The following is a 110329-nucleotide window of genomic DNA, read 5'->3' as shown; positions in this document are numbered from 1 at the left end:
ACGGATTTTGTTTTCTTGAGTGTCTGCTCTTATAAGATCTATTAATTGATTCGTGAATCTAACAACTTAATGAATGCTGCTGTCCAAAGACTAACTTTTCTGAATTGTTTTGAGAATTTCGTCTGTAGCATAAATTGCAGACGTCTTATTTGGTCTTAGTATGTTCTGTAGTATTTTGTTTGTTAAATTCAGGTTTGCTAATATTTCGTCTAATTTTCTTCTTAAAGGGTATCGCGTGAGAATTTTGGTATTTTTGCCTATTGAAAATACTAATTGGATATTATGGTCGCTTATCGGCTTATCCGATATATATTAATGTGATCATCTTATCATCAAATTATTGCTAGCATCTCTTTTGACGGTTGAATAATTTTGTTCTGCCTCGGACAAGGTTCTGCTAGCGATCGACACTGGTCTGTCTTTTCCTAATGTGCCCTGTGAAAGGACAGCCCCTATCGCTGCATTGCTGGCGTCAGTAGGTAGAACAAATTGTTTTGAAAAATCCGGGAATTGGAAAATTGGGTCATTGCATAGTAATATTTTGCAAAACTCCAAAGAGTCTATGTATTCTTATTATACAGTTACTTTTGTCTTTTAGTTGAGCAGTAAGGGATTTTGTAATTTTTTAGATGTCCGTAATGAATTGTAATAGCCCAATAGTCCTAAAAGGATTTCATTTCTTGTTTTGGGAAGGGGGCTGTATCTTGCACTGTCATCCCACTTGCTAAGACGAGAATCGAAAGGTATAGTGTGTATCTTTAAAAGTTTTTTTCGTTAAATTTCCTAAGGTCTACAACCAATTTTAATTTTTTCTCTTGGGATGCATATTATGTTGTGGGTACCAACTAGACTGGAGCACTCCAAGGTGAATAGCTGCTATTATTATGTCTTGATCTAACAATTTATTTAGTTGACCTCTGCTCTTTAGACGTTTCCGTATCTTAACGGTTTTGTAAAGATTGGATGATTGGATGTCGTGTTTTATAAGATTGGTAAATGTTAGTTTTTCCTGGTCGTTGTAAAATAGATATGGGTATTTGTTGCATAGTTGTATAAATTTAGTACGTTCTTCGGGGTTAAGGTGGTTTACTTGTATGTTGGGGTGGCTTGTTCTGTCCGTTTTCCTTTTTTGGGTATTAAGGTTTATTGTATTCATTTTTCTATAATCGCCCTCTTTAAAGTGTCTTACCGACAAGCGAGAGTCTACATAAATTTTTTCAGATTGGTCTGAATAGTTGACAACTTCCATAAAACATATGTGCTCTTTGGCTTGGTAAGGCCCTTCGGTAATGTACATCTTTTTTGTTATTTGAAGTTCAGTTTTGAAAAAGGTGTCGTTGTTGATGTTATCGGGAGTTGTACTATGGTTTAGAATTTTCTTCTATTGTGTAAGTTTGTGTGATTTTATTATTTTGGATAATAATTGGTAAGTTGGCTTGGTGAGTATGTGGGTGAAGTCTCAGTCTAGTTTGGCTTTGAATTGTTTTAAAATATCGATGCCTATTAGGTCGTCGAAAAAATCACGATATTTTAGTAAGAGGAATGTGAGTTTACCATTTGTTTTGAATTCTTGGAATGTGGAAAACTCGATTTTGAACTGGTCTTTTAAAGTTGATTCTATTTATTTTTTGGTTAAACATAGAGTCAAGGAACGATCTTGATTCTCCTATATCTACTAATAATTTTAGCCGTCTACCAAATGAGGAATCTTTTTTAATTTAATAATCCGTGTTTGTTTAAGTTTTGCCTGTTCGCTAAAATTTGGTGCGTGGTTCGAAGTCATGTTTGCGCTTCCGTCTTCTATATTGTAGAGTTGATTGTTGGTGTATCTCTGTGCCTGAGTGCTACTCTTTTCCGGTTTTGGCATAATTACCGTTCTATTAGGATTATTTTTTGAATTATTGTTCCAGTTATTATTTTGTCGTTCCTGATTCCTGTGTTGTGGATAATAATTGTACCGTCTTCTGCCTTGACTATAATTAGAATTTGAGCTATATGGCTTGTTCCTATTGCTTGTATATTCGACTGGTTTGTCTCTTCGATCTGATTAGTTTCTGTTCTCTGATAGTCTTACCCTTTCTTATGTGTTACGTCTGCTTTCTTAATAATAAATATCTCTTTCCTGATTTTTCATAAAAATCTTTAAGAGACGTAGGTCTTACTTTTTTTGTTACTTAAACTTTTTTGTTTACCATCCGATCAATTTCAAAGTTGTTTGTTCAAATTCATTTGAAAGGTTGTTTCGCACTTTTTGAAAATCCATCCCTCCTTGGTGGAAATGGGGGTCAATGATTAGGTGAGTGACGTTTCGCCCTCAAATTCATTTGCAAGGATCTAAATAAAAAATCATTTGAGACGTGTTTTACATTTTTCGTAAAATCTAAATTCCTTCGGTAAAAAGCGCATTTTAAATATTTTGTTTTTGAATTTTAAGTTGTGTCCGATTTGCATTAAGCTTATTTTCAAATTTATAAGAATATAAGGTATACGTGTGTCAGCGATTTGGGAAATTCCACTCTCAACGGTGGGTAATTAGCGAAAAATGTTTGTATGAAACTTATTTTCAAAGAAATTTGTTCAAATTCAATTAAGACTTTTTGGAAAATGCATCCCTCCTTGGTGGAAACGGGGTTCAAAGATTTTGTGGTTGACGTTTCCCCCTTAAATTAATTTCCAAGAATCTACATAAAAATCATTTGAGACCTATTTTACATTTTACGCAAAATCTAAACTCCTTCGGTGGAAAGTGCATTTCAAAGATTTTTTTGTTTAATTTAAAGTTTTTTCTAATTTGCATCAAACTTATTTTCAAAGCTCTATATAATATATATAATGAATACATGTTTCAGCGATTTGGGAAATTCCATTCTCAACAGTGGTAAAATGGCGGAAAACGTTTGTTTAAAATTGGTATATTGCCGTCCGCTCAGTTTCAAAATCGTTTTCAAAGCTTTTGGAGATTATTAAATTTAATACAAATACTATATTCTTAAAACAAAAGCTAATAGCAGTATGTGCAATAGCTGACAAATGCTGATTGCAATGTGTGCTCTAGCTGACAAAAAGCTGATTGCTATATGTGCACTTGCTCAAAAAACGCTGACTGCAATATGTTAACTGCTTAAAAGCTGATTGCTATATGTGCAATAGCTGACAAAAGCTGATTGCTATATGTGCAATAGGTGACGTAAATCGGATTGCTATATTTGCACTAGCTGCCAAAAAGCTGATAGCTACATATGCAATTGCTGACAAAAGCTGATTGCTATATGAGCAATAGCTGACATAAGCTGATTGCTATATGTGCAGTAGGTGACAAAAAGCTGATTGCTATATGTGCAATAGCTGACAAAAGCTAATTGCAATATGTGCAGTAGGTGACAAAAAGCTGATTGCTATATGTAAACTATCGGACAAAAAGCTGATTTCTATATGTGCACTTGCTGACAAAAAGCTGATTGCTATATGTGCAATAGCTGACAAAAGCTGATTGCTATATGTGCAATAGGTGACGTAAATCGGATTGCTATATTTGCACTAGCTGCCAAAAAGCTGATAGCTACATATGCAATTGCTGACAAAAGCTGATTGCTATATGTGCAGTAGGTGACAAAAAGCTGATTGCTATATGTAAACTATCGGACAAAAAGCTGATTTCTATATGTGCACTTGCTGACAAAAAGCTGATTGCTATATGTGCAATAGCTGACAAAAGCTGATTGCTATATGTGCAATAGGTGACGTAAATCGGATTGCTATATTTGCACTAGCTGCCAAAAAGCTGATAGCTACATATGCAATTGCTGACAAAAGCTGATTGCTATATGAGCAATAGCTGACATAAGCTGATTGCTATATGTGCAGTAGGTGACAAAAAGCTGATTGCTATATGTAAACTAGCGGACAAGAAGCTGATTTCTATATGTGCAGTAGGTGACAAAAAGCTGATTGCTATATGTAAACTAGCGGACAAAAAGCTGATTTCGATATGTGCACTTGCTGACAAAAGACTAATTGCTATATGTGCAATAGCTGACAAAAGCTGATTGCTATATGTGCAATAGGTGACGAAAATCGGATTGCTATATTTGCACTAGCTGCCAAAAAGCTGATAGCTACATATGCAATTGCTGACAAAAGCTGATTGCTATATGTGCAATAGCTGACAAAAGCTGATTGCAATATGTACAATAGCTGACAAAAGCTGATTGCTATATGTGCAATAGGTGACAAAAAGCTGATTGCTATATTTGCACTAGCTAAAAAAAGGCAGATAGCTAAATGTGCATTTGCTGACATAAGCTGATTGCTATATGTGCAATAGGTGACAAAAAGCTGATTGCGATATTTGCTCTAGCTGACAAAAAGCTGATTGCTATATGTGCACTTGCTGAAAAAAACCTGATAGCTATATGTACACTTGCTGACAAAAGCTGATTGCTGTATGTGGAATAGCTGACAAATGCTGATTGCAATATGTGCTCTAGCTGACAAAAAGTTGATTGCTATATGTGCACTTGCTGACAAATGCTGATTGCGATATGTGCTCTAGCTGACAAAAATCTGATTGCTGTATGTGCATTTGCTGAAAAAAAGCTGATAGCTATATGTGCACTTGCTGACAAAAGCTGATTGCTGTATGTGGAATAGCTGACAAATGCTGATTGCAATATGTGCTCTAGCTGATAAAAAGCTGATTGCTATATGTGCACTTGCTGAAAAAACGCTGACTGCAATATGTTAACTGCTTAAAAGCTGATTGCTATATGTGCAATAGCTGACAAAAGCTGATTGCAATATGTGCAGTAGGTGACAAAAAGCTGATTGCTATATGTGCACTTGCTGAAAAAAAGCTGATGGCTATATGTGCACTTGCTGACAAAAGCTGATTGCAATATGTGCAGTAGGTGACAAAAAGCTGATTGCTATATGTAAACTAGCGGACAATAAGCTGATTTCTATATGTGCACTTGCTGACAAAAAGCTGAGTGTTATATGTGCAATAGCTGACAAAAGCTGACTGCTATATGTGCAATAGGTGACGAAATTCGGATTGCTATATTTGCACTAGCTGCCAAAAGCTGATTGCTATATGTACAATAGCTGACAAAAGCTGATTGCTATATGTGCAATAGGTGACAAAAGGCTGATTGCTATATATGCACTAGCTGAAAAAAGGCAGATAGCTAAATGTGCATTTGCTGACATAAGCTGATTGCTATATGTGCACAAGCCGACAAAACCTGATTGCTATATGTGCACTAGCTAACAAAAAGCTGCTTGCTGTATGTGCAATAGCTGACAAAAGCTGATTGCAATATGTGCAGTATGTGACAAAAAGCTGATTGCTATATGTAAACTAGCGGACAAAAAGCTGATTTCTATATGTGCACTTGCTGAAAAAAAGCTGATTGCTGTATGTGGAATAGCTGACAAATGCTGATTGCAATATGTGCTCTAACTGACAAAAAGCTGATTTTTATATGTGCACTTGCTGACAATAAGCTGATTGCTATATGTGCAATAGCTGACAAATGCTGATTGCGATATGTGCTCTAGCTGACAAAAAGCTGATTGCTATATGTGCACTTGCTGACAAAAGCTGATTGCTATATGTGCACTTGCTGACAAAAGCTGATTGCTGTATGTGCAAAAGCTTATAGATGCTGATTGCGATATGCGCTTTACCTGACAAATAATTGGCTGCTGTATGTGCAATAGACGACTATGGCTGATTGCTATATGTGCAATAGCTGACAAAAGCTGATTGCTATATGTGCAATAGCTGACAAAAGCTGATTGCTATATGTGCAATAGCTGACAAAAGCTGATTGCTACATGTTTGTGCATTTGCTGACAAAAAGCTGATTGCTATATGTGCACAAGCCGACAAAACCTGATTGCTATATGTGCACTAGCTAACAAAAAGCTGCTTGCTGTATGTGCAATAGCTGACAAAAGCTGATTGCAATATGTGCAGTATGTGACAAAAAGCTGATTGCTATATGTAAACTAGCGGACAAAAAGCTGATTTCTATATGTGCACTTGCTGAAAAAAAGCTGATTGCTGTATGTGGAATAGCTGACAAATGCTGATTGCAATATGTGCTCTAACTGACAAAAAGCTGATTTTTATATGTGCACTTGCTGACAATAAGCTGATTGCTATATGTGCAATAGCTGACAAATGCTGATTGCGATATGTGCTCTAGCTGACAAAAAGCTGATTGCTATATGTGCACTTGCTGACAAAAGCTGATTGCTATATGTGCACTTGCTGACAAAAGCTGATTGCTGTATGTGCAAAAGCTTATAGATGCTGATTGCGATATGCGCTTTACCTGACAAATAATTGGCTGCTGTATGTGCAATAGACGACTATGGCTGATTGCTATATGTGCAATAGCTGACAAAAGCTGATTGCTTTATGTGCAATAGATGACAAAGGCTGATAGCTATATGTGCAATAGCTGACAAAAGCTGACTGCTATATGTGCAATAGCTGACAAAATCTGATTGCTGCAGGTGCAATAGATGACAATGGCTGATTGCTATATTTGCAAAAGCTGACAAAAGCTGATTGCTATATGTTTGTGCACTTGCTGACAAAAAGATGATTGCTATATGTTCAAAAAATTGATTACTATATGTTCAATAGCTGACAAAAGCTGATTGCTTTATATGCAATAGATGACAAAGGCTGATTGCTATATGTGCAATAGCTGACAAAAACTGATTGCTCTATGTGCACTAGCTGACGAAAAACTGACTGCTGTATGTGCATTAGATGAGTATGGCTGAATGCTATATGTGCAATAGGTGACAGAAGCTTATTGCTATATGTGCAATAGCTGACAAAAGCTGATTGCTATATGTTCAATAGCTGACAAAAGCTAATTGCTATATGTGCAATATCTGACAAAAGCATTGCTATATGTTTGTGAACTTGCTGACAAAAAGCTGATTGCTATATGTTCAATATATAGATTACTATATGTACAATAGCTGACAAAAGCTGATTGCTATATGTGCAATAGCTGACGAAAGCTGATTGCTGTATGTGGAATAGCTGACAAATGCTGATTGCAATATGTGCTCTAGCTGACAAAAAGCTGATTGCTATATGTGCACTTGCTGAAAAAACGCTGACTGCAATATGTTAACTGCTTAAAAGCTGATTGCTATATGTGCAATAGCTGACAAAAGCTGATTGCAATATGTGCAGTAGGTGACAAAAAGCTGATTGCTATATGTAAAAAATCGGATTGCTATTTTTGCACTAACTGCCAAAAAACTGATAGCTGCATATGCAATTGCTGACAAAAGCTGATTGCTATATGTGCAATAGCTGACAAAAGCTGATTGCAATATGTACAATAGCTGACAAAAGCTGATTGCTATATATGCACTAGCTGAAAAATGGCAGATAGCTAAATGTGCATTTGCTGACATAAGCTGATTACTATATGTGCACAAGCCGACAAAACCTGATTGCTATATGTGCACTAGCTAACAAAAAGCTGATTTCTGTATGTACAATAGCTGCCAAAAGCTGATTGCTATATGTGCAATAGGTAACAAAAAGCTGATTGCTATATGTGCAATAGCTGACAAAAGATGATTGCTATATGTTTGTGCATTTGCTGACAAAAAGCTGATTGCTATATGTTCAAAATATAGATTACTATATGTACAATAGCTGACAAAAGCTGATTGCTATATGTGCAATAGCTGACAAAAGCTGATTGCTGTATGTGGAATAGCTGAGAAATGCTGATTGCAATATGTGCTCTAGCTGACAAAAAGCTGATTGCTATATGTGCACTTGCTGAAAAAACGCTGACTGCAATATGTTAACTGCTTAAAAGCTGATTGCTATATGTGCAATAGCTGACAAAAGCTGATTGCAATATGTACAATAGCTGACAAAAAGCTGATTGCGATATGTGCTCTAGCTGAGAAAAAGCTGATTGCTATATGTGCACTTGCTGAAAAAAAGCTGATAGCTATATGTGCACTTGCTGACAAAAGCTGATTGCCATATGTGGAATAGCTGACAAATGCTGATTGCAATATGTGCTCTAGCTGACAAAAAGTTGATTGCTATATGTGCACTTGCTGACAAATGCTGATTGCGATATGTGCTCTAGCTGACAAAAATCTGATTGCTGTATGTGCATTTGCTGAAAAAAAGCTGATAGCTATATGTGCACTTGCTGACAAAAGCTGATTGCTGTATGTGGAATAGCTGACAAATGCTGACTACAATATGTGCTCTAGCTGATAAAAAGCTGATTGCTATATGTGCACTTGCTGAAAAAACGCTGACTGCAATATGTTAACTGCTTAAAAGCTGCTTGCTATATGTGCAATAGCTGACAAAAGCTGATTGCAATATGTGCAGTAGGTGACAAAAAGCTGATTGCTATATGTAAACTAGCGGACAAAAAGCTGATTTCTATATGTGCACTTGCTGAAAAAAAGCTGATTGCTGTATGTGGAATAGCTGACAAATGCTGATTGCAATATGTGCTCTAACTGACAAAAAGCTGATTTCTATATGTGCACTTGCTGACAATAAGCTGATTGCTATATGTGCAATAGCTGACAAATGCTGATTGCGATATGTGCTCTAGCTGACAAAAAGCTGATTGCTATATGTGCACTTGCTGAAAAAAAGCTGATAGCTATATGTGCACTTGCTGACAAAAGCTGATTGCTGTATGTGGAATAGCTGACAAATGCTGATTGCAATATGTGCTCTAGCTGACAAAAAGCTGATTGCTATATGTGCACTTGCTGAAAAAACGCTGACTGCAATATGTTAACTGCTAAAAAGCTGATTGCTATATGTGCAATAGCTGACAAAAGCTGATTGCAATATGTGCAGTAGGTGACAAAAAGCTGATTGCTATATGTAAACTAGCGGACAATAAGCTGATTTCTATATGTGCACTTGCTGACAAAAAGCTGATTGCTATATGTGCAATGGCTGACAAAAGCTGACTGCTATATGTGCAATAGGTGACGAAATTCGGATTGCTATATTTGCACTAGCTGCCAAAAAGCTGATAGCTACATATGCAATTGCTGACAAAAGCTGTTTGCTATATGTACAATAGCTGACAAAAGCTGATTGCTATATGTGCAATAGGTGACAAAAAGCTGATTGCTATGTGTGCACTTGCTGACAAAAGCTGATTGCTATATGTGCACTTGCTGACAAAAGCTGATTGCTGTATGTGCAAAAGCTTATAGATGCTGATTGCGATATGCGCTTTACCTGACAAAAAATTGGCTGCTGTATGTGCAATAGATGACTATGGCTGATTGCTATATGTGCAATAGCTGACAAAAGCTGATTGCTATATGTGCAATATCTGACAAAAGCTGATTGCTATATGTTTGTGAACTTGCTGACAAAAAGCTGATTGCTATATGTTCAATATATAGATTACTATATGTACAATAGCTGACAAAAGTTAATTACTATATGTACAGTAGTTGACAAAAGCTGATTGCTATATATATGTGCACTTGCTGACAAATAGCTCATTGCTTAATAGAACTAATGTTCAAAAAACTGATTATTATGTGTTTAATAGCTGACAAAAAGCGAAATGTGCTCTAGCTGGCAAAAAACTGATTGCAATATGTGCACTTGCTGTCAAAAGCTTGCTGACAAATAGCTTATTGCTATATGTGCAATAGCTGACAAAAGCTGATTGCTAAATGTACAATAGCTGACAGAAACTGATTGCTATATGTGCAATAGGTTACAAAAAGCTGATTGCTATTTTTGCACTAGCTGACAAAAAGCTGATAGCTACATGTGCACCAGCTGACACAAAGCTGATTGCTATATGTGCAATAGCTGACAAAAGCTGATTGCTAGATGTACAATAGCTGACAGAAACTGATTGCTATATGTGCACTAGGTGACAAAAAGCTGATTGCTATATTTGAACTATCTGACAAAACGCTGACAGCTACATGTGCAATTGCTGACAAAAGCTGATTGCTATATGTGCACTAGCTGACAAAAAGCTGATTGCTGTATGTACAATAGCTGACAAAAGCTGATTGCTATATGTGCAATAGGTGACAATAAGCTGATAGCTACATGTTCAATTGCTGACAAAAGCTGATTGCTATATGTGCAATAGCTGACAAAAGCTGATTCCTATATTTGCACTAGCTGACAAAAAGTTGATTGCTATACATATGTGCACTTGCTTAAAAATCGCTGACTGCTATATATTCACTAGCTGCTAAAAAGCTGATTGCTATATGTATGTGCACTTGCTGACAAATAGCTTATTGCTATATGTTCAAAAACCTGATTATTATATGTGCAATAGCTGACATAGGCTGATTGCTATATGTGCAATAGGTCACAAAGAGCTGATTTCTATGTTTGCACTAGCTGACAAAAAGTTGATTGCTATATGTGCACTTGCTTAAAAATCGCTGACTGCTATATATTCACTAGCTGCTAAAAAGCTGATTGCTATATGTGCATAAGCTGACAAAAGCTGATTGCTATATGTGCAATAGGTGACAAAAAGCTGATAGCTACATGTTCAATTGCTGACAAAAGCTGATTGCTGTATGTGGAATAGCTGACAAATGCTGATTGCAATATGTGATCTAGCTGACAAAAAGTTGATTGCTATATGTGCACTTGCTGACAAATGCTGATTGCGATATGTGCTCTAGCTGACAAAAATCTGATTGCTGTATGTGCATTTGCTGAAAAAAAGCTGATAGCTATATGTGCACTTGCTGATAAAAGCTGATTGCTGTATGTGGAATAGCTGACAAATGCTGATTGCAATATGTGCTCTAGCTGATAAAAAGCTGATTGCTATATGTGCACTTGCTGAAAAAACGCTGACTGCAATATGTTAACTGCTAAAAAGCTGATTGCTATATGTGCAATAGCTGACAAAAGCTGATTGCAATATGTGCTGTAGGTGACAAAAAGCTGATTGCTATATGTAAACTAGCGGACAAAACGCTGATTTCTATATGTGCACTTGCTGAAAAAAAGCTGATTGCTGTATGTGGAATAGCTGACAAATGCTGATTGCAATATGTGCTCTAACTGACAAAAAGCTGATTTCTATATGTGCACTTGCTGACAATAAGCTGATTGCTATATGTGCAATAGCTGACAAATGCTGATTGCGATATGTGCTCTAGCTGACAAAAAGCTGATTGCTATATGTGCACTTGCTGAAAAAAAGCTGATAGCTATATGTGCACTTGCTGACAAAAGCTGATTGCTGTATGTGGAATAGCTGACAAATGCTGATTGCAATATGTGCTCTAGCTGACAAAAAGCTGATTGCTATATGTGCACTTGCTGAAAAAACGCTGACTGCAATATGTTAACTGCTAAAAAGCTGATTGCTATATGTGCAATAGCTGACAAAAGCTGATTGCAATATGTGCAGTAGGTGACAGAAAGCTGATTGCTATATGTAAACTAGCGGACAATAAGCTGATTTCTATATGTGCACTTGCTGACAAAAAGCTGATTGCTATATGTGCAATAGCTGACAAAAGCTGACTGCTATATGTGCAATAGGTGACGAAATTCGGATTGCTATATTTGCACTAGCTGCCAAAAAGCTGATAGCTACATATGCAATTGCTGACAAAAACTGTTTGCTATATGTACAATAGCTGACAAAAGCTGATTGCTATATGTGCAATAGGTGACAAAAAGCTGATTGCTATATGTGCAATAGCTTACAAAAGCTGATTGCTATATGTACAATAGCTGACAAAAGCTGATTGCTATATGTGCAATAGGTGACAAAAGGCTGATTGCTATATATGCACTAGCTGAAAAAAGGCAGATAGCTAAATGTGCACTAGCTGAAAAAAGGCAGATAGCTAAATGTGCATTTGCTGACATAAGCTGATTGCTATATGTGCACAAGCCGACAAAACCTGATTGCTATATGTGCACTAGCTAACAAAAAGCTGATTGCTATATGTGCAATAGGTAACAAAAAGCTGATTGCTATATTTGCAATAGCTGAAAAAACGCTGACTGCATTATGTTCACTAGCTGCTAAAAAACTGATTGCTATGTGTGCACTTGCTGACAAAAGCTGATTGCTATATGTGCACTTGCTGACAAAAGCTGATTGCTGTATGTGCAAAAGCTTAAAGAAGCTGATTGCGATATGCGCTTTACCTGACAAAAAATTGGCTGCTGTATGTGCAATAGATGACTATGGCTGATTGCTATATGTGCAATAGCTGACAAAAGCTGATTGCAATATGTGCAATAGCTGACAAAAGCTGATTGCTATATGTGCAATAGCTGACAAAAGCTGGTTGCTATATGTGCAATAGCTGACAAAAGCTGATTGCTATATGTTTGTGCATTTGCTGACAAAAAGCTGATTGCTATATGTTCAAAAAATTGATTGCTTTATGTGCAATAGATGACAAAGGCTGATAGCTATATGTGCAATAGCTGACAAAAGCTGATTGCTATATGTGCAATAGCTGACAAAATCTGATTGCTGCAGGTGCAATAGATGACAATGGCTGATTGCTATATGTGCAATAGCTGACAAAAGCTGATTGCTATATGTTTGTGCACTTGCTGACAAAAAGCTGATTGCTATATGTTCAAAAAATTGATTACTATATGTTCAATAGCTGACAAAAGCTGATTGCTTTATATGCAATAGATGACAAAGGCTGATTGCTATATGTGCAATAGCTGACAAAAGCTGATTGCTCTATGTGCACTAGCTGACGAAAAACTGACTGCTGTATGTGCATTAGATGAGTATGGCTGATTGCTATATGTGCAATAGGTGACAAAAGCTTATTGCTATATGTGCAATAGGTGACAAAAGCTGATTGCTATATGTTCAATAGCTGACAAAAGCTGATTGCTATATGTGCAATATCTGACAAAAGCTGATTGCTATATGTTTGTGAACTTGCTGACAAAAAGCTGATTGCTATATGTTCAATATATAGATTACTATATGTACAATAGCTGACAAAAGCTGATTGCTATATGTGCAATAGCTGACAAAAGCTGATTGCTGTATGTGGAATAGCTGACAAATGCTGATTGCAATATGTGCTCTAGCTGACAAAAAGCTGATTGCTATATGTGCACTTGCTGAAAAACGCTGACTGCAATATGTTAACTGCTTAAAAGCTGATTGCTATATGTGCAATAGCTGACAAAAGCTGATTGCAATATGTGCAGTAGGTGACAAAAAGCTGATTGCTATATATAAACTAGCGGACAAAAAGCTGATTTCGATATGTGCACTTGCTGACAAAAGACTGATTGCTATATGTGCAATAGCTGACAAAAGCTGATTGCTATATGTGCAATAGGTGACGAAAATCGGATTGCTATATTTGCACTAGCTGCCAAAAAGCTGATTGCTATATGTGCAATAGGTGACAAAAAGCTGATTGCTATATGTGCAATAGCTTACAAAAGCTGATTGCTATATGTACAATAGCTGACAAAAGCTGATTGCTATATGTGCAATAGGTGACAAAAGGCTGATTGCTATATATGCACTAGCTGAAAAAAGGCAGATAGCTAAATGTGCATTTGCTGACATAAGCTGATTGCTATATGTGCAATAGGTGACAAAAGCTGATTGCTATATGTGCAATAGCTGACAAAATCTGATTGCTGCAGGTGCAATAGATGACAATGGCTGATTGCTATATGTGCAATAGCTGACAAAAGCTGTTTGCTATATGTACAATAGCTGACAAAATCTGATTGCTGTAGGTGCAATAGATGACAATGGCTGATTGCTATATGTGCAATAGCTGACAAAAGCTGTTTGCTATATGTACAATAGCTGACACAAGCTGATTGCTATATGTGCAATAGGTGACAAAAAGCTGATTGCTATATGTGCAATAGCTTACAAAAGCTGATTGCTATATGTACAATAGCTGACCAAAGCTGATTGCTATATGTGCAATAGGTGACAAAAAGCTGATTGCTATATTTGCACTAGCTGAAAAAAGGCAGATAGCTAAATGTGCATTTGCTGACATAAGCTGATTGCTATATGTGCAATAGGTGACAAAAAGCTGATTGCGATATGTGCTCTAGCTGACAAAAAGCTGATTGCTATATTTGCACTAGCTGAAAAAAGGCAGATAGCTAAATGTGCATTTGCTGCCAAAAGCTGATTGCTATATGTGCAATAGGTAACAAAAAGCTGATTGCTATATGTGCAATAGCTGACAAAAGCTGATTGCTATATGCTTGTGCATTTGCTGACAAAAAGCTGATTGCTATATGTTCAAAAAATTGATTGCTTTATGTGCAATAGATGACAAAGGCTGATAGCTATATGTGCAATAGCTGACAAAAGCTGATTGCTATATGTGCAAAAGCTGACAAAATCTGATTGCTGCAGGTGCAATAGATGACAATGGCTGATTGCTATATGTGCAAAAGCTGACAAAAGCTGATTGCTATATGTTTGTGCACTTGCTGACAAAAAGCTGATTGCTATATGTTCAAAAAATTGATTACTATATGTTCAATAGCTGACAAAAGCTGATTGCTTTATATGCAATAGATGACAAAGGCTGATTGCTATATGTGCAATAGCTGACAAAAGCTGATTGCTATATGTTCAATAGCTGACAAAAGCTGATTGCTATATGTGCAATATCTGACAAAAGCTGATTGCTATATGTTTGTGAACTTGCTGACAAAAAGCTGATTGCTATATGTTCAATATATAGATTACTATATGTACAATAGCTGACAAAAGCTGATTGCTATATGTGCAATAGCTGACAAAAGCTGATTGCAATATGTGCAATTGCTGACAAAGGCTGATTGCTAAATGTGCAAAAGCTGGCAAAAAGCTTATTGCTATATTTGCACTAGTTAACAAAAAGTTGGTTGCTATATGTGCACTTGCTTAAAAAACGCAGACTGCTATATGTTCACTGACAAAAAGTTGATTACTATATGTATGTGCACTTGCTGACAAATAGCTCATTGCTTAATAGAACTAATGTTCAAAAAACTGATTATTATGTGTTTAATAGCTGACAAAAAGCGAAATGTGCTCTAGCTGACAAAAACCTGATTGCAATATGTGCACTTGCTGTCAAAAGCTTGCTGACAAATAGCTTATTGCTATATGTGCAATAGCTGACAAAAGCTGATTGCTAAATGTACAATAGCTGACAGAAACTGATTGCTATATGTGCAATAGGTGACAAAAAGCTGATTGCTATATTTGCACTAGCTGACAAAAAGCTGATAGCTACATGTGCACTAGCTGACAAAAAGCTGATTGCTATATGTGCAATAGCTGACAAAAGCTGATTGCTAGATGTACAGTAGCTGACAGAAACTGATTGCTATATGTGCAATAGGTGACAAAAAGCTGATTGCTATATTTGAACTAGCTAACAAAACGCTGACAGCTACATATGCAATTGCTGACAAAAGCTGATTGCTATATGTGCACTACCTGACAAAAAGCTGATTGCTGTATGTACAATAGCTGACAAAAGCTGATTGCTATATGTGCAATAGGTGACAAAACGCTGATAGCTATATGTGCAATAGGTGACAAAAAGCTGATTGCTATATGTTCAAAACCTGATTACTAGATGTGCAATAGCTAAAAAATCTGATTGCTATATTTTCACTTGCTGCCAAAAAGCTGATTGCTTTATATGCACTAACTGACAAGAAGCTGATTGCTGTATGTGCAATAGATGACAAAGGCTGATTGCTATATGTGCAATAGCTGACAAAAGCTGATATCTATATGTGCACTAGCTGACAAAAAGCTGATTGCTATATTTGCACCAGCTGCCAAAAAGCTGATTGCTACATGTGCAATTGCTAACAAAAGCTGATTGCTATATGTGCACTAGCTGACAAAAAGCTGATTGCTACATGTATGTGCACTTGCTGACAAATAGCTTATTGCTATATGTTCAAAAACCGGATTATTATATGTGCAATAGCTGACATAGGCTGATTGCTATATGTGCAATAGCTGACAAAAGCTGATTGCTATATGTGCACTAGCTGACAAAAAGCCGATTGCTGTATGTGCAATAGCTGACAAATGTTGATTGCGATATGTGCTCTAGCTGACAAGAAGCTGATTGATATATGTTCAAAAACCTGATTATTATATGAGCAATAGCTGACATAGGCTGATTGCTATATGTGCAATAGGTGACAAAGAGCTGATTCCTATATTTGCACTAGCTGACAAAAAGTTGACTGCTATATGTGCACTTGCTTAAAAATCGCTGACTGCTATATATTCACTAGCTGCTAAAAAGCTCATTGCTATATGTGCAATAGCTGACAAAAGCTGATTGCTATATGTGCAATGGCTGACAAAAGGTAATTGCTATATGTACAATAGTTGACAAAAGCCGATTGCTACATGTGCACTAGCTGACAAAAAGCTGATTGCTATATGTATGTACACTTGCTGACGAATAGCTTATTGCTATATGTTCAAAAACCTGATTATTATATGTGCAATAGCTGAAATAGGCTGATTGCTATATGTGCAATAGGTGACAAAGAGCTGATTCCTATATTTGCACTAGCTGACAAAAAGTTGATTGCTATATGTGCACTCGCTTAAAAATCGCTGACTGCTATATATTCACTAGCTGCTAAAAATCTGATTGCTATATGTGCAATAGCTGACAAAAGCTGATTGCTATATGTTCAATAGCTGACAAAAGCTGATTGCTATATGTGCAATATCTGACAAAAGCTGATTGCTATATGTTTGTGAACTTGCTGACAAAAAGCTGATTGCTATATGTTCAATATATAGATTACTATATGTACAATAGCTGACAAAAGCTGATTGCTATATGTGCAATAGCTGACAAAAGCTGATTGCTGTATGTGGAATAGCTGACAAATGCTGATTGCAATATGTGCTCTAGCTGACAAAAAGCTGATTGCTATATGTGCACTTGCTGAAAAAAAGCTGATAGCTATATGTGCACTTGCTGACAAAAGCTGTTTGCTTTATGTACAATAGCTGACAAAAGCCGATTGCTATATGTGCAATAGGTGACAAAAAGCTGATTGCTATATGTGCAATAGCTTACAAAAGCTGATTGCTATATGTACAATAGCTGACAAAAGCTGATTGCTATATGTGCAATAGGTGACAAAAGGCTGATTGCTATATATGCACTAGCTGAAAAAAGGCAGATAGCTAAATGTGCATTTGCTGACATAAGCTGATATATGTGCACAAGCCGACAAAACCTGATTGCTATATGTGCACTAGCTAACAAAAAGCTGATTTCTGTATGTACAATAGCTGCCAAAAGCTGATTGCTATATGTGCAATAGGTAACAAAAAGCTGATTGCTATATGTGCAATAGCTGACAAAAGCTGATTGCTATATGTTTGTGCATTTGCTGACAAAAAGCTGATTGCTATATGTTCAAAAAATTGATTACTATATGTTCAATAGCTGAGAAAAGCTGATTGCTTTATATGCAATAGATGACAAAGGCTGATTGCTATATGTGCAATAGCTGACAAAAGCTGATTGCTATATGTTCAATAGCTGACAAAAGCTGATTGCTATATGTGCAATAGATGACAATGGCTGATTGCTATATGTGCAAAAGCTGACAAAAGCTGATTGCTATATGTGCAATAGCTGACAAAATCTGATTGCTGCAGGTGCAATAGATGACAATGGCTGATTGCTATATGTGCAAAAGCTGACAAAAGCTGATTGCTATATGTTTGTGCACTTGCTGACAAAAAGCTGATTGCTATATGTTCAAAAAATTGATTACTATATGTTCAATAGCTGACAAAAGCTGATTGCTTTATATGCAATAGATGACAAAGGCTGATTGCTATATGTGCAATAGCTGACAAAAGCTGATTGCTATATGTTCAATAGCTGACAAAATCTGATTGCTGCAGGTGCAATAGATGACAATGGCTGATTGCTATATGTGCAAAAGCTGACAAAAGCTGATTGCTATATGTTTGTGCACTTGCTGACAAAAAGCTGATTGCTATATGTTCAAAAAATTGATTACTATATGTTCAATAGCTGACAAAAGCTGATTGCTTTATATGCAATAGATGACAAAGGCTGATTGCTATATGTGCAATAGCTGACAAAAGCTGATTGCTATATGTTCAATAGCTGACAAAAGCTGATTGCTATATGTGCAATATCTGACAAAAGCTGATTGCTATATGTTTGTGAACTTGCTGACAAAAAGCTGATTGCTATATGTTCAATATATAGATTACTATATGTACAATAGCTGACAAAAGCTGATTTCTATATGTGCAATAACTGACAAAAGCTGATTGCAATATGTGCAATTGCTGACAAAAGCTGATTGCTAAATGTGCAAAAGCTGGCAAAAAGCTTATTGCTATATTTGCACTAGTTAACAAAAAGTTGGTTGCTATATGTGCACTTGCTTAAAAAACGCAGACTGCTATATGTTCACTGACAAAAAGTTGATTACTATATATATGTGCACTTGCTGACAAATAGCTCATTGCTTAATAGAACTAATGTTCAAAAAACTGATTATTATGTGTTTAATAGCTGACAAAAAGCGAAATGTGCTCTAGCTGACAAAAACCTGATTGCAATATGTGCACTTGCTGTCAAAAGCTTGCTGACAAATAGCTTATTGCTATATGTGCAATAGCTGACAAAAGCTGATTGCTAAATGTACAATAGCTGACAGAAACTGATTGCTATATGTGCACTAGCTGACAAAAAGCTGATTGCTGTATTTGCACTAGCTGACAAAAAGCTGATAGCTACATGTGCACCAGCTGACACAAAGCTGATTGCTATATGTGCAATAGCTGACACAAAGCTGATTGCTAGATGTACAATAGCTGACAGAAACTGATTGCTATATGTGCACTAGGTGACAAAAAGCTGATTGCTATATTTGAACTATCTGACAAACGCTGACAGCCACATGTGCAATTGCTGACAAAAAGCTGATAGCTACATGTTCAATTGCTGACAAAAGCTGATTGCTATATGTGCAATAGCTGACAAAAGCTGATTCCTATATTTGCACTAGCTGACAAAAAGTTGATTGCTATACATATGTGCACTTGCTTAAAAATCGCTGACTGCTATATATTCACTAGCTGCTAAGAAGCTGATTGCTATATGTGCATAAGCTGACAAAAGCTGATTGCTATATGTGCAATAGGTGACAAAAAGCTGATAGCTACATGTTCAATTGCTGACAAAAGCTGATTGCTATATGTGCACTAGCTGACAAAAAGTTGATTGCTATATGTTCACTTGCTTAAAAATCGCTGACTGCTATATATTCACTAGCTGCTAAAAAGCTGATTGCTAAATGTGCAATAGCTGACAAAAGCTGATTGCTATATGTATGTGCACTTGCTGACAAATAGCTCATTGCTTAATAGAACTAATGTTCAAAAAACTGATTATTATGTGTTTAATAGCTGACAAAAAGCGAAATGTGCTCTAGCTGACAAAAACCTGATTGCAATATGTGCACTTGCTGTCAAAAGCTTGCTGACAAATAGCTTATTGCTATATGTGCAATAGCTGACAAAAGCTGATTGCTAAATGTACAATAGCTGACAGAAACTGATTGCTATATGTGCAATAGGTGACAAAAAGCTGATTGCTATATTTGCACTAGCTGACAAAAGGCTGATAGCTACATGTGCACTAGCTGACAAAAAGCTGATTGCTATATGTGCAATAGCTGACAAAAGCTGATTGCTAGATGTACAATAGCTGACAGAAACTGATTGCTATATGTGCAATAGGTGACAAAAAGCTGATTGCTATATTTGAACTAGCTGACAAAACGCTGACAGCTACATGTGCAATTGCTGACAAGAGCTGATTGCTATATGTGCACTACCTGACAAAAAGCTGATTGCTGTATGTACAATAGCTGACAAAAGCTGATTGCTATATGTGCAATAGGTGACAAAAAGCTGATAGCTATATGTGCAATAGGTGACAAAAAGCTGATTGCTATATGTTCAAAACCTGATTACTGGATGTGCAATAGCTAAAAAATCTGATTGCTATATTTTCACTTGCTGCCAAAAAGCTGATTGCTTTATATGCACTAACTGACAAGAAGCTGATTGCTGTATGTGCAATAGATGACAAAGGCTGATTGCTATATGTGCAATAGCTGACAAAAGCTGATAGCTATATGTGCACTAGCTGACAAAAAGCTGATTGCTATATTTGCACCAGCTGCCAAAAAGCTGATAGCTACATGTGCAATTGCTAACAAAAGCTGATTGCTATATGTGCACTAGCTGACAAAAAGCTGATTGCTACATGTATATGCACTTGCTGACAAATAGCTTATTGCTATATGTTCAAAAACCTGATTATTATATGTGCAATAGCTAACATAGGCTGATTGCTATATGTGCAATAGCTGACAAAAGCTGATTGCTATATGTGCACTAGCTGACAAAAAGCCGATTGCTGTATGTGCAATAGCTGACAAATGTTGATTGCGATATGTGCTCTAGCTGACAAGAAGCTGATTGATATATGTTCAAAAACCTGATTATTATATGAGCAATAGCTGACATAGGCTGATTGCTATATGTGCAATAGGTGACAAAGAGCTGATTCCTATATTTGCACTAGCTGACAAAAAGTTGACTGCTATATGTGCACTTGCTTAAAAATCGCTGACTGCTATATATTCACTAGCTGCTAAAAAGCTGATTGCTATATGTGCAATAGCTGACAAAAGCTGATTGCTATATGTGCAATGGCTGACAAAAGCTAATTGCTATATGTACAATAGTTGACAAAAGCCGATTGCTACATGTGCACTAGCTGACAAAAAGCTGATTGCTATATGTATGTACACTTGCTGACGAATAGCTTATTGCTATATGTTCAAAAACCTGATTATTATATGTGCAATAGCTGACATAGGCTGATTGCTATATGTGCAATAGGTGACAAAGAGCTGATTCCTATATTTGCACTAGCTGACAAAAAGTTGATTGCTATATGTGCACTCGCTTAAAAATCGCTGACTGCTATATATTCACTAGCTGCTAAAAAGCTGATTGCTATATGTGCAATAGCTGACAAAAGCTGATTGCTATATGTATGTGCACTTGCTGACAAATAGCTCATTGCTTAATAGAACTAATGTTCAAAAAACTGATTATTATGTGTTTAATAGCTGACAAAAAGCGAAATGTGCTCTAGCTGACAAAAACCTGATTGCAATATGTGCACTTGCTGTCAAAAGCTTGCTGACAAATAGCTTATTGCTATATGTGCAATAGCTGACAAAAGCTGATTGCTAAATGTACAATAGCTGACAGAAACTGATTGCTATATGTGCAATAGGTGACAAAAAGCTGATTGCTATATTTGCACTAGCTGACAAAAGGCTGATAGCTACATGTGCACTAGCTGACAAAAAGCTGATTGCTATATGTGCAATAGCTGACAAAAGCTGATTGCTAGATGTACAATAGCTGACAGAAACTGATTGCTATATGTGCAATAGGTGACAAAAAGCTGATTGCTATATTTGAACTAGCTGACAAAACGCTGACAGCTACATGTGCAATTGCTGACAAGAGCTGATTGCTATATGTGCACTACCTGACAAAAAGCTGATTGCTGTATGTACAATAGCTGACAAAAGCTGATTGCTATATGTGCAATAGGTGACAAAAAGCTGATAGCTATATGTGCAATAGGTGACAAAAAGCTGATTGCTATATGTTCAAAACCTGATTACTGGATGTGCAATAGCTAAAAAATCTGATTGCTATATTTTCACTTGCTGCCAAAAAGCTGATTGCTTTATATGCACTAACTGACAAGAAGCTGATTGCTGTATGTGCAATAGATGACAAAGGCTGATTGCTATATGTGCAATAGCTGACAAAAGCTGATAGCTATATGTGCACTAGCTGACAAAAAGCTGATTGCTATATTTGCACCAGCTGCCAAAAAGCTGATAGCTACATGTGCAATTGCTAACAAAAGCTGATTGCTATATGTGCACTAGCTGACAAAAAGCTGATTGCTACATGTATATGCACTTGCTGACAAATAGCTTATTGCTATATGTTCAAAAATCTGATTATTATATGTGCAATAGCTGACATAGGCTGATTGCTATATGTGCAATAGCTGACAAAAGCTGATTGCTATATGTGCACTAGCTGACAAAAAGCCGATTGCTGTATGTGCAATAGCTGACAAATGTTGATTGCGATATGTGCTCTAGCTGACAAGAAGCTGATTGATATATGTTCAAAAACCTGATTATTATATGAGCAATAGCTGACATAGGCTGATTGCTATATGTGCAATAGGTGACAAAGAGCTGATTCCTATATTTGCACTAGCTGACAAAAAGTTGATTGCTATATGTGCACTCGCTTAAAAATCGCTGACTGCTATATATTCACTAGCTGCTAAAAAGCTGATTGCTATATGTGCAATAGCTGACAAAAGCTGATTGCTATATGTATGTGCACTTGCTGACAAATAGCTCATTGCTTAATAGAACTAATGTTCAAAAAACTGATTATTATGTGTTTAATAGCTGACAAAAAGCGAAATGTGCTCTAGCTGACAAAAACCTGATTGCAATATGTGCACTTGCTGTCAAAAGCTTGCTGACAAATAGCTTATTGCTATATGTGCAATAGCTGACAAAAGCTGATTGCTAAATGTACAATAGCTGACAGAAACTGATTGCTATATGTGCAATAGGTGACAAAAAGCTGATTGCTATATTTGCACTAGCTGACAAAAGGCTGATAGCTACATGTGCACTAGCTGACAAAAAGCTGATTGCTATATGTGCAATAGCTGACAAAAGCTGATTGCTAGATGTACAATAGCTGACAGAAACTGATTGCTATATGTGCAATAGGTGACAAAAAGCTGATTGCTATATTTGAACTAGCTGACAAAACGCTGACAGCTACATGTGCAATTGCTGACAAGAGCTGATTGCTATATGTGCACTACCTGACAAAAAGCTGATTGCTGTATGTACAATAGCTGACAAAAGCTGATTGCTATATGTGCAATAGGTGACAAAAAGCTGATAGCTATATGTGCAATAGGTGACAAAAAGCTGATTGCTATATGTTCAAAACCTGATTACTGGATGTGCAATAGCTAAAAAATCTGATTGCTATATTTTCACTTGCTGCCAAAAAGCTGATTGCTTTATATGCACTAACTGACAAGAAGCTGATTGCTGTATGTGCAATAGATGACAAAGGCTGATTGCTATATGTGCAATAGCTGACAAAAGCTGATAGCTATATGTGCACTAGCTGACAAAAAGCTGATTGCTATATTTGCACCAGCTGCCAAAAAGCTGATAGCTACATGTGCAATTGCTAACAAAAGCTGATTGCTATATGTGCACTAGCTGACAAAAAGCTGATTGCTACATGTATATGCACTTGCTGACAAATAGCTTATTGCTATATGTTCAAAAACCTGATTATTATATGTGCAATAGCTGACATAGGCTGATTGCTATATGTGCAATAGCTGACAAAAGCTGATTGCTATATGTGCACTAGCTGACAAAAAGCCGATTGCTGTATGTGCAATAGCTGACAAATGTTGATTGCGATATGTGCTCTAGCTGACAAGAAGCTGATTGATATATGTTCAAAAACCTGATTATTATATGAGCAATAGCTGACATAGGCTGATTGCTATATGTGCAATAGGTGACAAAGAGCTGATTCCTATATTTGCACTAGCTGACAAAAAGTTGACTGCTATATGTGCACTTGCTTAAAAATCGCTGACTGCTATATATTCACTAGCTGCTAAAAAGCTGATTGCTATATGTGCAATAGCTGACAAAAGCTGATTGCTATATGTGCAATGGCTGACAAAAGCTAATTGCTATATGTACAATAGTTGACAAAAGCCGATTGCTACATGTGCACTAGCTGACAAAAAGCTGATTGCTATATGTATGTACACTTGCTGACGAATAGCTTATTGCTATATGTTCAAAAACCTGATTATTATATGTGCAATAGCTGACATAGGCTGATTGCTATATGTGCAATAGGTGACAAAGAGCTGATTCCTATATTTGCACTAGCTGACAAAAAGTTGATTGCTATATGTGCACTCGCTTAAAAATCGCTGACTGCTATATATTCACTAGCTGCTAAAAAGCTGATTGCTATATGTGCAATAGCTGACAAAAGCTGATTGCTATATGTATGTGCACTTGCTGACAAATAGCTCATTGCTTAATAGAACTAATGTTCAAAAAACTGATTATTATGTGTTTAATAGCTGACAAAAAGCGAAATGTGCTCTAGCTGACAAAAACCTGATTGCAATATGTGCACTTGCTGTCAAAAGCTTGCTGACAAATAGCTTATTGCTATATGTGCAATAGCTGACAAAAGCTGATTGCTAAATGTACAATAGCTGACAGAAACTGATTGCTATATGTGCAATAGGTGACAAAAAGCTGATTGCTATATTTGCACTAGCTGACAAAAAGCTGATAGCTACATGTGCACTAGCTGACAAAAAGCTGATTGCTATATGTGCAATAGCTGACAAAAGCTGATTGCTAGATGTACAATAGCTGACAGAAACTGATTGCTATATGTGCAATAGGTGACAAAAAGCTGATAGCTATATGTGCAATAGGTGACAAAAAGCTGATTGCTATATGTTCAAAACCTGATTACTAGATGTGCAATAGCTAAAAAATCTGATTGCTATATTTTCACTTGCTGCCAAAAAGCTGATTGCTTTATATGCACTAACTGACAAGAAGCTGATTGCTGTATGTGCAATAGATGACAAAGGCTGATTGCTATATGTGCAATAGCTGACAAAAGCTGATAGCTATATGTGCACTAGCTGACAAAAAGCTGATTGCTATATTTGCACCAGCTGCCAAAAAGCTGATAGCTACATGTGCAATTGCTAACAAAAGCTGATTGCTATATGTGCACTAGCTGACAAAAAGCTGATTGCTACATGTATGTGCACTTGCTGACAAATAGCTTATTGCTATATGTTCAAAAACCTGATTATTATATGTGCAATAGCTGACATAGGCTGATTGCTATATGTGCAATAGGTGACAAAGAGCTGATTCCTATATTTGCACTAGCTGACAAAAAGTTGATTGCTATATGTGCACTTGCTTAAAAATCGCTGACTGCTATATATTCACTAGCTGCTAAAAAGCTGATTGCTACATGTTCAATTGCTGACAAAAGCTGATTGCTATATGTGCAATAGCTGACAAAAGCTGATTCCTATATTTGCACTAGCTGACAAAAAGTTGATTACTATATGTGCACTTGCTTAAAAATCGCTGACTGCTATATATTCACTAGCTGCTAAAAAGCTGATTGCTATATGTATGTGCACTTGCTGACAAATAGCTTATTCCTATATGTTCAAAAACCTGATTATTATATGTGCAATAGCTGACATGGGCTGATTGATATATGTGCAATAGGCGAAAAAGAGCTGATTTCTATGTTTGCTCTAGCTGACAAAAAGTTGATTGCTATATGTGCACTTACTTAAAAATCGCTGACTGCTATATATTCACTATCTGCTAAAAAGCTGATTGCTATATGTGCAATAGCTGACAAAAGCTGATTGCTATATGTGCAATAGGTGACAAAAAGCTGATTGCTATATGTGCAATAGCTGACAAAAGCTGATTGCTATATGTATGTGCACTTGCTGACAAGTAGCTTATTGCTGTATGTTCAAAAACCTGATTATTATATGTGCAATAGCTGACATAGGCTGATTGCTATATGTGCAATAGCTGACAAAAGCTGATTGCTATATGTTTGTGCACTTGCTGACAAAAAGCTATTGCTATATGTTCAAAAAATTGATTACCATATGTACAATAGCTGACAAAAGCTGATTGCTTTATGTGCAATGGATGACAAAGGCTGATTGCTATATGTGAAATAGCTGACAAAAGCTGATTGCTATATGTGCAATAGCTGACAAAAGCTGATTGCTGCATGAGCAATAGATGACAATGGCTGATTACTATATGTGCAAAAGCTGACAAAAGCTGATTGCTATATGTGCACTAGCTGACAAAAAGCTGATTGCTGTATGTACAATAGCTGGCAAAAGCTGATTGCTTTATGTGCAATGGATGACAAAGGCTGATTGCTATATGTGCAATAGCTGACAAAAGCTGCTTGCTATATGTGCAATAGCTGACAAAAGCTGATTGCTTTATGTGCAATAGATGACAAAGGCTGATTGCTATGTGTGCAAAAGCTGACAAAAGCTGATTGCTATATGTGCACTAGCTGACAAAAGACTGACTGCTGTATGTGCAATAGATGACAATGGCTGATTGCTATATGTGCAATAGCTGACAAAAGCTGATTGCTATATGTGCACTAGCTGACAAAAAGCTGATTGCTGTATGTTGATTGCGATATGTGCTCTAGCTGACAAGAAGCTGATTGATATATGTTCAAAAACCTGATTATTATATGAGCAATAGCTGACATAGGCTGATTGATATATGTGCAATAGGCGAAAAAGAGCTGATTTCTATGTTTGCACTAGCTGACAAAAAGTTGATTGCTATATGTGCACTTACTTAAAAATCGCTGACTGCTATATATTCACTAGCTGCTAAAAAGCTGATTGCTATATGTGCAATAGCTGACAAAAGCTGATTGCTATATGTGCAATAGGTGACAAAAAGCTGATTGCTATATGTGCAATAGCTGACAAAAGCTGATTGCTATATGTATGTGCACTTGCTGACAAGTAGCTCATTGCTGTATGTTCAAAAACCTGATTATTATATGTGCAATAGCTGACATAGGCTGATTGCTATATGTGCAATAGCTGACAAAAGCTGATTGCTATATGTTTGTGCACTTGCTGACAAAAAGCTATTGCTATATGTTCAAAAAATTGATTACCATATGTACAATAGCTGACAAAAGCTGATTGTTTTATATGCAATGGATGACAAAGGCTGATTGCTATATGTGAAATAGCTGACAAAAGCTGATTGCTATATGTGCAATAGCTGACAAAAGCTGATTGCTGCATGAGCAATAGATGACAATGGCTGATTACTATATGTGCAAAAGCTGACAAAAGCTGATTGCTATATGTGCACTAGCTGACAAAAAGCTGATTGCTGTATGTACAATAGCTGACAAAAGCTGATTGCTTTATGTGCAATGGATGACAAAGGCTGATTGCTATATGTGCAATAGCTGACAAAAGCTGCTTGCTATATGTGCAATAGCTGACAAAAGCTGATTGCTTTATGTGCAATAGATGACAAAGGCTGATTGCTATGTGTGCAAAAGCTGACAAAAGCTGATTGCTATATGTGCATTAGCTGACAAAAAACTGACTGCTGTATGTGCAATAGATGACAATGGCTGATTGCTATATGTGCAATAGCTGACAAAAGCTGATTGCTATATGTGCACTAGCTGACAAAAAGCTGATTGCTGTATGTGCAATAGCTGACAAATGTTGATTGCGATATATGCTCTAGCTGACAAGAAGCTGATTGATATATGTTCAAAAACCTGATTATTATATGAGCAATAGCTGACATAGGCTGATTGCTATATGTGCAATAGGTGACAAAGAGCTGATTCTTATATTTGCACTAGCTGACAAAAAGTTGACTGCTATATGTGCACTTGCTTAAAAATCGCTGACTGCTATATATTCACTAGCTGCTAAAAAGCTGATTGCTATATGTGCAATAGCTGACAAAAGCTGATTGCTATATGTGCAATGGCTGACAAAAGTTAATTGCTATATGTACAATAGTTGACAAAAGCCGATTGCTACATGTGCACTAGCTGACAAAAAGCTGATTGCTATATGTATGTACACTTGCTGACGAATAGCTTATTGCTATATGTTCAAAAACCTGATTATTATATGTGCAATAGCTGACATAGGCTGATTGCTATATGTGCAATAGGTGACAGAGAGCTGATTCCTATATTTGCACTAGCTGACAAAAAGTTGATTGCTATATGTGCACTCGCTTAAAAATCGCTGACTGCTATATATTCACTAGCTGCTAAAAAGCTGATTGCTATATGTGCAATAGCTGACAAAAGCTGATTGCTATATGTATGTGCACTTGCTGACAAATAGCTCATTGCTTAATAGAACTAATGTTCAAAAAACTGATTATTATGTGTTTAATAGCTGACAAAAAGCGAAATGTGCTCTAGCTGACAAAAACCTGATTGCAATATGTGCACTTGCTGTCAAAAGCTTGCTGACAAATAGCTTATTGCTATATGTGCAATAGCTGACAAAAGCTGATTGCTAAATGTACAATAGCTGACAGAAACTGATTGCTATATGTGCAATAGGTGACAAAAAGCTGATTGCTATATTTGCACTAGCTGACAAAAAGCTGATAGCTACATGTGCACTAGCTGACAAAAAGCTGATTGTTATATGTGCAATAGCTGACAAAAGCTGATTGCTAGATGTACAATAGCTGACAGAAACTGATTGCTATATGTGCAATAGGTGACAAAAAGCTGATTGCTATATTTGAACTAGCTGACAAAACGCTGACAGCTACATGTGCAATTGCTGACAAAAGCTGATTGTTATATGTGCACTACCTGACAAAAAGCTGATTGCTGTATGTACAATAGCTGACAAAAGCTGATTGCTATATGTGCAATAGGTGACAAAAAGCTGATAGCTATATGTGCAATAGGTGACAAAAAGCTGATTGCTATATGTTCAAAACCTGATTACTAGATGTGCAATAGCTAAAAAATCTGATTGCTATATTTTCACTTGCTGCCAAAAAGCTGATTGCTTTATATGCACTAACTGACAAGAAGCTGATTGCTGTATGTGCAATAGCTGACAAAAGCTGATAGCTATATGTGCACTAGCTGACAAAAAGCTGATTGCTATATTTGCACCAGCTGCCAAAAAGCTGATAGCTACATGTACAATTGCTAACAAAAGCTGATTGCTATATGTGCACTAGCTGACAAAAAGCTGATTGCTACATGTATGTGCACTTGCTGACAAATAGCTTATTGCTATATGTTCAAAAACCTGATTATTATATGTGCAATAGCTGACATAGGCTGATTGCTATATGTGCAATAGGTGACAAAGAGCTGATTCCTATATTTGCACTAGCTGACAAAAAGTTGATTGCTATAAGTGCACTTGCTTAAAAATCGCTGACTGCTATATATTCACTAGCTTCTAAAAAGCTGATTGCTACATGTTCAATTGCTGACAAAAGCTGATTGCTATATGTGCAATAGCTGACAAAAGCTGATTCCTATATTTGCACTAGCTGACAAAAAGTTGATTACTATATGTGCACTTGCTTAAAAATCGCTGACTGCTATATATTCACCAGCTGCTAAAAAGCTGATTGCTATATGTATGTGCACTTGCTGACAAATAGCTTATTCCTATATGTTCAAAAACCTGATTATTATATGTGCAATAGCTGACATAGGCTGATATATATATGTGCAATAGGTGAAAAAGAGCTGATTTCTATGTTTGCACTAGCTGACAAAAAGTTGATTGCTATATGTGCACTTACTTAAAAATCGCTGACTGCTATATATTCACTAGCTGCTAAAAAGCTGATTGCTATATGTGCAATAGCTGACAAAAGCTGATTGCTATATGTGCAATAGGTGACAAAAAGCTGATTGCTATATGTGCAATAGCTGACAAAAGCTGATTGCTATATGTATGTGCACTTGCTGACAAGTAGCTCATTGCTGTATGTTCAAAAACCTGATTATTATATGTGCAATAGCTGACATAGGCTGATTGCTATATGTGCAATAGCTGACAAAAGCTGATTGCTATATGTTTGTGCACTTGCTGACAAAAAGCTATTGCTATATGTTCAAAAAATTGATTACCATATGTACAATAGCTGACAAAAGCTGATTGCTTTATGTGCAATGGATGACAAAGGCTGATTGCTATATGTGCAATAGCTGACAAAAGCTGATTGCTATATGTGCAATAGCTGACAAAAGCTGATTGCTGCATGTGCAATAGATGACAATGGCTGATTACTATATGTGCAAAAGCTGACAAAAGCTGATTGCTATATGTGCACTAGCTGACAAAAAGCTGATTGCTGTATGTACAATAGCTGACAAAAGCTGATTGCTTTATGTGCAATGGATGACAAAGGCTGATTGCTATATGTGCAATAGCTGACAAAAGCTGCTTGCTATATGTGCAATAGCTGACAAAAGCTGATTGCTTTATGTGCAATAGATGACAAAGGCTGATTGCTATGTGTGGAATAGCTGACAAAAGCTGATTGCTATATGTGCACTAGCTGACAAAAAACTGACTGCTGTATGTGCAATAGATGACAATGGCTGATTGCTATATGTTCACTATATATTCACTAGCTGCTAAAAAGCTGATTGCTATATGTGCAATAGCTGACAAAAGCTGATTGCTATATGTGCAATAGGTGACAAAAAGCTGATTGCTATATGTGCAATAGCTGACAAAAGCTGATTGCTATATGTATGTGCACTTGCTGACAAGTAGCTCATTGCTGTATGTTCAAAAACCTGATTATTATATGTGCAATAGCTGACATAGGCTGATTGCTATATGTGCAATAGCTGACAAAAGCTGATTGCTATATGTTTGTGCACTTGCTGACAAAAAGCTATTGCTATATGTTCAAAAAATTGATTACCATATGTACAATAGCTGACAAAAGCTGATTGCTTTATGTGCAATGGATGACAAAGGCTGATTGCTATATGTGCAATAGCTGACAAAAGCTGATTGCTATATGTGCAATAGCTGACAAAAGCTGATTGCTGCATGTGCAATAGATGACAATGGCTGATTACTATATGTGCAAAAGCTGACAAAAGCTGATTGCTATATGTGCACTAGCTGACAAAAAGCTGATTGCTGTATGTACAATAGCTGACAAAAGCTGATTGCTTTATGTGCAATGGATGACAAAGGCTGATTGCTATATGTGCAATAGCTGACAAAAGCTGCTTGCTATATGTGCAATAGCTGACAAAAGCTGATTGCTTTATGTGCAATAGATGACAAAGGCTGATTGCTATGTGTGGAATAGCTGACAAAAGCTGATTGCTATATGTGCACTAGCTGACAAAAAACTGACTGCTGTATGTGCAATAGATGACAATGGCTGATTGCTATATGTGCAATAGCTGACAAAAGCTGATTGCTATATGTGCACTAGCTGACAAAAAGCTGATTGCTGTATGTGCAATAGCTGACAAATGCTGATTGCGATATGTGCTCTAGCTGACATGAAGCTGATTGCTATATGTGCACTAGCTGACAAAAAGCTGATTGCTGTATGTGCAATAGCTGACAAATGTTGATTGCGATATGTGCTCTAGCTGACAAGAAGCTGATTGCTATATGTTCAAAAACCTGATTATTATATGTGCAATAGCTGACAGAGGCTGATTGCTATATGTGCAATAGGTGACAAAGAACTGATTCCTATATTTACACTAGCTGATAAAAAGTTGATTGCTATATGTGCACTTGCTTAAAAATCGCTGACTGCTATATATTCACTAGCTGCTAAAAAGCTGATTGCTATATGTGCAATAGCTAACAAAAGCTGATTGCTATATGTGCAATGGCTGACAAAAGCTAATTGCTATATGTACAATAGTTGACAAAAGCCGATTGCTTTATGTGCACTAGCTGACAAAAAGCTGATTGCTATATGTATGTACACTTGCTGACAAATAGCTTATTGCTATATGTCCAAGAACCTGATTATTATATGTGCAATAGCTGACATAGGCTGATTGCTATATGTGCAATAGGTGACAGGGAGCTGATTCCTATATTTGCACTAGCTGACAAAAAGTTGATTGCTATATGTGCACTTGCTTAAAAATCGCTGACTGCTATATATTCACTAGCTGCTAAAAAGCTGATTGCTATATGGGCAATAGCTGACAAAAGCTGATTGCTATATGTGCAATAGCTGACAAAACCTAATTGCTTTATGTATGTGCACTTGCTGACAAATAGCGTATTGCTATATTTAAAAAAACAAATGATTATTATATGTGCAATAGCTGACAAAAGCTGATTACTGTATGTGCAATACGTGAGAAAAAGCTGATTGCTATATTTGCACTAGCTGACAAAAAGTTGATTGTTATATGTGCACTAGTTAAAAAAACGCCGACTGCTATATGTTCACTAGCTGCTAAAAAGCTGATTGCTATATGTGCAATAGCTGACAAAACCTAATTGCTTTATGTATGTGCACTTGCTGACAAATAGCTTATTGCTATATTTAAAAAAAAAAACTGATTATTATATGTGCACTAGCTGACAAAAGCTGATTGCTATATGTGCACTAGCTGACAAAAAACTGACTGCTGCATGTGCAATAGATGACAATGGCTGATTGCTATATGTGCAATAGCTGACAAAAGCTGATTTCTATATGTGCAATAGCTGACAAAGGCTGATTGCTATATGTACACTAGCTGACAAAAAGCTGATTGCTGTATGTGCAATAGCTGACAAATGCTGATTGCGATATGTGCTCTAGCTGACAAGAAGCTGATTGCTATATGTTCAAAAACCTGATTATTATATGTGCAATAGCTGACAGAGGCTGATTGCTATATGTGCAATAGCTGACAAAAGCTGATTGCTTTATGTATGTGCACTTGCTGACAAAAAGCTTATTGCTGTATGTGCAATAGCTGATAAAAGCTGATTGCGATATGTGCTATAGCTGACAAAAACTGATTGCTATATGTGCAATAGCTGACAAAAGCTGAATGCTAAGTGTGCAATAGCTGACAAAAGCTGATTGCTATATGTGTAATAGATAAAAAAATCTGATTGCTCCATTGTCACTTGCTGCCAAAGAGCTGATTGCTATATGTGCACTAGCGGACAAAAAGCTGATTGCTGTATGTGCAATAGATGACAAAGGCTGATTGCTATATGTGCAATAGCTGACAAAAGCTGATAGCTATATGTGCACTAGCTGACAAAAAGCTGATTGCTATATTTGCACCAGCTGCCAAAAAGCTGATAGCTACATGTGCAATTGCTAACAAAAGCTGATTGCTATATGTGCACTAGCTGAGAAAAAACTGATTGCTACATGTATGTGCACTTGCTGACAAATAGCTTATTGCTATATGTTCAAAAACCTGATTATTATATGTGCAATAGCTGACATAGGCTGATTGCTATATGTGCAATAGGTGACAAAGAGCTGATTCCTATATTTGCACTAGCTGACAAAAAGTTGATTGCTATATGTGCACTTGCTTAAAAATCGCTGACTGCTATATATTCACTAGCTGCTAAAAAGCTGATTGCTATATGTGCAATAGCTGACAAAAGCTGATTGCTATATGTGCAATAGCTGACAAAAGCTGATTGCTATATGTACAATAGTTGACAAAAGCTGATTGCAATATGTACAATAGCTGACAAAAGCTGATTGCTATATGTGCAATAGGTGACAAAAAACTGATTGCTATATTTGCACTAGCTGACAAAAAGTTGATTGCTATATGTGCACTTGCTTAAATAACGCTGACCTCTGAATGTTCACCAGCTGCTAAAAACCTGATTGCTATATGTGCACTAGCTGACAAAAAGCTGATTGCTATATGTATGTGCAATAGCTGACATAAGCTGATTGCTCTATGTGCAATAGCTGACAAAAGCTGATTGCTGCATGTGCAATAGATGACAATGGCTGATTACTATATGTGCAAAAGCTGACAAAAGCTGATTGCTATATGTGCACTAGCTGACAAAAAGCTGATTGCTGTATGTACAATAGCTGACAAAAGCTGATTGCTTTATGTGCAATGGATGACAAAGGCTGATTGCTATATGTGCAATAGCTGACAAAAGCTGCTTGCTATATGTGCAATAGCTGACAAAAGCTGATTGCTTTATGTGCAATAGATGACAAAGGCTGATTGCTATGTGTGCAATAGCTGACAAAAGCTGATTGCTATATGTGCACTAGCTGACAAAAAACTGACTGCTGTATGTGCAATAGATGACAATGGCTGATTGCTATATGTGCAATAGCTGACAAAAGCTGATTGCTATATGTGCACTAGCTGACAAAAAGCTGATTGCTGTATGTGCAATAGCTGACAAATGCTGATTGCGATATGTGCTCTAGCTGACAAGAAGCTGATTGCTGTATGTTCAAAACCTGATTACTATATGTACAATAGCTGACAGAGGCTGATTGCTATATGTGCAATAGGTGACAAAGAACTGATTCCTATATTTACACTAGCTGATAAAAAGTTGATTGCTATTTGTGCACTTGCTTAAAAATCGCTGACTGCTATATATTCACTAGCTGCTAAAAAGCTGATTACTATATGTGCAATAGCTAACAAAAGCTGATTGCTATATGTGCAATGGCTGACAAAAGCTAATTGCTATATGTACAATAGTTGACAAAAGCCAATTGCTTTTTGTGCACTAGCTGACAAAACCTAATTGCTTTATGTATGTGCACTTGCTGACAAATAGCTTATTGCTATATTTAAAAAAAAAAACTGATTATTATATGTGCAATAGCTGACAAAAGCTGATTACTGTATGTGCAATAGGTGAGAAAAAGCTGATTGCTGTATGTGCACTAGCTGACAAAAAGTTGATTGCTATATGTGCACTTGTTAAAAAAACGCCGACTGCTATATGTTCACTAGCTGCTAAAAAGCTGATTGCTATATGTGCAATAGCTGACAAAACCTAATTGCTTTATGTATGTGCACTTGCTGACAAATAGCTTATTGCTATATTTAAAAAAAAAAACTGATTATTATATGTGCACTAGCTGACAAAAGCTGATTGCTATATGTGCAATAGCTGACAAAAGCTGATTGCTGTATGTGCAATAGCTGACAAATGCTGATTGCGATATGTGCTCTAGCTGACAAGAAGCTGATTGCTATATGTTCAAAAACCTGATTATTATATGTGCAATAGCTGACAGAGGCTGATTGCTATATGTGCAATAGCTGACAAAAGCTGATTGCTTTATGTATGTGCACTTGCTGACAAATAGCTTATTGCTGTATGTGCAATAGCTGATAAAAGCTGATTGCGATATGTGCTATAGCTGACAAAAACTGATTGCTATATGTGCAATAGCTGACAAAAGCTGAATGCTAAATGTGCAATAGCTGACAAAAGCTGATTGCTATATGTGTAATAGATAAAAATATCTGATTGCTCCATTGTCACTTGCTGCCAAAGAGCTGATTGCTATATGTGCACTAGCGGACAAAAAGCTGATTGCTGTATGTGCAATAGATGATAAAGGCTGATTGCTATATGTGCAATAGCTGACAAAAGCTGATAGCTATATGTGCACTAGCTGACAAAAAGCTGATTGCTATATTTGCACCAGCTGCCAAAAAGCTGATAGCTACATGTGCAAAAGCTTATAGATGCTGATTGCGATATGTGCTCTAGCTGACAAAAACCTGATTGCTATGTGTGCACAAGCTGACAGAGAGTTGTTTGCTATATATGCTGTCGCTGACAATAAAATGATTGCCATATGTGCGCTAGCTGACAAAAAGCTGATTGATATATATATGTGCAATTGCTGACAAAAGCTGATTGCTCTATGTGCAATAACTGACAAATGCTGATTGCGATGTGTGCTCTAGCTGACAAAATCTGATTGCTATATGTACAATAGCTGACAAAAAGCTGTGTGTCATATAAAAGTTTTGAAAGCAAATTCAAGAAATATAACGAGGTTTTGGTTTTCGTTCATGGCTTGGTTCCTTCAAATTTCTTATTTAGATGTGTGTCAAAATTTCCCACCGTCATACTTGGTCTAATCTAATCCGATTATCATTTGTTTTTTATTTTCAAAGTTTTACATAAGAACTTAATGAATAAGTGTTTCAGCGATTTGGGAAACTTTGCAGTGGTAAATTGGTTGAAAACGAAAGTTTATTGTTTACCGTCTGATCAGTTTCAAAGTCATTTTCAAATATCTTTCGAAGAATTATTTTATACGTACCACGGGCAAGAACGGGGTATACCCGAAAGTATAATATATACTGTTCAAAAAGCTACATATCAAATTTGGTGACTCTAGCTTTGTAACTTACAAGATTTGCTTAAATCAGTTTTTCGATATCGATTTTTATCGATAGCTTGGAATCGGACAAGATTATCGGAAACAAACCACTACTGCGTTCCTAATTCTATATCTCTAGCTCTTATAGGTTTTGACATCCTTGCGTTCATACATACGCATGGACGGACGGACGGACAGACAGACGGACATGGCTAGATCGACTCTCATGTTGAAAGTGATTAGTAATATAAATACTTTATGGGGACTGAGGTGCTTTCTTCTGCCTGTTATACGCATTTAAAAAAAAATACATTATACCTTTATAACGATTTCCATTTCATCGCCAAGACCCAAACGTCAAACGTGAGAACGTTGCTCCCTCAAATACACATCGTATGTTATTCGGCCGCTAGTCAGCTATGTGAGTGAGAGCCCCAATGCATTAATATAGTACATAGCCAGATGCTGTGCACATTGCCATAGGCATATGTATGCTTGGTTAAGCTCGTCTTATATCTTTCAATAACCAACCAAAAACCAACGTTGATTGAGTGACCGTGATAGAAAATTTCCTACCAAATGAAAAAAGACTGTATATGCATATGTATTGATATATACACATGTGCGCAAGCACCGTGAACAATTGGTGGATCTAGAATGTAATGTGCCGCTTGACAATATTAGAGTGTCATAAAAAAAAATCTTTTTTTCGGTACCGGAAAGTAGGCAGTAGAATCTTATTCAACCAGAATCCATAAGCTTCGGTTAAAATTTTAATTATAAAAATAAATAAATAAAAATCAACGCTTGCATTGCAGACAGAAATCTATAGCGAATTTACAATTTTTTTGGTTGCTCAAAGCAAATTTATATGCATTTAACGACTATGGATTGGCAGCGGCATCTAGCGGTGAGTTTCCAGAAGCTTACTTAGCGAATTAGGCCGCTGCGCAGTCAGCTGATTAATCCTAACTCTGACAACTACCTAAAATAGGGAAATAGAGATATCCGGAAAACTAGGCCTATATAGCAAAGTGTGGGTAATGACCAATTCCTTCTTCTTGTGGATCTCAAAGCGGTAAGTGGTGCGCCAAGCCAGTCAAAATTAAATATTTATAGTGGCATAGTAAAAATTTAAAATAAATTCGAAAAAATATTACGATTGCTTCAATACCACTGCTGTAAGTTATAATAAAACTTAATGATTTCTAGTCATTTTAATAACATAAATTCCATTGTACTAGTGAACCTAACCCCACCTACATTGTTGAACAGCGTACACTTGGCGGATGAGAGAGGCCATTTCCTTAGTGCCAATTCCTTAAAAACAAAAGAAACAAGTAAGAGGTTCTAGTCGGGACCTCCCGACAAGGGAACCCTCTTATTCCAACACCAAATGCAGTTCGCGCAACGGGCTCGTTTGAAGTAATAAAGATGAATTAAAAAAAAAAAATTCCCTTGGCAGGGTTCGAACTTGCAACTGACTGACCAGCAAAAAAATATTGTTTCCCCGGTAGGGCTCGAGCTCGCGACAGACCGCAACACTTGCTATGCCTCTACTCAACAGCCACACCAATAATCAAGTGCCAATGATGGGAAAACGAATTAAAATAGCAGCACACAAAAGAATCGCAATTACAATGCTGTTGGTTTAAGTAATTCGAAGCAGACGCGCATGAATGTGTGTGTACATGTGTAGAGGAGTTCTTGGATTTTGCACCCTATCTAATTGAGAGGTATAACATAACTTTGTTTTTTTCTTAACCGATCTTGGAGGACCTACATCTAAAGTCTCTAGCTCTTATAGGCTCTGATATCCTTGCGATCATACATACGGACGGACAGACGGACGGACGGACAGACGGACATGGCTAGATCGACTCGGCTATTGATGCTGATCAAGAATATATATACTTTATGGGGTCGGAGATGCTTCCTTCTGCCTGTTACATACATTTGGATTTTGCACATATACAATATACCCTTATACTCATTTTTAATGGGTTCAGGGTATAAAAAACGACAGGAAAGCTATAACCGGACCACTCAGATGCACTGCTGATGACGCGCATATGCCCACTCTTCCATGATCCTGCTAAAAGGCCAATTGCTTGGAAATGGAGTAAGTTATCGACTATCGGAAACAAACTCGATCTGCGTGGGAACTAGGAGCATCTACATCTAAAATTTTAAGTCTCTTGCTCTTATAGGTTCTGAGATCCTTGCGTTCATACATTCGGACGGACGGACGGACTGACGGGCAGACAGACGGACATGGCTAGATCGACTCGGCTATTGATGCTGAACAAGAATATATATACTTTATGGGGTCGGAGATGCTTCCTTCTGCCTGTTACATACAGTTGGCTTTTGCACAAATACAATATACCCTTATACCCATTTTTAATGGGTTCAGGGTATAATTACTTATTAATACCATTGGCAATGTAAAAATATGGTGAAAAAATATAACGTAGATAAAAAAAGTGGTGATAAACGTCTTAGGCAGACCAGAATATTGCCAATGTCAAAATTTGTAGCTGTCCATTATACTATTGATAATTCTCATAGTAATAGTCAGTGGATATTATTTTATAGATATATCAAATTTACAAGAAAGCGTTGCAAAAGCGCTACATAGGCAGTCTGAAATAGCAGAAATAATAATAATAATAAGTAAGAGGAAATGCCAATACAAAATCAAACTATAATTGAGCACACTCAGATATTTTTACAAAAATAGAATAAACTCAATGAAATAAGTTTAAAATAGTAAACTTCTCTGTAGTTTACACTTAACGCAGGTTTCTGAAGAGTTAAAGCGTATCAGAGAACAGCTTGTTAAAGTAAACGAAAAGACAACCTAAGATAATTTTTACTTTTAAAGGAATAAACAACAGACATATTTGACCGTTCACATTTGTCAGACAACACTGCTTGTCAAATGCAGACGTAACTTTTCTCCAAAAAAAAAATCATTTTCTTTAAAATTTTCAATTTTTGAAGCACCATTTCATACGCCCGCGCGTAAGTGCGCAATGAAGACTAACTTAGACCTACAAATAAATTAGAAGAAAGCACCCGCGTCTTGATTGATACTGGGTAGCTGGGTAACGATCACACCCCAGCACACCCCCTCCCCACCCCCCTACCGCACACCCTTACCATCACGCAGGGAAGATCAGAGGATCCAGTAAGCCAAAAAAGGCCAATATCAGGGCAAAAACATATGAATCTGATGGCCCCAATACTGAAAGCGAGCATAGTGTAATAAAGAGAAAGCTTCCACGCAAACAAACCCCACTTAAGCACCCCTCAGATGGCCCTAGTACCAGCGAGTGCACGACGAAAACTGGCCAACAACTCGTTCGCCATTCTTTCTAGTGTTAGTAGTGATGAAGACGATGACAACAACAAGCCCGAACCTGAATCTAAGCCCAGAACAATTATAATTTTTCATTTTTCCACCAGCAAGGCACCCTTTCTCGGAATAGGGTATTTTAACTATTCATAAGTGATGTAACCAAATAGCACAAACCTTCTTATATATACACTTTTATCCAATGTCTATGAAAAATATAATTTCGTATTTAGTGTGCAACTATGGGTACAATTATTAATAATTGTTTTCTTGAAACATTATATACCATTTCTATAAATAAGAGTATTAATGCCGCGACTCGCCAAATAGTTGTTGTATGTGTGTCTCATTTCACACATATTGGTGCAAAACTGCATACATGTATGTGTCTGCCAAGCAAAGGTAAGTCTATGAACTTAAGAAGATTGCAATATTCTGCTGCGCATGTGTCGTCACAGCCTAAGGCTTTTTCCGTGCGATCATTTCATATTTAGTATGATTACATATGTCAAACAATTATTTTATATAAAAGACCCTATTCATAAATTATTTAAGTGTACATAATAAAAGTTGAAATATAAACTCGTCAATATAAAAAATAAAATTCTATAAATTGTGACGTCACACCCTTTGATTTGAATGCCATGGCCTGCTGGCATTCAAATTTTCCACCTACTTGCGCTGGGGCTCGGCCCTGCAATAACAATTTAGTAGCCAAATTGTGATGTTGTTTCTGCGCGCTGCCTTGTAGGCACGACAGAGAAACCAGCAACAAACACAGTGGCATTATCTGTCCCTTTTCTTTGCACTGAGTTTTCTATGTCCTCGATATCTTGCACTTTTCAGCGATCAAAACAGACGACGAAAAAAAAAATGGGTTTCATGCGCACTGCTGTTGTTATATCCTGAACCCATTAAAAATGGGTATAAGGGTATATTGTATTTGTGCAAAATCCAAATGTATGTAACAGGCAGAAGGAAGCATCTCCGACCCCATAAAGTATATATATTCTTGATCAGCATCAATAGCCGAGTCGATCTAGCCATGTCCGTCTGTCTGTCCGTCCGTCCGTATGTATGAACGCAAGGATCTCAGAACCTACAAGAGCTAGAGACTTGAAATTTTAGATGTAGATGCTCCTAGTTCCCGCACAGATCGAGTTTGTTTCCGATAATCGATAACTTACTCCGATTCCAAGCAATCGAAAAAAATCGAAATCGACATCATGTTTTTTTTAGCAAATTGGGTAAATAATAAGAGCTACAGCCATCAAACATGATATGTTGCTTCTAGATTATTATAGATATTTCAAGTATATTTCATTTCATACCTATCGCCACCTCCCCGCAACCACCCCAGAGCTATAAATCAAGTAAATAACCCAACTTTTATTGCCAATCAATTTAAACAACAATTTAAATGCAATTGACCTTTTCAGAATACACAAATATTCTATGGTACAATAAGATATACTGTAGAAAATTTCATAAAGATCGGTTAAGAAAAACCAAAGTTATATGCAACTGCGCAATTGAATGGGGCAGCAGCTTTATGAATTTCTGTACACATGAACACACACACATTCATGCGCGTCTGCATCGCATTCTAATAGGATGGTAATTGCATCTTTTTTTGCAATGTTATTTTAGTCCCTTTATAATAATAAGTACTTAATTGTTGGTGTGGCTGCTAAGTAGAGGCATAGCAAGTGGTGCGGTCTGTCGCGAGCTCGAGCCCTACCGGGGAGAGTATAATTTTTTTTTTTTTTTGCTGGTGTGGCTATTGAGTAGAGTCAACAGCAAGTAATGCGATTAGTTGCGAGTTTGAGCCCTGCCAAGGAAACTTTTTTTTATTAATTTATTTGGTGTTGGAATAAGAGGGTTCAGGGTATCCCCTAGTCGGGAGCTCCCGAACCTCTTACTTGTTTTGCTAGTGATTTATTGTTGCTTCCTATGTTAAATGGGCTTTATTTTTTGAGTTTGATTTTGCGTTTGCTGACCAACCTTAACCACCTTGCGCCAGTTTTAAAACGGTAATAAAAGTTTGGTGTGAATATTCCGCTCTTTATCTGTTTATTACTCTATGGGAGTTGATTACGGATATAATGATTGTGAAAATATTTATCCAAAAAAATAGTAACTGTCGTGGTAAGCTATGCAAGTAAAGCTGAACCTCACCATCTGGAATTCGAACGGCCTGTGCAATAGCAGGCCAGAGGTCGAACACTTTGTAAAGACCACCAACACATATATACTCCTAATATCAGAAACTCACTTCTTCCAGAGATCGTACTTCTCCAACAAAGGCTTTGATATTATTTATACCAACTACCCAAACGGTAGAGACCAAGGTGGAGCTGCAGTGCTTATCAAAGAAGGAATAAAATATTGTGCTGCCAGCATATAAACAAGATTGGGTGCAGTGTGCCCAGGTCAGGCTGCCCAGCCCGCTCGGCGACCCCACAATTGCGACAGCGTATCTCCCACCCAGGTATAATGTCTTTTGGAAAGCCTTGGACTTGGGCTTATAATTGGAGGTGCGGAAAAGACCCGTCTCAGGCGTAGTTGATTTTCTACCCGCAGCCCATGGGATAAAAACCTCCTCAACAAAGCAACAAAACGCCTACTACAAAACTTGAAGAAGAGCGCCTTTGATAGGTTCCTCGAAGATCTCGAACCAGGAGACCCATTTAATAGCTTATGGCAGGTCACACGCCATATTGAACGGCTTATTAGAAGGGCTGCTGTTGTCCGAAAAGCCTTTGCAGAGCACCTTCATGACTCATTCATGCCAATTGAACTACCAAGTGTGGGCGACACACGGATCGCATCAGCATCCCTCGACAAAATTGAGATTGCTCTATTCAAATCAAAAAAAGCGCTTGGACACATTGGCATCGACGCAATGGCGGTCAAAATGCTTCCTAAAAATTGTATTCACTCTCTCTAAAGAGTTTTTTACTTAAATTGCTGCCAGTATTGATCGAGGCTGGTTTAATCCCAGACCATCAGTTTGACTTTAGGTGCCTCCACGAAACACTGGAACCGTGCCATAGGATAGTAGAGCGAATAATGCATTCGAAGAAAAGAAGTACTGCTGTGCGGTCATGCTCGACGTAAAGCAAGCCTTTAATAGGGTATGGCACCTCGGTCTACTGCATAATCTTAAGGAAAACTTACCAACATCCTACTTTGAATTTCTTAAATTGTACATCTCCTGCAGGTAGTTATACACAAAGTGCAGTGATGCTATCTTGTCTTTAATAAACATCAGAGCCGGAGTCCCACAAGGCAGCGTTTTGGGACCACTTTTATACATGGTGTACATCGAAGACTTGCCAATCAGCCCAGATCAGAGCCTCTTGGTCGCCACGTACGAAGATGATACTGCTTTTCTTACAGTGGCCAACACACCGCAGTACGCCACCTCCATTATGCAGCGTCAATTGGACTCCCTGGACAGCTGGCTGGTTGGCTGGCTGGCGGTCAACCAGGAAAAGTCCACCCATACCGCCTTCACGCTGCGGAATGGAAACTGCCCCCTAGCTCTCTTAGATGGATTACAGATTCCGGTGAGCACAACGCCCAATTGACATGGCGTGACCACATTGTGCGCAGGAAACAGGCTGAAAGCAAGCTGAAAAAATATTACTGGCTGATCGGCAGGCAGTCGAAATTGAAGCTTTGCGTCAAGCTTTTAGTTTATAAATCAATTAAAAGCCAACATGGACTTACGGCATCCATCTTTGGGGTACCGTCAGCAAGAGCAACCTGACCATTATTCAGCGGTTTCAACAGGCATATTTATCATGAAAATAAGGTAATTTACGGCCAGCTAAATATTCCTTGAATAAAAGAAGTTATTGCCCAGCTGAGTGATCGCTACATCGCGAACCACCTAATAATAAAAAATAATAAAAAATGGTCGTTACAAATGTAGAGTTAATTAACACAGCATCTCATCCCAAAGTTTGATGGAAGTTCAGAAAACCCTCAAAGGTTTTGTACACCCTTGAAATTGTGTACTCAACTAAAGCCGAACATGAGCAACTTGCGTTACTTAACAAAATAACAAGTAAGACGTTCTAGTCGGGAGCTCCCGACTAGGAAATACCCTGATCCTGATTATTCCAACACCAAATGCACTTCGCGAAACGCGCTCGTTTGAAGTAATAAAGATAAATTTAAAAAAAAAGTTCCCTTGGCAGGGCTCGAACTTGCAACTGACTGCATTACTTGCTATGCCTCTACTCAACAGCCACACCAATAGTCAAGTATCATTGAGAAAAAAAATGAATTAAAATAGCAGCACAGAAAAGAATCGCAATTACAATGCTGAATCCGACACGTATGAATGTGTGTGTGTACATGTATAGAGGAATTCTTGGATTTTGCACCCCATCTAATTGAGCAGTAAAACATAACTTTGGTTTTTTTAAACCGATATTGATAAAGTTTTCTACAGTTATTGTACCATAGAATATTTTTGTATTCTCAAAAATTCAATTTCATTAAATTTGTGGCTTAAATTGGTGGGCAATGTAAGTTGAGTAATTAACTTGATTTATAGCTCTGCGGCGGTAGCGGCGAGGTGGCGATAGGTATAAAATGAAATATACTTGAAATATCTATAATAATTTAGAAGCAACATATCAAGTTTGATGACTTGAGCTCTTAATACACAGGATGTCGATATCGACTTTAATCGATTGCTTGCAAACGGAGTAAGTTATCGATTTTCGGAAACAAACTAGATCTGCGCAGGCACTAGGAGCACCTACATCTAAAATTTCAAGTCTCTAGCTCTTAAAGGTTCTGAGATCCTTGCGTTCATACATACGGACGGATGGACGGACGGACGGACAGGCAGACGGACATGGCTAGATCGACTTGGCTATTGCTGATGCTGATCAAGAATATATATACTTTATGGGGTCGGAGATGCTTCCTTCTGCTGTTACATACATGCACGTCAATGAAATAACGTTGGATTTGGTAATCTCGACATTAAAAAAATGGGAAAGGCGATACATTAGAAGTATTGACCGCGAATAAATCTGCAGTAGAAAAATAAAACTGTTAAAAACGCCCACCAAGGTGCACATACATATTTCTAACGGTTAAGACTAGAAATATCAAGTAAATACTCTGCAAATACATAATACTAAACGCTCTCATGCAAATAAGGCAATGAAAAAATTTTGCGCTCTTGAAAAAAGTTATATACAAATTTATAAATTGTTGCTCGTGACAATAACAGAAACAGAGGAGCTTACTTACTTACAAAACAATCAGAATAAGAGCAATAGCAACCGAAACATACGACCTCAACAGTAAACATTTTTAAACGCGGCCTTAATCTTAGCTTATCATAAATACTAAAAATAAAGAACGCATGAAATTAGTTTTACAGGTGCGTAAATATCATTTCAAAAATGAAAAAATTAATACAAATTTCTTACACAAACTCAAAGTAACAAGTCTAATAGCCATTGGCAAGAAACATTACAGTCACTAGGTGCGATGGATCTATATCTGTAAGTCGAAGATTTTCTTGAACGACATAATTTCCATGTAGTTGATGAAAGTTTTCCCATACTATGTGATTCTATAACTGAATTGGATTTTATGTAAAAATATAACTCCGTTTTGGATTTCACAGTAAAACCCAATTGTTTTCATACCAACATGAATATTTCGATAGCAAACACCGTGGAGCAGAATGCGCTTTAATTACTAGCCAGGTCGGAAGAAATGCGACAAGTCAGATTGATACCGGAAGAAACAAACTGGAAATAATAATGTCTAGTAAAATCGTCAATAGCGCCTTGATTCGTATAATCAATACAACATTCAAAAACGCTATAATATACAGATTGATAATTAAATGCGAATTACTGGAAACCTATTAAATACATTGAACACTTATTACTACATTAAAAAAACTAATAAAATTAAAAAAAAAATATGTTAAATTTCCAAAGCAGTTTAATTGAAATAGAGAAACATGACAAACATCTTTTAAGAGAATGAATAATGATTAGGTGATAAAAAAGAGGTTGACATAAAAACTTTTCGCACACCAGATGAACATAAAACAGAAATTAATAAAAGCTTCGACAAGCTGATAAAAGATAGAATAACTTAACCATCGATAGCAAAATGTAATAGCTCATTTTTCTTGATCTACTGAATTCATCATAACAACTATCGGCGAAGCATTAATTTTCGCCAATTATAGGAGAAGATAATTTTTATCATGTAGTGCACAATATTTCTCATGCGTCTTTCCAATAACGGGATTTCCCCAGAAGTCAAGGCACAGAAAATCATTTTCAACAGCTAACGAGCTAAATCATCTCTCCATTTGAAATCAAATCAATTTGCAGAAATCGATATTTTCTATCATTTATAGATAATAATTCTTGGCTTTTATATCTTTTTTAAAAGAGGAAGTTAATATTTCTTAAAGTTTCTTAAATTTAGACATTAGGTGGAAAAACTAACTGCTGCTGCCACTGACAATACTGTTAAAAGGGCGAACTGTTGAAATGCGTCGTTTCCAGCTAGTTCATTTTGCTTTAAAGAAGTCTGTACGAGCGGTGGCGATATCCACGGCGGATTGCGCAAACGATCACACACTTACAAATTTGACGCCCATGAAAGAATGTTAAAAAGCATTGGCTTGCAGAGAAAGCTGCAAAGCAAATTCAGTGCCAATGGTTAAACAAAACCATAGGCTCGGATATGCAATAAATTAAAAAGAATATTTTTAGTTTAATCCGACCACTGGACATGTGTTCAAAAGGAGAGATGTGCTGTTCGATAAGCCATGCGGCAGTAAACGAGACGATACCTAAACCGTTACATTTGATTTTTCGGCATGTCCAAAGAGTACTCAGGGTCAATCGAGCACAAGGATCGCCATTATTGACTCAGACCACGAAGCCAACGTCGGTTTTAATAATGGCAGTGGGTCAGACAACGACAGCAGAACCGACAGTTTTGTCAGTGCAGAGGAGGAACCACATTTGGAAGCAAGTAGACTCAAATTAATTCGCACTGGAAAGCGAGGACAACCCAAGAAGCAGTAAAATATTCCTGGGGCTCAGGAAGGTCATGACATCCCAATTCCTACATCCTACGATGTTCTGGAGCTGCACTGAGGCGTGAAACAATGAACAGAGACTACTACGCTCTGATGTTGAATAAAACATGGCAAATTGAGGAATTCCGAAAACATCCAGGAGCGGATGGTCAAGTAGGGATGTGCACAGAATAATGGTGTGATCTTCACGGAAACATGTTCACCTGTATGCAGACTGGAGAGCGTACGCTTAATTCTAGCTCTGACTGCCGAGCTAAAGCTGCAGTTGCATCAAATGGACGTGTGTTCGGCATACCTAAATAGTGACCTGGCATACACCATTAACGATTGAGCTTCACTTAAAATGATCAGCCAAACAAGGTCTTATTGCTGAATATGTATCGGTACTCTGGTACATACCGGTACGTTTCAGTACAAAATTCGTTTGAATACAAAGTTCGTTTTTATTAACTAGCAATTTTTGAATAATACAGTTTGCATAGAATGTGGATAAAAATAAAACATGAAAAAGAAATAAAAAAGTCAAAGTCCCAAAAAGAATACATAGCCACGTTCAATTACCGCTCGCTTGCGCAGCTCTGTCGACAGCCTTGCCGACAGCGTCGGCATAGCGACTTTAAATGTGCACCAATCAATAAATTCAGAGTTAACTGATCGTATCCGTTCTTAGCTAACTAAATAATCTTATCCTGTAAGTCAATTTGTCCCAACTGTAAAATTGTACAGACATTTATGTTGCCACTTAACTATTTTTTGATAACTTGTATTCGTTTGATATCTGCGTCCCTCTTCATTATCCAACGAGGTCTGATATGCTCACCTGGATTAATAAATGTGAAGTTGAAGAACTATAAAAAATTTAAGAAATGGGGAAATTACTCTGATTTCTTCCGTTATTCAGTTGACCGATCAAATTGTTCTACGAACGATTTTGCAAATGAGAGTGTGAATACTGATCCACGCACTGCCTATCTCTTCGCAAACTTTTTCAAACTAACTACTACTAGGTACTACTCCTCTAGGTATACAAAAAATGAACCTTATCCTTATGTTGAAATTCGGAATGGTAGATGGTAGGTTGCCAGTCGCTAATGATATAGAGGGTCTATTTGATTGTAGGGTAACAAAGATGTTAGTTTACCCTACAGACCACAAACCATACCTTGGTGCCACAGAGGAATTCACGACCATCCCTTATTCGGACCTCTTGGTTTGATGGTTTTAAAGGCATGAAGACTCTTTACTCTCTCTTTACTTCTTCAGAATCTATTCCTTCTCAATATTCTTAACTGGATCTTAGAGTTTTGAGCAACAGAACCCTGCCTGCTACTTTTAACTCTTTTCATCAATGACTGAATATTTCGTGAGGGTTTTCACGAATAATAATCTAACAAATTTTCAATTACTTAATCAATTTAACTATTGAACGTCGATATCTCTATTTTATTGGTGACAGATACAAGAAAACGAACTTCTTTTCTTTACACGTTTATTGCTTCTGATTTTCTGCAGAGCTCAAGAACAATACCTGCTTACAAAAAGAGTGGCTTGCTGCTGCAAAGATGAGCAACGACAAGATCAACGCTTAACAGTGCTCTTAAATTAATTAAGACTGTTAAGAGAGTCTGTTATTTAAGTGCATGCGTGAACTATAGCTATTGGTAGCACTGCCACCTTGTATATTAGCCGCTTGATGATTGCGGTCGGTGTGCGAATCTCCACCACGCGCACTTTACCGTCTTCGCCGACCGTGGTTGCCATCACGCGCCCGGTTATCCATTTTTGAGGTGGTGTATAGTCCTCGTGTACCAGAACAAGGCATCTTACTTCTAAATTGGGTACGTCCTTGGCCCATTGTTTGCGCTGCTGCAGGGTGGTTAGGTAACCGCTGGACCAAGACCGCCAGAACTGCTGCTTGAGCGCCAACAGCATTCGCGACCGTTTTAAATACGCGAAGCTGGCCTTGCTGTTGGCTTCGTCTAGCACGGATTCATGCGGCAGCGAAAGAAGAGGCTGGCCGATTAGCAGGTGGCCTGGTGTTCGGATCTTCCGTCGTTGGGGTCGTTGCCTGGGGAAGCAGTAGAGCGTGAGTTGAGTAGCGCTTCGACTCCTATTAAGTGCGTGCTCAACTCGTCGTATGTAAGTCTGGCGTTGCCGACTCCTCGAACCAGACGATGCTTGGCGGCTTTCACGGCGGCCTCGCACTGCCCTCCGAAATGGGTCGCCCTCGGTGGAATGAACACCCATTCGAGGCCCCGCTCCGCTGCGTACTTCAGGACGTTCGCTGCTCCCAGGAAGTTGGTGGAGTTGTCGCTGCAGACCTTCTGAGGGAGACCTCGTCTGCCAATGAACCTTTTAAATATGGATAGAAAACAGTGAAAAGATCAGCAACAACGCAAAACAAACAAAGAATGCTACATAAGTTTTGATTGTGGCTGTCCGTCGAATCTTAAGGCTCACATAAAATGGGCAACAGAAATCTACGCCACAAATTAAGAATGGATGAGCTTCACGCAGCCGATCAGCTGGTAAATTGTCCATAATTTGGAATTGCAGTTTTGGCTTGTATCGGTAACAGTGCACGCATCCCTTAACAATTTTGTTGCATGTTTCTCGAGCATTAATAAGCCATATTTGCCGTCGTAAATTTGTGACCATAACTTTAACGCCGGCATGGTAATTCTTTATGTGGATGTTTCAAAGAAACAATTCGACGAAATGAGATTTTCGAGACAGCATCATATGGAATAGGTGCCTTTAGCAATCTTCCAACAACTCGAATGATTTTAAAATTGGTTTCTCTTTCTACAATTTCATGCTTGAATGGGTTCAAACTTTGGAGATAAGGTGCTAATGTTTTTATTTTTTCTTGTTGAACCAATTCGTGACCAAGCTCAGATATTTACACCATTTGTACCAATTTTAGAAAGGCGAGTCGCAGCTCCTGTGGTGAGAAAACTGATTCGCGATTATGTTTTTTCGCTTGGAGAAAACGGTTGCCGTATGCCATGATACGCACCAATTTAGTGAACGAGGAGCATCGTTCGATCAGCGTCAATATTATTAGATCATTCGATTTCTGTAATGGTACGGAATGCACTGTCACTGTTTTCTTCTTCTCAGATGATTGCATTTCCAGTGTTATTTCTAATTGATGGAGTTATGGCCATTCCCTTAGGACTTGTTCTAAAAATTCAAGACCATTAAACCAGCGCGGACAAATCAATCGTCCACATCTGTGCCCTCGAAACAAGATTAGCTGGATTAGCAAATTTCGTAGCCAACAGAGTAGCAGTAATACAAGAGCTTTCTGTTGGTGTTCACTGGCGGCTTGTGCCATCAGAAGCGAATCCAGCTGATCTTGTTTCTATGGCATGTTGCCATTTAAGCCAGTAAATGGTGACTTGAGAGTCTGGCCAAAAATGAACGCTCTCCACCTCATATTCCTCAAAGAAACAAGCGATTTGAGACCACAATGTTGCCAACAGATGAGCAGCGCATAATTCCAGTCGTGGATTCGATTTTGTTTAAAGGGGGCCACACGAGACTTTGCTGTAAATAACTTCGCAACTATTTTCCGCAGGAATGGAAATTTTATGTAATTTTAATAGGGGTTGTTGATATTTTTTGCAGGTTGTGTGTAGATTTATTTGAATAGCTTCATCCCAATCCAGCTTAATCCTTCAACTTGTCTGCGACTAATCTGGAGCTCTTGTAAACTATTTGCTCCTGTTAGCATATCATCCACATAAAAATCTTTTTTGATGACGTGAGAAGCAATTGGGTGAGATTCTGCGTAAAGTTCTGCTAGTTCAAATAGGCAACATATGGCCAAAAAGGAAGTGGAGGCAGTGCCATAAGTCACATTGTTGAGTGGAAACATTTGTAACCTTTCTGATTTATATTGCCTCCATACAATTAACTGAAACTTTCGATCATCCTTAGCGATGTCTACCTGTCGATACATTTTTAAAATGTCGGCTGTCAAAGCATACTTATGCAACCGAAATCGTGCAAGGATTAAATATAGCTCCCTCTGAATAGTTGGACCTAAAATCAAAGTCTCCTTTGGAGAGATTAACGTTGACGTTTGCTTGACGCAACGAAAACTATGCGTAATTTGGTGGTTATACTATCAGGACGCATTGATGGGGAATGTAATAATGCAGTCCTGGAGGAGTTGACGTGAGCGGTGACATATGTCCAACGATAAAATGTTATATATATTTCGCAGTACGTCATCCTTTTCGAGTCTGCGCTCTTAAGCCAAAAACCGACGTTTCGCAGTCTTAAAGGAAAATCCCAATACTTTTGGCCTCGTTTTAAATGACAATTTGACCTCAAACCTGCCAGATTCCAATTTACGCTCATTCTCTTTATAATGAATCTGGTCGCAATCTAGAGCAATTCTTGTTGTTTTCCCTTCGTGGTTTAAGCCGGGCTCCTCGTAAACTTCTGAAGATTAATCTTTCTTCTTATATTAATTGCAAAACTAATTACGTGTAAAGTCGACTCCTCTGGGTTGAATAGACAACTAAACTTCTCAGAGCCTACTAACACTTAATTATAGACCTTTTTCCCTTCAATTTTGATCAACTTACTATGCTCTGCATGAACCGTTCCAGGTTCTCTGTGTAATTATAAAAGGCATTATAGAATATTCTGCTTCAAGTCTCCTTTATCTCGTACAAAGTCATCCAATTTGAACTATTTGGCAATTTTCTGTTAGGAGTAGGAGGTTCTAGTCCAGTCTAGTCTAGCTCCCGACTAGTGAATACCCTGAGTCCTCTTATTCCAACACCATATGCAGTTCGCAAAACGCGCTCGTTTGAAGTAATAAAGATTAATTTAAGAAAAAAAGTTCGAACTCGCAACTGACCGCACCACTTGCCACTGCCTCTACTCAACAGTCCCACCAATAATTGAGTCCTATTGAGAAAAAAACGAATTAAAATAGATATGCGTTTAAAAGATTTTTCGGTTTTCGGTTTTTCGATTTGCTTCAAAATTATTTTCAAAGATCTACATAGTAACTTAAGCAATACGTGTTTCAGCGATTTGGGAACCCGCAACAGTGGTATATTGGCGGAAAACGATTGTATGAAAGTTATTTGTTTACCGTCTTCCTTTCTAAATCAACTTCAAAGCTTTTTTAGACAATATATTTTATCCGTGCCAGGTTGTGCCTCCTTGTACACATATAACCCTTTCATGTACCCGATGAACCCAACAAGGAAATATTTTTCCGTAAATATTACCTGCACCTTAACTCAAAAATATTATTTTTACTTCAAACGCAATTGCAAACACAGTAGGCATCTTTTGTATTTGGCTTGTCTATTGATACAATCAGCTGTTTATTTGTAGAAAAACAACAGATAACAGCAAGACACAATTTTGAATATGTACGAACTTTACAAATGTAGTTATTTTTCTTACATATATTTATTATTTATTTATTTATTTCATTTATTTATTTCAACATATATTTAATTACATTAGTTTTTATTAAACACTATAAAGAATCCAACTTGTTAAATTAAATAACAATTTCTTATTGAACAACAAATTTTAAGTTATATGAAGACTTGTTCTAATCCTATCTCAATATATATAACTGTTTGTCCTGACTGATCGGCCGCAAACTCAATCGGCCACAAACTCAATTTTAAAGTTATTTGTTTAAATTCAGTTGAGAGGAATTTTGCACTTTCTGAAAAACCGATCCCTCCTTGGAAAAAGTGGGGGTTAAAGATTTGGTGGGTGACGTTTCGCGCTGAAGCTCATTTCGAAGGATCTATATGAAAAATCATTTGAGACGTGTTTCACATTTTTCGCAGAATAAAAGTAGTAAAAAGAGATTTCTAAGATTTTGTTGGTGCAGTTTTAAGTTTTGTGCGATTTGTTTCAAACTTTTTTCAGAGCTCTAAAATAGAACTTAATAAATAGGTGTTTTAGTGATTTTAGAAATTCCACCCACGACAGAGTTTAATAAGCGGAAAACGTTTGTATAACATTTTTTTGCTATCCATCCGATCGGTCTCAAACTCATTTTCAAAGGTCTTTGTTCAAATTCATTCGAGGGGTGTTTTACAATTTTGTAAATATGTATTCCTCTTTGGTGGAAATAGGAATCAAAGATTTGATGAGTGATGTTTCGCGCTCAAGTTCATTTCTAAGGATCTGTATAAAAAATCATTTGAGACAAAAAATTCAGAAAGCAAAAAAAAAACAGAATGTTTGGTAAACTTTTATCCATTCTAATATTAATTAAAAATTTTTGAATATAATTCATTTTATTTTTAGTTTAAAAAGTATTGCGAAACCATATTTATTTAAGATGGATTTTTTGATGAAATTCTTCGAACGAATCAAATTGGAGATGCTAAAGCATTTGTCGAAGAAATGTATACCCCAAGAAAAATAGTTCACTTGCGTCTACAGGGAGATCTCTGATCCATATTCGTGCTTCCCCTATAAAATAATCACTTTAAAATAACCAATAAAATATAGTGAAATATGTGATAATGTTGCCTCTCATGCCTTTGCTACAATCCAATTTAGATCCGCTAATGTAATTCAATATAATATTCTCTATAATGACGTTAGCGATGCCAACGCTAACTAAAAACCGATTTTGGATTGAATGGGGTATTATGGGGCATCTTAAAGGACATTGACCCCACCGAGGATAAATATTGGTGTCTTGGTAAATTACTGAAACACCATATGGCTGCGTTTAAGATCGTTTTCCGGAAGCTCCCTCCGTGCCGTGGCTGCAGCAACTTCTATGTTTCTGACTAAACTGGTCAAACTTCGAACTTTACTTGGGTTTTTTGAGGACCAATCAAATTAATATTACCTTAGTCTAAAAGATGAAAGCTTTGCCGAACTGAAGAGAAAACTTTTAAGCTCCTTTCAAAAACAAAAACTTTTTTTGATACTTCAAAGTAAAACGATAAAACTTTAAATTTAAACGATAAGACTTTACATTCCTATTTTTCTTTTCTATCCATAGGGAGGAATATGGACGCTATTAAAGTATTATGTTAATAAAGTGTTTAAGTTTATTTTATCGAATAATAAAATAAAATTGTAATAATTTTTACTTAGTATTGCCTTATTCACAGCATAAGATTAAAGCAATTTCCTTCCGAGTCCATGATTTTGTATAATAATTTACTTATTTTTCTGATGTCAGTGGAGCTCAATCCACATATTATTGAGGATTATTGGAGATCAACTTCCTATTGGACTGACTAGCTTGTTTCTCATTTGCAAATGTTGGCTATCTATTAGAGAGATAACGAGTCATTCACTTTTTGAGCCCAAACCAAAATCTTCATAGCCTTTATTATATTATGTATTATGTATTTGTGAAAATGTAACAGGCAGATGCATCTCCGACCTCATAAAGAATAAATATTCTTGATCAGCATCAATAGTCGAGTCGATATAGCCATGTCCGTCTTCCTGCCTGTCCGTATGTATCAACGCAAGGATATCATAACCTATAAGAGCTACAGAAATTTTAGCTGCAGGTCCTCCTTGTGCCTGTGCAGATCGAGTTTGTTTCCGATAATCGATAACTCACTCCAAGCAATCGATAAAAATCAATATCGACATCCTGTTTTTTGAGCAAATTTTGCTTATATTATGAGCTAGAGTCACCAAACTTGATATGTTGCTTCTAGAATATTATATATATATATCAAGTATCCTTCATTTTATATCTATCATTTATAGATAATAATTCTTGGCTTTTATATCTTTTTTAAAAGAGGAAGTTAATATTTCTTAAAGTTTCTTAAATTTAGGCATTAGGTGGAAAAACTAACTGCTGCTGCCACTGACAATACTGTTAAAAGGGCGAACTGTTGAAATGCGTCGTTTCCAGCTAGTTCATTTTGCTTTAAAGAAGTCTGTACGAGCGGTGGCGATATCCACGGCGGATTGCGCAAAAGATCACACACTTACAAATTTGACGCCCATGAAAGAATGTTAAAAAGCATTGGCTTGCAGAGAAAGCTGCAAAGCAAATTCAGTGCCAATGGTTAAACAAAACCATAGGCTCGGATATGCAATAAATTAAAAAGAATATTTTTAGTTTAATCCGACCACTGGACATGTGTTCAAAAGGAGAGATGTGCTGTTCGATAAGCCATGCGGCAGTAAACGAGACGATACCTAAACCGTTACATTTGATTTTTCGGCATGTCCAAAGAGTACTCAGGGTCAATCGAGCACAAGGATCGACATTATTGACTCAGACCACGAAGCCAACGTCGGTTTTAATAATGGCAGTGGGTCAGACAACGACAGCAGAACCGACAGTTTTGTCAGTGCAGAGGAGGAACCACATTTGGAAGCAAGTAGACTCAAATTAATTCGCACTGGAAAGCGAGGACAACCCAAGAAGCAGTAAAATATTCCTGGGGCTCAGGAAGGTCATGACATCCCAATTCCTACATCCTACGATGTTCTGGAGCTGCACTGAGGCGTGAAACAATGAACAGAGACTACTACGCTCTGATGTTGAATAAAACATGGCAAATTGAGGAATTCCGAAAACATCCAGGAGCGGATGGTCAAGTAGGGATGTGCACAGAATAATGGTGTGATCTTCACGGAAACATGTTCACCTGTATGCAGACTGGAGAGCGTACGCTTAATTCTAGCTCTGACTGCCGAGCTAAAGCTGCAGTTGCATCAAATGGACGTGTGTTCGGCATACCTAAATAGTGACCTGGCATACACCATTAACGATTGAGCTTCACTTAAAATGATCAGCCAAACAAGGTCTTATTGCTGAATATGTATCGGTACTCTGGTACATACCGGTACGTTTCAGTACAAAATTCGTTTGAATACAAAGTTCGTTTTTATTAACTAGTAATTTTTGAATAATACAGTTTGCATAGAATGTGGATAAAAATAAAACATGAAAAAGAAATAAAAAAGTCAAAGTCCCAAAAAGAATACATAGCCACGTTCAATTACCGCTCGCTTGCGCAGCTCTGTCGACAGCCTTGCCGACAGCGTCGGCATAGCGACTTTAAATGTGCACCAATCAATAAATTCAGAGTTAACTGATCGTATCCGTTCTTAGCTAACTAAATAATCTTATCCTGTAAGTCAATTTGTCCCAAACAAAATTGTACAGACATTTATGTTGCCACTTAACTATTTTTTGATAACTTGTATTCGTTTGATATCTGCGTCCCTCTTCATTATCCAACGAGGTCTGATATGCTCACCTGGATTAATAAATGTGAAGTTGAAGAACTATAAAAAATTTAAGAAATGGGGAAATTACTCTGATTTCTTCCGTTATTCAGTTGACCGATCAAATTGTTCTACGAACGATTTTGCAAATGAGAGTGTGAATACTGATCCACGCACTGCCTATCTCTTCGCAAACTTTTTCAAACTAACTACTACTAGGTACTACTCCTCTAGGTATACAAAAAATGAACCTTATCCTTATGTTGAAATTCGGAATGGTAGATGGTAGGTTGCCAGTCGCTAATGATATAGAGGGTCTATTTGATTGTAGGGTAACAAAGATGTTAGTTTACCCTACAGACCACAAACCATACCTTGGTGCCACAGAGGAATTCACGACCATCCCTTATTCGGACCTCTTGGTTTGATGGTTTTAAAGGCATGAAGACTCTTTACTCTCTCTTTACTTCTTCAGAATCTATTCCTTCTCAATATTCTTAACTGGATCTTAGAGTTTTGAGCAACAGAACCCTGCCTGCTACTCTTAACTCTTTTCATCAATGACTGAATATTTCGTGAGGGTTTTCACGAATAATAATCTAACAAATTTTCAATTACTTAATCAATTTAACTATTGAACGTCGATATCTCTATTTTATTGGTGACAGATACAAGAAAACGAACTTCTTTTCTTTACACGTTTATTGCTTCTGATTTTCTGCAGAGCTCAAGAACAATTCCTGCTTACAAAAAGAGTGGCTTGCTGCTGCAAAGATGAGCAACGACAAGATCAACGCTTAACAGTGCTCTTAAATTAATTAAGACTGTTAAGAGAGTCTGTTATTTAAGTGCATGCGTGAACTATAGCTATTGGTAGCACTGCCACCTTGTATATTAGCCGCTTGATGATTGCGGTCGGTGTGCGAATCTCCACCACGCGCACTTTACCGTCTTCGCCGACCGTGGTTGCCATCACGCGCCCGGTTATCCATTTTTGAGGTGGTGTATAGTCCTCGTGTACCAGAACAAGGCATCTTACTTCTAAATTGGGTACGTCCTTGGCCCATTGTTTGCGCTGCTGCAGGGTGGTTAGGTAACCGCTGGACCAAGACCGCCAGAACTGCTGCTTGAGCGCCAACAGCATTCGCGACCGTTTTAAATACGCGAAGCTGGCCTTGCTGTTGGCTTCGTCTAGCACGGATTCATGCGGCAGCGAAAGAAGAGGCTGGCCGATTAGCAGGTGGCCTGGTGTTCGGATCTTCCGTCGTTGGGGTCGTTGCCTGGGGAAGCAGTAGAGCGTGAGTTGAGTAGCGCTTCGACTCCTATTAAGTGCGTGCTCAACTCGTCGTATGTAAGTCTGGCGTTGCCGACTCCTCGAACCAGACGATGCTTGGCGGCTTTCACGGCGGCCTCGCACTGCCCTCCGAAATGGGTCGCCCTCGGTGGAATGAACACCCATTCGAGGCCCCGCTCCGCTGCGTACTTCAGGACGTTCGCTGCGCTCAGGAAGTTGGTGGAGTTGTCGCTGCAGACCTTCTGAGGGAGACCTCGTCTGCCAATGAACCTTTTAAATATGGATAGAAAACAGTGAAAAGATCAGCAACAACGCAAAACAAACAAAGAATGCTACATAAGTTTTGATTGTGGCTGTCCGTCGAATCTTAAGGCTCACATAAAATGGGCAACAGAAATCTACGCCACAAATTAAGAATGGATGAGCTTCACGCAGCCGATCAGCTGGTAAATTGTCCATAATTTGGAATTGCAGTTTTGGCTTGTATCGGTAACAGTGCACGCATCCCTTAACAATTTTGTTGCATGTTTCTCGAGCATTAATAAGCCATATTTGCCGTCGTAAATTTGTGACCATAACTTTAACGCCGGCATGGTAATTCTTTATGTGGATGTTTCAAAGAAACAATTCGACGAAATGAGATTTTCGAGACAGCATCATATGGAATAGGTGCCTTTAGCAATCTTCCAACAACTCGAATGATTTTAAAATTGGTTTCTTTTTCTACAATTTCATGCTTGAATGGGTTCAAACTTTGGAGATAAGGTGCTAATGTTTTTATTTTTTCTTGTTGAACCAATTCGTGACCAAGCTCAGATATTTACACCATTTGTACCAATTTTAGAAAGGCGAGTCGCAGCTCCTGTGGTGAGAAAACTGATTCGCGATTATGTTTTTTCGCTTGGAGAAAACGGTTGCCGTATGCCATGATACGCACCAATTTAGTGAACGAGGAGCATCGTTCGATCAGCGTCAATATTATTAGATCATTCGATTTCTGTAATGGTACGGAATGCACTGTCACTGTTTTCTTCTTCTCAGATGATTGCATTTCCAGTGTTATTTCTAATTGATGGAGTTATGGCCATTCCCTTAGGACTTGTTCTAAAAATTCAAGACCATTAAACCAGCGCGGACAAATCAATCGTCCACATCTGTGCCCTCGAAACAAGATTAGCTGGATTAGCAAATTTCGTAGCCAACAGAGTAGCAGTAATACAAGAGCTTTCTGTTGGTGTTCACTGGCGGCTTGTGCCATCAGAAGCGAATCCAGCTGATCTTGTTTCTATGGCATGTTGCCATTTAAGCCAGTAAATGGTGACTTGAGAGTCTGACCAAAAATGAACGCTCTCCACCTCATATTCCTCAAAGAAACAAGCGATTTGAGACCACAATGTTGCCAACAGATGAGCAGCGCATAATTCCAGTCGTGGATTCGATTTTGTTTAAAGGGGGCCACACGAGACTTTGCTGTAAATAACTTCGCAACTATTTTCCGCAGGAATGGAAATTTTATGTAATTTTAATAGGGGTTGTTGATATTTTTTGCAGGTTGTGTGTAGATTTATTTGAATAGCTTCATCCCAATCCAGCTTAATCCTTCAACTTGTCTGCGACTAATCTGGAGCTCTTGTAAACTATTTGCTCCTGTTAGCATATCATCCACATAAAAATCTTTTTTGATGACGTGAGAAGCAATTGGGTGAGATTCTGCGTAAAGTTCTGCTAGTTCAAATAGGCAACATATGGCCAAAAAGGAAGTGGAGGCAGTGCCATAAGTCACAGTGTTGAGTGGAAACATTTGTAACCTTTCTGATTTATATTGCCTCCATACAATTAACTGAAACTTTCGATCATCCTTAGCGATGTCTACCTGTCGATACATTTTTAAAATGTCGGCTGTCAAAGCATACTTATGCAACCGAAATCGTGCAAGGATTAAATATAGCTCCCTCTGAATAGTTGGACCTAAAATCAAAGTCTCCTTTGGAGAGATTAACGTTGACGTTTGCTTGACGCAACGAAAACTATGCGTAATTTGGTGGTTATACTATCAGGACGCATTGATGGGGAATGTAATAATGCAGTCCTGGAGGAGTTGACGTGAGCGGTGACATATGTCCAACGATAAAATGTTATATATATTTCGCAGTACGTCATCCTTTTCGAGTCTGCGCTCTTAAGCCAAAAACCGACGTTTCGCAGTCTTAAAGGAAAATCCCAATACTTTTGGCCTCGTTTTAAATGACAATTTGACCTCAAACCTGCCAGATTCCAATCTACGCTCATTCTCTTTATAATGAATCTGGTCGCAATCTAGAGCAATTCTTGTTGTTTTCCCTTCGTGGTTTAAGCCGGGCTCCTCGTAAACTTCTGAAGATTAATCTTTCTTCTTATATTAATTGCAAAACTAATTACGTGTAAAGTCGACTCCTCTGGGTTGAATAGACAACTAAACTTCTCAGAGCCTACTAACACTTAATTATAGACCTTTTTCCCTTCAATTTTGATCAACTTACTATGCTCTGCATGAACCGTTCCAGGTTCTCTGTGTAATTATAAAAGGCATTATAGAATATTCTGCTTCAAGTCTCCTTTATCTCGTACAAAGTCATCCAATTTGAACTATTTGGCAATTTTCTGTTAGGAGTAGGAGGTTCTAGTCCAGTCTAGTCTAGCTCCCGACTAGTGAATACCCTGAGTCCTCTTATTCCAACACCATATGCAGTTCGCAAAACGCGCTCGTTTGAAGTAATAAAGATTAATTTAAGAAAAAAAGTTCGAACTCGCAACTGACCGCACCACTTGCCACTGCCTCTACTCAACAGTCCCACCAATAATTGAGTCCTATTGAGAAAAAAACGAATTAAAATAGATATGCGTTTAAAAGATTTTTCGGTTTTCGGTTTTTCGATTTGCTTCAAAATTATTTTCAAAGATCTACATAGTAACTTAAGCAATACGTGTTTCAGCGATTTGGGAACCCGCAACAGTGGTAAATTGGCGGAAAACGATTGTATGAAAGTTATTTGTTTACCGTCTTCCTTTCTAAATCAACTTCAAAGCTTTTTTAGACAATATATTTTATCCGTGCCAGGTTGTGCCTCCTTGTACACATATAACCCTTTCATGTACCCGATGAACCCAACAAGGAAATATTTTTCCGTAAATATTACCTGCACCTTAACTCAAAAATATTATTTTTACTTCAAACGCAATTGCAAACACAGTAGGCATCTTTTGTATTTGGCTTGTCAATTGATACAATCAGCTGTTTATTTGTAGAAAAACAACAGATAACAGCAAGACACAATTTTGAATATGTACGAACTTTACAAATGTAGTTATTTTTCTTACATATATTTATTATTTATTTATTTATTTCATTTATTTATTTCAACATATATTTAATTACATTAGTTTTTATTAAACACTATAAAGAATCCAACTTGTTAAATTAAATAACAATTTCTTATTGAACAACAAATTTTAAGTTATATGAAGACTTGTTCTAATCCTATCTCAATATATATAACTGTTTGTCCTGACTGATCGGCCGCAAACTCAATCGGCCACAAACTCAATTTTAAAGTTATTTGTTTAAATTCAGTTGAGAGGAATTTTGCACTTTCTGAAAAACCGATCCCTCCTTGGAAAAAGTGGGGGTTAAAGATTTGGTGGGTGACGTTTCGCGCTGAAGCTCATTTCGAAGGATCTATATGAAAAATCATTTGAGACGTGTTTCACATTTTTCGCAGAATAAAAGTAGTAAAAAGAGATTTCTAAGATTTTGTTGGTGCAGTTTTAAGTTTTGTGCGATTTGTTTCAAACTTTTTTCAGAGCTCTAAAATAGAACTTAATAAATAGGTGTTTTAGTGATTTTAGAAATTCCACCCAATACAGAGTTTAATAAGCGGAAAACGTTTGTATAACATTTTTTTGCTATCCATCCGATCGGTCTCAAACTCATTTTCAAAGGTCTTTGTTCAAATTCATTCGAGGGGTGTTTTACAATTTTGTAAATATGTATTCCTCTTTGGTGGAAATAGGAATCAAAGATTTGATGAGTGATGTTTCGCGCTCAAGTTCATTTCTAAGGATCTGTATAAAAAATCATTTGAGACAAAAAATTCAGAAAGCAAAAAAAAAACAGAATGTTTGGTAAACTTTTATCCATTCTAATATTAATTAAAAATTTTTGAATATAATTCATTTTATTTTTAGTTTAAAAAGTATTGCGAAACCATATTTATTTAAGATGGATTTTTTGATGAAATTCTTCGAACGAATCAAATTGGAGATGCTAAAGCATTTGTCGAAGAAATGTATACCCCAAGAAAAATAGTTCACTTGCGTCTACAGGGAGATCTCTGATCCATATTCGTGCTTCCCCTATAAAATAATCACTTTAAAATAACCAATAAAATATAGTGAAATATGTGATAATGTTGCCTCTCATGCCTTTGCTACAATCCAATTTAGATCCGCTAATGTAATTCAATATAATATTCTCTATAATGACGTTAGCGATGCCAACGCTAACTAAAAACCGATTTTGGATTGAATGGGGTATTATGGGGCATCTTAAAGGACATTGACCCCACCGAGGATAAATATTGGTGTCTTGGTAAATTACTGAAACACCATATGGCTGCGTTTAAGATCGTTTTCCGGAAGCTCCCTCCGTGCCGTGGCTGCAGCAACTTCTATGTTTCTGACTAAACTGGTCAAACTTCGAACTTTACTTGGGTTTTTTGAGGACCAATCAAATTAATATTACCTTAGTCTAAAAGATGAAAGCTTTGCCGAACTGAAGAGAAAACTTTTAAGCTCCTTTCAAAAACAAAAACTTTTTTTGATACTTCAAAGTAAAACGATAAAACTTTAAATTTAAACGATAAGACTTTACATTCCTATTTTTCTTTTCTATCCATAGGGAGGAATATGGACGCTATTAAAGTATTATGTTAATAAAGTGTTTAAGTTTATTTTATCGAATAATAAAATAAAATTGTAATAATTTTTACTTAGTATTGCCTTATTCACAGCATAAGATTAAAGCAATTTCCTTCCGAGTCCATGATTTTGTATAATAATTTACTTATTTTTCTGATGTCAGTGGAGCTCAATCCACATATTATTGAGGATTATTGGAGATCAACTTCCTATTGGACTGACTAGCTTGTTTCTCATTTGCAAATGTTGGCTATCTATTAGAGAGATAACGAGTCATTCACTTTTTGAGCCCAAACCAAAATCTTCATAGCCTTTATTATATTATGTATTATGTATTTGTGAAAATGTAACAGGCAGATGCATCTCCGACCTCATAAAGAATAAATATTCTTGATCAGCATCAATAGTCGAGTCGATATAGCCATGTCCGTCTTCCTGCCTGTCCGTATGTATCAACGCAAGGATATCATAACCTATAAGAGCTACAGAAATTTTAGCTGCAGGTCCTCCTTGTGCCTGTGCAGATCGAGTTTGTTTCCGATAATCGATAACTCACTCCAAGCAATCGATAAAAATCAATATCGACATCCTGTTTTTTGAGCAAATTTTGCTTATATTATGAGCTAGAGTCACCAAACTTGATATGTTGCTTCTAGAATATTATATATATATATCAAGTATCCTTCATTTTATATCTATCATTTATAGATAATAATTCTTGGCTTTTATATCTTTTTTAAAAGAGGAAGTTAATATTTCTTAAAGTTTCTTAAATTTAGGCATTAGGTGGAAAAACTAACTGCTGCTGCCACTGACAATACTGTTAAAAGGGCGAACTGTTGAAATGCGTCGTTTCCAGCTAGTTCATTTTGCTTTAAAGAAGTCTGTACGAGCGGTGGCGATATCCACGGCGGATTGCGCAAAAGATCACACACTTACAAATTTGACGCCCATGAAAGAATGTTAAAAAGCATTGGCTTGCAGAGAAAGCTGCAAAGCAAATTCAGTGCCAATGGTTAAACAAAACCATAGGCTCGGATATGCAATAAATTAAAAAGAATATTTTTAGTTTAATCCGACCACTGGACATGTGTTCAAAAGGAGAGATGTGCTGTTCGATAAGCCATGCGGCAGTAAACGAGACGATACCTAAACCGTTACATTTGATTTTTCGGCATGTCCAAAGAGTACTCAGGGTCAATCGAGCACAAGGATCGACATTATTGACTCAGACCACGAAGCCAACGTCGGTTTTAATAATGGCAGTGGGTCAGACAACGACAGCAGAACCGACAGTTTTGTCAGTGCAGAGGAGGAACCACATTTGGAAGCAAGTAGACTCAAATTAATTCGCACTGGAAAGCGAGGACAACCCAAGAAGCAGTAAAATATTCCTGGGGCTCAGGAAGGTCATGACATCCCAATTCCTACATCCTACGATGTTCTGGAGCTGCACTGAGGCGTGAAACAATGAACAGAGACTACTACGCTCTGATGTTGAATAAAACATGGCAAATTGAGGAATTCCGAAAACATCCAGGAGCGGATGGTCAAGTAGGGATGTGCACAGAATAATGGTGTGATCTTCACGGAAACATGTTCACCTGTATGCAGACTGGAGAGCGTACGCTTAATTCTAGCTCTGACTGCCGAGCTAAAGCTGCAGTTGCATCAAATGGACGTGTGTTCGGCATACCTAAATAGTGACCTGGCATACACCATTAACGATTGAGCTTCACTTAAAATGATCAGCCAAACAAGGTCTTATTGCTGAATATGTATCGGTACTCTGGTACATACCGGTACGTTTCAGTACAAAATTCGTTTGAATACAAAGTTCGTTTTTATTAACTAGTAATTTTTGAATAATACAGTTTGCATAGAATGTGGATAAAAATAAAACATGAAAAAGAAATAAAAAAGTCAAAGTCCCAAAAAGAATACATAGCCACGTTCAATTACCGCTCGCTTGCGCAGCTCTGTCGACAGCCTTGCCGACAGCGTCGGCATAGCGACTTTAAATGTGCACCAATCAATAAATTCAGAGTTAACTGATCGTATCCGTTCTTAGCTAACTAAATAATCTTATCCTGTAAGTCAATTTGTCCCAAACAAAATTGTACAGACATTTATGTTGCCACTTAACTATTTTTTGATAACTTGTATTCGTTTGATATCTGCGTCCCTCTTCATTATCCAACGAGGTCTGATATGCTCACCTGGATTAATAAATGTGAAGTTGAAGAACTATAAAAAATTTAAGAAATGGGGAAATTACTCTGATTTCTTCCGTTATTCAGTTGACCGATCAAATTGTTCTACGAACGATTTTGCAAATGAGAGTGTGAATACTGATCCACGCACTGCCTATCTCTTCGCAAACTTTTTCAAACTAACTACTACTAGGTACTACTCCTCTAGGTATACAAAAAATGAACCTTATCCTTATGTTGAAATTCGGAATGGTAGATGGTAGGTTGCCAGTCGCTAATGATATAGAGGGTCTATTTGATTGTAGGGTAACAAAGATGTTAGTTTACCCTACAGACCACAAACCATACCTTGGTGCCACAGAGGAATTCACGACCATCCCTTATTCGGACCTCTTGGTTTGATGGTTTTAAAGGCATGAAGACTCTTTACTCTCTCTTTACTTCTTCAGAATCTATTCCTTCTCAATATTCTTAACTGGATCTTAGAGTTTTGAGCAACAGAACCCTGCCTGCTACTCTTAACTCTTTTCATCAATGACTGAATATTTCGTGAGGGTTTTCACGAATAATAATCTAACAAATTTTCAATTACTTAATCAATTTAACTATTGAACGTCGATATCTCTATTTTATTGGTGACAGATACAAGAAAACGAACTTCTTTTCTTTACACGTTTATTGCTTCTGATTTTCTGCAGAGCTCAAGAACAATTCCTGCTTACAAAAAGAGTGGCTTGCTGCTGCAAAGATGAGCAACGACAAGATCAACGCTTAACAGTGCTCTTAAATTAATTAAGACTGTTAAGAGAGTCTGTTATTTAAGTGCATGCGTGAACTATAGCTATTGGTAGCACTGCCACCTTGTATATTAGCCGCTTGATGATTGCGGTCGGTGTGCGAATCTCCACCACGCGCACTTTACCGTCTTCGCCGACCGTGGTTGCCATCACGCGCCCGGTTATCCATTTTTGAGGTGGTGTATAGTCCTCGTGTACCAGAACAAGGCATCTTACTTCTAAATTGGGTACGTCCTTGGCCCATTGTTTGCGCTGCTGCAGGGTGGTTAGGTAACCGCTGGACCAAGACCGCCAGAACTGCTGCTTGAGCGCCAACAGCATTCGCGACCGTTTTAAATACGCGAAGCTGGCCTTGCTGTTGGCTTCGTCTAGCACGGATTCATGCGGCAGCGAAAGAAGAGGCTGGCCGATTAGCAGGTGGCCTGGTGTTCGGATCTTCCGTCGTTGGGGTCGTTGCCTGGGGAAGCAGTAGAGCGTGAGTTGAGTAGCGCTTCGACTCCTATTAAGTGCGTGCTCAACTCGTCGTATGTAAGTCTGGCGTTGCCGACTCCTCGAACCAGACGATGCTTGGCGGCTTTCACGGCGGCCTCGCACTGCCCTCCGAAATGGGTCGCCCTCGGTGGAATGAACACCCATTCGAGGCCCCGCTCCGCTGCGTACTTCAGGACGTTCGCTGCGCTCAGGAAGTTGGTGGAGTTGTCGCTGCAGACCTTCTGAGGGAGACCTCGTCTGCCAATGAACCTTTTAAATATGGATAGAAAACAGTGAAAAGATCAGCAACAACGCAAAACAAACAAAGAATGCTACATAAGTTTTGATTGTGGCTGTCCGTCGAATCTTAAGGCTCACATAAAATGGGCAACAGAAATCTACGCCACAAATTAAGAATGGATGAGCTTCACGCAGCCGATCAGCTGGTAAATTGTCCATAATTTGGAATTGCAGTTTTGGCTTGTATCGGTAACAGTGCACGCATCCCTTAACAATTTTGTTGCATGTTTCTCGAGCATTAATAAGCCATATTTGCCGTCGTAAATTTGTGACCATAACTTTAACGCCGGCATGGTAATTCTTTATGTGGATGTTTCAAAGAAACAATTCGACGAAATGAGATTTTCGAGACAGCATCATATGGAATAGGTGCCTTTAGCAATCTTCCAACAACTCGAATGATTTTAAAATTGGTTTCTTTTTCTACAATTTCATGCTTGAATGGGTTCAAACTTTGGAGATAAGGTGCTAATGTTTTTATTTTTTCTTGTTGAACCAATTCGTGACCAAGCTCAGATATTTACACCATTTGTACCAATTTTAGAAAGGCGAGTCGCAGCTCCTGTGGTGAGAAAACTGATTCGCGATTATGTTTTTTCGCTTGGAGAAAACGGTTGCCGTATGCCATGATACGCACCAATTTAGTGAACGAGGAGCATCGTTCGATCAGCGTCAATATTATTAGATCATTCGATTTCTGTAATGGTACGGAATGCACTGTCACTGTTTTCTTCTTCTCAGATGATTGCATTTCCAGTGTTATTTCTAATTGATGGAGTTATGGCCATTCCCTTAGGACTTGTTCTAAAAATTCAAGACCATTAAACCAGCGCGGACAAATCAATCGTCCACATCTGTGCCCTCGAAACAAGATTAGCTGGATTAGCAAATTTCGTAGCCAACAGAGTAGCAGTAATACAAGAGCTTTCTGTTGGTGTTCACTGGCGGCTTGTGCCATCAGAAGCGAATCCAGCTGATCTTGTTTCTATGGCATGTTGCCATTTAAGCCAGTAAATGGTGACTTGAGAGTCTGACCAAAAATGAACGCTCTCCACCTCATATTCCTCAAAGAAACAAGCGATTTGAGACCACAATGTTGCCAACAGATGAGCAGCGCATAATTCCAGTCGTGGATTCGATTTTGTTTAAAGGGGGCCACACGAGACTTTGCTGTAAATAACTTCGCAACTATTTTCCGCAGGAATGGAAATTTTATGTAATTTTAATAGGGGTTGTTGATATTTTTTGCAGGTTGTGTGTAGATTTATTTGAATAGCTTCATCCCAATCCAGCTTAATCCTTCAACTTGTCTGCGACTAATCTGGAGCTCTTGTAAACTATTTGCTCCTGTTAGCATATCATCCACATAAAAATCTTTTTTGATGACGTGAGAAGCAATTGGGTGAGATTCTGCGTAAAGTTCTGCTAGTTCAAATAGGCAACATATGGCCAAAAAGGAAGTGGAGGCAGTGCCATAAGTCACAGTGTTGAGTGGAAACATTTGTAACCTTTCTGATTTATATTGCCTCCATACAATTAACTGAAACTTTCGATCATCCTTAGCGATGTCTACCTGTCGATACATTTTTAAAATGTCGGCTGTCAAAGCATACTTATGCAACCGAAATCGTGCAAGGATTAAATATAGCTCCCTCTGAATAGTTGGACCTAAAATCAAAGTCTCCTTTGGAGAGATTAACGTTGACGTTTGCTTGACGCAACGAAAACTATGCGTAATTTGGTGGTTATACTATCAGGACGCATTGATGGGGAATGTAATAATGCAGTCCTGGAGGAGTTGACGTGAGCGGTGACATATGTCCAACGATAAAATGTTATATATATTTCGCAGTACGTCATCCTTTTCGAGTCTGCGCTCTTAAGCCAAAAACCGACGTTTCGCAGTCTTAAAGGAAAATCCCAATACTTTTGGCCTCGTTTTAAATGACAATTTGACCTCAAACCTGCCAGATTCCAATCTACGCTCATTCTCTTTATAATGAATCTGGTCGCAATCTAGAGCAATTCTTGTTGTTTTCCCTTCGTGGTTTAAGCCGGGCTCCTCGTAAACTTCTGAAGATTAATCTTTCTTCTTATATTAATTGCAAAACTAATTACGTGTAAAGTCGACTCCTCTGGGTTGAATAGACAACTAAACTTCTCAGAGCCTACTAACACTTAATTATAGACCTTTTTCCCTTCAATTTTGATCAACTTACTATGCTCTGCATGAACCGTTCCAGGTTCTCTGTGTAATTATAAAAGGCATTATAGAATATTCTGCTTCAAGTCTCCTTTATCTCGTACAAAGTCATCCAATTTGAACTATTTGGCAATTTTCTGTTAGGAGTAGGAGGTTCTAGTCCAGTCTAGTCTAGCTCCCGACTAGTGAATACCCTGAGTCCTCTTATTCCAACACCATATGCAGTTCGCAAAACGCGCTCGTTTGAAGTAATAAAGATTAATTTAAGAAAAAAAGTTCGAACTCGCAACTGACCGCACCACTTGCCACTGCCTCTACTCAACAGTCCCACCAATAATTGAGTCCTATTGAGAAAAAAACGAATTAAAATAGATATGCGTTTAAAAGATTTTTCGGTTTTCGGTTTTTCGATTTGCTTCAAAATTATTTTCAAAGATCTACATAGTAACTTAAGCAATACGTGTTTCAGCGATTTGGGAACCCGCAACAGTGGTAAATTGGCGGAAAACGATTGTATGAAAGTTATTTGTTTACCGTCTTCCTTTCTAAATCAACTTCAAAGCTTTTTTAGACAATATATTTTATCCGTGCCAGGTTGTGCCTCCTTGTACACATATAACCCTTTCATGTACCCGATGAACCCAACAAGGAAATATTTTTCCGTAAATATTACCTGCACCTTAACTCAAAAATATTATTTTTACTTCAAACGCAATTGCAAACACAGTAGGCATCTTTTGTATTTGGCTTGTCAATTGATACAATCAGCTGTTTATTTGTAGAAAAACAACAGATAACAGCAAGACACAATTTTGAATATGTACGAACTTTACAAATGTAGTTATTTTTCTTACATATATTTATTATTTATTTATTTATTTCATTTATTTATTTCAACATATATTTAATTACATTAGTTTTTATTAAACACTATAAAGAATCCAACTTGTTAAATTAAATAACAATTTCTTATTGAACAACAAATTTTAAGTTATATGAAGACTTGTTCTAATCCTATCTCAATATATATAACTGTTTGTCCTGACTGATCGGCCGCAAACTCAATCGGCCACAAACTCAATTTTAAAGTTATTTGTTTAAATTCAGTTGAGAGGAATTTTGCACTTTCTGAAAAACCGATCCCTCCTTGGAAAAAGTGGGGGTTAAAGATTTGGTGGGTGACGTTTCGCGCTGAAGCTCATTTCGAAGGATCTATATGAAAAATCATTTGAGACGTGTTTCACATTTTTCGCAGAATAAAAGTAGTAAAAAGAGATTTCTAAGATTTTGTTGGTGCAGTTTTAAGTTTTGTGCGATTTGTTTCAAACTTTTTTCAGAGCTCTAAAATAGAACTTAATAAATAGGTGTTTTAGTGATTTTAGAAATTCCACCCAATACAGAGTTTAATAAGCGGAAAACGTTTGTATAACATTTTTTTGCTATCCATCCGATCGGTCTCAAACTCATTTTCAAAGGTCTTTGTTCAAATTCATTCGAGGGGTGTTTTACAATTTTGTAAATATGTATTCCTCTTTGGTGGAAATAGGAATCAAAGATTTGATGAGTGATGTTTCGCGCTCAAGTTCATTTCTAAGGATCTGTATAAAAAATCATTTGAGACAAAAAATTCAGAAAGCAAAAAAAAAACAGAATGTTTGGTAAACTTTTATCCATTCTAATATTAATTAAAAATTTTTGAATATAATTCATTTTATTTTTAGTTTAAAAAGTATTGCGAAACCATATTTATTTAAGATGGATTTTTTGATGAAATTCTTCGAACGAATCAAATTGGAGATGCTAAAGCATTTGTCGAAGAAATGTATACCCCAAGAAAAATAGTTCACTTGCGTCTACAGGGAGATCTCTGATCCATATTCGTGCTTCCCCTATAAAATAATCACTTTAAAATAACCAATAAAATATAGTGAAATATGTGATAATGTTGCCTCTCATGCCTTTGCTACAATCCAATTTAGATCCGCTAATGTAATTCAATATAATATTCTCTATAATGACGTTAGCGATGCCAACGCTAACTAAAAACCGATTTTGGATTGAATGGGGTATTATGGGGCATCTTAAAGGACATTGACCCCACCGAGGATAAATATTGGTGTCTTGGTAAATTACTGAAACACCATATGGCTGCGTTTAAGATCGTTTTCCGGAAGCTCCCTCCGTGCCGTGGCTGCAGCAACTTCTATGTTTCTGACTAAACTGGTCAAACTTCGAACTTTACTTGGGTTTTTTGAGGACCAATCAAATTAATATTACCTTAGTCTAAAAGATGAAAGCTTTGCCGAACTGAAGAGAAAACTTTTAAGCTCCTTTCAAAAACAAAAACTTTTTTTGATACTTCAAAGTAAAACGATAAAACTTTAAATTTAAACGATAAGACTTTACATTCCTATTTTTCTTTTCTATCCATAGGGAGGAATATGGACGCTATTAAAGTATTATGTTAATAAAGTGTTTAAGTTTATTTTATCGAATAATAAAATAAAATTGTAATAATTTTTACTTAGTATTGCCTTATTCACAGCATAAGATTAAAGCAATTTCCTTCCGAGTCCATGATTTTGTATAATAATTTACTTATTTTTCTGATGTCAGTGGAGCTCAATCCACATATTATTGAGGATTATTGGAGATCAACTTCCTATTGGACTGACTAGCTTGTTTCTCATTTGCAAATGTTGGCTATCTATTAGAGAGATAACGAGTCATTCACTTTTTGAGCCCAAACCAAAATCTTCATAGCCTTTATTATATTATGTATTATGTATTTGTGAAAATGTAACAGGCAGATGCATCTCCGACCTCATAAAGAATAAATATTCTTGATCAGCATCAATAGTCGAGTCGATATAGCCATGTCCGTCTTCCTGCCTGTCCGTATGTATCAACGCAAGGATATCATAACCTATAAGAGCTACAGAAATTTTAGCTGCAGGTCCTCCTTGTGCCTGTGCAGATCGAGTTTGTTTCCGATAATCGATAACTCACTCCAAGCAATCGATAAAAATCAATATCGACATCCTGTTTTTTGAGCAAATTTTGCTTATATTATGAGCTAGAGTCACCAAACTTGATATGTTGCTTCTAGAATATTATATATATATATATATCAAGTATCCTTCATTTTATATCTAACGCCACCTCCAACCTACCACCGTAGAGTTAATAACCCAATTTATATTGCCCACAAATTTAAGCCACAGTTTTAATGCAATTGATTTTTTAAAAATACGCAAATATATTATGGTACAAAAAGAAATATTGTAGAAAATTTCATTAAGATCGGTAAAGAAACAAAAGTTACGTGTATTGATTACGCACGTGCTAGCAGCAGGCTGCCAAGGTAACTTTTCTTTCAATTTATCTTTATTACTTCAAACGAGCGCGATTCGCGAGCTGCATTTGGTGTTGGAATAAGAGCGTTCAGGGACTCGGCCAAAACCCAAATCATTTATCGTTGACGATTTGGCCCTTAGGCGGATACTAAAGTATAGCCGAAATTTATTATGGTGCAGGCAAATGCTCGCTCATAATTAAGTGAGCGCCAAAGGCATGAAAATCATCCATTAGGAATTTCCGATAATAACATTTTAAGCTCCACAATAATAATTCTTTAAATTTCGTGTCATGAAAATACAATATATTTTGGTGCCTGGAAGAAACACATTCTCTTGCCTGACTGTTTCTACAAGTAAACAAGTCTTAAACGAGGAAAAAAACGACTACAATTTGTGATATTTAAACGATCTATAGACATTAATGAAAGTGCCTTGGAGGGAAAGTAAAATCAGCAATACAATAAAGTCCAATCAAATCAATATTACTTTAGTCAAAACGAACAAAAAGAACTTGAAAGCAAATTCATAAACTCCTTACTGCCTGGATGGGATTTTATTAGAAATATTTCTAACATTGCGAAAAAAAAAAACACATGAAACCTAATTTGATATCATAGTTTACCCAACAGTATTTTCCCAATATTCTATTATGTCGATGAGGAGGAATGATGAAGCCTATTTCAGTATCGGTCATACCTAATGTTAATAGCAGTTTTTTGTTAATATAATTTTAAATTTTATTTAAACGAATATAAAAATAATAATCTTATTATACCTAGTATAGCATTACGCATTCACAGCAAAAGTTAACAGCGATTTCCTCCCAAATCCATAATTGTGTGTAATCATTTATGTATTCGTCTGAAGTTATTAAGATTAGTTTTTCGCTTACATGAATACAAGACCCAGGTTTACGACGAAGCACTTTGATGGTGAATGATTTAGGTTTGCATTTGAAGTGGCCGTACCAGCACTTCTTAGCAATGCACTCAATGGAGCGGATGTAGCGTGGAAAATAATTTAATCCTAGATCAATCCAGTTAATTATTGAGGAACACTCCCAAGGCCGAGTTTTAAATACTTCAGGTTTTCCATGTCCGCCTTCTTCAAAAAAAGCATTCCTTATGTTTATGTCTTTTTTTTTTAATGAGTCCTCTTCCTTCTTTGCAAAGTATGCAAAATGGTTGGTCTCCCAAGCGGGGAAAGTACCTAATGAAACGACGTTATTGTCGGCATAGAATGGTACATCAAAGAGTGATCTCTTAAATCCAAAGTTCGATGCATCCTCTTTTGTTCCTCCTTTCGGTGGCTCAATGCTCATGTAGCGTGGGTTGAAGGCTTGGCCCAATATCATACTCAATGACTTTTTAGAGAGTTCCGCACAATAGTCCTGCTGCACTGTACACAGCAACCCGACAGTGCAGCATAGTTCGCAAAGCCAAAACAGATTGAAGTTTTGGTGGGATACTGTCACTACATTCATTTTGAAGGACAATATTTGCGCACATCTGTGTAAAAAATACATCGTTATAACTATTCAACACATAACCTCGGCCACTTTATTAAAATGGTCCTCCAAGATAAATTTGTTTATATTTGTTTATTAATTTTGTAAGTTCTTACATATGAACCAGCTTGAATTTAAAGTCATCCTTTTACTCTTTAACAAGTACCGCAATAACATTCTAAGCTTAGTATGCAGCTTGCACTATATTTATGCATATCGGTTTTCTGCATCATTTAAAATATTTGTATTAGGATTGTGTCGTTTCGGAACCAGCTAACTTTTGGCGCTTAAGGCTGAAAAAAAGGAACAAAAAATACTTTTTATTCCAAAGTATAAAACCATTTTTTTATTTAAGCACACAGCAAAACAATGAAAATAACACCATTTTTTGTTTGTTTTTTGTTGGCTGTCGTTAAGATTTAACGCAAAAAAGTAAACGCTTAAGATGCTGTACTTGAACCATAATTGTTTTATCGCTACCGACAAGGTTTTAAAAAAAATCCCAGCGCTGTTTTAGCTTAAAATACAGTGAATGCGTTAAAAAAGTGAATAAAAAGATTTAGTAGTATGTAAATACATAGATATGCATGCATTTTCTATACATTGCATTATTTTAAATGAATTCTTGCAATTATATATTGTGGAGCTTCTCGTTAGCCTTCTGAAATTTTAGAAAGAAGAGCAGCAGAAGGAATACGGACAATACAAACACTGAAAAATGCCTTGAAATGCATTTGATAAAAATACTAGAGCTTCCGGGCATGATCGTGCATTATACACAATATTAATTTAATATGTGAATTCTGGTATTTTCAAGACTTTTTCATTAATTTTTTGAAAAAACTTCGGTTCATTCAGTCTCTTGCCTTTTTTCATCCGATAGCTTAAGAAAAAAAATGTTTAATGATGATCGGATGGTAATAAAACAGTGTTTATAAATTTTTTCCGCAAATGTTGACACATTCATCAAGTTTTAATACTCGGACGAAATTTTAATTTAATTCGCACTAACAACCTTTGACCTTTATTTTATGCAATGCAAGGGTGGAAAATCTCAAATGTTTCTTTTTTAAGATAGTTGTAAAAGTTCTTTGAAAGTGATTTTGCAGCCGATCGGATGGGATACAACATATTTTTATTTCATATTAGACTCGAACCAGTAACCGACATAACGTTTAGTTACCGCATCTACCAGACAGCTACATACACCTATTCTGACTAACAAAAGAAATAATAATAAATCCAATTAAAACAAGATTCAGTATAAATATGTTAAACAAGCTTGCTGATTTGACTTCAGTTTTTAAAGTGTTCTTTATTGAGTTCAAATGAGCTTATAGTAGCTTTCATATTCGACTTAGCATAATTATGTTAAAGCTAACATAGTTGGAGAGGGAGAGCGTACCCAGCATAATTATGTTAAAGCTAACATTGTCAGAGAGGAAGAGCGTACTCATGCATATATAGTTGCATTAGCGTGCAGCTATGTACTTCTTGTACAAGTCAATGACTTGCGCCACTAACCATACACCCATACAACCATACAAACAGCGTTTTAATCCTATCAAGATTCATCGCATCGAGTGAGCCCCATGGGTGGGTGTCTGAGACCATTTTACACCTGCTGCACGACTGATAATCGTGACATTACCGGTTCTAAGTATCTGTGGGTACTTGTTCCTAAATCGGTGCAACGATTGCCTCATAATTGCCTCATTCCATTTTTTTGCGGCGAATGTAAACAAGCTCTGGCCGTATTTTTGTCGCCTGTCCAGTTTCATTTGTTAAATAAATATACTCAGTAAAAAAAAAAGTGAAACTAGAAATTTATATCTGGTCAATAATTACAAGATTATACCCATAATTACACGTACTTGGTGGAGCTGAGAAGAAATGTTCGCTTGTATAAAATTATAAAAAGCAGTAAAGATATCCTGAAAAAATTGCAATGAGAAATGTATATCAATTGTCTACAATTATAAGATAATGCAAAGTTTATTACCCACCTGTTAAAGTGAAGTTGAAAAAAGTTTTGAAGAGTGGAGGTATTCTGTAAAAAAATTTTAATTTTATAAATTAATGTCAACTGACCATAACAATAAGAGGATACAATAATTATATGCACTTGTTAAAGTGTAGGAAATGTTCGCTGGCATAAAATAATAAATTTCCTGAATGATTTGAGATATATTGTAAAAATAGAATCTAATAAGAAACTTTAACTGTTACTAATTATAAGAAAATGCATTTAATTATACGCACATTTTGAAGGAAAACAATGGCCGGAGAAATGTAGAATGGTGGGGAGAGGGGGCATTACAGCCGAAATGGGCTGATGAAGGGACACAAAATGAGGGAGACGAGTGTAGGTGATCGTCTCAGGTAGGGCGGATACGGAACCGGGACCCGATCTGGAAAGGTAAAGTGGATTTATAGCGTTTTTTTTTGTTAATTTTGTAAAGGATCTACTGGCCGGAATATGACTCACAGTCTTACCCGGTCCAGCAAGTTTACAAGCCATTTACTAGTGGCTGGGAAGGAGGGTTTAGGGAGAGGGGAAGTGTTTTAAACGTCGCTACCCTTTCTTCAGTCCACCTAGTATTAACGCCTGCGCGTATCCGGAACGATTTAGCTGACCTTCAGCGTTCCTGCCAGGGGTGTCTCAACAAACACGCAAACTACTGCTGGAATTGTTATTATAAGCGACATAATGAAGCCTCGTCTCTCGATACACCACACTTTAGGTTAGGAAAGAAATTGCTATCATATGCGAAGTAATGAAGCCTTTTCTCTCGATAGACTACGCTTTAGGTTACGTCGCCTTTTGCTTTTACCGTGACGGTGTACACTTGGCTGCCTTATGTCACCCGGAAACGGGTTCGTCGATATCGGCCCAGGCAGATCGATATCTCCGCGCGGAAATATCTTCCACCCCCAGGGGGCGGAATCAGAGAAGGGGTTTCTGGCGGTCTCTGTTGTCGTCGGACTCCTCGGCGCGGCCTAGGGACTGGCAGTCGGCCGGGCTGCCTCTGAATTCACGTCCGCCTCCTCGTCGAGCACAGACTACAGGCTAGTGTCCCACCCGTCGATTCCGTCGAACAAGTCCACAATGTCCGCCCACAGCTCGCTATCGGTGGGATCTCGGAGGTACCTGCGGGTAAAACGTCGATCGTTCTCCTCGGCTTAAGAGGCAACGTAGGCGGTACCCTTTTTGCCTCCTCTGACCACTAACGGCGGCATCGCGTCTTCCCTCCCGAACCATGCCTCCTCCATCTCCTTTCGGGAAGTAGTTCCAGGTGCCGGTGCGCGTGTTATGAGTACGAGAGGGGGTATCGCGTCCTCGTCTCTGATCTGTTGCTCCTCTGTGACCATCTGGCAGACGGCAATTGGCGCCCCCCAAGGATCGGAATTTCCACCTGGAGGAGTGGCCACTGCTCCGCAACTACGGTTATCCTTCCCGGGCTGGACCCTCTTGACGCTGCGGTTCTCCAATCGTCTCGGGTTCCGGGCGAGACTTCTTGGGGATCGGTACCGGCGTTCCCTCGACGCTGGGTTGTCGCTGGCTTCCACCTCGTCGGCGCTTACCCCGGGTGGCCGTTTTACGACGGTGACGGTTCCGCCGGCTTTTTCCGCAGGGGCCTTCTCCTGTGCTCACTCCTCCACGTTTTGAGAGGCCAGATCGGGGTCCACTACCCTCCTCGGGGACATTTGGCAGATAGGGTAAAGTAATCCGAGGAAATGAGCTATGCGGGTCTACCTCCAAACAGTGGTTGGCGAAGCGGCGGCGGTTCCTACTGGGGTTTCGCGTGCTACCTCCACCGATGACGACTCGACGTCCGGGGCCGAAGAGGAAATTCTCGTTCCTGCCGACACCATCGTCCCGGATTCTGGCACTGATGTCGTGTGCCCGCCCGTCTCGAGCGGTAGGAATTCCTCCTCGTCCGTTGGATCGTCTATCTCGCTGCGGCTGTTGGGGCTGTCGTTTCAGCGAGGGAGATGACAGCGGGGAAGACGGGGGCTCTTCCGCGTACGGTGGCGAATTCCGCGAAAACGGAGTTTCGACGAACATGCTCGTCACCTCGACGGCCATCAGCATGACCATCCCGTCCAAACGTTCCATTATATTTGTCCGTCGGGAGTACGGATTGTGACGGAACCGGCAAGGCGGCTCTTGCGGCTGTCTTCTACTATAAAAGTCACGCCCCTGGCGAGGGTCGCGCTGGCGGCCTCCTGCGCCAGGTCCGGGGAAAGACTCGGTATTCCCGCTGATTGCGTCCTCGTCCGAAGAGATCCAAATATTTTCTGAGTCCATCTGTAAGTTCAACTTATTCGTTAACTTATCCATTGCTTAGTTATTAATACCCTATCCTCACAGTGCGTCTCACATTCTACTAAGCCTATTCTAGCTACGCTACTAGTGATAGTCTAATCTAAATTACAGGGATTACGCTAGGCGACGAGTGTCACTCTCACTTCGTCCATAGGTCCTGCTTTCTCTTCTTCGTCATCAGTCATCATGCGCATGGTGTTGGGGGATTTGATTTTGACCACTCGATAGGGACCGTCAAATTTGGCGGCGCTGGACAGCTGATGCTGCCGTAACAAGACAATTAAGTTAGGCGTCCACTAAGGTAGCCATCCCACAGTTCATAATAAAAAAAGTTATGGGGTATAAGCATTGTATAGCTAAGTATATAGGCATTGTATTAATATTAAGGGCAGTTAAGGCAAGCCGATATATTGAAGCTAGTTAAGGTCAAGGTGCCCAGTTGGAATTAAGTTTGAATTTAATCGCCGGTCGTCGCATCTGATCGACTGCTCAACACCGTCTTCGAGAGCGCAACTTCAGTTAGGTGGCGAAGAGGTAAAGCTCCAAGGTGAAGTTGAGCCGAGGTAAGCGCCTGCGAGTGTATCGGCACTTTTGCGGTGAAGATCAAAGTGAGTAGACGTGTGTCGAAGAGGACAAAGGGACAAACACAAACCTCAACGGGTAGCGGAGCGCTAGTACACCAGACAGTACGGCAGAGTAGGGTAGTGCGTAATAATTACAAGGAAGAAAATGTGAAAAAAATGATGCTTATAAAGAATGTCTGCTAATTCTTTTCATTTCCTATTAACCTAAACTCGGGAGCCGTGGCTAGCCGGTGCTCAACATAACCCTTTTTCTAACCTAAAGCGAAGTCTATTGAGAGCCGATAACATGCTAACAATCCCAGCAGTAGTTTGCGTGTGTGTTAAGACGAACTCTGGCAGGAACCGCTGAAGGTCAGATAGGTCGTTCCGGATACGCACATGCGTTAATACTAGGAGGACTAAAGACAGTGTAGCGACATTTACAACACTTCCTATCGATACTTCTTATCGATGTTGTGGTTCGTTTTGGATTGTGTTGTGTAGGTCTGTTTTGCTACAGAAGAAGCTTATTGATATCGATTGGGCGGACTGCGGGCCAGAGATGGGACAACACCCAGAGAACCGATGAGCCAGCTGGCGCGGTCCAAAAAGAAGCGAGCAGTTCTGCCACAACATGGCGCCCAAATTTGAATAAGCACACGGCTTCTTTGAAGTCGGTATGTGAATCAAAAAAATAAATAAAAATATCAATACAGGTACAGAGAAACGTCTCACTTGGCTTTAGGACCCACATAGCTGATGTCTTATTTGGCACGAGTCAGCCAGGGATTCGTGATATTCAGCCAGAATATCCGTGAGCATGGGAAGTTTTTCTTGTCGTAAGTGCTGGCGGTAAGTCACGTATGCGACTGTCCATCGTAACCAGGTAGTCGCCAAAATAACCTATAATAAATTGTGATATAAGGGTAGGTTTTCTAAGAGTTTGTTTATTGTTTTTATTTGTTTTGTCTCACTCTCTGTTGACGTTTGTTATGTGCTGGCCGTAGATATATGAGCTTTGGAGCCTGGTGACCCAGGATTCGATCCTGCACCGCACCTGTCACACAGCATGCCCCAAGGGGTCAGAAATGAGACAGAAACCAAATTGACTTCAATGTAGCGTTCCATGGATGCCGTTTGTCAGTTTGACCGAGCATTTGACGAATGCTTAAATGTTGTCCACTGCCCACAAGCTAGCCTGTGTTAGGTTAGGTGTTTGTCTTCTCCCCACCGAAGTATATAAAAATTAAGAAAAACTTAAAAAAATAATATTTGGGACTTATTTCTGTGGTCGACATTTTATTTATTCTTCTTTTGTTCGTGGGTTTTTATTTATTTAAGAGGATAGGACTACAGTGGTCGTAAGAGATTAGTATGGCTGAGAAACAGGTGTCGGACTTGGCTCCTGACGCTGACGGAGCGTCGGCACTGCCACCTACGCGCCCGTCAGGAGGTAAAGTGCGAACGCTAATAAATTTCCGGGAATTTTCTGAGAAACAGGTCCAGGCGGAGGGTCATCTGGTAGACATAAAGTTCCCAAAAAACCGACGAAGAAGTCAATGCTCACATCTGCAGCAAACGCAGCGATAGCTCAATCCCACCAGACATATCTGCATGCCCTGCCTTCAGCGAGTCCATCCGCGAGGAGATGTGAACAGGCTTCATAAAAATTATGGAGGGCGTCATTGATGTTCCAAGGAGCCACGCCGAAGAGCCTAACATTGCGCCGATGCCGTCGATACCCATCATGCCAGGACCGCGAACAGGCGCCATCCCAAAATAGCGAGAAGGTATCCAGAGCGAGGCATTTTCGCCGCCGGTGAGTGAACATCTTAAAAAAATAATGATTTTTATCTGCCCCTACCGGAAATAGCGAGCCTAATTTGGGATTGATTTCTGGGAAGCATTTAACTTATCCTCATTTGGGCTCCGAGAAGCTAAACTCCACAGAACATCAAGGGGAAAGGCTCTTGGCATTGTCGATGACGCACTATGCGGAAGAGGAAGAACTCGAAATTGAGCCGGATTCCTGGAAGTTGTCTAGGGAAAAAAGCATAGAGTTGGAGGCGGCAAAGCGGGAGTTTGAACACTAGCGACTATGTGGAAGGTGCCCAACCATTCAAAGATAGACCCTACCCGCTATCGCCAGCGATGCAGAAAGTAGTGGCTGATGAAGCGGACAGCTGCTACCCCAGCTGCTACCCCATTCAGTTGCGCAGTTGCATATAACTTTGGTTTTTCTTAACCGATCATTGTGAAATTTTCTACAGTATATATTATTGTACCATAGAATATTTCTGTATTCTGAAAAAGTCAATTGCATTTAAATTGTGGCTTAAATTAGTTGGCAATAAAAGTTGGGTTATTAACTTGATTTATAGCTCTGGGGTGGTATCGGAAGGGGGCGATAGGTATGAAATCAAAGATACTTGAAATATCTATACAATTCTAGAAGCAACATATCATTTTTGATGGCTCTAGCTCTTATTATTTACAAAAATTGCCCAAAAACAGGATATCGATATCGATTTTTATCGATTGCTTGGAAACGAAGTAAGTTATCGATTATCGGAAACAAACTCGACCTGCGCGGGAGCTAGGAGCATCTACATCTCAAGACTCTAGCTCTTATAGGTTTTGAGATCCTTGCGTTCATAAATGCGGACGGGCGGACGGACGGACGGACGGACGGACGGACAGACAGACGGACATGGCTAGATCGACTCGGTTATTGATGCTGATCAAGAATATATATACTTTATGGGGTCGGAGAAGCTTCCTTCTGCCTGTTACATACAGTTGGCTTTCGCACAAATACAATATACCCTTGTACCCATTTTTAATGGGTTCAGGGTATAAAAATTGCGCCAAGTTTGTATTGAGTGACGAGGTTGCACAAGCCGTTGAACAGTGGAAGTCCGCTCTGACCACGAATTTTTCCAAGCCCTGCTTTGTACAGAGCGATGCGTCTCATGATCAGGAACGACCCATAGCTTTTCAGCCAATTTCAGCCGTCCCTGAAAAGGAGTGCATTGCGTCGATACTGTCCAATAAAAAGTTTAGACCGCATATAGAAGGGATGACCACGCAAGCTTAAAATGGCTGATGTTCATGAAGGACCTAAGAGGGAGATCACCTCGTTGGTCATTGCAACTGCAAGGCTACGACCTTACCACCGAGCACCGTAACGGCAGTGAGAATGGGTAGCCGACACTCTATCGCGCAGTGTCAAAGCTATGGGCAAGGTTTCAGAAGGTCTCGAATTTGAGACCCCCGAGCTCGATTCAGCGGAATATCAGGCGTTGCTCAAACAGGTACATTCGAATCAGGACAAACTACCAGACCTGTAGGTTGAGGGGGGTCCGTCCACCTAGAAGACGTGTTAGAAGGCACCGTGTCGAAGCTGTGGGTGCCAAGCTCTTTGACAGCCGGCTTAATAGCGAAGGCTCGTGTAGATGAGATGTAGATGAGCCCAAGGGGGTGTCGTAAAAACACTCGAGACCTTACGTCGGCAGTCTTACAGACCCGGCATGGCTAGTCAGATAAAGGATTAGGGAAAGACAGTGCGTGACATGTAAGGAAATCAAGGCACCGAACTTCACATGCAAATGGGTCAAAATTCACTTTCTTGAAAGCGATGCGAGAGGCTACGGCTCAACGTAGAGGAATTTTTGCTCGGCGAGCTCTTCTATAAGTTTGGAGTACCCGAAGTCATTCACTCTGACAATGCAGTACACTTCATATCAGGTACTTACCGAAACATGCTCGCAGCTTTCGACATCTCGCTTATGCGCACTGCAGTTTACGCGCCACTGAGCAATGCAAGCGAGCAAGTTGATCGTACAGTGTTTTCGGCAATTAGGGTGTATCTGGAGCAAGATCTCGGCGAGTGGAACCTCTACCTTCCAGAAAAATAAGTGTCCATACGCAACGCCATACACACGCAGACAGGGGTGGCTTCGACTACTAAACTACTCGTACTTGCTAGAAGACTTGCAAGGAAAGCCCCTAGGAGTGTTTCATGCCAAGGATATACAAGTATAGAACAAGGTCGTGGTGTGCCCCACGTTGGGCGCGGCTCAGCTTAAGGAAAGGGGTAGGACGGCCAGGCTGGGCGCAGGCAGAGGCTGGAGATCCGAATTCGAGCCCATTGCTCCCAATATTCCAGTCAACAACTTTGCGTTGTTGGGAATCTTTCGGCGATGTTGCGACTAAAGTCTATCGATGTATCTGTGCGGTCCCTAAACACCTTAGCGCGCCCCAAATTTTGTAGGGGTGGCAACGCCCAGCTCAGGAGAGAGAGAGAGAGAGTATATGTATATTGCCCGCCAGATTACCTTGTAGGGTAATGAGCGGAACGCATGCCCCTTCTAATGTCCTACAACTGGACTGTTGACCTAAAAGTGCAGGTGTCCATATGGGCAGCAACGGTGGCCACAGGGAGTTCGAATTTGTGAGCGGTTAACGGCGGGTGTGCCATGCTCGCAAGCTAATTAAAGTTTTCTTTGTATGCCGGCCATAAGTCATCGGTCTTACTGTTATAAAATTAAAGTTTATGTTTAATCTCGACAACGGGTGTGCTAAATTACAAGGCGAAATTTATTAAGCGCAAACATATTGAAAAAATTACAGGGTCCAAATAGCACCTAAAACTAATAGAACATAATATCGTAAGCATTAAAACGACGAAATCAAAACTCTGAGAGTCACCTCAGCAATTTGGAGGACGCACAGCAACTTAATCCCAAATGTTATTGCATCCGCCTATTAAATATAAAAGTTACAAATTTGGTACTTGGGCAAATAATACACACGTACATACATACCCTCAATTATCCTTTTCTATCGCCCTTACCACACCCAAAGAGCTCTATAGGTAGGGTAAGGTAGATTGAGGCGATTTAATATGTCACTTACCTGCTGCACGACTGATTATAGTATCATACCAAGTTATAGGTTTATTTGCATGGGTACTTGTTGCTCAATTGGTACAACGATAACCTTATAATTGACCTTATCTATTGCAATAACCTCTGGCCATACTTTCATCGCCTGTTCAGTTTAGTGTTACAAACAAATGTATACCTTAAACAAATTAAAATTATAGAAACTAATATCAATTATTATAATTATAAGATGATGCCAAGAATAATACGCACCCACTGAAGTGAGAGAAGGTCCACTTGCATAAAATTATAAATTAATAACAATAAGAAAATACAAATAATAAGATGCACCTGTTAAAGTGTAAGGAATGTCAGCTAGCATAAAATGATAAATAGCTGGGTGGAGTAATCCTGCAAAAATGCATTAAGAAATAAGACTAATTGTCAATAATTATAAATATATGAAAATAATTATTTGCGCCTGTTGAAAAAGAGAGAAAATGTCCGCCTAAGTTTCCATTGATAGGGAGAGGAGCATGAGAGCCGACACGGGCTGATGAAAACTATCTAATGGCCAAAATGAGGTAGACGAGATCAGGTGATCGTCTCAGGTAGGGCGAGTACGGGCATTACATTACATATATTTACATTATTAACAAATTGGTTCTCTATTACGATCTTATAATCCTTTTGTACTAAACTGTTCAACTTGTGCCTATAAACTAGATTTAGAATGTTAATAGATATCTGCATATGTGGGCCCTATTTTTCGTGTCTGTTTCTTATTTATGTTGCATTTTAAAAGAGTACCGCTTGGGGTAATTTTCTAATATTGTCGTTTGCTCAAAGTTCGGGGTGTGGCCGCTCTCAATCTAGTTTGTTACAGAGCAGCTTTTTGTATGGTTGTTTGATGTCTCAGCTTCCTGTATGGTTTGTGTGGCGATATTCGTGTATCCAATTTTAATTTTTTTATATGCTTTGTTACACATTTTCTTCTTGTCAACACTACAGGATATTTTGTATGTTACATTCATTTATTTATTATTGTTGAATAATTTCCTAGAGGTAATAACTGAAAAAAAACTTCATGGATTCAGGCCACACTACCAATTAGCTTACGCTTCGGGAACTCTGCCTCGGATATCACTCGGTATTTAACTTCTCTCTTATCCGGGGCCAAATAGTTGGAATCCGCCTTTAAAAGCTTTCCTCAGGCGGTCATCGGCTGCACGAATGAGGCAAAATGCAGCGCAGACAGCCGGTACCCCGATGCCCTTCCCAGACATTGTCGCAACGCTTTGCCATTCATTCGCGCTCAACCTCCGGATTGCCAACACTTTTGCTGGGTCTGTTCGGATAGCCTCGCTGCTCACCACGAGTCTTAGGTATACCACCGCATTCCGAAAGAATATTTCTTTTTATTCAGTCTCAGGTTGGCCTCTTTCATCGGGACGCTTCTCCTCCTTTGTTGTGCCTATGATGACATTATCTTCTATTTACGCTAATGCAGGGATGCAATCGCCGGCCCTTTGGAAAGGGACACAACCGAAGTATAAGCTAAAAGGCATCGCTTGCCACTGATACAAGCCTCTGCTTAGCACATTTGCCACTTCCAGGTCTTTTTCTTTACTAGAACGATTAGCGGGCTGTGCGGGATGGATCAATTGCACTTATTCGGATCAGTTCTTCCAAGTGCTCGTCGACATCTTGTTGTATCGTCAGGAGTCTTTGGTACCTTTGCTTCACTAAATTGTCCTCTTTTTCACAGTGGTTGCATTCGTGGCGCTGTTTAGTTAGTGCTTCCGATTCCTGATCGAGCATCTTATTGGCGCTTTTCTGAGTCGCATCGTTAACGATCCGGGGATTTCTCCACTGGAGGCCCCCCCGACCGAAATAGAGCGTAATGGAGTAGTACCTCTTAATTACCTTAAGGCGCCTTTCCGATTCGGGGTGTTTTGTTATCGCCTTGGGTTCCGCGGATTACGCGAATCCTGCCTCTAATTCAGCCAACCGAGTCCATAGCTCTGTTTGGAAACTAAGTTGGCCGGTCCCTGTCACAAATCCTCGACAGGATCCTGAGTGAAATCAAGAATAACATTTAATGTGACAAAGAATGTTATGTTAACTTTAGTGGAACAAGTCCTGTTCCAGCGATTTCAAGTGGAGTTCTTTCGAATATGTCACAAAAACTCGTCCTTCGCGACCACGACGTGATTTTTAAACCCTGAACCCATTGAAAATGGGTATAAAGGGTATATTGTATTTGTGCAAAATGCTAATGTATGTAGCAGGCAGAAGGAAGCATCTCCGACCCCATAAAGTATATATGTATATTCTTGATCAGCACCAATAGCCGAGTCGATCTAGCTATGTCCGTCTGCCTGTCCGTCCGTCGGTATGTATGAACGCAAGGATCTCAGAACCTATAAGAGCTAGAGACTTGAAATTTTAGATTTAGGTGCTCCTAGTGCCTGCGCAGATCGAGTTTGTTTCCGATAATCGATAACTTACTTCGTTTCAAAGCAATCGATATAAATCGATATCGACATCCTGTTTTTTGAGCAAATTGAGTAAATAATAAGAGCTAGAGTCACCAAACATGATATGTTGCTTCAAGAATATTATATATATGTCAAGTATCTTTTATTTTATACCTATCGCCACCTCCCCGCTACCACCACAGAGCTATAAATCAAGTTAATAACCCAACTTTTATTGCCAACCAATTTAAGCAACAATTTAAATGCAATTGACTTTTTCAGAATACACAAATGTTCTATGATACAATAAGATATACTGTAGAAAATTTCATAAAGATCGGTTAAGAAAAAACCAAAGTTATATGCAACTGCACAATTGAATGGGGCAGCAGCAAGAATTTCTGTATAAATGTACACACACACATTTATGCGCGTCTGCATAGCATTCTAACAGCATGGTAATTGCGACTTTTTTCTGTAATGCTATTTTAGTTCGTTTTTTTATCATAAGTACTTAATTATTGGTGTGGCTGGTGAATAGAGGCATAGCAATTGGTGTGGTCTGTCGCGAGTTCGAGCCCTACTGGTGAAAGTATTTTTACTGGTGTGGCAGTTGAGTAGAGACGACGCTTGTAATGCGGTCAATTTCGAGTTCGAACCCTGCCAGGGGATCCTTTTTTTTTCAATTTATTTGGTGTTGGATTGGATATTCCATAGTCGGAAGCTCCCGAATAGAACCTCTTACTTGTTTCTATTGTTTTCTTGCGTTTATAAAATTTTCTCGTATAGAACTCCGTCGCAGTCAAACACACACACACCCTCTTGCATCGAAAAAATGAATGCAAAAATGAACGCATTGTATTACGCGTTATTATACAGCGGCTCAATAATAAGAAAACTGTTTGGTGCAGTTAAGTGCTAAACACAAACATTCCCGCATTCAAAAAAAACGCCAACCAAGTGCACACACGCACACACATTGCTGTTCGGTGCTCTAGAGCTAACAATATGTTACACACAAACTTATATGTGCTCGAAACTACCGGCACTGCATTTTGCCTCCGTACAAAACGTATGCACCTTTGCTAAAATTACTTCCAACAGGGCCATAGCTTGCAGAAGTGCCGATCAGGCCGTTGTAGGCATTGTCAATATAAGCACCACTTCTCATATTCCGTCTACGCTGCCTCAAATCTCATCAACTTTCGTTTCCACTACCTTTGATCTAGCACCTGAAGCCCTGAAGACATTGGCGAAACGCACAGCATTTTCAACCGACGTAATGCGCACGATAACATTTACCGGTTGGAAAATTTGCAAGAACACCAAGCTCGCTGACTATTTGGCGCTGGTCTTTTTTTCGAGCTCATTTGTGTTGGTCAGATTCACATGGAGAATAGCTTGCCGAGACTCCAGCAGACGAAACTCGGGTGGATTAGCCATGGCGGATATTCTCCCAGCAGAGGTTTCGCTCTCCTGCATCATCAAAGTGCTTCGCACTTATCCTTTCTGATGAAGACTCTCTCTCTCAATTATTTTTGCAAGGCTCTAGACTCCTCAACTTAAGCCAATATTCCATGCGTCTACCTACGATAACTAGCTTCGATGCTTTGGGTATTTCTTGCCATCTCGCTCTAAGACGATTGAATGCAGTTTTATTTGCCGCATCACTGCGTGGAGAAGCAGGACAGCACGGCAACAAATAGAAGGTCGTTTTTGACGGATCCGCTAAGTCGACAATAAGTGCATATCTAAATGATGTGCTGCTAGTGGGCTCATCCACTCAGTCAAAGATCTTCAACACACAGGTTAGATTTCGTCATTCAGATACGGTGCTAAGAACGCAGTTTTTTACTCTACGACGAGGAGCACATTTTTCCGCTGGCTGCCAAGACTTTCCGCCGGGACTTCTATGTCGACTTGTTCTCTGGAGGTGATTCCATAGAGTCAAATTCGTCATTATGTAAAGCAGCTGTTAGCAAAAGCCAATTTTCCAATACGGAAATGATGTTCGAACAAGCCTGCCGCTCTTGGGGGTGAATCGGAGTGAGATTGGGCTCTCCCTAGTTTCTACTAATGGAGTTCAACGACGGCACCATCATTGCTAAAGCGCTGCGTTTAGCCTGAAACCCCAGTTCTGCTAATTTGCTCTTTAAATTTTCAGAAATAATACCCATCGGCACAGGGACGAAACGAAGCATATTGGCAAAGGATCGTAGACCGCTATGATTAATCTCACCAAGCTGAACATTTTTCTTCAAGTACTTTGGAAGGAGAAGGTCAACTGCCACGAAAGCCTACCGAAGTCATTGCATCCAGTTTGGGCTTAGCTCTCTTCATTTTTATTTGTTAGCAGTCTTAAATTTCTACGATTTGCTATGATGCTTATAGCAAATTTTGAGACACAAGGGTTTTGTAATGCAAGCACGGCTGCACATGGCGCTTCTATGTTGTATCTGTTGTGCCTAAAAACGATAATGATCCCGAAGCTTGAACTCTTTGCAGCACCCACAATTTCGAAGTTAATCAACAACGTCGCCGCAAACATTCAGATCCAAGACAAATATCATTGTTGGACTGACTTAAAACCGTTTTAGTTTCCAACAGAGTATTACAAATCCAGGAACGCACCAAAGGCATGACCAGGCATCATGTGCCGTCCCAGCTGATGCCTGATAACATTTTATCACGAGGATGCCGCCACTGGTACTCAAATCATGAGTGAGCCTGAACTGATTGTCCGCGAAGATGTCCATCATGTATCTGGCAACGTTTTCTCTCAGACGTTTTTTCATTATTTTTGTCAGATGTTTTTCTGTAGCCGAGACGCTATTTGTCGCATGGCTTAAATATTATCTTCCGCTCCTTCTCCAAACTTTTTCTCACGCTGTAGTAGCTCGTGCATCCGGTCATGTTAAGACCGCGGACCACGAAGTTTATCGAGCAACGCCTTTCTCATAACTGGCCAACTATCGCCTCTCTATTGACTCACATGCAGCCAATTCCTATCCCTAGCCTTGCCCGTCAAGAGCGTATTAAAACTTCTTAGAATTTTCCTCCATGGGCATCGATATTGGTGCTGCTTCCTGCACAAAATCTTAGATCGAGCTTTGATTGCTGTTTCCATCAAACGAAACTCTCTATCTCCAGAACTGGGGCAGCATTCGGCTTGCACTCTGGTTTGTGGTTTCATCTTCCTAAGCCAGTACATCAGAAAGCGATGAGACACTCGCGAAATCACGGAATTGGTGGGAAGTCTAGGTGCAGTCGAGGACGGTCGCACTTTGGGAGTAGTAAACCGAATACTGCCCGCTACCATAGGGAAGCACTCACGCAGCGACTTCGACGGTCAGCGACAAGCGCAATGGGCAATAGCGGGCCCAGCGGTCAGCAACAGTGCATTGCGAAACATCCGGTAAGAAACTAGGTCACCTGCACGAGGCACCTACGCTGCATTTCTTGGTCATAGCAACAGCAGCGCTCTGCAGCCGGAGTTCTTGGGTTTACTTTTAGCTTTTACATCTTTGTATTTTTAGTCTTAATTCAGAATCGAGAGCAGCATACTGCCCGGTGATAATAAAAATACATGTATGTTACACACATGCATTCATGCGCTTCTTTATGGAATTATATAAATCCCATTCCAATAGTAATTGTACTGCTACTTTACTTCGTTTTATACCCTTGCAGACGCTATAAGAATTTTGTCTCGAATTGTGTAGCGCATAGAAGGACTGACCCCATAAAGTTTGCATATTCTTGATCAGTATCGACCGCCGATTCGTCCGTCTGTTTCTATGCGAACTAGTCTCTCAGTTGTTATGAAACTTGCCTATTTCTCTTGCCCACAGTACCTATGTCGGAACCGGCTAGATCGGACTACTATATCATATAGCCACAATTGACACAATTGAAATGCAATTGACTTTTTGAGAATACACAAATATTCTATGGTACAATGAGAAATATCGTAGAAAATTTCATTAAGAGCGGTTACGAAAAAATCAAAGTTATGTTTTGCTGCGCAATTGGATGGGGCAGCTAGCGCAAATTGCAAGAATTTCTGTATACATGTACACACACATTCATGCGCGTCTTCTTCGAATTCTATCTGCAGCATTGCAATTGTGATTGTTTTCTGTGCTGCTATTTTAACTCGTTTTTTTCTCAATAAAACACAATTATTGTTATTGCTGTTGAGTAGAGGCATAACAAGTGGTGCGGTCTGTCGTGAGTCGTCGTTTTTTTTTTTTTTGGCTGGTGTGGCTGTTGAGTAGTCGTCAGCAAGTAATGCGGTCAGTTGCGAGTTCGAACCCTGCCAGAACATTTTTTTTTTATATATCTTTATTACTTCAAGTTTAAAGTTTAAAACTTAGAGTGCATATCTTTTTTTATACCCTTGCAGAGGGTATTATAATTATGTCGTGAAATATGTAAAGCATAGAAAGAGACATCTCCGGCCCCATGAAGAATATATATTCTTGATCTGTATCAACAGCCAAGTCGATGTAGCCATGTCCGTCTGCCTGTTTCTATGCGAACTAGTCTCTCAGTTTATAGCTATCTTTATGAAACAGAAGTCCATCTTTCTGTTGCCCGCAGTACATATGTCGGAACCAGCTGGATCGGACCACTATATCATATAGCTGCCATAGGAACGATCGGTCGAAAATAAAGTTGTTGCATGAAAAACATATTTGTTTATCCAGATATCTTGACCAAATTCGTCATTTATAGTTTTACTATGCTCCTCATATACATGCAAAATCCTATTAAGATCGGACCACCATATCATATAGCTGCCATTGGAACGATCGGTCGAAAATTAAGTTTTTATATGAAAAAACATTTTGTTTATCCAGATATCTTGACCGAATTCGGCATTTATAGTTTTACTATGCTCCTCATATACATGCAAAATCCTATTAAGATCGGACCACTATATCATATAGCCGCCATAGGAATGATCGGTCGAAAACTAGTATTTTGTAAAAAAAACCTTTTTTGTTTTTTAAGACATCTTACCAAACTTGGCATTAACTATTTTCCCTGTGCTTTTTAGATACGGGCAAAGCACTATTAACATTATAAAAAGGTTGGGTCTGCAAGGCTATTAGATATTCGGCGTTTTTTTTTACCGTGTAAAAACAGAATTCGGTGTAATTCATAACATCGTCAGCAGTCATCTTTTTCTGGTGGCCATCACATGACCGTTCGCATTGTTTCCCTTTTGAAGGGAAATGTTGTGTGGTTAGTGATATCACTCGAGATTCAGCTGACTCCTTTATTCGGCAAGGGAATATGTTTCTTCCAGGCTGCGCCCTTAAACATTTTATATTATCATGGCAATCAATATTAAGAATTATCATTTTAAAGCTCAAAATATTATTATCGGGATTCTGAAATACAATTTTTCGTTGCTTCGGTGGTCATTTATTGTTTTGGCACTTTAGTATCCGCCGTAGGATTAATTCGTCAACGATAGATGATTTGTGTATGACCGAGCCCCCAGAAAACGGATTGAATAGGAAGTCGAATAACTCGTTATCTCTCTTAATAGATAAACATTTGAATAGTCAGTCCAGTCGGAAGTGTCCGAAAAGGTGAACCCCGAAAATCCGCCATAATTTTGTGGATAAACCTATAATAATCAATTTTTCATGGTACTTCCGCTTCACAATGGAATTGGAAAGAAATTGCAATAAACTTTTGCTGTGAATACATAATGAAATACTAATTATAAAATAATAAATTATTTTTACATTCCATAAAATAAACTTCAACATTGAATTAACAAAATACTTTAATAGCTTTAGGAACAACGGATACTTGAATGGGGCGGGGTTCATATTCCTCCCCATCGATAGAATAGAATATTGGGGAAGTACTATCTGATGGGTAAAGTTTGATCGTTCTGCTTTTAAGTATCAAATTGGGTTTAATGGTTTTTTTGGTAATGTTCGGAATATTCTTAATAAAGTCCCATCCCGGCTGTAAGGAGCTTATGAATTTGCTCTCCAGTTCTGCAAAGTTTTCATCATTTTGATTAAGGGTTATATTAATTTGGTTGGACTTTATAAAACCATGAAGATTGGTAGCGCAGCTATCGTTTTTAACTTGTTTTTGTGTCGAAACCTTATTTAGGTTTTGAGGTTTGACAAGTTTACTCACGAAAAAACCTGTATTGCTAGCATTTTCTGTTTGAACATAGCAGTTACTGCAGCCACGGCACGGAGGTGTGTATACATAATCAGTCTCTAAATCCCAATCAGAGCTACCGGAAAACGATCTTAAAAACGCAGCCATATAGTGCTTAAGCGGACCAAGATACCAATATTTATCCTTCGAGGAGTCAATATCTTTTAAGATGCCCCAGGATAACCCATGCAATCCGAAAATCGGTTTTAAGTTAGCATTGCCATCGCTAGCGTCATTGGAGAGAACATCATATTGGATTACATCAGCGTACCTAAATTGATTTTTTAGCAAAGGCATTAGAGCGTTTGACAATTTTGTCACATATTCAACATCATTTTTACTGGTTATTTTAAAGCTCTTGAATAAAGATTGCTTTTCGCGGCCTAGGGGAAGTAGGGAAACGGGACAGACATCTCCATGTCGACGCAAAAGACCGGTAATAACCTCGGACTTTGTACCATCTCCTCCTGCTACAACAATAGCGTCAGGTAATGTATTCATTTCTTCGACATATGCTTTAGCATGTCCAATGTGGTTCGTTCGAAGTATTTCAACAGAGAATCCAGCTAAATGTAATATGGGTTCGCAATACTTTTTAAACTGAAAATAAAATCCATTAAATATAATTATAGTTATGTTATTTTAGGATTCATAATCTTTACCAAACTTTCGGTCTTTTTATTATTTGCGATCGGATTTATAATAACAAGAACATTTTTCGGTGATTCGGAATTTTGACCAAAAACGGCAACATCAGTTGAGAACTTGCTCATATAGCGCTTAATTCTGAAACAATATAGTTATATGTATTTTCAAATTCATTATTTTTGGAATCATTCACGTACTCTATATTAGTTTTTAAAGTTGAGACCCCATATCCGACGACGCAGGATAATAAGAGACTTTTCTTCCAGTTATTTTTAATTGTCATAAGCACATTCATGCTTATAATTTTCTTAATTAAATAGGATTATAAAAAGTCTTAACACAGCTCTAAATTTGTTGTTCAAAAATTAATTTTTGTTGAATTTAACAATTTGATAACTCTATAGCGTAGAATTAAAAACTAATGAAATGAAACATGCTGCACATGTTTGTTTCCGTTTCTTTCCTACGTTTCTAAAACACAGCAAAAACAAAACAATGTAGCTACATATGTTGATATGATGATTAATTACAGCAGGCAAGAGTATTCAAGCCAAAGGAATACGCACACTGTGTGTAAGTGACATTTATTGTGAACCCTTAGTTCATAGATTGTTGCAGATTTGCTATTCTGTATATATGAATTCATTTGTTATGAACATCTAAATCATCTATTACTGCTGGTCTTGAGACTAAATAATTTTTTTCAACATTACGTTATACCATAAACCATAAACAATATATATATAAAGATAGGTAGTGCCATATAATAAGATAATATAAATCTGCTTGATTTTTACAAAATTGAGAACGACAAATTTCTCATCGCCTTTACATTCCCACGCGAAGGCGATAATACTGTTTGCAGGAATGTGTAAAAATTATATGAGTTGCGTCTACGATAAAGCCTGTAATGGTGAGTAGGCGTTCTGCTCAATCTATTGTTGTTGATGTCTCGGTGGCCGGCTCTCAGCGTAAATCGATGTTTGACTTCACTTGTGCAGAATGCTGGCCTTGAGGCTGAACAACGTTTTGTTGTTGATTTAACGGAAAGTCCTGGAGCCCGGAACATTTTAAAAACTAATTTCATTTTCTGCGCTTAAAATGAGATTTCCTAAATGTCTATTGTAATATATTGCAGATGTTAAAATTTACATCATTTCTCCACATACAAAAATATAAATTTTTGTGAGTATTTATACCCTGAACCCATTGAAAATTGGTAAAAAGGGTATATTGTAATTTTGCACATGTATGTAACAGGCAGAAGGAAGCATCTCCTTCCCCATAAAGTATATATGTTCTTGATCAGCATCAACAGCCGAGTCGATCTAGCCATGTCCGTCTGTCTGTTCGTTTGTCCGTATATATGAACGCAAGGATATCTGAACCTATAAGAGCTAGAAACTTGAAATCCTTTTCAAACTTATCGATAATAATCGATATCCAAATCCTGTTTTTTTAATAGATTGGATAAATAATTACCCACCAATTTAAGCCACAATTTTAATGCAATATAGATTTCGAGAATACACAAATATTTTATGGTACAATAAGACATACTGTAGTAAATTTCATTAAGATCGGTTTTTGTTTTGCTTATCGGTATTTTGACTGCGCACGTGTTTGCGACGCAAACGTGCGTCTGCTTCGAATTCGACAGTATTGTTTTCTGTGCTGCTATTTTGATTCGTTTTTTTTTTCAATAAGGCTCAATGATAGGTGTGGCTGTTGTGCGGAGGTGGTGGCAAGTGGCATGGTGTGTTTTTTTTGGCTGATGTGGCTGTTGATTACAGACGAGTTCGAACCCCGCCATGAAACATATTTGTTTTTAATATATCCTTATTACTTCAAAAGAGCGCGTAGCGCGTGCTGCATTTGGTGTTGGAATAAGAGGGTTCGGTGTATCCTTAAGTCGAGTATTCCCTGTTGGAACCTCTTACTTGTTTTTATGTTAAAATAAACCATTGTAATCTATGGGATTATAATAGTTGGGAAAGAAATTACAGAAGAATGGCGATCAGGACGCTGAACTGAGCCATTCGGTTCGTCAGAACCATGACTGTAATTGTTAGCACATGTGGGGGTTACTTGTAAAGCACTAAGTAAATACGTGCAAGGGGCACGCGTTAACTAGTCCAATGAAGTCACTGCTAGGTCTGACGGGGGAGTACTTAACGATTGAAGTGAAATGAAGTCATGAAGGCGTCATCTTATAGTGGAAGTACTACTATTTTCACTATAAATAAACTTAATTCTGGGATATTCAATCAGTATATGCATAATGTTTTCGGATTGGAGACCCTTCATTCTAGACGCCTCCATCAGACTTACTACAGGACTTTTCTGTCTTATATAAGTGTGGGATATCCACAAGTCCTTATTTCTGGATTTAATTTTCCGATGAATATAATCGTTAGATGATATATCTGTTTCAGTATTGCTTATTACCAGTCTATTGTTTGAAAATTTCTTTATTTATTTCTTTAAAAGTATTAACAGTTGGTCCTAATTTCTAATTTAACTTTATCTATTTATCATTTTGTGCAAGCTGACATTTGTCTTCAACTCGTCAACAGGTGCTTATTACGCATTGCCATATCTTACAGTTATAACAATGTATCTTAATTTCTCAAATTTAATTTATTGCGGAGCATGTACAGGGCATATGATACAGGAACCGGGCGAAAGAACACTGCCCAAATTTATAAATATCTACCTGCTATCTGCTTTCTCCCGAATACAAAATTGCGCCTCATCTAAAATTATGTGATTCCGATATTAATTAAGGGTTTTCCATTGCATCTACCGTTTAGGTTAATGAAATTTCACTATTGGTATTGGCTTCGCCGGATACTACCTCATTTTGCAGAGCGTTCACATTCGGACAAAAAAGAGTATCCGTGAAACGATTTTTTTACGCCTTCCATCTTTAAATTTTTGCGTTTGCGTTCCTAACTGAAGTCAAGGATTGGTCTGAGTAAATATTTGTGTTATTTTGTTAAGTTCACCCTAGTGCCCAGATCATGGATCGACCAATAATTATCTTTCGTTAATAGCATGGTGTGTTTCATTTCATTTTCAACGTTCCTAAAATTGGAGTGATGGGCCTTCCCTCTTGTTTCAAAACTGCAGCAATACCAGAAGCATCGTTAAATCGAATAGCTTCCTGAAATCTGGGTATCTGAGTAATAGCCTCTGTCCACTGGTTTAAGAAATGTCACATTTTCAAATTTCACATATTGGTGTTCCACCGGTTGTCGGTAACAAGTGAGTGGCAAAAGTACCGCTTCTTAAAAAACAGCTGATCGAGTTTCTTTAATTTACATAGGCGCCGTAAAGTTCTCCTTCCAAAACTCAAAAGATGCGCCCTCGAAGTAAGGGCTCTATTTTAGGTACTCTTTTCGACATTTCGCCATGTTTATATTAAAAAAACAGTGATATTATTTTAATTTTGAATTTCTTATTTAAAGTTGCCGCTTGCCTTCGTTGATATATCAGCTGTTTATGTTTACGATACTTTACCATTTTTCACAACATCGATAGAAATCTCGATTAATCATCGCAAAAAACACGAAACATTCGGGGCGAATTTACACATTTCTGAAAAATGTGCCTTTTTTGAAAGATCACACATCTCAATGTGTTTTCTAATGGGGAAACGCACAGGGCGCATATCACACATATGTCAAAAATGTGACATTTCATAAAATGTGTCAGAAATGTAATCAGTGGACAGAGGCTATAAGACATCTTGTCAGTTCTTAGGCCCTTAAAATGAATGGGAGTTTTTATTGAAAAGGGTTTGTTGATGGAGCCATTTCTACCTTATAACAGGTTTGTCAGTGGCCCTGCGTTTGTTGCAAAATCTTTAACAAAAAATCTGCAGTAATTGGCCAAGCCCAAAAATGATCTGAGCTCGAACAGATTTTTCGGTTCCGGGTATCTTGCGTTTTCAGGATCGGTCTTCAGGCCTCCCATTACTACCATAAAACCAAGGAACTCAACAACATGATCTAAAAAATGTTTCATTTGCGTCACACGTGCTCTTTAATTCCTAGTCAATGTGTTTTACATGATCTTTTTTATTTTCAGAGAATATTAAACCATCACCGACGTAAACATAGCACCTTTTTTTTAATCTGCAAAAATTCGCTAATTTAACTTATTAAAGCTGATAGAAATGCGTTTATTCCGGTCACAGTCTTTTTATCAAAAACCCACTTTGGGTTATTGTACGGTGGCCTTGAGGGCCGAAAGGGCCGCTTCGCAATAATGCTTGGATTTGTTTATTGCCGAAATCAGCAACTCCCATGGGGTGAGGATACCATTGCGAGTGCGGATTGTAGCTGCATCTGAGTTATAAATGGCAGTGTCTCGTTAGAAGTCATAAATGCCGTTGCTCTTGTATCTATTAGATTTTTAACATATATCCGAGCCATCCCTCGTTCGATAAACAGTAGCTGGGAATGTTCCCTAAGACATGTAACAAATCGTTGTCGGAGTCATCTTGAACCTCGGGTACCGCCGTGGCTAAGTAGTCTTGGTCATCAAAGGCCTGCTGTACAGCAGTACTGTGCAGCCGCTCTGCCCTGTCATAAGTTCAGACGTATATTATCTTTTTTGGCCCTGTACATTTGCATCCTGCGTGTAAGCGTCTTCATACATCCCAAAGTACATACGCTTTCTAATCTGTTTATGTGAAAAGGTTCTGACCTCTGATCTTGATCTTCTTCAGGGTCCTGCTTTTGACTTTCAGTGTCTAACCTGATTTTTTAAAAAACGCTTGTCTCTGCTATTAGTTCCCCGTTTGAACTGATGGAATTCCCTCCTAGGGGCCAGGGCGTATGTTGCTGCAAGCATACTTCTTCCGATGCTTGCGGAGGTGGAACCCCCCTAGCTAAAGCCAAGTGCATAGCAGGAATTTTGGCTGATTTTCTTTCTTCTGATAGTAACACTTTGAATATGTGTGCTGCTGCCTTCGCTCTTATTGCATTTTACGTTTGACTTTCGGATCTACAAATTTTCTTCGATATGCATCTACCTTTTTCTAAGTGTAGACTGTATATTTATTTATAAATTACTAAATTAATTGGTAGTCGTTAATTTACCTACTTTACGTCCACTTACATGGGTGATAAATAATTGCCAAAGAACAGACACATTTGTTTAAGAAAATTAAAAACTATATTTCTTTATAAAGAATGAACGTAAAAACTAACATACATAGAGATATAGAAGACTTCAGCTTATGGCTGAAAACAATAATAGTGAGATTATCTTTACGTCCATATTATTACACAAAATCAAATTAAAATTTTTAGGTTAAATAATGATTATATATCATAATAAATTAAAAAGCAAATGAAATAATACCATGGATAATAAGTCAAACCCTGTCTGCTTTTTTAATATAAAATTACACAATTCTAGCTCGGATGGTGGATTGATTTGTGAGTTACCCAATAAGAAAGTGTGACTCTCTGGTATGGACGGAACTAAGATAGTTTATTATTCTTGTAATTGTGTGTGATTTTTTTATTTATTTTTTTTTTAAGGGGATGCAATTAAATGGCAGTTATTCAAATATATATGTATATTAAAATAAATATATCGAAAGCACTCTTCCTCTTCTTTTGGAAAATTAGCGCGTGTGTGTGGAACAGCAGTTTAATAACTCTTTTACTTTCTTTATAGTCATACTACGGAAAATTACGGAGAATTTAGCTTTATTTCAAAAGTTTGTGACACTTAGCAATTGTCTTTGCTTTAATGCGTAAATAAAAGAAGAAAATATATAATATGAAAACTCATACTCAACTCTCAATATTTGTTCTCAAATTTAATTAATACAGTGCTCTTTTTCATATCCTAGATTCAACTTAGAAAAAATAACGTAATTTTTATAAAAGAAGCTAACCCTACTCTCTAAAATCAGGCGCGTAGCTGCTCGTGCATGTCTGCTTCCATGTATTGTTTTAATTCCCGCCAGTGCATAAAAATTCAGTGAAAACAGGCAACGAACTCCTTCTTATGGCGAGACGGTATGACGAGTAAACCAAATCCTTTGTGATTTTGATGGGTGGCCGCCATGATTAAGACACGTTTGTGATATATCGATATTTTTGAGGACGCGTTCCTACAAATGTCTTGCCAGAAAATGGAATAGTAACAAATACTTCTAGATATATATAATTTTTATGTATTTTAGAATTACTAGCCAATGATACCGGATATTGCATTTCTTTATTAACCATACCTGACAGGCGATAAGCCATCACATAAGGAAAGTTTCCCCATAAGAGCGTGTAAAATGTGGTAAGCGCCTTTTGCTACGAATAAGTACATAATTCATTATTAAGGCTACCTGAAATATTAAACTATTGCTTACTCACAAAAGCCTACACGCTTTGTGAAAATTTCTAATTTTATAATAATTTATAAAATCTACTTAAACATTTTTTATAATATAGAAAACTTTATTCGTCCAATCGGCTGTAGAAGTGGAAGCGTGATTTAACTTACGATGAAAAGGCTTTAAATTCAGCAGATATATTTCTGGGGCTGAAATCGAATGCTTTGTATCGATATTTTATCATCCCTATTCTGGTTGTATATGTATTTAAATGTTGTTTTAGTAAGTTAATCGTTCGTAATCAAATAAGGACAAATGGATCATTTTAACTTTGGAGGCTCAGAAATAACTCGCGGACATATGTTTCAAATGTTCCTGCGAATCTCTATAGCCTCTGTAATAACATATTACTCTGTGAAATGGATGATGAACCAGTTAGATCCAACCAGTAAAAACAAAAAGAAAGCTAAATTGCTGGCCGAAGAACAATTAAAAAGGTTTGATGTACTTTATAAAATGAAATCAACTAAAACTAATTGTAAATTTTTTTAGATTGAGTAAAGAAAATAATTTCAATGTTAATCTACAAACGTTTACTGATTATGAGTTGATGATTGCATCACACCTAATTGTCCCAGCCGACATAACAGTTAAATGGAGCGATATAGCTGGCTTAGATTCAGTAATTCAGGATCTTCGTGAATCCGTTGTTTTACCTGTGCGACATCGCGATTTGTTTAAGGAATCAAAACTTTGGCAAGCTCCCAGAGGTGTACTTTTGCATGGACCGCCAGGATGCGGGAAAACATTAATTGCCAAAGCAACTGCTAAGGAAGCGGGCATGAGGTTCATTAACTTAGATGTGGCTATACTTACTGACAAGTGGTACGGAGAATCGCAAAAACTTGCATCTGCAGTTTTTTCGTTAGCTGCAAAAATTCAGCCATGCATTATATTCGTAGATGAAATTGATTCATTTCTGCGTGCGCGTAATTCGAATGATCATGAGGCCACGGCAATGATGAAAACTCAGTTCATGATGCTATGGGATGGACTAAGTACGAATCCCAACTCAGCAGTAATTGTAATGGGTGCTACTAACCGCCCTCAGGACCTTGACAAGGCTATTGTTCGTAGAATGCCAGCTCAGTTTCACATAAGCCTTCCATCCGAAGTTCAAAGAATGCAAATTCTTAAACTAATATTAGCAACTGAAGAAATCGATCACAATGTTGACTATAATCATTTAGCTAAACTTACAATTGGATTTTCTGGTTCAGACCTTCGAGAAATGTGCAGAAATGCTTCTGTATATAGAATGAGACAATTTATGCGATCGAGTGATAAACTGCAATCGCCTTCAAATCTTGCAAGTACTAATACTAACAAAACTTTAATTACTATTACAATGGACGATTTGCTTAACTCTCACTTAAAAATGAAAGAATCTAAAATGCACACTGGAAGTCTTTTTCTGGAAAATCGAATGGACTTGGATTAATTTATTTTGAACGTATATTTCGCTTCAAAAATGTTAATATTTCTTATTTCCAAATATAAAAAGTATATAAATGCGTCTTTTGTTTAAACCATTTAGCACGACTCAAAACCTTTAGGGCTTACATTTTTGTTGTCAAATTTAATTTTTACGAAATATTTTCGTATCACAAGTTTAGGGAAATTCCCTTTTTGTGGATACCAGCAAATATGTCAGCAATTATAAATAGCACAAATTTAGGGGAACTCCCTTTTTGTGGATACAAGCCAAATTACTTGTCAGATCAATTGAAATGTTTTATTATTTTGTGAACTATCAATGCAATCAGACTCGTTTGGTAATCAAATTTTGTATAGTCAAATTTGTTTATTAATGTTACATTAATTTTAATTTTAACACATTAAGATAAAAGGTAAGCCAACAAATATTTTTTATTATATTATTTAAATTTTTTATTTTGTTATATATTTTATGTATCCCTAAGAGAAAATGTTGAACAATTCAACTAACGAATTAAAACGTAAGCCATTTATTTGGAAACCAAAATTAAAATTTTAGATCGCCTTCGAAATGGAGAAGGCTCAACATATCTTGGCCAAATGTTTGGTTTAAAGAAAGCCACTGTAAAATCTATAAAAATAAAATGAAATTTCAATTAGGCAGTCGGTGATTTTTGGAACGAAACTATCTGTTACGTCTTCATCATGCACCAGAGATGCTTATAGTGAAAAAATGAAAAAAAATATCCATAATATGGCTTGGAAACAATATAAAACAGCAAGCATTAAAATTATAAAAGACGAACAACCGTCGTCCTCTACACAATCAACTCCCAAGAAGAGCTTCTCATTTTCTGAAAGCTGAGGAACTGATGAGGACAGCAATTAAATTTATGTATTTATGATTATAATTTTAATTTTTTTTAATAATCTGAACCTATTGAAAATGGGTTAAAAGGTATTATGTATTTGTGCAAATGTATGTAACTGGCAGAAGGAAGCATCTCCGACCTCATAAAGTATATATATTCTTGATCAGCACCAATTGCCACATCGATCTAGCCATGTCCGTCCGTCTTTCCGTATGTATGAACCGCACGGATAACAGAACCTATAAGAGCTAGAGACTTGAAATTTTAGCTGTAGCCTCCTAGTGCCTGCGCAGATCGATTTTGTTTCCGATATTCGATAACTTGCCCTGTATTCAAGTGATCCATAAGAATCGATATTAAAATCCTATTTTTTTTTTAGCAATTTTGGTAAATAATAAGAGCTAGAGTCACCGAATCGATATTTTGCTTCTAGACTAGTATATATATATCAAGTTTTTTCATTTTATAGCTATCATTACCTCCCCGCTACTACCTCATAAATATAAATCAAGGTAATAAACCAATTTAAGCTGCCCACCAATATAAGACACAATTTAAATGCAATTGACTATTTGAGAATACACAAATATTCTATGGTTTAATGAGATATACCGTAGAAAATTTCATAAAGATCGGTCAAGAATCAACCAAAGCTTTGTTTTGCTGCGCAATTAGATGGGGCAGCTAGCGCAAATTGCAAGAATTTTTGAATACATGTACACACACATTCATACAGCATTGCAATTGCGATTGTTTTCTGTGCTCTATTTGAATTCGTTTTTTTCTCAATAATACACAAAAATTTGGTAATTGGCTGTTGACTAGAGGCATAGCAAGTGGTGCGGTCTGTCGCGAGTCCTCTAGAGTCCTCTACTATTTTTTTTTTTTGGCTTGTGTGGCTGTGGAATAGAGTCGTCAGCCAGTAATGCGGTCAGTTGCGAGTTCGATCCATGCCAAAGCATGTAATTTACTTCACATTTACATTTACATTACTTTTAAACTTAGAATGCTTATATTTTGTATACCCTTGCAGAGGGTATTATAATTTTCTCGTGAAATGTGTAACGCATAGAAGGAGACATCTCCGACCCCGTGAAGTATATATATTCTGGATCAGTCCGTCTGTCTGTTTCTATGTGAACTAGTCTCTCAGTTTAAAAGCTATCTTTATGATACAGAAGTCGCTATTTCTGTTGCACGCAGTACATCTGTATGTCAGTACCAGCTGGATCGGACCACTATATCATATAGCTGCCATAGGAACGGTCGGTCGAAAATAAATTTGTTGTATTAAAAACATTTGTGTTTATTAAGATATGTTGACCAAACTCGGCATTTATTAGTTTTACTATGCTCCTTTTATATACGCAAAATCATATCATCATTGGACCACTATATCATATAGCTGCCATAGGAACGATCGTACGAAAATTAAGTTGTTGTATGAGAAACACTTTGGATTATCAAGATATCGTGACCAAATTCGGCATTAATTACTTTTACTATGCTCGTCATATATATGCAAAATCCTATTAAGAACGGACCACTATATCATATAACGGCCATAGGAACGATCGATCTACAACTAGCTTCTTGTATGAACAACTTTTTTTGCTTATCAAGATATCTTGACGGCTTTGGTTATATGAATGGAACATAAAAGTCAAATTCTACATCCATTGACATAAGTAATAATATTTCGTTTTTAGCAATAGTAGATTTATTTATTATTACACCAAAAAAGTGAATATTTAGATGCGTACATTTTTATGGTTAGAGAGCTCGAGGTAGAAGAAGGTGTACATTTCTGTGCTGCCAAATCGCCACAGTACCCCCTTCTACACTTCAAGTTGTGAAACGAACGGCGAGCATAATTGTGCGGCGAGGCCTTCTGGATTGTTGAATCAGTATAGGTGTGTTGGGAGTATCCTTGGATGCGTCTTGTTTTTGACCTAATGGCGATGTAGCTTCTGAGTTGGTTGTCGTTGATTGTTGTGTTTCTATGAAAGTATCGTGACCATTGATAAGTATGTTTTGATTTTCTTCAAATGGTCCGTCGTAGGGCGTCTGAAGCGATCCACGTACCGTGTCGTTTCGCAGAAAAACATGAGTTGAATCAGCTAATTGCATAAAGATGAAAGGCTTCGATGAGTCGTGGTTGGATGTTTGAATTGGTCGGATTTCGCGCATCATCTCTGTTAGATTCTTGGCAAAATCAGTTTGTGTTTGAAGTTGACTGGAGTTGCTGAAATATTCTCCAGGAAGTCGAAGAGTTGTGCTGCTGTTGTTTGGATGTCGGGTTTATATGCTGAACAAAGGCCGAGGAGAATCATTGACAATATGGATGGCCAGCCGATCCTGTTGTGACACATAATAGCTGCCTTAATCGTGCGGTGCCAACGTTCGATGATTCCGTTTGCCTGTGGAAGGTAGGCGGTTGTTCGTAAATGGTCAATACCGAGGAGGCGCGATAGCTCGCTAAATAACCTTGATTCAAATTGTCTGCCTTCGTTCGAGGTGATGTGTGCTGGAACTCCAAAGCGATAAATCCATGTGTAGATGAGTGCTGTGGCTACTGTTTCAGCTTGGATATCCTCGATGGCGATTGCATCTGGCCGTACTGTATAATATTTTTTCGATGTGCCTGCGGTATGAATGGTCGCACTGTGGAAGTAGAAAAATTGCAAAAGATTGGAGAACTTGATTGCGGTAAGTTGATAGATTTGATTTGAAGTGGAGTTGTGTTGTCATTAAGTAGCTTTTTTTGCACTGGAAAACTTGCTTGTGAAACAGCAATCTTATTGTAGTCGATGATGTGGGCTTCAATAGTTTCGATTCGAGAGGGTGTACAGCACTAATGTTATCGACACCTGCTATGTGCAGAATAGATGTCGTGAATTGTCCGATAAAATCTAGCTGACAAAGCTGCCGTGGAGCAGCTTTTTCAGACGTTTGAGTAAAAGCGTATTCCAATGGTTTATGATCAGTGTGGACTTCAAACATTTTACCTTCGAAGTAAAAGGTAAATTGCTAGAATCTCTCGTGCATTAGTAAGTTTAACACTAAAAAATCCCATTGGCTGAAGCTCATTGTTGACGATCTGGTGCAGTCCAGCGCCAACGGCTGTATCGAAAGCGTCCGTGCTGACGATAAGTGATCATCTGGAGCAGGACGTACCAAAAGTGTTGCTGCAGCTAAGGAACGCTTGGATTTCTCAAAACGTTTTAGCTTGTCACCTGTCCAGGTTATTGGAGTTGAGTCGTTGTTTTTGTTACCCGGTATTAATTGTACCACTGGTGCTTGATTTTGAGTGCTTTTGGCAGGAATCTTCGATAAAAGTTAATCATTGTCAAAAAAGTTTCAGTTCTTTTGCGACTGTGGGCAAGGGAAATTCAACGATGGTTTTGACTTTGTTTGGTAATGGTTTGATGCCACTATCAAATGACCAAGAAACTTGATTGATGTTTGACCGAAATACCTTTGGAAGGTTTGTGTACCGTTGCACAATCCAAATGTCATGTGCGTAAACTCAAATAATCCAAATGGTTATTGGTTATTGCAGTCTTTAGGCCGTCTTCTGGTTCGATAGGGACCTTGTGATATGCACGGTTAAGATTAATTTTTGAGAATATTTTCTTGCCACGCAAAATATGTGTACAGTCTTATATGTGTGGAGTGGATACCGATCCGGAACAGTTTTTGCGTTGGGGGCGCGGTAATCACCACATGGGCGCCATTCACCTGTTTGCTTGCGGAGCATGTGCAACGGCGATGCGTATGCACTTTTTGATAGTCGGCACACACCTATTTTAAACAAGAACTCGAATTCCATTTTGGCAGCCTTGAATTTGTCTGGCGTGAGTCGACGAATGTCGGTAGGTTTTTTGTCTCAATGCACTGAGTTACACTAGATGTTGTGTGCTTCGGTGCTAAGGCATTGAGTTGTGTGATGGCCTTGATATCCTCCAGAAGTCGGGCGAACTCACAGGATACATTAAACGTTTTAAATGTTGATGATCGAAGGCTGCAGACACCTTGACGTGTAATCAAAGTTTGAGCGTCGATTAATTTAGCATCTTTGATATTGACAAGAAGGTTATAGAGCTGTAGAAAATCTGATCCAATGATTGGAAATGTTGTGTGAGCAATCATAAAATTCCCTGTGTATGGATGACGTAACCCAAGATCGAGAGTGAGGCGGTTCAAACCATATGTGTTAACGGTAGTGCCGTTAGCAGCAAAAAGTGGATTTTCGCCGGTGGCTAAGAATCGTCGGTTTATGGCTGCAGAAGGTATGACTGACACATCTGCGCCAGAGTCGATAAGGAACTTTTTACCAGACTGAATCTGGAATAACTAGTCGATTAGAGATTGTTATACTGTGAACGTTTATACTAAGCTTGGAAAAAATTTGTATGGCATGCACAGATTGGCCGTCAAAGTTGCCAATTTGATTTTATTCGACGGTGTTTGCTAGTTTTTTGGGTTGTTGGTTTGAATTAAGGAACATGGAGAAATGCAGTGTTGGGCACTGCAGCCATACTTGTATTGATACTAGCAATTTTGATTTGAATCGACCTGTGCGATCGGTGTATTGCTGCGGTTGCTTTGTGATCGATTGCGACTGCGAGTGCGTCGATTTCCGTTGTTGTTATTGCTGTTGAGCAGCTGACCAAGTTTTGCATTGATTTTTTGAAACTTTATATCCTGGGTATTCTGACGTTTTTCAGTCTCAGTGATGCGGCAGTCAATTAGATGCTCAGTTGAAGTGTTGTTACGTGAAAGCACTGCGACGTTATCACATGAAGTATAACTGAGTGTATCCATTACGGCGTCAGCGGCTGATGCAAGTTGCGATAGTGTTGTATTCGTGGAAGTCCTAAGAATGGTTGGAATAGTAGGCGTTTAGGGCGTTTAATCCAATAACGACGTACCACTGATTCGTCGTTAGTAGCATTGGTTTGCTGTAGTTGGCTGAGGAGATGGCTTTTGCGTCCATCACCGAGTTGAATGCCAGTGGCAAGTTTGTCGAGGCGTGTCATCTCTGACTCAGCGAACTTTGCGAGGATGGCCTGTTTGAGTGTAGTGTAAGGATTTGTTTGAGGCTCATTATGAACAAGATCGTGATCTAAGTATTTGGGAGCCGCATATGTGATGTCGGCGGCGTACTTCTCGTATGCCTTCCGTAAGCCTATGCCTTTGAAAGAAACCAACTTTCTAGCTTCGTGAAAAACATTTCAATGTTTGTAACCGTGTGTAGTTGAGGAAATGGCATCTTGACAAAAATAGAATTTACATTGTCTTGAACCCCTGCATTGCTGTTCTCAATGTGAGCGCTAGCATTATTCTCGTCCTCCATTTCGATTTTAAGCGTCATGTATTTCGTGGAAAAGCAAAATGTCTATGTTTGTGTGAATCTGTCGTTGAAAAGCTATATGAGTGTGTCCATTAGCTTTAAATTCTAAATTGAATGGGCGTAAACTTCAGTATGATCATGGAGTATGCCTGATGGTGAAGATTGCAATTTGAGTAAATGCTCCGTCTCTCCTGGGTTGCGCGTAAAGTTTGGCTTAGCTTCGAGCCACACTTTGGTTATTGTCGGGGGTTATTAAATTGGTTATATGAATGGAACTAAGAAGTCAAAATCTACATCCATTAACACAAGTAATAATATTTTGATTTTAGCAATAGTAGCTACAGTATGTCAATAAAGTGTTTTTACTAACAAAAAAAAACTAATTTTTTGGGTTTAGTTGAAAATAAATGTACCTAAAAGTGAGAATTTTTTTTCAATTATAATTTATTTCGATTCTATATTTTTCCTAGAACTTAATGGCAAAAAGAATTGTTAAATAACATTACCCAAACATTTTATAAAATTAAAAAACTAAAAACATTCACATTTTATGCTGTCAATAAAGTGTTTTTACAGCTACGGTAAATTGTTTTGCCGTTCTCTTTTGGGTGATCCCGTTAGATTTGGGCCCATGCGTTTTGGCTTCTCTTGTGTCTTCGACTTTTCTTGTCATTTTCTATTTCAATTTATAACGTTTTGCTTTAATTTTATGAAAAATAAAATGCCAGGAAAAAGAACAACTTTTGAAGTCGCTCAGCTGGTGTATTTTAACCATCAGATGGGACGTCAAGTCTCGGAACTGGCTGATATGTTTAATTTATCAAAAGCAACGATATACAACATATTAAACAGAGCCAATAAGGAAGATAGGCTAGAGGCAAAGCCAGTATGTGGTCGACCCTGCAAAATTTCTGACAGAGATAAGCGAAAAATTCTGAGAAAAATTGAGAAAAATCCACAAATTTCGCTTAGGGATATTGCTCAGGAGTTCAAGGAAGAAAGTGGTGTTGATGTGTCACATGAAACTGTCCGAAAATTACTGAATTCCAATGACTACACATCACGAGTTGCCAGGAAAAAACCTCTACTATCGGCGGCGATGATTGCATCACACCTAATTGTCCCAGCCGACATAACAGTTAAATGGAGCGATATAGCTGGCTTAGATTCAGTAATTCAGGATCTTCGTGAATCCGTTGTTTTACCTGTGCGACATCGCGATTTGTTTAAGGAATCAAAACTTTGGCAAGCTCCCAGAGGTGTACTTTTGCATGGACCGCCAGGATGCGGGAAAACATTAATTGCCAAAGCAACTGCTAAGGAAGCGGGCATGAGGTTCATTAACTTAGATGTGGCTATACTTACTGACAAGTGGTACGGAGAATCGCAAAAACTTGCATCTGCAGTTTTTTCGTTAGCTGCAAAAATTCAGCCATGCATTATATTCGTAGATGAAATTGATTCATTTCTGCGTGCGCGTAATTCGAATGATCATGAGGCCACGGCAATGATGAAAACTCAGTTCATGATGCTATGGGATGGACTAAGTACGAATCCCAACTCAGCAGTAATTGTAATGGGTGCTACTAACCGCCCTCAGGACCTTGACAAGGCTATTGTTCGTAGAATGCCAGCTCAGTTTCACATAAGCCTTCCATCCGAAGTTCAAAGAATGCAAATTCTTAAACTAATATTAGCAACTGAAGAAATCGATCACAATGTTGACTATAATCATTTAGCTAAACTTACAATTGGATTTTCTGGTTCAGACCTTCGAGAAATGTGCAGAAATGCTTCTGTATATAGAATGAGACAATTTATGCGATCGAGTGATAAACTGCAATCGCCTTCAAATCTTGCAAGTACTAATACTAACAAAACTTTAATTACTATTACAATGGACGATTTGCTTAACTCTCACTTAAAAATGAAAGAATCTAAAATGCACACTGGAAGTCTTTTTCTGGAAAATCGAATGGACTTGGATTAATTTATTTTGAACGTATATTTCGCTTCAAAAATGTTAATATTTCTTATTTCCAAATATAAAAAGTATATAAATGCGTCTTTTGTTTAAACCATTTAGCACGACTCAAAACCTTTAGGGCTTACATTTTTGTTGTCAAATTTAATTTTTACGAAATATTTTCGTATCACAAGTTTAGGGAAATTCCCTTTTTGTGGATACCAGCAAATATGTCAGCAATTATAAATAGCACAAATTTAGGGGAACTCCCTTTTTGTGGATACAAGCCAAATTACTTGTCAGATCAATTGAAATGTTTTATTATTTTGTGAACTATCAATGCAATCAGACTCGTTTGGTAATCAAATTTTGTATAGTCAAATTTGTTTATTAATGTTACATTAATTTTAATTTTAACACATTAAGATAAAAGGTAAGCCAACAAATATTTTATATTATATTATTTAAATTTTTTATTTTGTTATATATTTTATGTATCCCTAAGAGAAAATGTTGAACAATTCAACTAACGAATTAAAACGTAAGCCATTTATTTGGAAACCAAAATTAAAATTTTAGATCGCCTTCGAAATGGAGAAGGCTCAACATATCTTGGCCAAATGTTTGGTTTAAAGAAAGCCACTGTAAAATCTATAAAAATAAAATGAAATTTCAATTAGGCAGTCGGTGATTTTTGGAACGAAACTATCTGTTACGTCTTCATCATGCACCAGAGATGCTTATAGTGAAAAAATGAAAAAAAAATATCCATAATATGGCTTGGAAACAATATAAAACAGCAAGCATTAAAATTATAAAAGACGAACAACCGTCGTCCTCTACACAATCAACTCCCAAGAAGAGCTTCTCATTTTCTGCAAGCTGAGGAACTGATGAGGACAGCAATTAAATTTATGTATTTATGATTATAATTTTAATTTTTTTTAATAATCTGAACCTATTGAAAATGGGTTAAAAGGTATTATGTATTTGTGCAAATGTATGTAACTGGCAGAAGGAAGCATCTCCGACCTCATAAAGTATATATATTCTTGATCAGCACCAATTGCCACATCGATCTAGCCATGTCCGTCCGTCTTTCCGTATGTATGAACCGCACGGATAACAGAACCTATAAGAGCTAGAGACTTGAAATTTTAGCTGTAGCCTCCTAGTGCCTGCGCAGATCGATTTTGTTTCCGATATTCGATAACTTGCCCTGTATTCAAGTGATCCATAAGAATCGATATTAAAATCCTATTTTTTTTTTAGCAATTTTGGTAAATAATAAGAGCTAGAGTCACCGAATCGATATTTTGCTTCTAGACTAGTATATATATATCAAGTTTTTTCATTTTATAGCTATCATTACCTCCCCGCTACTACCTCATAAATATAAATCAAGGTAATAAACCAATTTAAGCTGCCCACCAATATAAGACACAATTTAAATGCAATTGACTATTTGAGAATACACAAATATTCTATGGTTTAATGAGATATACCGTAGAAAATTTCATAAAGATCGGTCAAGAATCAACCAAAGCTTTGTTTTGCTGCGCAATTAGATGGGGCAGCTAGCGCAAATTGCAAGAATTTTTGAATACATGTACACACACATTCATACAGCATTGCAATTGCGATTGTTTTCTGTGCTCTATTTGAATTCGTTTTTTTCTCAATAATACACAAAAATTTGGTAATTGGCTGTTGACTAGAGGCATAGCAAGTGGTGCGGTCTGTCGCGAGTCCTCTAGAGTCCTCTACTATTTTTTTTTTTTGGCTTGTGTGGCTGTGGAATAGAGTCGTCAGCCAGTAATGCGGTCAGTTGCGAGTTCGATCCATGCCAAAGCATGTAATTTACTTCACATTTACATTTACATTACTTTTAAACTTAGAATACTTATATTTTGTATACCCTTGCAGAGGGTATTATAATTTTCTCGTGAAATGTGTAACGCATAGAAGGAGACATCTCCGACCCCGTGAAGTATATATATTCTGGATCAGTCCGTCTGTCTGTTTCTATGTGAACTAGTCTCTCAGTTTAAAAGCTATCTTTATGATACAGAAGTCGCTATTTCTGTTGCACGCAGTACATCTGTATGTCAGTACCAGCTGGATCGGA

General features: G+C 38.0%; 7 protein-coding genes across 7 annotated transcripts; 2 read left to right on the top strand and 5 right to left on the bottom strand.

Annotated features, from left to right (window-relative positions):
• Nucleotides 1-48227: 48227 nt before the first annotated feature.
• On the bottom strand, nt 48228-51341 carry LOC115763936. Its single transcript, XM_030706731.1, has 4 exons — nt 51330-51341; nt 51229-51278; nt 48859-49080; nt 48228-48796 (listed from the first exon to the last, which is right to left on the bottom strand). The coding sequence occupies exons 1-4, from the start codon at nt 51339-51341 to the stop codon at nt 48361-48363; spliced, it is 720 nt and encodes a 239-aa protein (XP_030562591.1). The 3' UTR covers nt 48228-48360.
• Nucleotides 51342-56664: 5323 nt separating this feature from the next.
• Nucleotides 56665-59778, bottom strand: LOC115763935. Its single transcript, XM_030706730.1, has 4 exons — nt 59767-59778; nt 59666-59715; nt 57296-57517; nt 56665-57233 (listed from the first exon to the last, which is right to left on the bottom strand). Exons 1-4 carry the CDS (start codon nt 59776-59778, stop codon nt 56798-56800), a joined length of 720 nt encoding a protein of 239 aa, XP_030562590.1. The 3' UTR covers nt 56665-56797.
• A 5323-nt stretch (nt 59779-65101) lies between these two features.
• LOC115763934 lies at nt 65102-68215 on the bottom strand. The gene is made up of 4 exons (XM_030706729.1): nt 68204-68215; nt 68103-68152; nt 65733-65954; nt 65102-65670 (listed from the first exon to the last, which is right to left on the bottom strand). The coding sequence occupies exons 1-4, from the start codon at nt 68213-68215 to the stop codon at nt 65235-65237; spliced, it is 720 nt and encodes a 239-aa protein (XP_030562589.1). The 3' UTR covers nt 65102-65234.
• Nucleotides 68216-72321: 4106 nt separating this feature from the next.
• LOC115763956 (protein trunk) lies at nt 72322-73043 on the bottom strand. The gene has a single exon (XM_030706746.1). The coding sequence runs from the start codon at nt 73027-73029 to the stop codon at nt 72322-72324; it is 708 nt and encodes a 235-aa protein (XP_030562606.1). The 5' UTR covers nt 73030-73043.
• Nucleotides 73044-91075: 18032 nt separating this feature from the next.
• LOC115763930 (acylglycerol kinase, mitochondrial) lies at nt 91076-92534 on the bottom strand. Its single transcript, XM_030706721.1, has 3 exons — nt 92356-92534; nt 92173-92296; nt 91076-92110 (listed from the first exon to the last, which is right to left on the bottom strand). Exons 1-3 carry the CDS (start codon nt 92451-92453, stop codon nt 91103-91105), a joined length of 1230 nt encoding a protein of 409 aa, XP_030562581.1. The 5' UTR covers nt 92454-92534; the 3' UTR covers nt 91076-91102.
• A 6246-nt stretch (nt 92535-98780) lies between these two features.
• Nucleotides 98781-100073, top strand: LOC115763942 (ATPase family AAA domain-containing protein 1-like). The gene is made up of 2 exons (XM_030706735.1): nt 98781-99007; nt 99063-100073. Exons 1-2 carry the CDS (start codon nt 98826-98828, stop codon nt 100009-100011), a joined length of 1131 nt encoding a protein of 376 aa, XP_030562595.1. The 5' UTR covers nt 98781-98825; the 3' UTR covers nt 100012-100073.
• A 7261-nt stretch (nt 100074-107334) lies between these two features.
• On the top strand, nt 107335-108286 carry LOC115763943 (ATPase family AAA domain-containing protein 1-like). The gene has a single exon (XM_030706736.1). It carries the CDS (start codon nt 107335-107337, stop codon nt 108223-108225), a length of 891 nt encoding a protein of 296 aa, XP_030562596.1. The 3' UTR covers nt 108226-108286.
• Nucleotides 108287-110329: the final 2043 nt, after the last annotated feature.

This window comes from Drosophila novamexicana, unplaced genomic scaffold (assembly GCF_003285875.2).
Source record: "Drosophila novamexicana strain 15010-1031.04,08,12 unplaced genomic scaffold, DnovRS2.1 tig00000796-arrow-arrow-pilon, whole genome shotgun sequence".
Lineage (NCBI taxonomy): Eukaryota > Metazoa > Arthropoda > Insecta > Diptera > Drosophilidae > Drosophila > Drosophila novamexicana.
The sequence above is the reverse complement of the archived record's forward strand: the minus strand, read 5'-3'. Positions and strand labels throughout refer to the sequence as shown.

Bases quoted from the DNA above. Each gene is read 5' to 3' on its own strand.
- LOC115763935 (XM_030706730.1), bottom strand. The intron at 57,518-59,665 runs GTAATTAGTTTT...CATATTTAAAAG, and splicing joins CAGAGGAGTCGACTTTACAC to GTTCATTGGCAGACGAGGTC. The intron at 57,234-57,295 runs GTTGAGCACGCA...CTGCTTCCCCAG, and splicing joins GCCAGACTTACATACGACGA to GCAACGACCCCAACGACGGA.
- LOC115763956 (XM_030706746.1), bottom strand. From the start codon at position 73,029: ATGAATGTAGTGACAGTATCCCACCAAAACTTCAATCTGTTTTGGCTT.
- LOC115763943 (XM_030706736.1), top strand. From the start codon at position 107,335: ATGATTGCATCACACCTAATTGTCCCAGCCGACATAACAGTTAAATGG.
- LOC115763936 (XM_030706731.1), bottom strand. The intron at 49,081-51,228 runs GTAATTAGTTTT...CATATTTAAAAG, and splicing joins CAGAGGAGTCGACTTTACAC to GTTCATTGGCAGACGAGGTC. The intron at 48,797-48,858 runs GTTGAGCACGCA...CTGCTTCCCCAG, and splicing joins GCCAGACTTACATACGACGA to GCAACGACCCCAACGACGGA.
- LOC115763942 (XM_030706735.1), top strand. From the start codon at position 98,826: ATGGATCATTTTAACTTTGGAGGCTCAGAAATAACTCGCGGACATATG. The intron at 99,008-99,062 runs GTTTGATGTACT...AAATTTTTTTAG, and splicing joins GCCGAAGAACAATTAAAAAG to ATTGAGTAAAGAAAATAATT.
- LOC115763930 (XM_030706721.1), bottom strand. From the start codon at position 92,453: ATGAATGTGCTTATGACAATTAAAAATAACTGGAAGAAAAGTCTCTTA. The intron at 92,297-92,355 runs GTACGTGAATGA...ATATTGTTTCAG, and splicing joins ACTTTAAAAACTAATATAGA to AATTAAGCGCTATATGAGCA. The intron at 92,111-92,172 runs GTAAAGATTATG...TTTTATTTTCAG, and splicing joins ATAAAAAGACCGAAAGTTTG to TTTAAAAAGTATTGCGAACC.
- LOC115763934 (XM_030706729.1), bottom strand. The intron at 65,955-68,102 runs GTAATTAGTTTT...CATATTTAAAAG, and splicing joins CAGAGGAGTCGACTTTACAC to GTTCATTGGCAGACGAGGTC. The intron at 65,671-65,732 runs GTTGAGCACGCA...CTGCTTCCCCAG, and splicing joins GCCAGACTTACATACGACGA to GCAACGACCCCAACGACGGA.